The sequence below is a fragment of the Rhinolophus sinicus genome, chromosome 6 (assembly GCF_057876585.1).
Source record: "Rhinolophus sinicus isolate RSI-liver-muscle chromosome 6, RSI-T2T, whole genome shotgun sequence".
In the NCBI taxonomy this organism is placed as follows: domain Eukaryota; kingdom Metazoa; phylum Chordata; class Mammalia; order Chiroptera; family Rhinolophidae; genus Rhinolophus; species Rhinolophus sinicus.
The window spans coordinates 55,935,042-56,070,865 of record NC_142506.1 but is presented as its reverse complement, the minus strand read 5'-3'; the positions used below and the strand labels follow the sequence as shown (position 1 = coordinate 56,070,865).

Here is a 135,824-nt window from a genome sequence, read left to right as displayed (position 1 = left end):
TGTGTTTTTTTTAGTTTGATTTTTCTCAACAAACTAACAGCCCCTCCCTGTGGTTTGACTTAAGTGAGAAGCAACAGAAGTAAGTCGGTGACAGGAGATGGGGGTCACGCCGATGCCCTGCCCCGCCTCTCCCGGGTCTCAGGGCATTTCAGCCAGTAGAGCCAACCTGTCTTTCCAAGTCTGTGGATCTGCTTGGTCTTGAAAACTTGTTGGGCAGTCTCATGGATGGTTGGGAATTGCTGCCTGAATCAGTGCCAACGAAAATTCTAGAAAGCCTTACTTACAGGCTGGCCAAGAAAATGTTTTTAACCACAAAATTGCTTGAGATGAGAATACAGAGTTTGAGGAGGCATATGCCAATTAAGGCGAGAAGCACTGGATTTGAGTGAAACGGGTCATCTGGAAGGAGCTACAAGAAGACATATCCTCTGAAAGTCACATCAAAGGCCTGCTGAAGGCAGAGGAAGGGTGAAACTCACTGGCTCTCAGGGTTTCGGGGACCATCAAGGGGGAGAGACGATGAGCCAGAGTCAGTTCTCTGCCACCTACTATACCTGCTCAGCAGGTACATCAGACTGGAAAAGCAAGCCTGGAGGGGTTCGTGCCACATTTATTTATGGAAATGTCTCAGTCTTATCTGTCAGCTTGGTTCCTCCAAGTTTCCCATCGTTCTTAAAGATGAGGCGCCATGAACTAAACGTCCAAGCACACTCCCAAGGTGAATTATGATGTTGATGGTGCCCCCGAGGGCTGGCAAAGGTCGTGTTATAAAATATCTGCTCAGTCTGTGGCGCCTCCAAGGGGAACAGCAGAGTCACTTTGATCTTAATTAGACTTGGGATATTAAAATAAACACCCAGCTCCCAGAGCAAGGAGGTAGCCCAGGAAAATCCCAAGAAGTAGAGTTAGTTCTCAGAGTTTGGGGGCAGGCTGGCCTCCAGAGGCCACCCGGAGCTATTCAGCTCGCCAGGGTCACAGCTCACCTCTGCCAGCCACCCCAGATGTTTCCCGGAAGCCCCCTCCTGGCTTTGGCAGGCTTGGCTCTGTTTGGTTTCTGAGAACAAAGAGAAAAGCTGTGTGGGGGGCGGTGCCTGAGACACGTGGGAAAGCCATTGCTGAGTCTGGTTGGCAATATAACATAAAGACACACTGGCCCTAAAGCTCCAAGAAGACAATGACATTTTGCGCAGGGTGGAGGGAATATTTTCATATGGTGGGAGGGGACTATGTCTGCAGAGGCCCCCTAGTTCCCAACCTTTGGATTATGGCAGAGCGATCTTTTGGGGGAGCTTCTTGGGGAGAGCTGGAAAGTTGGTGAGCATATCCCAGGTCAGGCCCAAAGAGAAACAAGGGGTTCTACCTTAGGGGCCCTCGTTCTTCCCCTTAGGGACCCCTTTTCTGGCCCAGAGCGCCCCCTGTGCAATATTTTAAAATTTAAAAATCTGACTATAAAACAGTATGTACATAATCAGGTGTTTTGTGGGTTTTTTTAGGTTATTAAACATCTAAGAGGTAACATTAAGTGAACAGAATTTTTTTAACGACTCTTATTCTTTTTACTGAAAAATAATTTCTATTTGCTGCATTTCAAAGACATTTTAATGATCCAAATGTTGTTGCCAGAAAAAAAAGAATATTGTTGGCATCCGTGAGGGGTCACACGCTGAGCCCTCGCACAATACCTGCTGGGTGAGCCACGATGAAGGCCAAACCCATTCAGGATGGTAGAGAAGGGGGTTCGGGATCTTGTGGATGGAGAGTGGACATACACTCATTCAGGACAACACCTATTGAGCACCTACAGTGTACAGGCACTGGGCTAGGGCCTGGCCTCGGCCTAGTGGGGGACAGAGGGTCACAGTGGGGCAGTATGGTCCTGCTCTGATGGAAGCCAGGGGCCCAAGGAGGGGACATCCAAATCGGACCCACTGGTTCTTGTCATGCTTGAGGAAGGTCTCATCCAATGTAAAAGCAGCAGCCACAGCTCCAACAGCTAGCCAGCAGCCACGAGTCGTCCCCCAACCTGCCCTTAACTACTTCCAGCTGATTCCTTCACAACCACCTCCATACACCCAAAACATAATGCTCCCACCTTTCAGGAACCTTCGCGTGTCATCTCCGCTAAATAAATATTTGCTGAATAAATGAGTGATCCACCAACCTGTGAGCAGCCCCCCCCCCCCCACACACACACACACATACCACCGTGCTTTCAGGTAGACATGAAGACTCAAGGCCCCTCACCTCTCATCACCCCACCTTCTCACTATTAGCCCAACGAGGACCCCACCTAAGGATTTTAGTTCAAAAGCAAAACCTTCCAGACACACAGTACAAACCAGAACCTACTGGGTAGCAGTGACGGCAGTGTGTGACTCCCTGACCAGCAGTGCGGTCTTCCCTGCGCCGCTGGCAGACATGCACCACAGCAGCTGCCTCTGCACAGCTGTAGAAGTAACTTTACTTGTCTTTCGAGTTACTTCTTTTGCTCTCAGCTGTCCTTGAGGACAGCTCCCAGCTGTCCCACTGAGGGTGGGACAGCATATGGGGGCTCACTGCCCAACCCAGAGCTAATGGGGAGGGATGGGATTGCTTTTGGTGGATGTGGCGGACCTACCCTGCACCCCCCTTCACTGTTTGTTCCTTCCCCCCTCGGGATCTCAGGATGTGTGTTGGACTCCTGTGGGCAGGTGTGGAGCGGGGGAGCAGAGAGACCCCAGGGGTTGCATTCAAACACATTAAAACCCAATGGACCCAAGATATTAAAAAGTCCCCTAAAAATAAACTCCCTTAGGAGAGCCCTCTGTGTCTCGGTGGCCCCTGCCGCCTCTCTCTGGGAGCAGATGGCCTTCGGGGATTTCCAGCAAACATCCTGCTATTCTGATGAGACTGTGCAGTGATTCCCCGCTCTGACCTTTATGCCAATCCCGGCTGCAGCATCTTGGGCCTGCTGGGCTCCCACACCAGGCTAGAAGGGACCACAGGGTAAACTGTTCTGGCCCAAAGCCAGAGAGGGCAGGAATCTAGGCCCCACCCCACGCCTGCCCCCAGACTCCAGCACAGCTTTGCTTTGTGAAAACCAGGATAAAGAAAAGAAGAGGGAAGGGAAGGGAAGGGAAGGGAAGGGAAGGGAAGGGAAGGGAAGGGAAGGGGAGGGGAGGGGAGGGGAGGGGAGGGGAGGGGAGGGGAGGGGAGGGGAGGGGAGGGGAGGGGAGGGGAGGGGAGGGGAGGGGAGGGGAGGGAAGAGAAAAGAAGAGGAGGGGAAGGGAGGGGAGGGGAGGGGAGGGGAGGGAGAGAGGGGAGGGGAGGGGAGGGGAAGAGAGGAGAGGAGAGAAAAGAGAAAGAAAAGAAAAGAAAAAAGAAAAGAAAAGAAAAGAAAAGAAAAAAGAAAAGAAAAGAAAGGACTGGCCTGGCCCCTAACTACCCTGGACCTGGCAGGTCAGTCCACCTTCCCTGTTCTCAACCCCTTTGTCAGGAGCTGGATGGGACAAGGCAGCTCTTCAGGAGCAGCGAGGAGGGATATAACTGCAGAGATGGAGGCGGGGGGAGCCACCCAAAGCGTGAGGGAGCTTCAGATGACTTGGGGTACCCACCTGCTGGCAGAGAGCAGAAGCTCAGGGGCCTGGGGCTGTGTTGAGGGAAGGACGGCCAGGGCTGCAAAGCCTGGATTACGACCGTGGGACCACACTGCTCTTCTCTTGGAGTTCCCCTCAACATCTGTACAATGGGCGCATGTCCCCTGTCCTGCATGTCCCCCGCCTCTGCCCAAGTGTCCAGGATGAGGAATAGCATATACAGAGATACAGAGGGAACATAATGCCTGATGGGGGGTGGGGGTGGGGAAAGATGCAAGCGATATGGGATTGACAATGTGTGGGTGGGGGGCAGTGTGGGATGTGTGTGGTGAAAGTGAGTGGGTAGAAAGGAACCACCCCTGGGGAGGTCTCCTATAGCATTCTGAGCCATCCACAGCTAATTCTGTACAGCAGGGTGGGCAAACTGTAGCCCACAGGCCAAATCTAGGCTGAGGCTTGTTTTTGTAAATAAAGTTTTATTGGAACACAGGCCCGTCTGTCATTTACACATTGTCTATGGCTGCTTTTACACTGCAATGATGGCGGGTCGACCTTAATGGCCCCCAAATAAGCGCGTCTGACCCTCTACAGAGGAAGTTTGCTGCCCCCTGCTGTAGATAGTATGAGCAGGGGCACCAGACCTCGCTGGCTGCTGTTGGTGTGAGTGAGGGAAAGGGAAGGGGCCACAGCTGTCTCCTGGTGAGAGCTGACAGCGACCTGAGCCAAGGTGGTCAGGACTGAGGGGGCTTAGCTTTACAGGAATGGCAAATAAAATCTTTTGATTAGTGCCGGCTGCCTGAAGCACTGGATTGAGAAAGATTCTGTGGATGCAACTCAGCTCAACATGAAAGAGTTCATTGCATCATTACCAGGGTGTGGAGGAAGCAGGGAGGGAATGGAGGCACGTGCACCACATATTTTCCCCCTAAATTAAAGGGTCTGTTTTTGTTTCACTGAAAATAAAGACTAAAGCTTGGCCACAGGAATGCCTTCTTTGCCGAAAGATACTTAAAAATAAAGATTTCATCTTGAGATTTGCCCTCATCTGAAAACTCTTAACGGCAGGACCTGGGGGGCTTGTCTGGGTGTTTCCCCAAAGGTCCCTGCCTGGAAGCATTCTGCCTCCTGAAGGAGGAAATGACCAGCGGTGGGGGGCAGGAGTGCGCCTGTACTGCAGACCCCAGGAGTCTGCACTGGGCTTTGTCCAGTAGAGACCAAGTAGAGGTGGCTCCCTGGGCCGAGGGAGCCATGCAGCCTTGGTTGGAGCCGGTAGGAGGCCTGGCCGTGGGCAACAGGGAGAGAAGGCATGGGCCAGACATAAACCAGGCGTTTTACAAGCATCCCTGTTAACTCCGTAAGTGCAGAATGGGGAAGCAGCAGTGCTGGCCCAAGGGGCAATCTGGACCCGAGCGTGACCTGAGAGCTGACCGAGGAGTCTGGTGGAGAAAGTGATGCAGGTGAGGGGGGTGGTTCAGGGAGCATGTGGGCTTGGGTAATACAGGAAGTGGGCTCTGCAAAACCCACGTGACAATGCTCAGTCAGCCCAGGTTCAGGGAAGGGAACAGAAAGCCTCATCTTTTCTTGGGTGAGCAAAGGGTGCGTGGTGGCTCCTCCCATCTCAGTATCAGTGTGTGTGTGTGTGGGGGGGCGGGGGGGGCAGGCTGTGGCCCAGGGCTGTGGTCTGGCCCAACCACCACTTGTGCGTCACTTCCCCTGAACAATGGTTCCCCCTTTGAGACATCGTTGGCTGCATGTGTGCAGATGGCTGTGTAATTAACTGTCTGCACACGTGGGATGAAATGAGAGCAATGTTCCCTCCTCCCACCCTGGAAGGACTGACAGACCTTTGTGTTCCTGAGCCAGGCTCTCGAAGGAGGGCGGGGTGGGGGTGAGGCCGTGAACTCATTCTTTCGTTTGGGGGGGGCTGCCCAGGCCCCAGACCAACCCACTTAGGTCGAGCCTGGCAGGGAGGGAGCCCAAGCCTGGGGGCTTGTCCAGCAGGAAAGGCCAGACTGCCCAGGGGCTGTGGCGTGGGCCCTGGATGAGTCCAGAGCTCCTTATTCTCGAGGGCAGTTTGAGGGGATCCCTGTGTGTGCTGTGGCCACGCAGGAAGACCCCTGTGGGGGACACTCAGAGCCCCTAGAGGTGGGGGCAGTGCTTAGTTAACAGAAGGAGCCATGGCGACTGCCCAGGTCCCCTCTGTGTGCCTGTTCCCCCCAAAGCCTCAGGACTCCTGATGAGCCCATGGCGTGGGGAGGGGACCACAGAAACTGAAAGTGTACGATTCCCCCCTCCCCACCCAGGGAGGTGCAGGCTTGGAGTCAGATCAGTTTTGTTTAGGAAGTGACGTGAGTTTGTTGCTTTTACATTCCAGCGTCATGGCAGGTTACATGAGTAAGAGAGACCCTAACTTTTACAATAATTCTGTGGAAAGAGGATGAGGAAGCAGAAAAAGCTAAAGATGGAGGCACAACACGGTGGCCAGGCCCTGGAACATAAGCAAGAATCCAGCAGTGCCCCCTTTGCTACTCTCTGCTGCACCCCCCCCACGCCCTCCCCACACCTCCCTGCCCCACCGTGAAGGTAGCATGAGAGCTGGTCCCAGTTGGGCACTTACTATGTACCAGGAGCAGAACTGGGGATTCACATGTGGTTTAGTCCTCACGACAGCCCCACGAGGTAGCTGTTGTTATTATTACTCCCAGTCTGATGTGTGACTGAGGCACAGAGAGGCTGAATAACTGGCGAAGCTCTCCACTGCTCAACTGTGCTGCCTCCAGAGAAACTGGAGTCCTGGTGAATTGGATGGATACCCTAAACCTGTCTCCTATGCTTGGCAAGTCCCCTCCCAATAACGTGACAAGTCACCGGGAGGACAGGCAGGAGGAAGGCAGATGGGGTGTTATGTGCCTGCGTGGGTTACAGTTTACGTGACGACTTTACACATTTCCTCATCTCAGCCTCCCCAGAACTCCGCAAGGAAACAGACCCAGCAGTAAGTGACAGGCCTGGAGCACGTCCAGGGGCTTGGGGGTATTTCTTGCTTATCTCAGCCTTGGCAAGCGTAGGGGGGCTGCTGGCCCCTTTTATGCAGTGAGGACAGACTGTGGGTGTTTTTAGCTGCCCCAGGCTGTTGTTGGTGCACAAATGCCGGGTAAGCAATGACTACCAGCAAGGCCTTTTCGATCAAATTCTGTATTTAGTTCCCCAGGTCCTGACACTATGGAAGACACTAGAAGGGGAGGGTAGAGCCTGGGAGCAAGGCCTCCTGCTTCTGGAACTCATACCCAGCTGCAGAGCCTGTGGGAAACCACCCTCTCTGTGGCTGAGGCCACTGAGCTCATTTCCTGTCTCAGTTTGCTCTTTCTCTCTCAGAGGAGGTAAGCAGGGCAGGGCTGAGGAAAGGGCTCCCCTGCCCTCCGGCCTCCCTGGTGCAGGGGAACCGTGTGGGGCAAGGTGGGGGGGGCCTCACTTCCACTCCTGGAGGAGGCACCCAGGTTGAAGGTGCTGACAGAGAGAGGCCTGGGGGACAAGGGGCTCTCAGAGGCCACTGGGGGCTGGAGAGAAAGGCTCCTCGGGAGCGTCAGAGGCCTGCGATTATCCCCTTCAGAGAGAAGGACAGGGAGCTTTCTGGGCCATCGCTCCAAGGACGGCTCTAATTGTTCTTTCAAACCAGAAGAAACAAACCTGAACTCCAGCAAGGGACTCAAGTTAGACCCGCAAGCACTTCCCAAAGATTAGAGGACCGGCAGCTAGATGGGGTCTGCCTCAGCTTCTGAACCAAGGCCAAGGTCATCCTCTTCTCAGCCCTTCTGCCAGAGACTGAGCAAGGTGAGGGCGTGAGGGCCTGGCCATTCCCACCCCTCACGGGCTCCTGTGACGGGCAGCGTTGGCGCCGAGCATCCTCTGGGCTGGAGGGTAGCGGGTGGTGGGAACTTACACACTCCTCCTACCCACCCCTGCTCGCGCCGCTGGCGTTGCTCCCCAATACATCTTTTGCCTTCTAACTGACTCAGCATGGGCCTCGTGGGGACCCTAACCTGCAGTGCCCTCTTCTTCATCCTTGTGCCTCAGTTTCCACCGCACAGGGCAGTATCTGTGCCCTGGGTTCCACACTGCACGAGAGGGAGGATGACCGTTTCCCCAGCCCCCCACACCCCCCGCACCCAGCAGGCAGGTGCTGGGAGTGAGAAGGGGGCTCCCCACGTCTGGTGGCCTCCGTGTCTACCTGACCGAATGGCTTCCACTAAAAACAAAACCCCTGAAGAGATCCAGAGAAACTGGGCAGACCACAAACAAGCAAACAAAAGCAAAGTCTGTTCCCCCAGGTGCCCAGCCTCCTTCCTGCCTGGTCCATCCTTCTCTCCTGCTGTGTGGTCAGGGGGCTCCCTTCTGACTTGTAGGACGTGCTCTGTCAGTCACCATGTGTGATATTGGGAATACACCTCTACCCTCCACCACCTCCTTCCCCCCAGGTCTACAGCTTACTTACCCGTCAGATGCCGATATGACACGCTCTCCACAGAGAAGAGGCCCTACGGCCTCGGGCCCACTGCACAGGGCTGGCCATGCCGCCTGCCTTGTTCCTAACTAACTGTGCCCTGCATCTCCCAAAGAGGGTCCCTTCACATCCGTCCAAATCCCTCCACACTAACCAGCAAAAGGCTGGACAGGCAGGCCTTCTCGAGGCCCTCATGAGGCTCTCCCTTCCTTTGGAGCACAGCCCTGGCTGATGGAATGTTCTGGAACACAGAAGTCTGCCTGCCTGCAGTCTCCATCATGGAAGCCGGGCATTCCGGACCCTGTTCCCCACGCAGCCCTTCAGATGTGTCGTATACCTTCATATTCTGAGTTTCTTCTTCAGGCTAAAACACCCCATTCTTTCCGTTATTCCTCATATGACTGGATTTTGAGTCCTCCAACCATTCCGGTCACTCAATCTGGACATGTTTAGGTTTGCTGATGGCCTTCAAAAAGTGGGGCACCCAGGGCTAACTAAATGCAGCGCTCCCTGGAGAGGTCAGCTCAGCCAGGCCCAGGGGAAGGTTCTGCGGACACATTTTTGTTGACATAAGTCCAGGTCATATCAGCTATCTTGGATGTAATGCAGACTCTTTTGTCAAATTGCCTGGATTCAGATACCTTCTCAGGCAGTTTCACCTTAGATAAACGACTTAACTTCTCTGGGCCTCAGTTTTCTTAACTGTAAAACAGGGATAACAACAGCGCCTCCTAATGCCAAGCCAGAATGCGGGGGGAAAGAACGGCGGTCTACCGCTAGAGGGCACTGCACACCAGCGTTAAACGGGATGCGCTGCCGATTGCGACCGCCAGGGATCGCCCGAGCGCTGCGGCCTGACTGCGGCCGAGCACAGCCCCACCTTCCCCCCCACCGGCCCTGGCCTGCACCAGCGACGCTGAGGGAAGCTGGCTGCACCGACCCTTGGCACTGGCCTCCATTTTCCTGCGCCCTCCTGGAAGGCTCTGATAGTTTCCAGCAAACCTCCCACAACTGGATGCAGATCCAAACCTCGTGCTGTGGCCCAGGAGCAGGTGTGACTGAGGACGTGGGAATCGTGCAGATGGAACAACCAGGAGTGATGCAAAGCCTTTGAAAGATGAAAACGGCACTGCACAGAGATGCAGAGCACAGGAGCCAGGCCACATCCAAGAATGTGATAGGGCTGAATCTGGCTTTATTCTCCAACAGCCTCTTGCCATCACCTGCTCCTGCGGCCGCCATGGTCTCAGGTTGTCACACCCTCCTCCCGACTGCCCCCACCCCCTTGTACCTCTCTACACGGCTCACTGTTTCAGGTGTTCGCTTCCAGGAGGGCGTCAGCTGCCAGGACAGGGTTCCTTCATTGAACACTCTCAGGCTGACCCAGATAGATAAATTTGAAGGATCTGGGGAATGACAAATGGGGTACAGTAGTCCCCTCTTATCCAGGGAGCATAGGTTCCAAGACTCCCAGTGGATGCCTGAAACCACAGGTAGTACTGAACGCTATTTATACTGTTTTTTCCTATACATGTACCTATGATAAAATTTAATTTATAAATTAGGCACAGTAAGAGATGAACAATAACTACTAATAAAATACAATAATTATAATATACTGTAACAAAAGTTATGTGAATGTGGGCTCTCTCAAAATATCTTCTGTACTGTGCTCACCCTTTTGTGACGATGGGAGAAGATACAAGGCGGCTGTGATGAGATGAAGTGAGGCGGACACGTGAGACAAACGGATGATCCACTTCTGGGAAAAGATGGAGCAAGACGGACCGACACAGGACCGGGGAGAGTTCATCAGCCTACTGAGGAGGGCAGTCAACTTAAAAATTATGCGTTGTTCATTTCTGGAATTTTCTATGTAATATTTTCTGGACCACAGTTGACCACGGGTAACAAATCGCAGAAAGCAAAACCGTGGATAGGGGGAGACCACAGTGCGAAGGGCTGTGCACACAGCCGTTCACCCCACAGGCTGCTCACCGAGCCTGGACTGTGTCCTCGGACAGTTCCAGTGAAGACCGAGCTTTCCGAGGACACTTAGGTGCGGAGCATGGCACCCTCCTCGGTGACGGGTTGACATGCAAAAAGATGCCTGCAGAAAACTCAAACCCTTCGAATTAAGCATATTTTAAGGCCAGAATCATAGTCCAGTGTGAGGGACACAGAACCCGTTTTCATGTCATATGAAGAGCAACCGGTAAAATAAATACAAGTCTCCTTTGAATTAACTATTTCATCTTTTTATTTCAAAAGAAGATTGGGTACCAAGAAGCAAAAGAGTGAAGCAGTTAAAACCAGCAAACCTGCAAAGTAGGAAAGAAATAGAAAGGGAGCCACGGATCAGATTTCAACGCTATGGTTGCTTAATGCAAACACAGGGCTCCGACGCTGCAAATCTGTCACATTAAGTCCGATGACACCAGCAGGCTCGCTGATCCATCAGAGCGACAGGGCTAGGCCCCTTTCCTGCTGAACCTTAACTTGACACATTCCAGACACATGTCGTGCACATATAGGTTACACTTTTATGGCTCCATGAAATTGCATGCAATTCACACAGACAATCAATTTGAAGGCACTGTATTGTGCAGCCGGAGCTGCTACTTTCTGGCAAGTCCTTCCTACGCTGTCTTGCATGTGGTCCTCCTTTTATTTACTCCTATTTGAAACTTTGGTGCAAAACCCAGGAGCCTAGAAGCCTACTCACCCTGCCCACGATTTTGGTTTCAGGTCTCACCCTCTCTTCCACTTGCCCTTCCTAGAAGATGTTTCCTGACAATAAGATCCCCTTTATTTGAATTTACAAATGATTTGAGTAGAGCAGCAATTCGCAATTTGTTGCCTTAAAACAAGTTATCAGTTTCCTTTCCCGCTGAAATGCAGCAAGGCTGTAACTCAGAAATTCCATGAGATAAGATACGAGGTTCTGTATGTACATTAAATAATTTCTAATTCTAATCAAAATACGGCCTTGTACACGTTTAGGTGAACCTTAATTTTTCAAGTGTCACTTTAGGCCTACTTCCAGAGTAGAAAGCACTAGACTCATGGGTTGCACGCATTTACATCTTTAGCAAAGAAAACAGCTCTGCATAATCTTTTAAGGACACAAACGCACATTTCTAATTTTAAAACCTATAGCAAAGCAAGATAACATGAGACTAACCCATTTGGACCATAAGAAATTCACCTTTAAATTTATCTATTGTGTTAGTCTACTGTGTGCTTTTGACCTATCAACTTGGTGGGTCTGAGAAGGAAAACGTATTTAACATTCTAAATCTCATCATGGAACGGTATATGTTGTTCTCTACCCAGAAAGGTTCATCGCTGACTCCCCCACCGCTCAAAAAGTACCAAAAAAAATATTTCCTGTCATTCACTCTCACGCTCATCTGACTCCCCAAAGGGTCAGCAGAAAGTACAATGGAACTGGTTTCTCTTCAGGTCAAGTAAAAGGTTTCGAAAACTCCTCCCAGAAGCGAGGCAACAGAAAGCTTTAAATGAGAACTTGCAACGGTCCAGCTCTGCCTGCTCACAGCAGATATCGCTGGCCCTGACTCACCCACTCTCTCTACCCCCCGGCTATAGACTTGAGACTTGCAGTGTGTTTCTGTAATTACAGACTGCAGAAGGCTTCCTCAGTCTTATCAGGCAAACCAAAAAAAGAACTTCTATGAAAATATGTAAATACTATAATTGAATATTATAGAACATTTTACATCAACTACAGATGTCTTAAGATAGAATTTTCTTTCTAGCCCATTCATTTTTGTTAGGAACACTTTTTTCCCAAAACACACACACACACACACACACACACACACAAATGAAAGAGGCATTCTTACTGCTAACAAAAATGCCAAAATACATGCCCACCGAGAGAACTGAAGTAAAAAGCTGTTTGCAAAACAGAACTCATCTTTTATAATCCCAAACCTTCCAATTCAACTTCTTTGTACCAATGATGTTCATTGTCGTAAAATCAAGCAAGGACTAAGAGCAAATCACTCAAATGGCACAGGAGGGTCACCTGTTCTGTCAGGAAATTGCTATGACAGCCTTTGGGTTAAAACAAGGAATGGGGCAAAGCAGGGAGGGTACTACTCTCCTTTTTTTCCTCTCAAGGATGACAGTGATAGAATACACAACAGGTTCAGGCTATGAAAACCACACAAGTGCCTTCCTCCTCAGGAAAAATAAGGCTGCTTCACGCCACCCAGTTCTGGAGGGTCTGTTTACTTCAAAATGGCTCCCGAACCAGGAAGAGTCTGAAGGACTTTCTGTCCCTCACCTCAGAATTGGAGCCTGGGGCTCATGCCACAGGGGGTCCCATCCCATCGTTAAACTCGGTCTTTCAGAATGGCAGATGTGCTTCCAGGTGGAGGGCAGTAGGCCGGGGAGGATGCACTAACACTACCGGGCAGACCATCATCCCATCTGGAAAGCTCACGAAGGATGCAAAGTGGAGCCCCAGCCCAACATCCACTAACACTGTCTAAGTGACTACGGACCTCAAAATCATCATTCCGTTGATCTTTCCTTCAGGGTTCCCACCGAGGACATACTGTTTCAGTGAGTGGGGCCTAAGATTTTAAAATAATTTGAGATCAGAGAGCAAAACTCAGGCCTTTCCCCCTTCTTTTGGACCACAGAAGAATAAACCAACCGGTAGTCACAGAGGGCACGCTGAATGAAGGACCACAGAACCAAGTGTTCGAGGCAGAAGGAACCTTAGAGACACAGATCAGAGAGGACAATCCACTAGCTCTGCAGTCAGCCTGGCCCCATCCAGTGGCCTGCCCACATTCCACACACAGAAGGGAGAGGTGAGAGGGCAAAGCAGGAAGAAGAGAATCAAGCCTAAGAAAGGGCGGAGAGTGGATTAAATAGGAATCTTTTAACATTTACTTTCAGACACAAGCTCTTTTATGTGAGGACCAAATACTATCCTCCCCACCCCCGACCCCCACTCAATTTTTAGCAATTGGCACTTAAAATGAAGTATCTACAGAAACTAAATTGTAAATTCCTGGCTCAGGCCTGAAACTCCCACCCCCTTGCTAATGAATGAGAAATCTAAGAAATAATGCCCGATTTTAATATGGATTTCTTCTGAGTATTTAACCCTTCCCATGACTTTTCTCAGGGCGTATTCTTCTCCCTGGAAATCTTAGTGACAAACAGTTCCCACCACCAACCCTTCCCTGCTATGCTGAGGTCTCTGTAAGTTCCTCCCATGTGATTTTCACTTGCTTGACCACTGGGGGTGGCCATGCAGCCTGTGGCTGTCAGACGACACTTGTAATTACCTGCTGAGTTCACCCCCCACCAAGAACGGGCAAACCTCAGACTTGAGTCCAAGGGTCCAAGGAAACTCCGAAGAAACACTGAAGACACCTAATGCCACAGCAGGCAGAACAAACCAAGTTTATATCCAAGTTCAACCCGGAGGTGACAACACAAATCCTAAACTGGTTTTTCTCTCCTAACATTTAAATGAAGCCAAATCAAAAACGTTTTCAAAAATGTCTTTAATCTTTAAAAAAGGGACTTCAAGTTCCCACGGATGTGACTAAGGGCATGGAACATTAGCACTTTGAAGAACCACATTAAGAAAGCCTCTGTGGCACATCTTTTTCATATGGTTACAATGGTATACATTTTAAATGTAAGCCAAGAATCTGTTTTCTGTTTCTATAGCTTTGAATAGAAGCTTTTGAATCTGATAGGAGAAATAGGACTAACCCACACTTTTCTATATATTTTAAGCCTTCTTGGAAGAACCACCATTTACTAAAAACCAAACCAACACATAAGATTATTCACTGCCTGTATCAGAGATTTCTTCTTTATATATTTTAAATAGTTAGCTGCCACTCAAGAAGTCATTCTTAGAATTGAAGGGGGAAGAGTTAAATCAAATTTACAACATGAAAAACCACAGGGGTGTCATTTGTATATAGACTTTTTCATGAAATAATTGCAAATTTAGTCCCCTAATGAAATGCGTACACTTGTGTAATAATTATTACAATGAAAAGCTGTCTTCTCTCAGAACTTAATTTTGGTGAGAAAAAGTTTAGATTTGGTGATCAGTTCACTGGTGTATTTTTCTAACTGGGAGTTATATGCCTTTAAAAAGTGAGGTAAAGGAGAGTACTCAGCAGATGGTTTTTCTTACTCTCCGCCTCCTACCTACCCGATTGTCTCCCTCTCTGAGGAATCTTGAGGTTCCTATACCGGAAGTTTCCAGAAGTACCCTCTATGCTCAATTTCTCTGAGTATTTAATAGGCTTCACAGAAGTGGCATACAGCTCAGGGACAGTGATCTTTGGGCTCAAACACTTCACTGAAGTTTCAGCTTTAGTTCTTCTCTGTGTTACGTTAATGAGCAGGTATTGGAAGCCTAGTACACGCCTTAAATGACACCAACATTTCAGTTTAGAGTTTATGGAAAACAGGCATCTATAATAACGTTAGTCATTTTGCTTTCGAGATCTTCCCATGTATTGACTTCTTCAGATTTAACAGAAATAACCAATAAACGCGGCCGTAATTCTTTTAACATCCTAAGTTATTATGATCAAGTCATTTACTTACCCTCTCACAAGGACTGTTAACTATATAAAGAAAAACTATTTATAAAGACAGATAAGTAGCCTTCAACGCTATCTTCTTACCAAAACTGAAGTTTGCCTCTTACATGAATTCACCATTGGTGTTCAACAAAGGATTTATCCTAGAACCCACTTAGGTTGATACTGAATATCGCTAACCATCCTAAATTCGCTGTATTAATAGTTTGTTTTCTAATCAACTATTTTTAGCCTTCTTTTATTTGAAGGTTCCACTTTTCCAGTACCATTAACAGATATAAAAAGAATCTCTCAGTTCTGAAAAATTGAGTGACAACAAAGAGAACCAAATCCACAGCCTATTGGGGTGTTGGGAACAGAGAAAACCATTCTAGACCCTGGCCAGTATTTGATTCATATAAATGGCCTCTTGAGGGGTTACCAATTTGAACTTCTTAGTCAAATGTGCTTATAAACTCAAGAGAAAACCGTTCTTAAATGTTCTCTCCACTGTGTCTACGTAGCCAAAGGTACTTTGAACAAACAATTCTGTTCACTTAGCTCCACCAAGATTCCTTATACACACTTTAGGTTTTGATTTCAGAAGCATCTAAGTATAAATATTAAATGGCTTTTCAGTGAAAAGTCAGAGGTATGAAGTTTTCACATCCTTAGGGCTTTGAGGGGATGTACAGATACTAATTCACCTCTCTATTAAAAATAGAAATGGTACTACCAGGATCACCAGGTCTGGAGTTTTGGACTGAATGCTGGAGTAAATGTCGTTAGGGAAGTGGATTTTATAACAGCTGCATAAAGGAATTCAGAGCTCCAAGAGAGCTGTCACTCAGTATGCTTTATAGAATGTCGTTTTTATGCTTTTAACTGATGGAGTTTAAAGGGTAACTGGGTTGTAAAGTTGTGATGGCTGCAAAAAGGCATTACACAGATCCTGTAGCCTATCTTTGTAAACCGTACTTCATAGGATAACACTAGTCAGAATTTTAAAGGCCAATTCTCCCCCATGGCACTGAAACTATATACAAGTTTAAGAGACATAAAGTTATAGCTAGGCAAATTTAAAAGGCTGCCATCTGCTACTTAATTCATTCTTGAATGGGAAGTGACTTTTAGTTTGTAGACAAACATTCTGACTTACGTATGAAAGGAAGCAAGAACCTGAGACAGGATAGAGAGAAAAACCACTTGATATTTTTAGAACTGTGGACTGTGTAATGGCTACAAATATCAACAAATGATAGGAACACACAGTCCATGAGAAGGGGAAAGGATGACAGAGGCGGAAACTGGAGTCTGGTAAAAGGAAAAAAAAGACAAGGATTGCTGTATTTCCAATGAAGACATTAGAATTTTAAAATGGAACTCAAAATTAACCCTTTGTAAGTGTCAGATAAAAAGTACTGCTGCTTACATGTAGGTTTTAAGAAATTGGCATGATGTGTAAATAAACACTACAGCTATAGATTTTACTATGTTTAAAATTCAGTACTTGATAAGGCCCTTTATCACACAAGGTCCTTTCCCCTGAAAACAATATAAAGGAAAATTTTAACTGTATGAATGAGTTTAAGTATCTGACTATGTTGTAGAACGAAAGGGAGCAAAATTAAACATTTATCAACCTCTTCACCATAAGAGCAAGAATAGTGTGTCAAACGGGGCCGGGAGAAAATAATGGGGAACAGCCAACAGTTATTTCAAACAAAAAGTAGATACATTACACATATTGTCTTTGTATACATTACTTAGTATTGACGACTTTTATGAAATCGTTAAAGAATAGTGACGTGATATGTAAACTTTAAGTAGTGAAGTCATGGACTTTAGAAAGTGTTTTTTCACATTCAATACAACTTATTTTAGAACCAACAGATTATTTTAGAAGATTATCTAAGTGTCACAAACAAGCAACATGTATGTACTGCAATTTTATTTCAATCGCACAAGCGAAGTTAGCGTGTAGGAAATTTAAATGAAACAGTACGGTAAAAATAGCATAAAACGGAAAACTCTAAAAAGAAGTACACCTAAAGCATGAGAATTCGACATTCATTAGTTTCATCTTCAGTTTTGATTGACACTTGATGCTTGCAAATTTTGAGACAAACTTTAAATCAGGATGACTCTTCTGAAGAGATTTCAGCACCAGCACTAGAATTTGTACATTCAGTTGGTTTGCAATTGACTTGTTAACCATTTACATAGTGTATAGTACAGATTTGTCACAGGTCATATCACAGTGTTGAGGAAAGAAGTACCTTCCTGTAATTAGAAAGGGTCCCCTAAACTGCTTAAGACATCCAATGTTACATGAGCACGAAAACCATCAGAATAACGTGGTTCCAACATAGTTTTGATAAGGAAAATAACTTAAGCTTCTGTTTCCCATTTTAATTACTGAAATCTCTAACAATGACAAAACTGTCACGTATGATAGTAAATGTATACAGTAATTCAATCAAACTTCTTGGAAAGAACACATTTAGCAATCTGGGATAATAATGCAAAATGATGGAAAATACAACATGATTCAACACTGGTTCTTTTTGTCATCTTACACAGACATTATGTTAATATTAGACCAAGGCACAAAACGTTTAGTGCATAAACCAGTTTCTTTTTAAGATCTAGCATTTTATTGTAGTCTTTTGTCTTACTTTGGACCACTTGTACCCAGAGTACTCTATCTTACTATAGACTATTTAACTTAACCAACAAAATCAAAAGGTTATTTCTGACCAGATTTATAGGGGACATAAACATTTATATCATCAGAGTGTTTACATAACCAAAAGTACAATAAGATGAAAATGCCTCCTATTTTTTTTTTCCAGAAAACAGTACTTTATAAGCTTGTTCCAGCTTTAATGCCTTTACTACTTCGCATGACAATGAATAGTTGATAGAAAAAAGAACCGTATACTTGAATTATGAGAGCTCATCCATCACAGATTAATCTAAAAATGAAGTTTCTACAGAAACAGGAACTATTTTAACAAGGAAAAAAAATTCCCTCATTCAAACCTCTTTGAAGTGATAATGGCTGCAAATGTGCAGCGTTTAGAAAACTATGCTATCAACAAGCTTTTTCTTTTATGAACCGAGATGTAAGAAATCTAGAAAGCAGATGAAAATGGATTATTTCTTCAAAATTTTTAGTAAAACTTCTCAAAAATTAAAGGTTTCAAAGCAAATATGGCACGTAACAACTCAAGCATAAATCAAGAGGGAGAGCCTGGAGAATTTCTGATTTCCTAAATTTAAAAAAAAAAAAAAAAAAAAAAAAAAAGTCTATCATTGCAACATATAGGATTTCTCCCCTATTTTAATCTTATAAATGTCAAAGGGAGTGGATTACATACACACGTGTGCGTGTGCACAAACACACATGCCCACACACAGTGGTAAGTAGGGTATCTAATTCCTTGTTCCCACCACCTACGTCTCTCTTTATTAAAAGAAAACTTGCAGAACTCCTCACTGGTGGCCCCTTACCTAATGATTTCTGTGACCATAACTGCGGCCATCATTGTTACTTCTTGTAGTTCAACAAAACAACATTCAAATGCAGCTTCGTCGTCAGGAGCATGTTACCTGAACCCCGCGGAACTGCAGGGCACCTAGGTAATCCTACCTGCTAAATTGAGGGAGCAAACTTTTGAGTTCCACAGGAAGATACAATTCATGGGAAGCTCAGAATCATGTTTCAGGCCATTGAAACTACTGAAGTTCAAATACAAATAGCTGAAGACATGATGTAAAAGATTAAGTATGTGGTTCTGTTAACATATTTATCAATTAAAGTCACAAAATAGTCCTCATTATTTTTCATGCAGGTAATTGAGAAAAACGATAGTGCAGAAATTAACTTTAAATAAAAAATTATTCCTTCCCTTCCCCCCGCGCCCCTATACGTTACAAAATGTTTTCCCTGGGACGAGGCCTTGAAAAGGCCACTACGTATTATTGTGACATGCATTAATATCTGCAATTAAAAAAGCTAATCTTGTGGTGGTTGTAATTACATTATAAAAATGTCCACATGCATAAATCTAAAAAAGGTTGAAAACCTACAGTAAATCTACAATATATTGTTTTACATTTGACCACTGGTTTGTATTATGTAGGAGTCATAGATTTGGTAAAGCATTGTAACAATTTAGGAAGGCATCTAAATCTTTAAATTCTGGACGAATTGTATGTTTTAATCTACAAAATTGCATGAAGGCTAACTCGAAAGACTTCCTATCATTCTAACATTCCTCAAGCTGGACAAATCATCTTTAGGACACTTTCTCATAAATATCACCCTTTGAAAGCACATACAATTTCCATTTGTTCCACATTTGATGATCTTAACCTACATAGGGCTGATCTCAATATTCATGGAATAATATGATAGGAAGACAAACCTGAGAGAAACGTTTACAATACAATAGCATAACCTGCTGAAGTCTTCATCAGCACTCTCTGAAAAAAACTTTTTAAGCCTTTCTCCTCTTTATTTTAGCAATGGGTTGTGGGAAATATGCGATTTTATCTTGACATGAAAATATTTCAATGCTCGGTGATCCTGCCTGATGGGTTTAAGTATTTTCTGCATCACTGTTACAGGAACTCTTCTAGAACTCTCTTCCATCCTGTTGTAAAGGTCAGAAAAAAAGCAGCAAACTGGGAGGGAAATAGCTTATCGCCAGAGTAATAATGTCTGAAGGCTTTCAAAGGATGTTGGTTTTTCCCGCCTTCCAACTGTTTGTCTCCATCTTCTTCTTCTCACAGCTCACAAAATGTAGGGGCTTGTCGTTGTTAACAGTTGTTGTTTGTAGGGTTGTTGTTTTTTCTTTCTCCAGATTAAAGTCCTATCTCTCCTTAGTTTGTTTCTCTATGCGGTATTGGACTTGCTCAGTTCCTGCCTGATTGCTGGGTAGAAAAAGGAAAAGCGTTGAAAGTAAATATAATGAGAAGATAGAATACATGAGTGACTCAATCTTAAGAACTTTTAATGACAGTATTCAAATTCACAGTAATAAAAAGATGCAGTGATCTTGCATCTTTCAGCGCCCAGATCTTTGTTTTCTTATTACAAAGATGCTACTAATTTCCGTATGTGTACATATTTATTTATTCTCTCACTTTTGTACGCGAAATGAAAACACTGATTCTGTGGGGTCAGACACAAGAGGGCAGTGGAATGGGATGGATGAGTAGAGGTACCTAGAGAAAGACTTGTTCACCAAGTTGTCCATCAATCACTCCTCAACACCTGAAACTTAGGGACCTTGTTTATTCCTATTTTTACCAATAATTTCCATTCGATGAAAGAGCAGGAGCTCCCTCTGACATCCTAAACCAAGCGAAGGCATAACTGTTTTATGCCCTCAAGTAATAAACGGGATATTTCTTTATTTGCATTTCCTTTAAAATGGCTATTCTTAAACACTATAGGGGAAGCAAATTTGTTTAGACACTCACCATCAATGAGCTCTTCTTTTAGCTTTGTTAATTCTTTTCTCATTTCATCTAAAATGTCCTAAAATGTTAGAGAAAAACATCAGGAATGCAGAAAAAAAATTACTGCTAAGAAGTTTCTTGCTTATATACATTTTAAGACTACATGAAACATGATGCGTGGTTTTTGTTTCCAGAGCCACAATTTATGTCTTAGAAAATTAATCTTGGTAAATTCTGTTTTAATAATTTTCCCTTCCCAATCTTTGCTTACTCTAGCCTAGCAAGATATGGAACAGAATGCTTTCTAAAACTAAAATAATTACTCTGTCATTCGGTGAAATGTATGATTCAGATACTTCCTAGAAAAGACAATAGCTCTGCTTTTAACCTAACCTTCTGGGAGCAGTCTGAGGGGTGATGCGTACGGAAGTTTCGAGGAAGAAGATACGTAAACTGGACAGTCAGCTGTGGGCAAATCTGTCACGTGGTTTGAAATACGGGGACTCCTCAGGGATCATCATAGCTGCCAAACTACGTTTCAAGGAATCTAGGAGGCCCCTAGAGTGCCCACCAAGGTTGCCCTAATATGGAGATGAAGGTGGATGGGACCTCCCCGTCCAGTATAGCAGGCACCAGCCACATGTAGCTACTGGGCGCCTGAAACGTGGCCAGTCTGAAATGAGATGCGTTGTAAGCATAAGACAGGAGCCAGATTTTAAAAATTGAGTATGAAGAAACTAATGTACAGTAACTCATTAGTAGTTTTAAAATATTGATTACAATTGAAATACTATTTTGACAGCTCACCCGTTTCTTGCTCTGGACCCTCTTACCTTCACGAAAACCACATCTTTATATATTTTGCAGAATCTCTCTTTATTAAGCTCCCTTTGAAATAATGGACCCCCCCACCCCCACCCCATAAAAAAACGATCCAGAACTGAAAGGGCTATGACAAGGTGGCACACATTTAATGGGTGGAAAATAACAGCTATCCTTAGCAAGGACTAGTTTCGCATTACGTGCCTTTGATACTGCACACATCTCAGGTAAAATTAAATTGCTCTGTGTTTAAGGCTCATTTCTTTAAAAAGCTTTTCCTGTTTAAAATAAAGTTGGAAACTATCAATTAGTTGCATTCCTCTATTTTACCAATGAGGAAACAGAGGCACAGAAGTTATTATATGGACTAACAGACATCCTTATTCTCATTCATCTTAAAAGCAGTCTGAAAAGCAAATCTATCCTCTTCTGCTCGACGACTCCAGAGAGCCAAGAATTTACCGTATGGTAAAGGGTGTGTGAGTGTTCTGTTTTAAAGCGTTTTTCAAGAAAGGAAAGCTATTATTTAATACACAGGAAAACAGGGCTTGATTAGCAATGACCGCAGGCTTCCCTTTCAAATTACATAACTCAATTTAACTTTTGAAATAGCACGCAAAAAAAAAAAATAATAATACTGCAGAAGTACGAAAACTAGGTTTCTATGAAATTATTGTTACTATTTCTCTTTCATTCCTATTTAACTTTTATTTTGAACTCATATTACTGCAACACTATTGGTCTCTTTTTCAGCCCCACCCAAACCTTTGCCAACATTTTAAAAAAATGACTGATAGAATGGGGAAAATGGGCTGTGAAGAAACATTTGGGTTCTAATCCTCACTCAACTACGTCCTTAGCTATGGGATTGAGTAAATTTAACTTGTCTGAACCTCAGGTGTGCAGGATTTGAATCTAAACACTACACGATGTGACCGCTATGAGGATAAGGAAACAGTTATGCTAACACCCTGGGGAATGCCTGGCAAGGGCACCAGACAGGCAGTGAATGCTATTACAGTGATTCATGTAACCATTATTTTCAGAGGTTATCCTGCAGTGCAGGGCGAGGAGACAAACTTTAAACTTTTCATTACAGGCCCATCTGTACTCAGGTCTGCAAAACTGACAGTCGCTTTACTAAGGTGCACTGTATTCACAGTTCATTATTAAAGATTCTCAATTATGGTTCCGTAATGGTTGCAGAGCCCTTCCCCATACGATAAGTTTATATACTTCTACGATACGTTCTTAGCATAAATTCTTAGAAGTGAAATTGCTGGGTTCAAAGGGAAGACATTTAAGGCTTTCGATTTGTTTTCCCAAACTGCTTCCTAGAAAGCAGAAGTATACAAGAGTGCCTATTTTCCTCACATTCTTTCTAAAACCAGATTTGCTGGGTCCATTTTTGCCAATGTAACTGAAAAGTGGGAGCCCTCCCCACCTTTTAACAACTGCACTTCCATTTACAGTAACCATGCACTTCTAGTAACCACGCACTTCCATTTATAGTTTGTACTATAAAATTAAACATTGCCCCACCCATCACCACTCCTGGAACTTGCTCGAACTCACTGAACCAAAAAATGAGGATTTGAGAAAAATAATATGGTACTAATGCCATTGCTTAATTGATAGAAAAATATCTTAACTCTAGATTGTTTTTAAGCACATTCACGATCTGTCAAACACATGCACACACGCTATTTTGTTAAAAAGGGCAGGTACAAACAAAGGACGGCTGCCGGTGCGCTTACCTGCTTCAGTCTGTCGTAGTCCATTCCCTCTGTCTGGACTCCGTTGGCACTGGGCTGGGATGAAGGTGCAGATTTTGGTCTGTACAAATGAGATTTCCCAGACAGGTAAACAACACTTAGGGCATTTGATGAGTCCGTAAGTAATTGTACATTTACCAACCCAACACCAGATTTAAGTACATGTCTTAAAACACAGTGTGTTAAAAAGTTATTTGTCCAAGTTGGAAGACTGATTAGAACATAAAACCAAGTTATTTTTCACTTTTCTCAGGATTTTCAGTTATTTGTAAAGAAATCAGAAAAAGGTGGTAAGATGACGAGCCTTTTTTCAGTAAAGAGTAGAAGACAACGTTCTTTGGGCAGGAGGCAGATAACCAGGTGACATGTGACATGTTGATCAAGACAGAGACGAAAAGCTGGCTGTAACATCCGAGGCCCAAGTGACACAATCTTGTTTTCTCCTCCTTTTGAAATGATACATTATTTACTAAATACCTGACAAACCAGTGGAAGGGAAAATATGAAGACAAACATTTTACTCTAATATGAATCAGCTGACAAATTCTATACCTTGGTTTGCAGTGGGGAAAAAAACGTTTTAGTAAGCATGATTGTTTTGGTTTATGTTTTATTCCATTTCAGGCATCAAAATAAATAAGAATCTTGGGAAAATGATTATTAAGTTAAAAGTATATCCACGTCCAGGCTATACAGCTATTTCCTGATGAGGTATTTATGGGGCTGTCATTCAAATGCTGTCTTTCTGGCTAACTACTTCCATAAACTTATTTCGTTTTTAAAAAAGGAAATGCCACACAGAAGTTGATTGTCAATTATTATTGCATTTTCAAATATTTAGCTGCTATTAAAAATTTTACTTGAAGAAATAAGTCTTAGGGATTAGGTATATTTTAAGCATAAGTTTCAATACTGAATAAATTTTTCATGGTTCCCTTTCCAATTCTGACAATAAAAGAAAATCCTCAGTGGAAAATCTAGTTTTAACTGGGTTCTCTATTTTCTGGTTTAGTATGGTAAGTGGCCACTCTTTAAGGGCCATAAATCAACGAAAATTAAAACCATTAGTCAAGCCACATAGTTTCAATTTTGTAGAGTACCAATGTTAAGAAATCTGAACCAAGAGGTTTAATAACTCCCAAAATTACAACTGCACAATTTTTAGAAGGCATGTTATACCTCAAACCCATAGGCATTGTTTGTGAAGGTGAAATATTGAGCTAATTTGGTTTAACATCAAACATATGACTACTTAAAAGGTTGCTGTGAAGGAAGTCGGCCAATTTTATTTCATTAGGTATCTGCTGCTGTGCTTATATGAACAAGGAAAATAATATAGTAACTTTCAGAAAACTTCATTCAATAAGCATGAGGTAGGCACCGTCGGGGATAAGAAGATTTATGACATATTTCCTTTCCTCCTGTGATGATGCTACACCTTTTTACTTTACCGAGGAGACTACTTAATTCCACAGGATGGCATCATGCACGGTGCTCTGTCTGGTCTAGTCAAGCATTCTTACCGGTCGCCCTGCTGTGCGTTTCATTTACCCACTGCTGTCTATTCCTGCTCTCCAGAATTAAATCATTAACAATTACTCTGCTTTTCTTCTGCTTTTCACATTTCAGTGGTACACCTCGCTAATTATTTTCTTCTATGTTATAACGAGTACCCCTGAAATTCATGTGATTTAACTTTATCCTGCTACTTAACCAGGCAGTAGGTTATGACTATATCCATAGTTACTAAACAATGCAGAAAAATATTGTTGTTATAGAATAAACAATTGTGGAAACATGCAATTTTTTAAAAAATTGAATTCATGCTAACATGCAATCCATCACCACCAGCACCACCACCGCCACCACCAGCACCACCACCATGATAATTAACTAAAGGGGGGAACTTTTCATACTGAAGGAAAGAAGTAATCACCACTTTTTAAAAAAAGGTTTGTCAACAACACTGTCCCAGGAGGCTCTATGTGTGAAAGCAGCAAGACAACTGAGAAGATTTACAACAGCAAATCTCATTGTTAAATGCTATTTTTCCCTCTATGTACTAATAAGTCTAATAAGTCTTTGGGTCATAAAAATTAAATCACCTCAAAAAAGGCAGGAAAAAACTATTTCACTATTATAATATAAACATTTTATGCAGATTTAACTGGCTGACAAACTTATCAAATATTTTAATCATCAATGGCATGAAAATAATTTCAGCCAATTAACAATTTGGCCAAATAGAGTCTGATTACAGAGCTCCTTACTGCCATAAACATCTCCTCCAATATTATTTAATTCATGTTCCCAGTGGATTTGATGTGTATCTTTAAAAACAGGTGCATATAGTAACATGGGTAAATCTCACTTATTTTCAACCTATGGGTTTTCACCATAATTGGTAACAAAATATGAGGGTTTCTCAGAGGTTCTTATTACTTCATAATGAGAGTATTGCATCTAGATATCTACCTATAAAATAACTACAATACTTAAGTTCCTGTTCTGCCAAATTAACTCTAAATATCGCTTGAGGATTTGAGAAGATTGTCAATTTTTTAATTAAGAAAGAAACACATGACTCACATGTTGTTTCCTTAATTGAAAAATGGTATAACAGGACTCATGCTAGAAAACAAATCATCTGCACAGGATGTTAAATGCTAGGTTGTTAAAGATACTCAATTTACTATAAAGTACCTAGGAAACAGAGATTTTCCTCAATGAATAAATTATCCACAATTATTGTCTCGTGTTCCAGTGTCAAATAAAACAGGCTCTTCTATTCCATTTTTAGAAAGCCTTATCTCATACTCACAAAAAGAACAGCCTTTACAAGAAAATGCAAATGCTACAAACAGCCTAGATAGAAAATATACGGCCTTTGATTCCCATTCTAATATTTCTGATGTTTACCATTTATATTTTTCTTAATCCGACTATACAGTGATGGCAGGAAATGAATACTATTCATTTTTCTAATTAAAATCTCTTACAATTTTTTTTTTTAAAGTGTTCTAAATAAAGCTGAACATGATAGATTCAACCTTCCTAAATATTTCCCTTGTGGTGATTACCAATCCACGTAGAAAAAGCTCAGCCCTATCCTGAACGTGTTACTTAAAAGTCTCAAATCACAAAGTCACATCAGGATGATACCTGTGTAATGAATCATAGGACCTGTTGTCAAAAACAATCTGATTTTTCCTTGGAGAATCCCGTCTATGAAGGGGAAAAACCATTTAAAGGGGTATACAATAGAACTTTAAGAAATAATTCTCATTATGTTATCGTTTATAGGTTTTTAGTCACAGCAAACAAAGTAAAAACTAAAGGAGTCCATTAACCTTCAAATAATCGTTTTTGTTTTCAAGTGAAAAAAAGGTATTTGGAGATGAATTCTAGTTATGTGAGGACACTGTTTACTTAATTACAAAGAATTTTTAAAAATCATTACTTTTATAGATGGCAGACACAATCAAATCTACCCACAAAGATTCAACAAGTATTAAAACACGAAGCCATTTCTATTAGAGTGCATATAAAGCTATCGCCTCAAATAAAAAGCACAATAAAAAATCATTGTAGTTTGAAGTATACAAAATTAACGCTTCTCAGAAGGCATGTAAAGCCCATTTTTTTCCATCTTGAACACAGGATCTGTAAGCTCTTAAAAACCATAGTAAGAATTCACAAACTTTCCAATGTTACATTCCAGGCATAGTTGAAAGCAATTTTAACCACAAAGTCTTGCTTTTATTCTGCCTGACACCTTCACTTAATAAATACAGCATAATGCAATATCACATGTACATTACAAGATATTAACCCATCTTACCACCAACATAATTTTGATGTGGATATTCAGAAAAGAAATGGGTGCTTCCACTACTGTGCAAGGAAGAGGCACACTTAGAGGAAAACTATCTATTAGAATCAGAACAAGACTATACAATGCGTTACTTAATAATAAGAACCAATATTTGATTAATCTATATAAAAACACTTTTTAGAAATGGTGACCTTTAGAACGCTTATTAAACTTCCTTTAAAAGTCTGAAAAACCTTTCCAAGAATATTTGCTCCATCACTAAATGAACTCAAATGCATCAAGGAACATTCCATTTGGACAGCCTCTTCCACGTCCCTTCCACGAAACGGCTTTTTGCCATGAATCAAGGTTTAGCTATAGGCAAGCTCACAACTATGGAATTCCTATCAATGAAGCAGGGATGAATAGTAGTGGCAAAGGAAAAAGACTTCCCCGTCACAATTTACACCTTCAAAGCACAAATGACACATCACAATTCTGTTTTCTGATATGTACTTGATAAATCAGGCTTCATAATGAACTACTGAAGAAAATCTGTAACAACTACTAGAGATGCATTAGAAGGCCTCATCAATTAGGTATCTGAGAAACACAAATGTTCAATTTTTCCTACCTATTGAAAAAACATGTCCACCAAAAGCAATTCCTGCATTTTCCTCTAAAATCAAATGTACCCATCTTTTAGTCACTTAGAAACTAAAAGTGTCTATACATTCCCAAAGGCCCAGTTTTTTTGTGGAGCTTAAATAATTTTGTCCTGACCAAATCTTGCCTCTCATCAGAAAGAACCACACAAAATCCAAATTTAGATTTAGGCTAATACAGAACAGACCTGTGATAATATGGGGTCTAGCTCTGTACTTTTCTTTATTAGGTTTTTGTAAGTAGAGACAAGTTTGTTTTGTATGAGGCAAAAATAAGGCAACTACCTGAGGAAGACAAGGCAAAAAACTCTTTAGTCTCTAGGAAAAATATGTTTTGTTTCTGGGGGGGAAAAAAACGAGTCCTTTAAACTGTCTCATAAACCAAGAAAAAGTTTCACCTAACTTCAAGGCCTGAGATACAAATTTAGTTATGATAATAAAGTATGCCAACCTAAGGAATACTGAATTTTCTTAACCATGCCCACTCAGCCACTTGTAGACACATGAATTAACTAGTCTTGTTTCTGGGCACTAACTTTTCTAACTTGAATATAATTAGAAATTTCACTGAGAGAGCAATAAATCTACTTTACAAATGCAAAATTTCAGGTTTTATTTTGCTCTCTCTTAAACACTACAGTCTTTTCTCTCCAGTTGTTTTTCAGTTTAAAACAGACGCTTCTTTTGGATTCAGTGATTGCCCAACAGTAGTAGATTCCAGGTGTTCTGTTTGCTCCATAGTACAATTTCAAATCTACCCTTCCATTTTTTCTACAATAAAAATGTAGGTGTCAATTTCTCTTTGGATATAAATGTAACATAAACCTCAGAAAAAAAAATTTGATACCTGGAGATAACAGGTGACTTGCTGCCATTCATTGTATTTGTTCTTTCCCAAGGTTTTCTTGTTGGTTCTTTAAAAATAAAGAACATAAATTATTAAATATCCTATACGCTCCCAGCTATTTTTAAAACAAATAAAATACTAAACACCATTATACAGATTTACACGGTATTATAAATAAAAAATTTTTAAATTTAATTCTGAACTTTAATTAAAATCTGTCAGGATTCTAATTTGTACAATTTCAGACCTTAAAATGAGAAGTGACAAGTTTCCCTAGAATGTACTTAGATTGTTAAATCTAAAAATACTACAAGTTTAAACTCTGGATGGAAAGAAGTTGCTCTAGTAAAATAGGATAATCAGAATAAGAGTAGGATATTTTTAATTAGTTAAAATAGTATAAATTATTTCAAATTAGGAGATAGTAAAAACTTATTAGAATGGGACAGTATTAACTATACTATTTTAAACTACTCTTGGTGCCAATGGTTAAAACAAATAAAAAGTAGAATCTTTAATGTGTTCATAAATTTCAATATTTAATCTAAAATCAAATAGTCTTCTTGGAAAAAAATTCAAACAGTTCAAAACAAATTTCAGAATCATGAAATTCTACTGAACTTCCTTAATTCTCAAACAAACCAATTCTTGGGACTTAGCAGACAATTCCAGTCAAATATAAATAAGTTTACTCTAAACCCTTAATACAGAAGAAACTACGGAGTGACTCACTGGTCAGCAGTCTATTGTGCTTTGATTTGTTTTTCTAATTTGGCCTGACTCATTGCCGACTGGGTGAAGACTTATCATGGAAGCATTTAGGCCACACGAGAATCAAGTCTAACTCTGAGCTGTGATCTCACTGCACAGTTGCCACTAGGAAACTGCTCCGAGTTCCAATGCAGCTCCTCAGCTGGTTCCTGCACATTCTTAGGTAGTAGCTTGTTAGATAGTAGCTTGTCCTCTCTTGAAACTGCACGTATGCAAAACTTAACTCAAACGCTCCCTTAAACAGTACTTTTGTTCTGGATTTCTGTTGCATTCAGTCTTCTAGGTGTGAAAGCGTAAAGTCATCATTAGTCCTGCTTTACTCCTCATTAATCAATCAATCATCAATTCCTCCCTTTTTAATTAGACTTTGTGATTCCTTCTTTTGTATTCTCACAGCTAACACATTCTCTCATCGACCACCCCAAGTTGACATCAAATTATCAGATGAAGAGGTCCAGGACAGACAGAATCAGAAACACATCCAAAACACATGTGCCAGACTAGACAAAAAGAGGGAAGTCCTGAATGAAACTGAAGGAGAACTGGACAGGCAGGGGAAGGGTCATCAGGACGCTGTCACGAAAATAGAGGCAGGTGGAGAGATGAGGAAATAATTCCAAGGGAATCAGGTGCAGCGAGTGCTAAGGTGTCTAACAGCTGGCTGAGGTCCTTTCTCAATCAGCTAGGCCATCTTTTCATCTTTTAAGGGCACCTCTCTTTTTGAGGACGAGCAGTTCAGTGCAGCCCTGCAGGCAGTGACACTGTCCTATCTCTAAGGGGTGCTCAGGATGAAGCACAGAGGCTGGGTTACCTAGCTCAGGTCTTTGGAAACACACTGGATCCTTCTGGCACCAGCTGCCTTACCAAGGTTGCTTTCTACGTCACACTGCTCACAACTGCCATTGTAATGTTCCTAAAAGTTTCAGTTGATTGTGAACTCTCTACTTGCAGGATCAAGTTTAAACTCCTGATCTTTTCATAAAAAGCTTTCACATGTTGGGTCTAACTTGCTTTTCGGAACCTTTTTCCCAATACTCCTCAAAAAGTATTCTCCATCCTAGGCAGGTGAGTCACCTTACTGCTTCCTAGTCTCTTCTTGCTCATCTCTAGCTCCCCATCTGTGCTCATGCTTTATACCCACTTTCTGAAATGTCACATACTGTCAGCCAAACTAAATACTCTTCAAGGGACAGTAAAATGTCATTTTTCTCTACAGAGATGACCCAGGTCACTCCAGACTATACAATGTCCTCCTACTTTGACACATTATTTAATATTTAACATGTGGTTGTAAAAGATTAACTTTTCACTTGTGTGTGTGTCTCATCTTCTCAGCTGGATATGAGTTTCTTGTGCTCAGGACTTTATCTTTCACTTTTTTTTGGCTTGTCAAGTGTCTGACACAATGCTAATTAAAAAAAAAAACCTAAATGAAACAAGCGATGAAAAAAGCCCTCAACCCTTCTGAATCCTTGGTTTTATACATATGGCACACGCGCAAACACACACACACACACACACACACACACACACACTCCATGCTATAGTTTTCCCTATTTTAAATAAGGGGATACCTATTACATAAGGAGTTGTTAACGTGGGGGTCCATGGATGACCTTCAGGAATTCATGAAAATGCCGAAATTATGAGCAAATTTGTATAAAAATATGATTTTTCCCTCCTTGAGGAGACGGCTCCTAGCGCTTTTCAAATTTTAAAAGGTTCTGTGGCCCTAAATTATAGTTGAGTTCTAAAATATCTATGGTCTTGGTAACAACATATATAATTAATTTGGGCTTACAGAAGAAAGATAAAATTTAAATAAGTGGGTCACAAACCAGATAATTTTTAATGAAGATAATGTAAACTGATTTGAGTCCTATTCAAAGGAAAAACAAAGAGCTGAGGGAAAATAGTTCACAAAGTCACAATGTTAATTATCACAATCAGACTACTGAATAGTCATATTAATAATGTGAATGATTTTTTTTTTTTTTTTTGGCAAATGGGTTATAACCACAAAAACAGAAGTATGTTTTCTAAAAAGTGGAGTTCAGAAGCAGCTAGTAGTCTCCAAATCGAGTAAGCATTAATATAGACATTTCTCCATAATGGTTTCTTGTGGACCATTCTAGATATTTATTCGTCAAATTTATTTATGTCACTTCATTCCACATTAGATATGGGGGTGAATATCTAGTTGAGCCTCTAGTCTTTTAGTCAAGTATAAAGAAATGACATGTGAATATGTAACAATCTCATATTCCCATCATGGATATAGTACTCATTAAGTACTTCCAGTGAAGTACTTAATTTTTGTTAATATTCTAAGTAATATAATCTATGCCCAAGAGTTCTCAATGTCAGAAATTTCACTAAATTCAAGAACATTTCCCAAAAGCCCTAAGGAGACCTTCCCTTACAAATTAGATGCTTTATTTCCTTGATTATCACGATTACCCAAATGAATGGTAAAATGACAACTTCTCAATTGAGAATGTTTTCAAATATTTCAGATTTAACGCTAGCTAACATGCTCTCTTAATCGTTACCTTTAAGAATCAATTATCAAAAATACTTCCATTTCACTTGATAATGTATTTTTCATTGTTTTAGTGACTAACCTGAAATCATTAATACACAAGAATTTGTAACAATTATGATTTCCAAAGAATAAATCATCAGATAAAAACTCTGGGTTTTAGTGGCTCTCCCAATATCAGAGATTAACAGGTGCTTCTGGGTTAACAAAAGGCAGAGGAAAACAAAAGTTAGTGCTTTCAAGTGTGAACAAAAACTTTACCATTTTACGAACCAAGCAGTCACTTGATGCAAATATGGGAAAATGGGGGATTTTCAACTGGGTAATATTACTATTTAGAGTAAGTTTATAAAGGTTAAAATATATCTCTTGAACTTACCAGGTGTACTTGTTGAAGAGGCCTTAGAAGGTACAGGCTCTGAATCTTCCTAAAAACACAGAAATCCGTGTTAATAATATCACATCTACCAGAAACCTGCTATATATGTGTTTAGTGTTTTATCCTCCCATTTCCAATGTTCCCTCTGCCATTTCCCACTTTTTCCTTTGTCAGTCTTCTCTCCCGTCTATGTTAGACTTTTCTTCTCTTACCTTCCTAGCATTTCCCCTCCTGTATCCCCAGAGCTCCCTTCCACATTGTTCTCACTGAGAACTGCATTAGTCAATGTTATCAGGCCAGACATGAGGGACTGGGGGAACGGCATCAAAGATGGCCAACAGGAGCAGGAAAAACAATTCTATTGTTTGTGAAACATCAATATACAGAACAGATACAGTAGAGTTCGCCCAGATGAACTGGGAAGGGAAACACGGCCAATAACCACAGGGCTCCTTGGGGAAACATTTGAAAACTGCCAACTGAGTCTTATTCCTTCAGTTTCAGTGCAAGGAAACAGACCCTCAGAAGAAAAAACAGAAACGAGTGGAAGGTCATTCATTCGTTTAATGGTTGGCTTAGGCACAGAATTAAACTACGTAGGTTTGAACTTCAGTGCTTTCTCTACAACGCCCCGTAGTCAACGCATTTTACTAAGAATGCCAGTAAAAATTCACAAATAATGCTCGAAACGAGACATTTTTTATACCTTAAGAGTAAAAAAGAAGCAATTGTAAGTTCATCTTAATTAAGTTCAAATGAATCTTTGACACGATTTCCTGAATGAGCTATCTATGCTTGAATTTCACATTTTCAGGTGTAGTAGACGATATTTAACTTACATTTTTGTCCTCTTTTTGTTCTGTTTCTATTGTTGATCCCTTTTCAGCAATTCTTCTCCTAGAAAGAAGGTAAATTGGATTTTTTTTTTAAATCATCTAATTCTTACTATAAAATCTACTTCTCCAAAAGTGAAGAACTGAATCTAGCTAAATCATATTTGGAACAAAATTAACAAAATACTCTCAGTTCTGGACAGGTCCATGTAATTGCTCACTTACCTCCTGGCCAGCAGGGCACTCATTTCTTCCATCAAACCACTGCCCCCTAAAGGAAGGGGTCCATTTCCACGACCCGTGTCTGTTTTGGATGAGGCGGAATTCCCCCCGCTTGGGAAAGAGGCATCCTCCATCTTAATGAGAACATACATACATAATAAACTCCTATGTTAGTCAAGCCCATGTTTATTACTGTATTATATTCAAAACAGAAGGATATATAAGCATTAATTTCAAAAAACATCTATTTTTTATATTAAATCTTCTTAAGAACCAATAGGGTGAATAGCATTGACTTTATATGTCAATGGAAGCATTATCAAAACTAACATCACCAATAATGGAAAAAAAACTGTATCACATGGCCCCTTGTGTGATACATTGAAAAGGACTTATTACTTTACTGGTAAAAAATGCATAACCTGCCAAACAAAAATTGCGTAACTCTTGTCGGAAACATCAGATAAACCAAACTGAAGGATGAGCTACGAACTACTTGTTTTATAGTCTTCAAAAATATCAGGATCATGAAAGAATGAGGAATTGTTACAGACTAAAAGCAAATTAAAGCGCCACTACAATTAAATGTAATGGGTGGTCTTGTACTAGAAAAAAGAATTCCATAAAAGACATTATTGGAGAATAGAAGAAATTGGAACAATTTGTAGATTATAGTATTCTATCAATTAAGTTTCCTGATTTTAATAATTACATTGTGGTCATATGACTGAATGTCCTTGTTCTTACAAAATACACAATGAAGTATACAGGGAAACAGGGGTATGGGGTCTCTGACTTACTCTCAATTCAGACAAAAGAGGAATGCGCGTGTACATGTGTGTTTCTGTAGAAGGGAACACTCACACAGAAAGAACAAGGGAAATTTGTAAAATGTCAACTGGTGAGTCCAAGTGATGGGTTTACAGAAACTGTATTATTCTTGCAACTTTTCCATAAGTTTAAATTATTTCAATTTTTTAAATCAACGAAGTTAATCAAATAGCGTTCATAAAATCAGAATACGATAAATTCAGTATTTTAGATACTGCGAAAGAACAAGGCACACAGAAAAAATACAGTAATTTGGAAATGCATTTACCCGTGACACTTTCCTAAGTTTTGCGCCAGCAATCGCAGCTGCCAGTCCAGTTAACGGGCGATTGTCTTCTGACATGGATCCCGCAAAAAATCCAGATGCAGGAAGAGGAGGAGCGGGAGGCGGCGGTGGAGGAGGGGGGACTTGGTTAGGAAGAGGGGGTGGAGGAGGGGGAGGGGGCGGCCCTGAGGACGGAAGTGGTGGGGGAGGAGGGGGTCCTGGGGGAGGAGGAAGGGCCACTGAAGCCTGGGCCGGCCCTGGTGGGAGTGGGGGCGGGGGTGGAGGTGCAGGTGGTCCCAAGACAATGCCTGAGAGAAAGAAAGGTGAAATAAGACCATCAGCACAGAGCGAACCAGTATCTTATGTGGAAAGGTACTCAGAATGCCATGCCAGATTAAACTGATGGCTCAAACATTTACTACGTACTATTAATGAGTTCGATTTATCAAGGATATTTAAAGTCTAGGCTCGTACGAAAAAGTAACTAAAATGGAAAGCCGACGTGTACACCTGCTTACTTTAATGCTACAGCTTTATTACTAGAACTGCACAACAGATCATCTAATCAGAATTTCTTTTTTGTTCGTGGAGATTTAGTAAATAAATGTTGATAAAATTTGGAAGAGAGGCAGCATCCCTGAAAAAACAAAATAGTGTCTATGACGGAAGTTAGTACTATTTTAAATAACAGACCCCAAATAATCTGTGTAAACCCAAGCGTGGAGACAATAAATTCTACATTAGTGCAGACCTATTTACTTGTTTATAGATAACCCAAAGGGGCTGGACTGAGAACATGAAGGAGGCGTGGACCCCAGGCTTCAAAATCTTAAATTATTCCACATCTAATTTTCCAATGTGTAGCGATAGCTGAGAATCATGAAGTAAAGGAGGAATCTACTAGGACAAAGTAAAACCTGAAAATAACTATCCGAAATCATTCAATGAAATAAAATGTGAAGTAGAGCTTTTCAGCCTAGAAGACGGGGTAAGAGAGAAACGCCCAACTCTTAGAGAGTGAACAAGAACTTACTTCATATAGGAACACTGAACCAGGAGGGACTCTCTTAACCCAGGCTTAAAAGGGGTGTTTGGGGACACATTAAGTGCTTTTGCACACTGGGTGGTACAGCTTTTGAAACTGCTAACTTTGCGCAGTCACGTAAGCTGAAAACACGCTGCTTGAAGAAAAGGATAGTGGAAGGGGCTGTCAGTTTTCCAGGGTTGTCAGAGCTCTGAGGATGCGGCACGTCGGCCGTGTGACCTACACAACAATTAGTCTTATCTTATTACTTTACCCTAAGAATTACGATTTTTAAAGAGGCGTGTTTAAATCCTGACTGTTTCTTTCTAAGTATATTATTTGTTGTCATATTCCTTCCTGTCAATTCTTGCCACAAAAGGGGGGCGGGGGGGCGTTGCTAAGCATCTTCTTATTTACTTACAGAGCCAGGTCCTTCTCTACTTACAAATAATCTATACTTAGAAGATTACATCCTCCCTTGCGTTACTATGACAGCAAGGTTTAGGCACGGGGGTGGGGTGGGGGGAAGGGCATACCTAGAAGATGCTATTCTCTCTCTGCTATCCCTGTAAGCCTGCTACTTATAATCTGGGACCATGGGACCCTTTGGGCAGACATCAAGCCCGCCAACCTGTCCACCCCCTCCCGCAAAGGCAGGCTGCTCCACAGAGTTTAGGGTGGCGGCCATCTCTGGAAGTCCAATATGGGAAAGGCCAACAAGGGAAGCCCAACATAGGAAAGGCCAAAATGAAACAGGGTCCCAGATCACAACGGATACACAGGAGACTCTAGGATTATACATGTAATGACTACTGTTGGGTGCTAAATATATGTCTAAGTTTTCCAGAAATTAAAGGAAGACAACTTAGATCCCGTATTTACTGTACACATCAAATGTGTGAAGAATTGCTTTCCTAGTGAAGTTTAAAAGAAATGCATGATGGAGGGGGCCTTACCTACTGGAAAACACCTCCAATTACGATACTGCCAAAGATGCCAGAGTCTAGTGCAATATGGAAATCCTTTATATCGATCCTCCAAATGCAATTAATCCAAACAGAAAAGAAAACCACATTTCTTCTCTACTTTAATTTTTTAAATTACAACTGATATGGCACGATGGCATAGAGATGTTCAAGAAGCAACACCGTCCTCCCCACTCTTCTAGGCACGTAACGTGGTTGACATGTAATATTTCCGAGTGACTAGCTGCTGGCAGCAGTAACGGAAGCCTTACCCGGTTGGGCTGGAGTCTCGGCCGGCTGAGAGGCTGCCTGCAAGCCTGGCTCAGAAGCAGAGGAGTCCCCCAGCACAGAGTTTAGAGGAGTCTCCACAGAGGCAGGGGCAGCTGCAGAGGGAGAAGGGAGAACACTAGGCTTGGATGAGGGAGTTGAGGCAACAGGGGTGCTTGGAGGAGAAGCTTGAGATCCACAGTGTGACAGTGGTGCGAGGGAAGGCAGTGCAGGCGGAGCTGGTGCTGCGGGCCCTGAGGTAGGCGGCGGGGACACTGCATGTGGGACCGAGTCAAGCAGCCCATTGGGTGCTGTCGGGGATGGAGGCATTTGGGGCACAGGAGAAGAAACACAAACAGGGAGAACAGGCCTTGGACCAGTAGCTTTGCCTGGGGGGCTGGTAATCATGATTGGAGGAGATGGAGGGAGGGGCGAAAAATTGGAAGTAGACCAGGCACAGGGCTTCGTAGCTGGAGGCTGAGAAGAGGGTGTGTTCACAGGAGAAGAAGGCTGAGAGTTTTTGTTCAGAGGACGAGGACCCGTAGCATAATGGGGAAGAACGGGGTGGAAGGCTGACCCTAAAGAGGTTGCAAAACGTGTCGCTGAGTGTCGAAGTGGTGGTGTAGGGGGTGTGGAAGTAGGTGGCAAAGCGGTCACTACAGCATAATCAGGAGTGGCATCTGACACTGGAGCTGAGATGACTTTAGCATATGATGGAGGAGGTGCTGAAGGAAGCTGGCAACTGGCATACTCCGGAAGTGGAGCACTATACAGGGAGCTGTCGGAAGGTGGAGCTGGACAGAAGGTACAAAGCAGCAGCACAAGACGGGATAAAAAAGGAGAGAGAAAAAGGGAGCTAGTAAAGCCACAAAACCAGCATTCAGACAAAATGTATAAATGTAGACTACAGTTAGTACAGAGAATTAGGCACGCGTACAAATAACCGATTTCACCCGAGAAATGTTTTAACTTCTAAACGCACTTTGAGATCCAGAAGAGGATGAAATAAGTTTTCTTTTTATCTAATAAGTAGATTAATAAATTAAGTTGATTAGCTTATCCTTTACAAGAAACCGATAGTAGCTGTAGTCTTAATTTCAATTATTTAGCCCACTAAAAGGACATTAAGATTGCAGTCATAGGAACACCAACAGAAGAATACGTTCTAGCAAAACTGGCCAACATTTATTGTAAAGGGCTAGGAACCCCCCCATTCAATGCTTACTTGAGGAAAACGTTTTTTTGCTGGCTATAACCCCAGAAAACAATTAGACAGTTAAAAACAAACCAATCAACCAATATTTAATCAACGCACACTGAGACTTTTCATATAGGCCATATGGAATAAAAAATAATTCTTCGATCCTACAATAATTGTTCGTTTTAATGAATATCAAAGGAGTTCAAACTTTCAGTCATATCTTAACCCTTTAGGTCTTTCAATAAATTCCATTAGATTTAGTAATTATCACTATTTTTTCCGCAATACTAAAACATATATTGAAATAACTAGTCAGTTTTAGAGAGGATATTTTTCACCTACTGTTTTTAATTCCTTAGGAATTAAATTTAATTAACTTAGGAATACAATCCAGCAAATGTCTTGTTGAATGGTACTATAATACTACAGTATTCAAGACAATTTAAGCAATAATCTCAAAAGGGAAATATAATCCAAGCTCTTCCAATATAAAAAAATTTCCCATAAAAACATACTTATATTTTATAGCCAATTTATAGGGAGTTAGAAGAATCAGAATGCCAGAATAAAAATTTCCAAGAGCTTTCTTTAAGTCTCCAAGCAATAAACGCAATACAGAGCGAAATGAAAAGAAAATGTTAAAGTAGCAATTGCTGCGTCTTTTTCATCGTTTCCAATCATAGTGCTTAATCCCAAGCATCTCAAGTGTGAAATATCTGAATACATAACTCCACCAAACATCGCCCACCATCCAAACCCAGGTATCAAGAACACGGAATAATGTGTACACTCCTTACCGGTGTTTGGTATCCTCCGCTCTCGCTCCCATTCCAACTGCTCCCTTTCTAACTGTTCCTGTCGCTCTCTCTCCTGCCTTTCTCGCTCCAGTCTTTCCAGTCTCTCCCGCTCCAGGCGGTCCTGCCGGTCCCGTTCTTGTCTGTCTCTCTCCAGCTGCTCCTGTTCTAGGCGCTCTCTCTCCAGCCTTTCCCTTTCTAACCTCTCCCTCTCCAATCTTTCCCTTTCCATCCTTTCTCTCTCCAGCCTTTCCCGCTCCAGCTCCTTCTGTCGCTGCTGTTCCTGAAGTTGCCTGAAATTAAAAAAAAAAAAGAAATTAAAAATATGCATCTATGGCTACCCATCATTGAAAACCTATTCCTTTCACAATGAACCAATACGAACCTCATTTTGGATTCAAACACAAAGCAATGGAGAGAGCACGCAACTGACACCTCTCCCTCACATGAAGAAAAGCTACTTTAGATAGAGATGACCTAGCAGTTTCATATAAACGAAAACAATTTCTTAGTAGGATCATGGTTGGCTGACTGCTTCAGCACATCTCACTACATCTCATTTTATTCTGTGCTGTCCATGAATCAAGTGTTGCAAATAAATGGATTTTCCAAATAACCGAACATACCACATTAATGACCAAGGCATTATTTGAATCACTTCATGAAAAAATTTCTAAACTGTAATTTCCTTCCTAAAACACGACACCAAATCTTCATAGTACAAGTAATACATTATCATTCTAAAAAATACAAAGGGGGAGGGGGGAGGGAGTCACAGGAACAGCTCAATAAAAGCTTCCCGAATGAAAAAATAAATAAAACCACAGTTGAGAAGAAATCAACTTTCTATTATTTGAAGTATCGTATCCAAAGGTAACTACAATTAACATTCTGGCATTCAAACTTCCAGACTTTTCCTTACGTAAAAATACACATATAAACTTTAAAAACCAAATAAAATAGAATGATATTTCCCTACCACTCTGAAATCTGTTTTCTTCTCTCCCATTTAATACAGTGTAAAAGGTATTCTACAGCACTAAGTATAGTTTTACGTCTTTATTTTACGTGAATTCGTAGTATTCTATTGTTTTCTTGTCCATAGTTTAAGCCGATGGTAGGATATGTTAGCCTAATACTGTTACTACTATTGCAATAAACATTTGCCTTCATTTAATCTTTGAACCCTTTTCTCACTACATCTTTTATTTTTATTATTAGTTTCAGGTGTACAAAACAACATAATGATTAGACACTTACACCCCTCACAAAGTGATAACCCCAAGTCTACTACCCCTATGACATCGTATATAACTGTTACAATACCATTGACTATATTCCGTGCTGTGTTTTACATCCCGTGGCTAATATATATATATATATATATATATATATATATATATATATATACACACACACACCAGAGGTGCCCAAAAAATGGATACACATGACTTGTACTCATCTTTTGTTATCGGTATACATTGAGTATTACAATTTTAATACAGTTTTTTCCTTTCTTGAAATGTGTATACATTTTTTGGGTACCCTCTAATTATAGTTGACATTCAGTATTACTTTAGATTAGTTGCAGGTGTACAGTGCAGTGGTTACACAGTTATATAATCTATGAAGTGACCCCCAGATAAGTCCAGTACCCATCTGACACCCTACATCGTCTTTACATTATTAACTATATTCCCCACACTGCAGTTCACATCCCCGTGACTATTTTGTGACTACCAATTTGTACTTCACCTTTCTCACCCATCCTCCAACCCCCCTCCCTCTACATCTTAAGGATCACGACTGACACACAGATTTTCTAGTGAAAAGATCTGTTTTGTTTGGTAATATGGCTTTTAATTTTTATGTAGAAAATCTAGTAATATGACTCTTTTGTGTGACCTGCCCTGGATACCTTTCTTAGGCAACCCTTTCCCACAACAAGATTATATAATTACCAACACTTTCTTTTGATGCTTTTAATTTTTACAATGTAATCCTTAGTTCAAATGCAATTCATCCTGGGTTTGAGATGTGGGGTAATGCTCTGTGGCACACACGTTACTGAATAGTTGATAGCCCCGATTTAAGATGTCACCTTCATATGTGTTGACTGTTTCTGAACTTCCAGAATGTTTTGGTTCATAGGTCTGTCTGTCTAGTATGACACCAGTACCTTGATACTTTGATATCTGATATATACTTAGCATCTAATAGGGTGCAGCCACCCTTCTTCTTCTTTTTGAGTTTTTCTAAACGATTCTCCTTTAGCTTCTTCTAGATAAATTTCAGAATCACTTTGTTAAATTTACCCTTTCTGCCAAGACCTATCTTCTCAATCCTATTAATATTTTATTAAATTTGAAGATCACCTAGAAAAACATTCATAGTTTTTAATCTACATATCTAAGAATTTATGGAATATCTCAGTATTTGTTCAATTCAATTAAAAAAATCTTTGTCTCTATGAGTTTGTTTTTGTTTGTTCATGTTTCTTTTTTTGTTTTATAGTCCACACGAGTGAAATCATATGGTTTCTGTCCTTTTCTGACTTATTTCACTTAGCATAATATCCTCAAGGTCCACCTAAGACTGGTAGTTTACCACAGGGAGGCAGGACAGGGCAAAATGGGTAATGGGGGTCAAATGTATGGTGATGGATGGAATCCAGACTTTTGGTGGTGAGCATGCTATAGTATATACAGATATCGAATTATAATATGGTACCCCTGAAACTTATGTATTGTTATTAACCAATGTTACATTAAAAATAATTGATTTTTAAAAATATTTAACTCTAGACGTCAAATACTGACTATGGAATATCTTTGTGACTATATTAAAGCCTACAGAGGCCCATTGGAGCTGGCTCTAAAACACAGTTTGCTTATTATCTTCCATACACATATGTACACGAGCAAGAAAATGTTCCCACCCACCTGGACCTAAATGATAATCTTGCTATAAAAGTTAACTCCCCTCCTTCCAAAAACGTTATCCTCATCTTACGCATATTTCAAAGTATTGTAGGAAAGACTAAATGAGGTAATGCTTTAAAGTCCCTTTAGAAAGTCCTGGTAACATAGGAACACTCAATAAATGTCAGCTATAATAATAGTTATTTAGACATCTTGAACTGGGGCTTTCCCGGGACCGGCTAATAAACCGGCTGGGTCCTTGATTACAGGTGGAACTGAATGACAGAACGTGCATGCGCGCCTCCTTTGTTCCTCCCAGCAGCATAAATGAACCAGTAAGACCTTTCCAGAAATCTCCCCCCTTCATGTTTTCTAAACTGAGTATGAAACAAAAGGAAAAGCCCACTTGACGAGTAAATGAATCCCTCTTCTCTCTCTCATAAAAAAAAGAAAGCCACTCTCTGGACATATCACCATACTTAATATTAAGTTGGTGCAAAAGTAATTGCGGTTTAAAAGGTTTTAAAAAACAAAACTGCAAAAACCGCAATTACTTTTGCACCAACCTAATAACTGCAAGACAAAACCAGGAGAAATCTGTGGCAGTGCTTATTATGAGCAGCAGTTGTTTAGGACACTCACTGCTAAATAATAAAATCAGATTTTTAGGGTACAACACTGACTTCACTATGCTTTCTGATAAATCACTAGTTTCTGAGGAATGACAATATCCTCATATTATATATTTATTTTATATAATATTATATATAATTATATAAGACCGGGTATAATATAATATAATACCCAGTCTTAGTTTACTTTAATATAAGACCGTATCTTATATTAATTTTGCTCCAAAAGACGCATTAGAGCTGATTGTCTGGCTAGGTCTTATTTTCAGGGAAACACGGTATCTGCTTTGCATCGGCTCCACGCATCTTCTTTGAGTTCTCAGAGTCGCAGACACCTTACCCGCCCCGGACACCACCCGCTCGGACATCAACATGACAATTACTGTCAGCTCTTTTGAACTTTTCTTATTTTTTAACTTTAGAGATTATCTACTGACTTTCTAATAAGATGTCTCTTGCAGCTGCCTCCCCCCACACACACACTTCTCCCAATAATACCAGGTGTGTCATAAAAATGTATACGTGACTTGTATTCATCTTTTGTTATTGGTATATATTGAGTATTACAATTTCCTTTCTTAAAATTTGTATACATTTTTTGGCACCATCTGTAGTCACAGGAGAATATGGAATTCTGCTGGTTAAATCAATATTCAGTATTTATGTTATTAATATGATAATGTAAATACTGCTCAGAGTTGAACAACAGAGTAGTATTCTAAGAGTACATTCCATCTTTTATTCAAGTTTTTAGGTTTTTTTACCCCCCAGTTAATGGCTGCTTTTCTAAGCAACACAATGCTTTTAACACAAAGAATAAACACCACAGGTGAAGTGAATAAAGTGCATCTGAAGAATTACTGAATGGCGGCATTTAAGATGGTTCCATATGCCCTAATATTCTAGGGTTTTCAGTCCATAAAAGATAAAGAGTATCTACTGATGTAGGAAAAAAGCACGATGCCAGAGAGATGTCCCGAGTTCATTGATAGATGATTGACATAAGCAACTCATACAGCTGCAGGAGACTTTGCTAACTGAATCTTTTCTTAATTTGAAGGTAAGAAAGGAAAGTGTTAAAAGTCCTAGCTAATTTTTAGCCTGCTCACTGAAAAGAGGCACATCTAACTAGATTTCCCAAAGTAGTGTGTCAAACAGAAAATTTTAGGTTTACAAATCCTTAGTGGCATGAATAATTCCCACCTAAACTGGATGGTATATTAATCTTCTGTCTTTCATGTCCTCTAAAGCAGGACTTTGTATAAATTTTTATGGGGACACTTTCCAAATTTATAAATTCTGCTTTTCTGAGCAATATCACCACCGACTCACATGAGGATGGAAATGTATGGGACCCCTCTTCCTAGAGTTTTATCTACAACTGACTGTTCTCTTCACACAATAACAGAATCATCCAGAGACTTTTTCAAAGTACAAGGGCTCTAATTCTAAACTGTAGAAAAATATGGGCAGACTCATTTTCCTTTGAAGTTAGGATATGCATTTTAAAATAATTTCTAAAATGTGTATTTTCTCAGAAACAATTATAGTGCAAGTGACTAATATTAAAGCCACCAAAACACCTAAAAAATAATATCAGAAATTCCCCCCCACACCAAAATATCTTTCTCCCCAAAACAACTGTCCCCAAGAGACATACAAAGCACTTTCCAATGAGATTAACAGTTTTGTTATATACTCAAACACATATTTAGTTTATGTTGACCCAAAGGCTTATTTTTTTTTAAAGCAAGCAAAATATAAATAGCACAAGTTAAAAATACATTTCATTCAGCTTTACCTGTAAGGAAGTGTTAGGGTAATAAGGAGGGATTTAAATTTTGACATATGAAGGAGAAGGGCAGACTAAGAAGAATGTTCTGGGCTGATAACATTCAGTACCACTCTGACGTTACCGATATTTGTCAGAAAAGAAAACTACATAAACATGTTTCGATCATGCGACGTGGGCATGACATGAACTTCTCTATTAGTAAACACATGAAAATGGATCAAACTGAAACAAGAGCATTGAGTTGTAACAGTAGCAAGCTCCTGAGACAAGGGACAATACTCACAAGAGGAGGCGGTCAACGTTTGGTCCATCGTGCCTATGAAGGCTACTTGGAGGTCTGTACACTTTCATCGCTCCAACTCCCCGCTTCTAAGGGGGGATGACTACTCCCCTTTTATAACTTTCAGGTAGGGCTGGTGATGTGCAGGCTATTTATAGATAGTAACTAAAGTAAGTTCTATGTTGAGACTAACACAGGAATGACTCATGTTCCTCAGAATATGTTTTTCATCAGTCAGCCAAGGGAGCCAAATCAAAAACCAATATGAACAAGTGATACACAGATGAAGAGAACAGGAACCTATACGATCCTCGTGCTACTATAATAAAAGTAGTGGATTAGTCTAAAGGAAACATTCATTTCAACTCAATTTCACCCTTGTTAAACATAAAAAACAATACATAAACGTATAAAATACATACAAAGCTTAAAAAGTTGAATTCTATTACAAAGCTTATAACAAAACAGTAATCCTCTTCCCAACCCCTCACCACTTCTGATTCTCGCCCCAGAAGCAACTACTTTCCACACTGTGGTATTCATCTCATGTTTCTAAACACAGTCATTTGTTCGGAACTAATACTTCTCAGTTTTTCAGATTTAGACATTATCTACTGACTTTCTACTACACAAATGATTTAATTCCTACACCCTCCAGCCCCTCGAACCTTTCCTTCCTCATCGCCCCCCTAAATCATAACACCACTTGGGATGCATCAGCAACATTCACTTAGATATTCATGGCAGACCATATTTACTTTTCAGAACAGTTTCCTTGTTATTCTGCTGTTACTCTGGTAATTTTAAATACTCTGGTGTTGTATTTTTTTTACACATCTGCTTCTTTTTCTATATCCCTATTGCTATTTCAACCTAAACCCTCCATCAGAACTGTAAACCCTTTCAATATAGTCAAACGTATCAGGGGATCTATTATTCTGTTTGCTTATTTTGTTTTTCCTTGCCCCAGAAATACCCCTCTCTGACGCCCTTAGGCCTTCTGCCCCATTCGGGATTCACTCATCTTTTTCCTAAGGCAGAGTCTTTGTTTCCTGGCTCCTCTCATGATTTCATCATTCTTGGTGAACTCTCTCATTTTAACAGAATACACCTTCCAGTAGCTTCCTAGAAGCTGTGCAGAGGAGGAAGTTTTAGGTTGGAAGTTTAAATTGGAAATAATCCCTCAGGATTTGAAGGCCCCCCCACACACCCCAAGCTCTTAAAATCTTCTCTTTATTCCGGTATTCTAAAATGGCACAGTGATACGCCTTGGTGGTGGGTTCCGTTCGTTTGTTTTTCCTACTTATTGGGCTGAACATTTGGTGAGCTTTTTCAATCTAGACCAGGGGGCTTGGAAAACTATAGTCCAAGGCCAAGTTTGGCCATGCCCATTCACGTACATATCATCTACAGCAAACTACAAAGGAAGAGTTAAACGTCGGGCCCACAGGTCTAAAATATTCACTACCTGGCCCTTTTCAGAAAAAGTTTGCAGACCTCTGACCTGCACAATCGAGTCACTGAGTTCCAGGAAATATTTTATGTTATTTATTTGCAAGTTGCGTTTCCTTATATTTTTGTTCTTTTTCCTCTTAAAAACTCCTATTACTTGGATGTTGGACCTCCTGATCTGATTTTTTTCTTTCTCATATACTATCTCTATGTTTTATAACTACTATCAGGGCAATTTCCTCAACCTTATTTCTCAAACCTCCTATTATTAATGCTGTTTGTTTTGTGTGTTTTTTAATTTCTAAGTACATTTTCTTATACTCTCAACTACAAATTTTTCCTTTATGAATGAAATATATCCTAACTACAAATTTTTCCTTTATGAATGACATATATCCTCTTAGTTCTCTGAAGCTGTTATAGCATATTTTTAGGTTTTCTTCTAGTTCCTGTAATACATCTATTTATATGAACCATGGTTAATAAGAAGTTTAAAAGGATTCAGGAGAGGAAGGGTAGATCACCTACAAACATGAAGACAAAGATTAATGACAGTTACAGAAAGACTGCAAATGTATAAACTTGAAAAATGATTTATCTGCCAAAGCCAGGGGGTAGAATGGAAGAAAAAAGAATAAAGAAGTGTGTAAAACTACTGAACTCCTCATACAGAGTGAGGAGTTAAGAGATATTGTCTAAAGTTAAGACAGAGGTTCAATTGGAAAAAGAAACCAACAGTGGTACTAAAAATAGTTAATTACTGATGATTGGCAAAGGAAGTGAAGAGTTCTTCATTTTTCATGGTGGAGCATCAACAGCTAGTTTCTATAACTTGACTCATCAAAAAATAGAAATATAAACATATTATTCAGTATTATGAGGATGTCATCAAAAGTACTAAAAGAGTGATTAATTTCAGAAATTAATATGATGGGAAGGGCACAATCATGTATTAATAGATTACTCTCCCCATTTTAGGCCCTTCTACATTGTTTGAGATTTTCTTTGCCGTGTGCAAAAATGTTTAAGAAAAATTAACCTGGCAGTAATAAAGTAGTAATAACTTCAAGGGACTTAGGTTAAAGACAGAAAAATCACATGGAAAACTACAGCAGCACATAAGAGAATAAATACTGGAGAAAGCTATTAGTAATGAGAATGTCAGAAGAGTAAATCTAACAGGCTGTTAAAGAAATAACAAAGTATACTTGAATAGAAATGGTGACTGAAGATAATTTCAGACTTTCTAAGCTGAAACTTTGGGGGAAACAGTAAAGAGAAGAAGGAATGTACATTAAGAACAAAATCATTCATAAATCAGGGTTTAAACTGAGGTGTCAGTCGGATACCCAAATGGATGAGCTCTCCAATAGAAATTCTCATTGGGGATCCGCTGTTGGAAGTCAGAGGGTCTGTGACCCTCTGAAATGGTATGCAGCGTTTTGTACGTAAATGCAAGTGTGTGGTTGCACAAACACCCACATGGGGGGGCCTGATGGAAGAGGAGACGTCCACTGCTTTCACCGAATTCTCACAGGATCCATGAGACCACTCCATTTAGTTAGAAATGTGGGTCTGGACCTCACGTGGATGATGAGTGAATGGGGGCTGTAGATGTGGAAGCCATCAGCATAAAAGAGTTAAGAGAAAACTACAACAGGCAACCAAATCATCAATTTTTCAAAGAGCATACTGTATACAGAAAGAAAAAAGATAGCTAAGTGCCAAGCCGTATAAAGCAGGGGTGCCAAAAAAAATGTATACATATGACTAGTATTCATCTTTTGTTATCAGTATGTATCAAGTATTACAGTTTTGATACAGTTTTTTCCTTTCTTAAAATGTGTATATATATTTTTTTGGCACCCTCTTTATACACAAAGAGGTACAGAAAAGGATAGAAAAGGAGAATTTGCAAAAAGAAGACACTAGAGTATCAAAAGGAAGAAAGAATGGTAGAAGTGGACTAAGAGAAGAAATTTAAACTAGAAGTCAGTCACTAACGGAAGCAGCACGTCCAGTAGATTTGTGGATATACAAAGCAAATGTCATGAGATTAAAAGGGAAATGGGTGAAGAGTAAAGAGAAGGAATAGAGATGAGATTAATATTGAGAGAGAAAGAAACTGGTGTGGAAGATTTATCTAAATGAAAACAATAATCCCTGCATGACTGTGGACAGAAAATAATTTAAAAATTCATATCAATTTTTTAGAATTTTAGATTTCACTGTTCAAAATGACTGAGTTAAAGTCTTCAACTAAACAAGTAAGTAATATAAACAACATCTCTAATTTTCAAACCCTTCAGTTTTCTACTTTGACACAAACAGAAAACCCTGAAGTCCAGATGAGCACAGCTAGGTTCAAGCATGGGAGGGTAGGCTGCGCCCCCTGCAACTGAAGACTGAAAACAGCGACTGGACTTGGAGCTGAGCTGCGCCCTCCACAACTAGACTGAAGGACAACAATTTGGTGCTGATGGGCCCTGGAGAAACACACTGTTCCCCAATAAAATTTTAAAAAACCTCTCAATATGGATCTGAAATTATTATATTCTCAAAGCTTTCCTTATTTCTACAGAAACTTAATTTTAGTTATAAAATCTGTGAATTACAGCATCCCTCAAGAGTTAGATTTTCACCAAATTTGGAGGCTATTTCAGGAGTGATCTAACTGAATATACAGGCTGTGGGAGGGGAAAAAATTGGGGCAGATCCTGGAGGGCCTTCCTCAAGAGCTAAGTGCGTAGTTCTACACCACAGATCCACCACGAGAAATCCCTTTGACTGTCAGGGGAACATGACACATGTATTAAGACAACACAGAGAATGCGAAGAATGTTTCAAATGTAAGATCCAAATCAAAGGTCACAAGAAAATACTAGTAGCTTGTCATGGAGCACATGCTGCTCAATTAGAAAAATCCATCTATACAACAGTTATCAAGTATGGAGAACAAAACAGGGGTGACCCACTGGCAATAGCTCTAAAACATCTCTAAAATGTTTTCATTTGTTTTAAAATGGGACACCTGGTATGACTAGCTCAATTTTAGTTACCAAATGTACCTGAAGTTTAAAAAACTATTTTGTTACAAAGTAGCTGGCAATTCAGAGACTCTGCTAATTCACAAAAACTACCCACCCCTACATGAGGCTGTATTATAATTTCAAATATGTTTCTAAACTGCACTGAAACAATGATGTTATTGATTGCATTCAACCAGCAGCTTGGTCATAAACAGAATGATTTTGTATTCCATTACTAAACCCAATAGTAGTATCTCAAGATCGGTGCCTTATACAAACGGCCAACACTGTTTCAATTTTCTAGTTAAGTCATGTGAAAGCCATAATGATCACAGATTAATTTATAACTATTATAAAAATAAGACTCCTGGAGGTATAAAGACATTTTGTACGCTGTTAAGTATAGTTACACTATTTTAAACTTACATGAGAATGATTTTTACCAAAAAAATAGCTAAGAAATTTTATAACATGTTTTGTCCAGCATAACAAGATTTTGCTCACTTATTAATGGTGATGCCAAAAGATAATAATATAATAATAGTCCTGACTTTCAAATGGTTGACGAGACAGAATCTGCTTTCAGTATTAGGATGTTCATAGTTTCTGCAGGAGAATGAAAGCGTACAAACAATAACCTGTAAATGTACCTTCGTTGAATTTCCAATTCTTCTTGTGATGGGCCATTTTGAACTTGGGCAGGTAGCTGTGAATTTTGTCTAGGCAATGTTGGCCCTAAAAGGGGAAGAAAACAGTATAGGTGAAGATTATCTTGATATTTAGCTGGGTAGAGAGAAAATCATGAGACTAACATAAAACCATCACATATTTACAAATGTATCTTCTTTTTGGTTAGCAAAATAAAATATAAGCTTTACGTAACACAGAGCAAATGAAAGACTGCAATGTAATACCGTCACCACCTCCAAAGGCTTACTTCAAACAAATGGAAAACATCAACAATAAAGGAAAAATAAATATTTATATATGAAAAGCTTGAGTAAAACAAGTGTTCGATGAGCACCTGGAGAGACACCTAAGCTTGACATTTTCTAAGACAATGAAACATTCTCTTTGGGGTATTTATTCATGAAGTGGAGAGGGCGAACTCAAATGAAAAATCAGAATTCAAAAACTCACCTAAATAGAACACTGGAAATGAAAAACAGGAGAGAGAGAGCATGAGAACCTTATTACTAGACCGATGTATGCTAATGCATTTATCAAATTTGCCCCTTAAATTTAAGCTGCCATTCTTATTTCATGGCCTGGCATTTCCAGCACTGGTGAAAACAAACATTTGCTAAACTTCCATATATAATTACCCTACTTAGCTGAATTTTTAATGTCACGGAGGTAATCTTAACTTTTCATTTGGGGTAAAAACAAAAACAGACACACACAAAAAAACTTGCATTCAAACCAACATAGTTCTGTCACGAGAAACTAATGATCGTCCATTCCCACACATCACATACAAGGTAGAGCCATTTTCAGCATCTTATAAAGAATGCCACTAAATTATGGGACATTTAATGTCACTGGATATAAAAATTAAGTGTGTCACAAAATGAGATAAATAAATACTGGACCTAACATACAATGCCTAGCGTTACAATAGAACAGTCTTAAAATTTAAACCAGTAAATAAGAGAATAAAGAAATAGTTGTTATCTTCCACTCTTAGAGAAAAAGATATGAGTAAGGATACGCTATACGTATTTGTGAATTCTGGTGTGCCAGCAAATGTCCCTAGCAGATATTTTAAAAGTGTTTTGTAGACTACTAGTATAAAAAAGTTAATAAATACTTGTAAAGCAAAGTCTTGTAATCTATGCATTAAAAGCACAAAGTATTTCATGCTAGTAGAGCAGGCTTCACAACTAGAAGGATATGGTTCATTAGAATGTAGTACAGTACTGGGTACACCCCAAGTGCAGAAAAACAAGTAATTTGAGCTGAACTTACCTACTAATTTCTTTCCTCATCTCTTTATACATATTTTTACATTAATCATTTAATTTGTCATCTAAAGACAAATTAGATGACAACTGCAGTGATAGATTTCATTAAATTTCCTAAGAGTCGGCTATTTTGAGAACCACATAAAGGAAACATAAAAATTTATTAATCCCACATAATCAGTAACAAAAAAAATTTTTTAACTTTAAATACACACTTAAATGTCTGCATTAATGAAAATATATAACTTGTCTAGTGAACAGACTGGAATTCTTTCTCTTTTGAAAATTAACATAGTGATGTAAAAATATTATCATTTTAAGCCATAGATGAGTATTTAATACTTTGCAGGGAAAAGATGTCTCGTCTCTGTTGGCAGAAGGGGTACATACAGGGTGGGAGGGTAAATTTGAGGAAATATAAATTATTGGGGGCAAATATTTTATATATCCAAAAATATTAAATGTGAGCATTTAGCATAGGCAACTCACAAGACCATTTTGGTTTAACTATTTAATATTAATAGATTCAATTCACCAATTAAAATCCATTGATATAAGTTTTAACACAAATATATAAATTCAAGAAAAAGATGTCAAAATTTTAACTCAATGCTACTGATTTTATTAGACAGTTGTGTTTTTTTAACTAGCAAAAGTTGATATAACTCACAAAAAAATCTAAATGAGAAAAAAATTATATTTTAACAATTTACAGAAACTATTTTGGATTTTCTTAAGTTAAAAGCTTACTCAGCAAACTTGGTTTAAAACTGTGGGTAATATTTTCTGGGTGACATCACTAATTATAAAGATAATTTACTAGTTTATTCATGCACCTGAGAAGTAAAGAGACATTTCAAGGAAGATCCTTTTAAAATGGGGGAGATTTTGATGCAAGAGCAACTCTTAAAATTATTTTCTACATGGTTCTTTGTGATAATGTGCTATTTGTCTTTCCTTAGACATTTTTTAAACAGGGAACAGGAGAGGAGAAGCCTTCCCCTCGGCATTTTCTCACATCTATATTTAATCTGGTTGCTTTGCTTGTTTCTTCTTCATAACATCGTCAAGTCACAATAATGAGCACACTGAAATTCATGTGCATTTAAAATATAATATAAGTATACTGTAAGCACTCATTAAAAGAGTTCTAGATCAATTATGAATTTCAGGTACACGATTACATTTTTCCTTCTTGTCAAACATCCTGCTGGGTTATACACTTGGTAAATCATACCAAAGGCACTACACACACAATAGGAAGCAGCAACGAAGATCAGGCAAAGCTGCCAGCTGCCACCAAATTTTTCTGGACTCTTAACGCTTACTTCACATAGGTCATATTCCTAAATAAGTATCTGTGTTCTCAAAGAACGCAAAAAAAGGTCCTTCCCATACCAATGGGCAAATGATAATATTTTATGAGCATCATGTGGTGGTTAGCAGTTCTCTTTTGGAAAAAAAGAGAAGAAACAAGTGAACTTGCTTTGCTTTTACTATTTTATCATAAAGAACAATAGCTATTTGAGGGCTAGTTTGGTTAGTTTTCTCTGTTTTCTTTCCACAGGCAAAGACAATGGTTGATCTTAAATTTGTCCTGGCCAGAATTCATATAGCATAGTATGTGACATACAGTTTCTAATAAAGAAAATGTGTCCATGTCAATGACATGGTATCCTGTAAATGATGGAAATCAGAATAGACTATCTCTCTGAACCAGGAATGGATAGCAATTCAGTCTTGACTTTAATATTGAGCTTTGGCTAAAGCACATTTCACTTACTGTAACATTCCCATTTTCACAAATATAGCCACAGACTATTTAAAAGCACAGCACCAAAAGACAAATAGGTGTTATTATACACAATACAATCAAGTTTAAACTTAGCAATGTGGTTTATTGTTTGTACAACTCAAGGTAATAATGGGGGGAAATCTGCTTTTTAACACATAATTATACAACTTAAAAAAATTTACTTTTATTAAGGCCAAATCAACCCTTGCTCTGAAACTGGATAAACTGTATCGATTATTCTGCACGTGAAACTCAACATATTAAGTAGCAAGTACTGAACATCAAATAGGTTTTCAAAATGAACTAGAGTCCTAATGACATGACTAGGAACAACCAGTCATGCCTAAGTCAAAAGAGGGCCTAGAAGAACCCCCAGGAGGACGCAGAAAAATCAGAATTAAAAGTTACTGATGAAACATTTAATCTGCAATGATCTGGGAATCTGGGAGGGAGAGGGGGTTTATAAAAAGCCAAACAATAGGCTCATTGCCGTAAGTGCGTCACCTGGAGCAATCTTAAAACTGTCCCAAGAAATACACTAGAATTTTCATTTTTGCAAATTTACAACACATGCTCCTTTGCCTAACACAACAAGTACATAAATTTTAGAATTATTTTCTTTATAGGTAAAGAAACAGTATCGGTAATTCTGAAGAATCACATCAAAAACTCTGATTCACATGGATAAAGTACATACACATACTCTGTTTATATAAACAGAGCTGAATTGTTTATATAAAAATTTTAGCAGTGTATCATTTTATAATTTTATCTCTCACTGAAAATCTGGCCAGTCAAGGTATACAGGAGTCCACAAAGGTATATGTATGAGTCAAAACAGAAAGGAAGGAAGGAAGGAAGGAAGGAGGGAGGGAGGGAGGGAGGGAGGGAGGGAGGGAGGGAGGGAGGGAGGGAAAGAAAAGAAAAGAAAAGAAAAGAAAAGAAAAGAAAAGAAAAGAAAAGAAAAGAAAAGAAAAGAAAAGAAAAGAAAAGAAAAGAAAAGAAAAGAAAAGAAAAGAAAAAAGCTTTTAAAAGTCACTTTCTGAACTTGGGTTTTGAAAACAAAGTTTTAGAATCAAATGAGCATAAGAAGAAGACAAACAAGGATGTGCACACACACACACATATACCCTTGTGAGAGGATAAGGGATATGCATGTATATGAGTAATCGCAATCGGGGGTGGCTAAGTGACATACCTGGTTTGTTCATGCAAACAATAAATATACGTGTGTATATGAGAATGACAGTGAAAGAAAACACTTTATAAGCCTAAATTCACTTCTAAGCCACAGCTATCTAAACTACTGAACAAAGGAGGCTTTTGATCAGAAGAGAAAGCTGTCAAAGCTAACATCTGCCTGGCAACGTGTACACCTAAAAATTAATTCAAGTTAAGCAAAAGCTCCCTTCCAATAAGACACAGATGGGTATGATTTTGTTCTTCTCTTAAATTCCAAATTAAAAGACTGCTCTCAAAACAGTTAAAAACAAAAATGAACAAACAAAAAACCTCTTTTTGTCGTGTTGGAAGAAGTGAACAAGAATTCGTTTTTAGGATCCTAATTCTAATGAAATCCTCACTGGGAAGCCAACTCAAAAGCTGACTAAATCCCCTACATGCATCACAACAAATATCACAACATAAAACAGTCGCTTGCTATCTATCCCAAATACCACAAACCAGACTAAGGGCCTAAGGAAACAAAAGTTATGGAGATGTGCAAGTATTATGTACCACAGCTTGAAAAAGGAATGTAAACATAATATTGCTTACCACAGAAAATACATCGCAAATTAGTGTTGTCCTGCGTGGCAGTAAGCTTGCTCTGGGCTGCAACAGACACCTTGGTGTTAGAAGCTTCAAAGGACAATGGGGCCATCTGAAGAACTTCACATATACTAAAAGGTGCTTTGAAAGGGTCAAAATGGATTTATACAGACTTCCTATCTAGATTCTCATATTGGAAGCGCTGTAATTTAATAAAAACGCATCTTCTTTACCATTAGCGTTAAAAAAATCTTATGTATAATTTATTTGTGGAAAAACCCTATAATAAGCCACAGACCCAAGGATGCCCTTATAGCTAGCTTACTTATTTCCTGAGTTATACAATCAGAGAGTGCAATCAATTTACATTTTACAATTATATTTGTAAAAGTAAATGAAGTGAGGTACAGGAGGTCAAGATCTACAGCCATTTATTTCGAGTTCATTTCATATCTACCCTTTAGTACTGCTCATTTAGGAGAATTTGCTGCTGAAAAAAAAATTGAGGGGAAATGTTTGAGATTAATGTAACGCGGATAAACTCATCTCTACTAGTTGAAAAAGACCAAAGCCATTTTAAACAGCCTACAGCACTGAAAGTGTTTTGCATTTATTGGTGTAAAACACGAGTATCTTCATGTGCTTTGCACTTTGAAAAACATCAAAACTATTTTTTACCAAGCCACATTTTATTGTTTTTTTCCTCAACATGTATATACGTACACATATTTGACAAATTATCTATTAAAATGTGTGGCCACATCAAATAGCCATTCAATATTTAGGCTATCTACATTAAAATTTATTTAAGCATTAATGAAGTAAATTCTCTTTAAGACACAAAACTCAACGAAAAGGTAATCATTTATGAAAAGAGAAAGGGCTTATGTAAAACCAAGGTGACACTCAAAATTGGGGTGGAAAAAAATTATATATATATATATATATATATTTTTAGTACTACATTAGTGATATTCAAAACTTTACATGAATAATTTTCTATAAAATCCTAAAGAAGTTCTTTCAGCATGGGAAAGATTTTCTTTCTCCATTAGTATTAAACAGAAACAATGAACAGTTAAATATATATTTACTTAAGGAAGACTACACAAAGGCAAACAGGACAGTAATTTAGATTTCCCCTAAAACTGTCTTCTTTAAATAGTACAATTTATGCGAACTAAAAAAGTTTGCATAGAATCAGAACCAAACCAATTTGTAGTTAAAGAATGACACATCTGAAAATGGTAAGAAATCTGAAATAATCAAGACAATTTTTTATTACATTTAGAAATTAGATTTAATATAATCCAATAAAGTATAAATCTCATTTTGAAAATATTATATTCAGCATATATTTCCAAACACAAACACAGTAAGATTGATAAATGTCACCTTCGCTAAGTACTTCCAACCACCCCATCCATTATTAAAGCCGCATGCACAATATCTACAGTGATAACATAAAAAAGACCACGGGCATACATATAAAATGTCTACCAAGCGAATTAGATCATTCCAAAGAAGATAAACAAGTTAGAAAATTTTCAACAATTATATTTTAAGATTAAACTTGAAAAACTCTGTCTTACCAATGTTTTTCAATGTCTTATTAAATAAACATGCCTACTCTTCAAGTTTTAACCTTCAGTTCCTTTAACTCATATTTAAAGGGGTGAAGGGGAGAAGGCAAATATAAAAACTTACAAGAAAAACCTGAGAAATTATCTCTTCTCTGACAGCAAAGAAACTGCCACGGTCCATGACCAATCATTTTGGCAAAAAGTCATCTGACAATTGTCAGAATGCAGGTAAACCATTGTTACTGCATAAGACAAAATATTTTCAACTCAAGACTCCCAATCTTGTCACAGTTTAAACTATTATTCACCATTATTGCACTTGATCTTTAAGCATCTTCTTTCTACTGACTTACTTCTTACCATTGCACAAAATACTGATCTAAATTCTGATACGGTTGCTTGAATTCTACTGCAGTTTGCATTTCCCCAGGATACTAAATTATTCATTCCATCATAAGCTTATTGCTAACAGCACTTCCTGCTCAGTATTGATGCTATTAACCCCCCCCCTTTTTTTTTTTCACTCAGTCAGGGGAGGAGGGCGGAACGTGGAAAAGAACATTCCTTGTCCAGATTGAGTACACTCAGCATTATGGTGATTACAGCATAATTCACTTTAGGATCCTACTAGCATCGATATTCCACATATCTTATATTTTACTGATGAAAGGACCTTTCTCTTTAAGTTAGCCATATTAAAGTAGGTTTAGGGCTGAGAGAAATTAGGATGGGCCCTAAAGAAAAGCATGAATTGAAGAAGTTCGTGTATCAAAAAAGGTAAAATTTAACACCAGTATTAGACTTATGGAGAAGAAAAATGGCCACCTCTATCAGCTACTCTGACCTGAAAATAGCCTTGTCATGATGGTTCATTTATTTCTCATGTGGTTGTTAAAACTGCTCTTCTTTAGGCGTCCCCCTGCCTTTTAACATCCTTTTCCATTAGGTATTTTGTATGAGCAGAGAAATACAGAAACCTTGAGTTTAGTATATTAGTAGCAGAAAATGACAGGCTGTTTAGATTTGGTTGGCATTAATCTATTTTATTGCTATATACATATAATTACCATAGTAGACCCTTAGCACTCATGTTTTTAACATTAGAGGTCTCCACTATTAGCAGTTAATCCCACGGCAATTTGTAATGGGGACGGTGCCCATCTCAGCATTTTTTCTGAGGATTAAATGAGATAATATTTGCTCAAAGCTGGTTTTAATTTGATTTGCACCACATCAGCATGCAAATTAGCAATGTTCACACTTTTGACCATCAATAAGGTCCCCAGGTATCACCCTCACGATGGCAAAGTTCTACTATACACATTTTTGAAAGGAAATGCAAGCAAATGTGTCTTTGTTTGTTCTCGGGTATCTAGAGCAGACAGGAGGAAGATACTGCAGTCGTATGGTTGCCCGCATTCAAAAAAACAGGTTCTAGGGAATGTAAATTGGTACAGCCACTGTGGAAAATAGTATGGAGGTTTCTCAAAAAATTAGAGATAGAACTGCCACCTGATCCAGCAATCCCACTTCTGGGATGTCCAAAGGAAATGAAAGCAGGGTATCGAAGAAGTGTCTGTACCCCCATGTTCACTGCAACATTCTTCACAATAATCAAGATACGGAAACAACCTAAGTGTCTGTCAACAGATGAATGGATAAAGAAGATGCAGTGTGTACACACACACACACACACACACACTCAAAATATGGACTATTATTCAGTCTTAAGAAAGAAGGAAATCCTGCCATTTGCAACAACATAGATGGTCCCTGAGAGCACGATACTAACTGAAATAAACCAACAGAAAAAGACAAAGACTGCATGGTATGGCTTGTATGTGGAATCTAAAAAAGTCAAACTCAGAAACAGAAAGTAGAAAGTGGTGGCCAGAGACTGAGGGGGGGGCAGGGAAATAGAGAAGTTAGTAAAAAAGGTACAAACTTTGGATTTCATGTAAAACATGGTGACTACAGTTGATTTAACACTGCATCGTATAATTGAAATTTGCTAAGCGGGTAGATCTTAAATGTCCTCACCAAAAAAGAAAAGAAAAATTAAATATGTGAGGGGATAAATTCATTTTATAAGCAAATATGAAAATTTTCACTTTATAAGCAAATACGAAAATTTTCATTTTATAAGCAAATATGAAAATGACTGCTAATGGGTGATAAATTGCTGGTAATTATTAGGCTTGACTGGCAACAATCTCCGTATGCTTCTCACTCTGGCATCTGTTTTGTAAGCCATTTATTTTCAGTTGTGGGATAAACTGACTCTGCTTCCTGCGAAAGAAACTCAGAGTGAAGCAGAAGTTGAGGGGCCTATAATTTACCAACCCTGCTCTAGCCTAACTCTGCTAAAGGCAAGAGGAGCTCGTGTCCCACATTCATTTCTCGGCTTCTTCCTGAGCACAGATCAAGACCTGTCTATCAAATCACACCCCGCCCCCCACCTTGTTACTAAGGGCGTCATGAAGTACATGCTCAGAGAAAACACCACATCCAGGTAGAATGCCACTTTAACAAACATGAGAAGCTTATTCCTGGAATGCTAACTCTCTAACCAGTGCTGCTAACTATTCATTGCACGAACCAGAAATCTAGGACCCTCTTCCCCACTTCCTTCTGTTTCATTACCACTGTTTAACCAATTTCCAAGTCCTATTAATGCAACCTCCTCGTTTCTCTCTCCAAACCCCATTGCCAGTGTTCATGACCTCTTGTTCAGACTAGTGGTTCTCAAAGTGGGATACGTATATCCCAGAACGCTCCACATCCATTGGCGTGGGAAACAGAATAGTAACACTTCTATTTCTGTTAAATATTTTTCTCATCCTTTTTACATTTCTATTCTTTGATGGTGTTTAATGTATATGCACATACATTATACATATATATATATATTAGTGCATATACATAAAGTGTGTATATAGTATATACAACATAGGTGTATATTAGGTGAGGTGGTAAATGCATTTTATTAGGGGATAAGCTCAAAAAGTAAGAGACCACCATCCTAGACTATTATAATAGCATCACCTAATCAAGCTGTCCATTTTTACCTTGGCACCTCTCCCCTTCCCCACAGTAGCCAGTGATACTTTCATAACTTAACCAGATCAGAGCATTGCCCTTAGTAAATAAAGTCTTTTCAACGGCTTCCCACTGCTCTTAACAGCAAAATCCAGTTCTCGCTCCTCATGATGTGACGACTGCTGATCTCATCCAATCCATACCCTGCTGCTCTCTGGGCTCCAGGTGCACTGGTCTTTCCGTTTTTCAAATGTGCTCTATTCTCCTCCTTCTGCAAGGCCTTTCTAGACACGCACATGCCTTCTGATCACTCTTCGCCTGCTCAGCTGGTATGCTTCCTTTTGCACTAATTAGAACTTTCTAGCAGTCAACACTCAATTGGAGTTACTATTAGCCCCCACAGAACTAAGATAATTATTTCTCCCTCCTTCACTAGGAATTCTTATTTCCTACTTCAAGCTTTTTGTTTGTTTCCTATTAGCCGCCTCAAGAAATTTGAAAAGATAATAAGCATAAATATAAAATTAAATAATATCAATTTTTCTAAAAAATATGAAGAATCAGTCTGAAGACTTCAGAAAAGAGTTTTAGTACAATATTAAAATTAGGCAAAGGGGTCCAAACTCGTAAGAGAAATAGAATTAAGAGACAAAAAAATATGAAGTTTCTAAGGTAATGCTCTTGGGTGTGGGGAAGAAAAATGAAGGCTGGGAAATTCTGGGCAAAAAAGCAGCCTGGGAACTAAGAAAATAAACTTCAGAGAGTTCACAAGTTGGTCAAGCATTCATCTCTATTTTTATTTCATTTCACATAGAAAACAATTACACAATTCTGCTTTACACAATGTACGACACTTTAAAATGTTTAATGTTTTCAAACTAAAGAATCTGAGAAAGATTTGCTTTTAATCTCTTTGTTTAGAAAAAAAAGTTAAGATTTAGTCATTACTTTCACTGTACACCATACTCACACAACTTCAAAACAAGAAAACCAATTGTTAAACAAGAATGTCAACTGTTGAAACTTAGAAAGCATACTCAGATACATGAATGTATGCTTTATATTAATGATTTAGTTTTCGAACTGTCATGCATGATACATGCTACCAACTGTATGAACCCTGAAAAAATTGGGCAAAGTAAAAGAAGCTGGTCACAAAAAAAGGCATATTGCACGATTACATGTCCAAGAACTGTCCAGAATAGGCAAATTTATAGAGACTGAAAGTAGATGAATGGCTGCCAGGAGCTGGAAGCTGCGGAGGAATTGGGAGTGGTGACCCAGGATGGCGGTGGTGATGACGGCTTAAGGGCACAGGGCTTCTTTTTGGTACGATGAAAATGTTCTAAAATTATTCTGGTGGTAACTGCACAACCCTGTGAATGTACTAAAAACACTGACTTGTACACTTTAAATGGGTAAAAAGCATTGTATGTGAAGAAAAACCCAATAAAGCTGTCAAGGGGGGAAAAAAGTGCTGTGCTGTGTTCTTCATTTCAGAATTGTTTACAACACAAAGTTGAATAATATCTCAATGCCTATCACTTTTCCATTATGGAAAATATTAAAGGTGATTACCTCTGGTGTGGTGGGGTTTCAGGTATTTTTACTTCTTTCCGTAAGCTTTTCTGTACTGCTTACAATTTTATATTAAGAACATGACTTTTTAATCAGAAAATAAAACGTATTCTCACTTGAAAAACAAGATGCTGTGCTGGAAATTAAGAGTTCTTGTCAAGTGGAGCTCTAAATGGCTCTAGTTTCTGATGAGAGAATTAGACGTGAAGAACGAAGGCAGTGCCTTCACGGTGTCTGGAAAGACTGCAGAGCGGGGACCCCAATAACCTTTCCAAGCACTAGAGCTGATCTGGGAAGGTATAGGGAAGTTCCTCCGCCATCAGGCTGTTTTCAGCAGGAATCAAAACCAAAGGCATTTCTTCGGTCACGAATCTGAACACACACCCACTCAGAATGGTTTGTCGAAAACCAGGGCTGTCCTCGTTAAGCCAGGACAGCTGTCTGCTTCTCCATGGGGACCCCAATGGCCTTCCCTTTCTCCTCTCTGCACAGTCATGATACTTTATCAGTGAGACCAAGAAGCAACTTCTGCGTAAAACAACAAACACCTACATGACAGAGATGTGCAAATTTACTTTTAGAAATTCAAAAATATATAAAATTTTATAATAAAATAGAAATAGTTTTTAAAAAGCACTTTTGTTGACTACGTTAAAAACCAAGTAAACTGGGCTTGTTTACCTCACATGGAGTTTATCAAATAGAATTACATATAAGTCAAGTTATTGGTATGAGCTGTCAGCAAGGACAGAAAAATAAGCTTGTTCTATAAACAAACAATCATTAACCTGAGTCTCTGAAATGTAATTACATCCTTAACAATAGGTGTATCTTTATTTTACTACTCTTTAAAGAATATATTGTCTCGTAATAAGTAGGCCACAATTTGGTATGCCATTCAAACATGGTGGGATATTGTTTAGATGAAACATCAGTATATTCAGACAAAGAAAATCAAAAGGGCCGTCAGCTATGTTGCCCAACTTATAAAAATCAAGGAAACTTTAAATTGGGATTGTCATGTTCCCACTCTTAAGACTCCATAAATGTTACTCAACAAAGTAACTTTTTTTTTTCCAGGAAAACTGTGCACAAAATACTTACTGCCATATTGTAAATGATATTTTTAGTATCTCAGTTCAATCTGTAGGCTTATTTTATTCTAGTGTCTTCATGAGACATTTTCCACATTCCATCTTAAGTCTTTTACTACTCACCCTCTAAAAATAAAAGATGTAAAAGCAGCAGCAATTCACCGTTATTTAAAAAACAAAACAAAACGAGGAGAAGAAAAAAGAAAACTTCATTATCAGCAAGAGCCCAGAAGGAAACACAGTATATTAGGTTGGTGCAAGAGGAATTGCTGTTTTTTGCAATTATTAACCTTTTAAACCGCAATTACTTTTGTAGCAACCTAATAAAACCCCAATACCAACTGGTAGAGCCTAACGTCTTTCCAATTTGTTGTGTGACTGCTGAATTATTACTTTATATCATCTATTTAGAGTCAGCTATCTGTCTCACTAGACTTCAAGGTGCTCAAAGCTAGTATCTGTGTCATAGTCACCTTCCTATTAATAGCCAGCAGGACAGTGTTTGGCATATAGTAGGAACTGAGCATTTTTTTTTAGCTATATTAGAGTTTTACAGAATTGATGTGACTTAGAACTCATTAAACGTATATTATGTGCTAGCTGTATTCAAAGTACCTTTACATATATCAATCCATCTAAATAATGCAAATGGAGAGAAAATAAATACGAGCATGGGTGAATCTGTATTATTATTTTGTAATAAAGGAGCAGGAGAAATATACGAGACCAGAAATATTTAAACAAAAGTTAGGAAAATTGTCTTGCTCAAAAAGCAATCTTTACGTGGATGGGTAAGTAGGGGGTCCCTACATAGCCAAATTCAGTAGACTATAAAGAAATAACCCAGAAAATCTATACCCGAAGTTTTTAATGGACTGTAAAGCTGGGACCCCACAAGCTTCCAGGAAAAAAAATGAACTCTTTAAAAAGCAAAAAAAGAGGCCTGGTCCACAGCCAATTCCCAGGGCGAAGAAATTCAGGTGAAGGCAAGTTCTTTCCCCGGCTTACCACCAAGAACCATTAGGAGAAGGCACAGGGCACAGAGCCATGTTAATGGGGGGAGGACTTTCCACTGGGGGGGGGGGTGTCTTTAGAAAGGCAATCTGGCTGTATCTCCCTAGCAACCATCTTCTGCCACACTTGTTTGGAAGCCGCTGCAGGGATCATACTCTCACTATTCGCAAGAAAACAAAATGCACAAGAAAAACGGGTGAAAAGTTTTAAATAACACTACTTCAAATTCCCATTTTAATGAAAAAAGGGTAAGTTTTCGCAGAGAAGTAATTGCGGGGCTAACTGACAATGCGGAAATATCACGGAGTCCTTCAAACCTAGCTCTTGTCTGGGATGGATCCTTAAAACTAAACATGTACTATCCAAACAGGTGAAAGTGCCTACGTCAGAGGGGAAAGAGATAACTCAAGCTGATTTACCCAAAGAATAGTATCCCTTTGGGGCAGTAAAACAGTTACTGGCTTCCTAAGAAAAAAATTCTAGACACTCAAATATCTGTTCATTTAAAGAATACTATAAATTACTATTATTGCATTAAATACACTTGAGAGCTGCTTATATATCATAATGTGGTCCAGTTTGTAAGATTGTATGCGACATTAAAAATATGTATGTCTTCTGGCCTTCAGCAGAGAGACACTTTGAACAATTGGATCTTTATGTGCAAAGAAAATCTGTTAGTGTCGCTGTATTAGCATTGTCACTAACTTTGGTTCTGCCAAACTTATTCTACAGTCCAGAAATGTGTTTCAAGTGTTTTGGGGAAAAGTACGTCCCATAGTGGTGAAAGAGGGAAGAGACGGTGCAAGGACCTGGATGCAAGGGAGAGTGTGTTTACTTAATACAGAGTCAAGAAGGGGCCGCTCGTGAGGGAACAAAGGGTCACGTGACGTTAAGGAACCTGTACTTGATTCTAAGAACAACATAAAGCCATCGCAAGACTGTCTGGTACACACAACAGTAGGAATGCACTCCACTCTGCCTCCTACTCCCAGAAGGCCGGTCCCAAGTATTATCTGCAGAAGAGACTAGCGACCCATTTCCTGGGAATCCAATGTCACTCATCTAGTCATTGTCTTCAAACGGGGGATGTACACTTCTAAGGCTTAAAGACAAATTTAAATCCACGGGGACCAGTGATTCTAAACCTGAATAAGCAATTTTGTCTGTAGTACAGTATGACCAGTAAAGCTCGGGACAGTATTTGCACAGGGAACTCCTTGATAAAAATGTGTTTCTTCCTACCTGACGGGCACTGTCACAGCCACACACCCCGGAGATTTTCCAGAAAACAGAAGTCATTTGTTTTCTAGCACGACTTTTCTCAGAAATGACAAAAGTCCACAGAAAGAGCAGGTCTATCTTCTAAAAATTTTACCTTTACCTGAGTAGTATGCTATTTTTGCTTATTTCACTTCCTAATTTCCACTCTGTGCCTTTGATGGTGCTTATTCTGCCGATGTTTCTGACCACGTCTTATAGTCTCTACACAATTAACAGACCCTTAAGGTCAACAATTTTGATGGACTCATTTCTGCTTCTCTCACAGCATGTAACATAGTACCTTATTAGGAGTACAAAGACTTCAGTCCACTGTGGCTTTTCTTTTAGATTATGAGACCATCTACCTCTTGGGCATTTTTTTAAGGATTTATGAAACAACGTCACAATACTCTTTACATATAAAACAACTGATTTCAAACATACCACTATTAAACACCATCTTCAAAAGTTTGCTTAGCAATTTCCTCTCTGGCCTCAACCACATAAAACAGGGATGCCTGTTCATTCAGAGGCCCTGCCCCAGGGTACGCATGCTCCTTGCTAAATACAAACACGGACACCACAACGGTCCACCATCACACTTACAGATGGATAAAAGCATGTCCAGAACCAAGCTGTCAATACTGTGGAGCAGGTTTGCCTGCCACTGTGTGTTGTGACTGGTCCCACCAGAGAGGAAGTGGTCCCTGTAGTTCATTTCTCATCATCGATGGACAACAAGACAGATTCTGCTGTATTAAAGCTTCTCCTCCCTGCCCCCTGCATCCGTCTTGCAAAATTTAGACTCACATCCAGCAAATGTTTCCCTCATTTACAGGCAACAAATATGATTAAAATTCGGGAATGCAAGCAAAGTAATTATATACAAATTACTACTCTCATGCAGGAAAACATGGAAGTAATCAGGGAGGACAGCCTCAGATCACTGCAGTACCGTTAATTACATTTCAAGCTTATTGTAAAACAAGCCGGAAGAGAACTGAAGTCGCCAGCGAGACCCGTGCCAGACAACACAGTGTAAGATGCCCCACTGCCAGCGATGCAGAGACAAGAGTGAGAGGCAGGCACAATAGTATCTGTCTGACAACAAACTTCAGGCTAAAATTACTTCCTATAAGATTTATCAGAAAAATCACATCTTTCTCTGTTAGTCATTTAATCATTTCCACTTTGGAGCAGGACAAGATATCATAAGTCCCACACTAGAAAACTAAAGCCATGCTCATGAAAAACGCAATATTAAACTCGAGTTATGGTCAAGCTAAAGCAGCTTTCCCAAACACTAGTGATCAGGAACTTAAAAATTATGGAAGTAAATATGTTTACATTTGTTTATTATAAATAATAACAAATACCCAAATGGGATATGCCTAGAATCAAATTAGTTATGTACGGCCCAGTATCCTCATCCTCTTCCCCTCCATCTCTGGGGACCATCTCCACCAGTGGCCAGATGACACGGCTCATTCTCCCCTTCCTGGCCTGTCCATTGCATCTCACTGACATGGTGGTGAAGGATAACTACACAACTAGATCTGGCACGAACGCCAGTTATGCCACTGTCTAGCTGTGGACCCTTAAGCCAGGCCAGTGACCGCCTCTAAGCCCCAATCTTGTCGCTAAAACAAAGATACTACCAATATTGCAGGGTTGTCACAAAGATTATCAGTAATATATGTGCCCAGGTAGGACCTGGCACACAGCCAGTACCCAATAAACAGATCACGATTCCTGCCTTGGAACCGCTTTAAGACTAAATGAGGACATGAGTAGAAGGCCTAGGACAATGCCGTGGCAAGTAGAGTGGCACTAAAAAAAAGTTTGTCGCATCCTCCTCTCTGTTCCTTTCCTCTCTATACTGTCATTTCAGGCCACATCTTTCTCACCAATGTCATCCCAACGCTGTCCCTACACTCATCTCCATATTTATAACCACACGCTCACCAATCCATTACATTTATTCCAAAGCACAAACCTGATCACATCAAACATTTACTTAGCACCCTGCACTGACTCTGTACCAGGCGTCCTAACAGGCGTACTCCTCAGGAAGTATGCACGGCCCTTCCCAACCTTTCCAGTCTTATGTCAGGATTTTCTTCCCCCCACCCCGCCCCCATATATATTCTCATGTCCAAGCCACTACATAGCCCATCCATCGTTTCCTAATTGCTCCATGCTCTCATGCCTCCAAGCCTTTCCAGAATGTTCTCTCACTCATGAGGCCGACTCATTCCTCAAAATAGAGCTCAGGCATCATCTTCTCTTCAGAAATGTGCTTGAGCCTGGAAGTTTCTTTGGTATTCCAAAGGCCTTTCTGCACACTTCACTCACGAAAGTTCGCAAACTGTGTTCTAATTTTGCCGACCTTGCAGCTCCAGCCCAACTGTGAACTCCCAGAAGGCAAGGAACAGACCTTATCATGTTAATATTATTCCTAGCGCCTGGCATCACATCTATGCTCAAAACATGTGCAATTTTTTTTTTGCTATACCCTTAATATTGTGCTCATGAAAACTGGCAGACTAGAAAATAAAAGTGTCACTACAAACAAAGAATTTCTAGAAACTTTTTGAGATTTCTTTGAATCCAATTAATTTCAAAGCATCTCAAAAAGACGAAAAAATGCTGAGATAAAATTCATACAAATGCTCATAGTAGACGGTATATCAGGCCAAATTATCAGTACGAAAAAAATGAATGGAATCTCAATATTTATATTTATGTGTAAAATCTAAAGAAAATTTCAAACCTGAGGATGTCTTTGACTATGTTCCCATTTTCAATAGATATTAAAAAAATAAAATCTAGCAAAAACAGTCTTAGTTAATAGCAAAGTATTTCAAGGTTTTCCTCTTACAGAGGTATATTTAATATTGGTTGAGTAGAACAAAAACAGTAGAATAATCTTACTGGCTATGAATATGATTTTCCTTCTAAAAAATGAATTTAAAAAGTTATTTCCTGTTTTCAAATGACTTAAACCTTTTTCAAAATGAAAGAGATTGTGCAAATTTACCTCCACCAATCATTACAACGACTGACTTTATAGTTTATATAATCCGTAACTATCATCTGCAAAACTGCTACCCTGTTTCTCCAAAAATAAGACCTAGCCAGACCATCAGCTCTAATGCGTCTTTTGGAGCAAAAATTAATATAAGACTCAGAATGATATGATATGATATGATATGATATGATATGATATGATATGATATGATATGATATGATATGATATGACATGACATGACATAACATGACATGATCTAACATGATATTATACCCGGTATTATATTATATTATATTATATTATATTATATTATATTATATTATATTATATTATACCCGGTATTATATTATATTAAAATAAGACCGGGTCTTACATTAATTTTTGCTCCAAAAGACGCATTAGAGCTGGTGGTGTGGTTAGGTCTTATTTTCGGGGAAACATGGTATAAATGTACTTGGTAAGTAATACAGAATTCCAAAGTATCAGTCTGGGTAATGCATTTTGAATGTACTTGTTTAAAATCGAATCCATTTCCATTAAACAACAGAAAAAGGAAATAAACTGTAGCATTTGGTAGAAAAGAACACTGTTTCAACTCTTTTTCTAAAATGTTATAACATGTGATTTGTGTTTTATCCAAATATAACTCACTGTATTTAGCACCTCCTGTACTTTCGAGTATATTAGATAATTGCACACCAAGTTAAAAACAAAATAAAGGAAAACATTTCTGCCACCCACCTTTTTTCATAAGAAATGGAAATATTAAACACATACAGAGCACTTTGTATAAAGTTCAGCATGACAAGCCCCAAAGAAAGCTATTTTTTTCTTAATTTAAAAAATTTGTTTGAGGATTTAAAGAACTTGAAGGGCAAGGGAGGAAGGGAGAATTGTGTAATTATTGGTTTTAGTTAAAAAAAAGAAAAGATTAGTAATTTCCAAATCCTGCTCTGGAGAAGCAGCCTCAGTGGTGATGGGCTCCCACCTCCCACCCCCCTACTCCACTAAATAGAAAAGTTCCAATTTTTTTTTTGCCTGTTTGTGCACTGAATTTCTGAAAAAGATTTTGTTTGAACAAAGGTGTCCGTGACTTTAAAAAGTCTGAAAATCACTAAGAAGGATTAACCAATATCCAATGGATAATATTGACATTAACACCTAATAAAACAATAAACTGAAGTAGTCAATATGGAATAACAGTTTTAAGAACTGGTAAAATGTTAAGAAGTAGGAAAGCCTAGTTATCTGTGGTTGCTTTACTTTTATGAATAAAGGTTGCTTTACCTTTCTTTTGCTTCTGATCAAAGATTTATTGGGTATGTTTTTATTTAGGGAGGAGACACGTAGGTTAAGTTTTTACAACTTGGTTTTGGCAGAAGGACAATGGATGGTTTTAGCAAGGACCTGGCTCGGAACCCAAAGCAAACAGCTGTGGAAGGGGGAGACATGTCAAGATGAGAGCAGATATTACTGGGCATGTTTGTTTAGGTGGCTGGGAGGAGGCCCACAAAATAATCCTGGGGTGGGGGTACCTATCCTCCTTTGGTGGAGACTGACTGAAAAAATTACATCCTTTCCCAACAACACTTCTGATTCTTAGCATCTACTTCCTCCTGTGTCTCCACTTCCAAGCCAGTTTAATGCCATCAAAAATCAGAAATTAACATTTGCAGTAATTTATGAAAATAGTAATTTTCTACCCAAATCAGACTGTTAGAAAACGTCAACCTTTTTATATACTTTGTTTTTTCTGATGAAAAAGCTACAGAACCAAAAGCCTTTTTGCCAATGACTTTGGGCCATGACGCAAGGAGATGGAAGGCTAGGATGAATCTTCTCCACCTTCCTCGCTTCCCTCAGCCCATGGTATTAGGAGATTGTGACAGAGAAGAGAATAAAGTTTCAAAATCATGTAGGAACAATCTATTACATTTTTTTGCCTTTCCAAAATGCTTGCAAAGCTAGTGAGACGATGGGTGCTTTTTGCCATTTGCCAGACTTTCTATAATGTGGAAATCACTTTACAACAGAGAATATCATTGAGTCTCTCCAAATTAAGACTCATTAATTTCAAAAGATCAAGATCAGGAGAAAAAAATTAGCATCGGCATTTTGAAAGCCAACTGTATGACTACACAGTGATAAAAATAATCCTTACCGCTTGGTTAAAAAAAAAAATGATGACAAGATGAACAACAATAATTTTAACTACTTTAAATTAGTAACATTTAGTTCCTAACATCTTTTAGACACTCTTTTGAAGTTTAAGAAATTAAAATGCTAGTTTGTTCCAAACATGGGGAAGCCAAATATTATTGTCATACATATACTGTCTAAACTTTTGTCCTTTAATTATTTTATTATGTAGTCAACCTACTTAATAAGATATTAAGAACCATAATTCTAGTTTCTTTCCTATGGTAAAACTATGGTAACAGAAAAGCAATTCTATACCTACAACAGAAGGCCAATAAAATACTGGTGCCTAACAGACAAGTACACTCAGACAATCTACATCCAAGACTATATATAATATATACATACAGACTTTCCTCGGCTCCTTTCTGGACATACTGACAAACCAGGAGACGTTCCAGCGGTTTATTTTCTCAAAATAGGTAAGCTATGAGAGCTATGTACAAACTGTTTATAGATATATTAATTTCCTCAAAGGAGATCTAATATAAACCATCTATAAGCATAATACCATGGTTTCCAGCAAGATTCAAAAACGACTTCTTGCTCTGAAATTTGTATTTGGAAAAGACTAACACATGGGCTAGATGTTTCAATCCCTTTTAGAATAAGGCAAGAAATACATGAAATTTATTGTACCTACAACAGGTTTTGAAATTCTACATCTTCAACAAAATATCAAATTTTAATTTGACTATATGTTCTTCCTCTTAAAATATATAAATTGTTTATAGCACATTTATATCATTATGATCACTACTAAATATACAACAAAGGCAAGCATAATCACATTTGTATTGTTTTATACATGACATTTCTTTTCTGACTAAAATCTATCTCCCCAAAGAGAGAGCAATACATTGGTATATTTCTTTTCTATTTTTTAAACAAAAACAAAAACAGAACTCATCTCTGACACATACACAGACTTAAATCCTAGGTTTTTTTAAAGTGAATTATTTCTACATGCAGCGTCAAACCACCATGCAGTGTCGGGGAGATGCAATTCCTAGCTTACACCACCTGAGGGCACTCCTAAAATCCTGAAACAACTTAGAATCCAATTTTTATATTTACTACGACGAAGGACACCTAGTCCTACTTGAAGTTCAAGGGCTCAGTAGTCGCTTTAAAAACATATTCTAGAAAACACATGTTTCTTCCTTAAAACTGAAATCATGGTAAAGGTGTATACTTTCTATCCGTTGCATATTCTCTGGGCCTGTATCCTTGCTGAGGTTCTAAAGCAGGATGAACGTAACTAAGTAACTTCAAATGAGAGCCCTCAAAAGTTACTAACTAACCAATCTCATGTGATTATCCTTCTAGACTACAGGTTTATCATCAACAAAAAAAGTTCATGTTTCTGTAGAGAACAGAAATTCACGAATGACTTCAAATACATATATGATTTAAAAGTGGGTCAGAAAAGGCTTGTTGTAGCCATCCATATGGCACTTCAGTTCAAGGAAACGAGTCAGCCATGGGCACCTTACCTGTCTCCTGGGAATTCAACACTTCCAAGGCATGCATCATGGCACTTGCAAAGACATTGGCATCCTCTTTGCTGCCAAAGTTGAGACCATACACCTGTCTAGCATCCCGCCATTGGTGGAAGGTCTGTGTAGCTTGATTGTACTTCAACCCTTTAGGAATGGCACAATTTATCACGACCTAAAAGACAGTAATTCTTTATCAAATCGAGGTACTAACTGGCAAAATCAACACAGTCAACAAACCCTGATTGGGCAGATATTCACTCATTCACACCTGCTCCGGACATGGTTGGCAAAAAAAACGGTTAAACCAATTATCTAGGGGACAGTCTGCAGAAATATTAAGTCTGATGGAAGTTAAGCTGTCTGATGGGTACAAAGGTCTGGCTTTAAAACAGTAAATCAGCTAAACAAAAGAAAATCTATATGCCTCATTAAATATATTTTACCATGTTTATTGAAGTATTATAAAGTCACAAAGCATATAATATATATGCATGTATCTCGGTGAACATTCCCATGTAGCCAAAACCCTGATCAAGAAATAGGATGTGCTTCTTAACCCCTCCTCGCTCCCAAAAGGTACCAGCCACACTTCTAACATCATAGATCAATTTTTCAGGTTTGGAGATTTTATGTACACGGAGTTCCATAATAAGTATGTATTATAATGTATCTGCCCTTTCCCCGTTTATTCCATGCAGTTGTGGGTTCTTCTTTTTCGCTGCCCTATGGTATTCCATTGTATAAATCGTTTATTTATCCATTCTCCCATTAATGGACATTTGAATTATTTGCAGTTGGAGGATATTAAAAATTGCCAGGTTGTGAACATCCTATTAAATGTCTTTTTTTGGACATATGAGCACACATTTCTGTTGGGCATATATCCAGGAGTGCAATTGTCACAGGCCATATATAGAGAGTTTTCAACTTTAGTTGAAAACTCCAAGTAGGTTTCCAAATTAGTTCTATCAATTTTCACTTCCACAGCAGAATATAAACAGGTTGCACGCGCAACTACACATTCAATCCAACATTACAGTCTGTATTGTTGGTCTTTATTTTAACAATTCTGATGGGTATGAATACTGTATCAGTCTTGTTCTAGTTTGCATTTTCCTGATTACTAATAAAATTCAGTACTTTTTCATGTTTTAATGGCTATGTAGATATCTTCTTTTACTAATAACTGCTCAAATTAAATCTCTTGCCCATTTTTCTACCAAGTCGTCCATCTTTTTTTTTTCTTATTGCTTTGTAAGAGTCCTTTATATATTCTGGATATAATCCTATTGTTGGTTATCTGTGTTGTAAATATCATCTCCATTTTTGCGGCTTGCCTTTTCACTCTCTTAATGGTGTCTTTCGATGAACAGATAACTTTTATTCATTCCAAATTCAATCTGAATTAGCAATCTTCGCCTTCACAGTTAATGTTTTTGTAACCTGTTTAAGAAATGTTTCTCAATCCCAAGGTCATGAAAATATTATCCCAGATTATTTTATAAAAGCTTTATTGATATAACTTTCATACTCACATCTCCAATCCAACTGGAATTGATTTATGCCTGTGGTGTGAAATGAGATTCAAGTTTCCTCTTTGTTCCAACATGGCTGTGCAATTGATCCAGTCCTATCTGTTAACTGTGCTGCAGTTTACCTTTTCCATAACTCAAGTGTCTGAATGGCTCTATTTTGTTTCACTGGTCAATATGCCTGTCTTTGAGCCAGTGTCACAGTGTCTTTATTATTGTGGCTTTACATTAAGTCTTTATAGCCCCCAGAGTAGTGTCCACCTACTTTGTTCTTTAGTAGTGCTTTGATTATTCTCAGCTCTTTGTGTGTGGCGACAACTTTATACTCAGATTATCAATTTTGTGTTATTGCTCCAACCTTCCAGTCTCTGCTTTTAACTGGAGTGTTCATTTACATTTAATGTAAATTATATATAAATGTGGGTCTAAATCTACCATACCTACTTTATTATTATCCCCTCTATTAGCTCACTAATTAAACTTTTTCACTGTTTTAGTGGTTGCCCCAGAGATGACATCAAGCATCTCAAACTTATCAAAGACAAATAAAAACTATTATTTTTACCTTTTCCTCAACAATACAAGGACTTTACAAATACTTTATCTCCAATAGCGCCCCCCATTTCTCATGCCCATCTCAGGACTCCTTTGCTATTTATATTGGTTATTTTAATTCTATGTATATTTTAAACCCCATAAAACGCTACCACTATACACAGTCAATGACCTTCGATGATCAGTGTTTATGCTTTCTTTTACTTTTTATTCTTCTGTCTCTTCAAGCTTCTGCTGGGACCATCTTGAAATTTTTCTCTCAATGCAGATCTCCCGGTGATGAATTCTCTCCATTTTTTTCTTAGTCTGAAAACAACTTTACTTCTTCATTTTTGAAGGATATTTTTCTTAGGTGTGAAATTTTAAGGAGTCATTTATTTTCTTACAGTACTTTGAAGTCCACTGCCTTCTAGCTCTTGTTATTTCTATTGAAAAGTCACCTGACAAACTGTTGTTGCTTCTTTAAAATCATTTTTTTTTCACTGACTGCTCTCAAGAGTTTCACCCTGTATTTTGTTTACAGTAATTTTTCATCACTTTTGAAAATTCTTGTTCATTATCTCTTTGATTATTTTTCTGCCCCATTCTCTGCTCTCCTCTGGGACTGATTACACATACGTTATACACTTTTTACTGTATTGTCCATGTCTTTAAGCTTTTTATATACCTACATTTTTCTCTTTCAGAATATCTTAGCTTCAGTCTGAATATTCTTTTCTGACCTATATTCCAGTTTACTCATTCTTTTTAGCTGTTTCTAGTTTGTAAAACCCATCACTGAGTTAACAGCAGTTATTCTATTTTTTAATTCTAAAATTTCCATTAAGTTCTTTTTTCAGGAATCTAGTCCTCTGCTGAAATTCTCAATCTTTTATTTCCTTGAATATACTGAGCATGGTTATTTTAAAGTCAATTTCTGATAGTTCTATTAACTGGATTCCCAGTCGATCTGTTCTAATACTATTCCTGTCGTCTCCCTGTATGCCTGGGTATTTTGATTGAGTGCCAGACATTGTGTATGGACCATTATATGGAAATTTTGAGGCCTACAATGATGTTATATTTTTCCAGGGAAAATGTACATTTGCTTCTGGCAAACAGCTAAGAAAACTAACAATCTCGAATCACTTTAATACAAAAGTGACCAAAATTAGAGGCTGGGTTTCAGTTCCTATAAAGGCCAGACTAATTCTGAGTCAAACTTCTTCCAGGGAATTGCGGCTTCTGGGTCCCAAGTCATGACCTGGGGGATCACCAAGACAACACTCCTTCACTGGCAGGCTCTAACTTCCCATTTGTGTCCTACGTGTCCCATGAGTCTCCCCAAAATCTGCTCATCTTCTCAGTCTCTTTCAAAACTGACACCCGCCTCCAGTAAAGAGAGGTCCCAAAGCTGGGTTTACTTCTCTAGTTCTTTCTTCTTTCAGTTCATAACTGAAACAACTCACTGTCCTTCTTTACTCACATGCTTAACAAACATTCAAATAAATGGTGGGTGATTTTTTTAATGGCTCTTTACTACAAAAAGATTAAATGTTGTTTAATAAATTATAATAACATGTTTCCATTTAGAAAAGACTTAAAATCATTAAGAAATGTAGCAAGGTACTCTGGAATAAGAGGAAACCAATTTTTTTATTAGATATATCTGTAGGTACATTATTGTTTTTGTTAAAGTGGTATCTTTATAAAATTATGTTTTCTAATTGTTTATTGCTAGTTATACAAAAATGCCACTGGCTTTTATGTACTGATCTTGTATCCAGCAACCTTGCTGAACAATCTTATTAGTTCTATTATTTTATCTGCAGATACTCTTGGGATTTTTTATGTAGACAATTACATCACGAGTGAATAAAATCAGCTATATGTCTTTCTTTTCAATCCTTAGAGTTTCTTCATCTTCATATCACTACGTTACCTCCTCTGCAATGCTAAATGAAAGTGATTAAAGCTGAAATCCTCAACTTATTCTTGAGTTTGATGGATATCCTCCCAACATCGTACTGTCCTGTAAGATGTCTGCTGTATGTTTATATTACTCATCCTTATCAACTTAAGAAAATTTTTATGCCAAACATGCTGAAAATTTTATGCACAGATTTTACTTTTATCAAATGCTTTTCCTGAATTTCTTGTTTCTTATAGTATTCTTCTGGTAAACTACATTACTAAGTTATCTAATGTTAAACTATCCTTACATTACTGAGATAAAAAGAGATAAACCCCATTTGGTCAGAGGTGATCTTCTTCTTTTTTTTTCATGTACTCTGCTGCATTTGGCCTGCTAATAATATCTTACTGAGGACTTCTATATCTCTGTCAATGTCCACAACTGAGACTGGCTTATAATTTTCCTCTCTCGAACTGTTCTGTTTTTAGGTATCAAAATTATACTAGCCTCATAAAGTACTATTCTTTAAAACAGTTTGCATAAAAAAGGTAGCATTTTGTAGATTTTTAGATTTTGTTTATCAATGCTCTGAACTCCCCTCCATTTTTTAAAATTTGGTGATAGATTATTAACTATTGATATATTTTATGATTGTAGGTCTACTATGTTTTTCTACTTTCTGCCAGCTTGGGTAAATTATATTTGTCTACAAAATGGCTTATTTATCAGCATAAAGCCATTCATGTTACCTTAGTAATTTATTGCCTTACTATAACTAATAGCAATACTCTTCCAATGCTAATACTGTTTATTTTCAACTTTTTTCTTTGATTCTGCGATTTTTCTATTCAGCAGGGTAAGCTTTTGTGTTAATAATTTCTACTTATTTTTATTTAATTAAGTTCTTTTATTTTTAGTATTTCCTTCTGCTCTCTTTGAGTTAAGCTCATTATATGCCCTTAAGATGTGTCCATCTAAGGACAGCTTAGATGTCCCACAGATTTCTATAAGTAATACTTGTCACTCAGGTCTAAGTATTCTTATTTTCTAATCTTCATAATGAGTTCCAACTTAGTGTCATGAATTATTTAGAAGTGTTTTCTAATTTCCAAATATTTTAAGAACACCCCATCTGTCAAAAGCTAAAAGCCACAGGATAGTTTACTTCTCTCTCTCTCTCTCTTTTTTTTTAAATTAAAGTTTATCGGGGTGTTTACTTCTCTTAATAAAAATTTCAGTGTTTCATATGGAAATTCCCAGACTTGTACAGGATTCTGGCTACTTATTTTTAAATATTCATTTTCTTTTTTGCCACCATTGAGCTACTTTTAGGACTGTTCGTTAGTACTACCAATGTTTTCCCCAGAGAGACCATTTCAACTATAGTTTAAAAGCACTCCTTTATTTTACTGAATGTACCAAGTCTTTTTGTAACACAAGACGACTTTAAGAATTTCACCGGGGGTGGCCAGTTAGCTCAGTTGGTTAGAGTATGGTGCTAGTAATAACACCAATAACAGCAGGCTGCCGGTTCGATTCCTGTATGGGCCACTGTGAGCTGCGTCCTCCATAAAAAAAAAAAAAAAAATCACAGACCCTTCCTTACCTGATGGTCTTGAATTTTCCTGCCCACCACTCTGAATGTGTTGTTGCCTGTGTGGTGATATATATGAACTCTGCTGAACCCAGTTGAGCCACCAGCTGGCACCCACTTCTTATTGGCATCATCATAAACCATCACAGCAGCTCTTGCCTGGCAGATACTCTGTTCACTGTTTAAAAAAAAAAAAAAAAAGCAAACTTAAGATATTTAAAATATGCTAAGTTTCCCACATCACCACATAAATCAGAGTTAGCTCACCTAGCAGTCAGTCAACAATTAGTGCTTTACTGGGTGCTAGAAACAACACCAAACAAAACACAGGCTTCCTGCCCTTACGGGTGGATAAAAATGGGGAAGGCGCACTTAAAACAAACTAATACAACTACAAGTAAAAATTAATTGTCATCTGTGTAATCATGTATATACATTTATAAAATCAAGGAGCAGTTTCTGTTTCCCCTCTTTACTTACTGATATTTTTACCATCAGGCTTGCTTCAAGATCTGTAACCAATTCTGAGTAGCTCTATCTGCCCCTTGAGATATGGAGTTGTCACCAACCATCAATGGATGGCTATGTGACTAAGTCTTTGATTCCACTTGGGCAAGATAACACCCTATGTTTCAAATTTCTTCATTTAAAAATGAAAAAGTAAAATGAGATGTTTTCTAAAGATCATTCTAGATTTTAATGCTAACCTTCACAGATAAATATTAAAGCAAAGAGCAATTCCATGATAATATCTTTAAATCTTAGCTTCACCTCAATTATTTGTTACCAAGTGAGACTGAGATACATGAATAAATAAAATGAGGGGAAGTTATTTCATATGAACACTAGTTTCATCTTTCAAAAATTCAATATTCCTACTGGGGGGAAAAAGACTGATTTGAATTTTACTTTATTTCATACCACATTTTTTTTTTTTTTTAAATCAAATACCAAAAATGAGCAACAGAAGGACACAGGTACATTAACTCTATGTTGACTATTGACCCAACTAAAATAACTCAATCTCTACACAGAAGACTTCTCTCACATTTAAGCCACAGTTACGGAGACGCTGCTCAGTAGCTCACCCAACCCCACCTTTAATGAAAGCATTGCTCATCCCACCCATTTTCGCCTCAAAGATTTTAAACAGTGAATCATGTGGGGTTTTTCCCAATACCCTCAGAAACCAAAAGTGATTTCAAGCCCTTCCCTCTTACCCACACTTCTGCCCCATCTCTCAACAGTGTATGTTTATATGTATTTTACTCAACTTGTCACATGACTTGATGACAGCAGACTCATGGGGACCTAAAGAGGTCGCAGGACTGAGCAATAACATTGCTTCAGAACAGTGGGGTTAGAATTGTTTGTAATTTTCCATTAGAGAAATTTTACAAAAACTAACTTGGAACCATATTTGAGCACCACAAACACTGAAATAAAACCAGTGGTAGTCTAAGTTTTCAAGCTCCACTGAAATTTTTTTAGTAAAATAGTCCTGGAAACAAAAACAAGCCAATGACTAAAGCTTGAATTCTTTTTAAAAGCTTGATTAAAGAGCATCTGTCAGCACGGCAGTTGAACAGAAACACAACCGAAACACCTAAGTGACAACATTTCCATAACTCTATAGAAAGATTACATGAAACAACCTAAAGCAAATTGCTTCTTACAGCACACAATCCAAGACACAAATTTACTACTAACTGTAAATAACTCAATAAACAAATCTGTAAATTAATAAAGAACAGTATTTTCCAGTTTTCAAAAGTTAGTATTTTTGGACATACACTATGATTCCCATGGTTCAAGAAATAATGTCTCTTCAAGAGAGTCCCAGTGGGATGACACAAGCTAAAACAATAGTTAAACCCCTATTTTGTACATTTGGTCATTCCATGCCTCAAAAAGAAAAATTTTTTTTTTAAAAACATACAGGAAATCTAAAACCAGGAGAGTTAGATAGAATATCCCAACTTCTCCCTCTACCTTTTTCTTCCCGGTTGCTAGAAGAGTGGGTTGTTGCTGGAAACGTTCCGAATTGAAGCACATAGTTAACTGAATATCTCTGACTAGTGCTTAATTTACAAACCACTTAGTCAACAATCAAATAAATGTCTGGTCACTTGAGTTTCCCTGGGAAAGCTGTAACCATAGAAACAAAGACATCTCCAAAACATAAAGTAGCCAAGAAAGACCCAAACTGCAAAAATTAGTTGATTCGTTTTCTAAGGAAGATGAAAAGATATCTTCAAGATGAGATGTTAAGGCTACAAATCCAACTCTAAACAAAGCCAAGAAACAGCAGGAGAAGCCCAGGTTAAAGAGAAGAAAAACTAAGGTGTGGGGAAGAGCTGAGGTGCTGTTGGAGAAGTCTCAATAGCCACGTGAGGATGTGGCAAGCTGGGACGGGCAGACAGGGAAAACCCGAACAAGTCCTAGAAGACTTCAGGTTCTCAGAGAAGCCACATCAGGGCTTGGCCAGGAAGAGATGGCACTGGTTGCCGGGGATCTTAGTGACAAATTCAAGTCAAGTCTTTGCATTCCTTTCCATAACATGTGAGGACCTTTCCTTACTAGACACAGATATCCTGTGGTATAATACGAAACACCTGGTCATTGTCACAGTTCTGACCGAGCTCCTAAACAAACCCCTTGGCATCTCATAAGCTGTAAGAGCGTCTTTGGTATGCTAATGAGATGACTCTAGGCTTCAGGACGGGGGCTGGGTGCCAGAAATACCAAGTCATGATTAGAAGGTTGAAATTTTCAGTCCTACCCTACCCCACCTCCTGGGAGGGAAGAAGGGCCGGACATTGGGTTCACTCACCAAGGGCCAATGAGTTCATCAAACATGTCTATGTAATGAAACCTCCATAAAACACCCAAACAAGCTCACATCGAGATGCTGGCTGGGTGGCACGCCCAAAGAGGGCATGGAAGCTCTGTGCCTGCCCCATACCTTGCCCTATGCTCTGCCATCTGGCTATGCCAAGTTGTACCCTTTAAAATAAACCAGTAATAGTAAGCAAAGTACTTTCCTAAGTTCTGGGAGTTGTTCAGAAAATTATCAAAAGGGGGTCATGGGAACCCCTGAATGTGTAGTCAGCCAGGCGTAAGTATGGGAAGCCTAAGTACCCCACTGGCAGCTGGCCCCTGAAGTGGGGGCAGTCTTGTGGGATTGAGTCCTCTTAACCTGTGAGGTCGGTGCTAACTCCAGATAGCTTTCACAGTTTAATTGAATTGTTGGACAGCCATTTGGAGTGGAAAAAATAGGAGAACTGGTTGTTGATGAGAAGAAAATCACTCAATATACCAACTCCAATTACAGGTGTGCACAGAATAAGCCAGTAGCACCCAGTTTGGGATTTCATGGACCTATAAACTTCAAACATAAACTGGATGAATCAATATAGAATTGGTTGACAATACTTTGGCCGACTTGCCAGGTAGGATATTGGGGGTAGGGGAGGGATCACCATAACTTATTAAAATAAGGATATTTTGGAACTTCAAAATCTCAAAAGAAAGAACATAATGTAATATACTTTATATGTAATAACTAGCTCTCTATACAATTCCCTACATTGTCCATATGGTGTTTTTTCCATTTCTCCCTGGTCCAGTGAAATACTGATAAGGGTTTGCTTTACAGTATACTGGCCTTAATCACAACAGAACTACCTATATGTTGTGTGTACACAAGATAGGAACAGCTCAGAGGCTCTTCTGATAGGAATTTCCCGCTTCCTCTAGGAGGATTTTCTGCTGAGAAAGTCAATGAGTGAATTTCTGAAACGCTACTTAATATTTTTGACACTATACACATATGTGAGGTTTTTCAGGGGAAAGTAACAAGGAAGGAAGGCAAGATTTAAGAGCCACAGCTACTGAAAAGTCAAAAAGGAAAAAAATAAAAGAAAATGATCTAAACAAGCACAGGAAAAAAGACCAAAAAATTGTATAATCTTTATACTATCATTATATCTGCATTATAACAAGACTCCAAATGAACACCTAATCAAAGCCTTCAACATTCTAAAGGAACTACACACACGATTAAATTAGTAAATTCCTAAATTATAGTTTTGTGAAGATCAGTCACTAAACTAGTTATAAACAAAAGTTTCACTTTATGACCAAATGCAGTTGGCATATATAGACAATATATCTATACATATCTTCCTGGTTTTAACTTTGGTGTTTTAAATAAAATATGCTGTTAGAAGGCTAGAGAGAGAGAGAGACAGCTGATTTTTTAAAAAAGTATAAAAAACCATGATACGATCTTACAATTTTGTGACTTTGCCAAGTAATTCATTTCTGAATACAGTCAAATTTCTTGAGCAGGGGTATATAATGGTAGAGAATGGTTGCCAAGTTCTATTCTCAAAGATACCAGTGAATGAAATGCTTCCTGGTATTTAAGCAGACTAGGAACTGTTTGGCTATTCTGCTATTTGCTATTTATTGAGTTGTGATAAAGCCTTTCAAAGACACGACTCATTCACCATTACTTTACAAAGGAAGCGTTAACTTAACAGTGCCTAGCACATAGTAGGCATTCTTTAAATGCTTGTTTAGTACATAATTTCATCTAACGAAATCCTACTTATCAAGAACTGGATCAAACACCACTTCTCTATGAAGTCTTTCTGGGGTCGCCAAAGCCAGAATTAATCGCTCCCTCCTGCGTTCCCATTGTATTCATTCATTTTCAACAAGGACATCTCTCTGGGGAGGTAATACTCCAGCCACAGGAAAGAGTTGAGATTTCAAGTGCCCAGGGAAGCCACTAGAGGGCTTTAAGAGAAACATGACTTACATTTATAAAAGGTGACTCTAGCTACCACGTACAGAAGGGATTCAGGAAAGTGGCATGGAAATCAAGAACAGAAGCATGGGGCCGGCCCGGTGGCTCAGGCAGTTAGAGCTCCATGCTCCTAACTCCAAAGGCTGCCAGTTCGATTCCCACATGGGCCAGTGGACTCTCAACCACAAGGTTGCCAGTTCAATTCCTCGAGTCCCGCAAGGGATGGTGGGCTCTGCCCCTGCAACTAAGATTGAACACGGCACCTTGAGCTGCCGCTGAGCTCCCGGATGGCTCAGTTGGTTGGAGCATGTCCGCTCAACCACAAGGTTGCTGGTTCGACTCCCCCAAGGGATGGTGGGCTGTGCCCCCTGCAACTAGAAAACGGCAACTGGACCTGGAGCTGTGCTGCGCCCTCCACAACTAAGACTGAAAGGACAACTTGAAGCTGAACAGAACCCTCCACAACTAAGATTGAAAGGACAACAACTTGACTTGGAAAAAAGTCCTGGAAGTACACACTGTTCCCCAATAAAATCTTTAAAAAAAAAAACAACAAAAAAAAAACGGAAGCATGAAGACCAGTGCGAGATGTACAAATGGTGAAACTTGAACCTGACTAGAAACATAGCAGCATGAGAATATATGCTGGAAGTGTAGCAGACAGGACTGGCTAGTACATACGTGAAAGGAAAAGGGAAAGAAGGGGTCAACCAAAGGCAGGAGAAAAATGATGGCTGTCACCTAGCATTTTACTGATACTCCTAAAGTAGCAGGTGACATGCTGTCAAGTATTTTCACTGTTGAAAGACATGGTCCCAATTAATTTATTTTTACACACATATAAACATGTCTTCACCATCTTTGAAAAAGGCCTGTCATTCATCTTTGACTCCTCAGTATGCACCATGGAGCCTTGTCTGCAGTAAGTTATCAAGGTCTGTACATACATAACCTCTATTTTATCCGAGTTTATCCTAAGAAAAAGATTTAGCATCTTGTCTGTTAGGATACTGAGTCCTTCTATGAACTAAGATGTCAGTTATTCAGAAGACAGAATACTAAGGAAGAAATTACACAAAAAAGGTGAAAATTTTAAAGAGAGATTTCCATCTTATTATTCTCTGACGTCAATTTTGTTGTTGTTCAAGGCTGCAATCTTATCACATTTCAAGCATTAAGGAGGCTGAGAATAAACCCAATGTTAGATTTGCACTCAATTCCACAAGTACTGTTCACACCTATATCCCACAGCGCCTACAGAAGCTGAACTAGGCCATCTCAGTTACAGAAGATTATGTACTTGACCGGGAATAATTTTCCTCTAACAGGAAAGTAAACAATAAACATCATGTCCTGTATTGTACTAAGCACTAGGAAAGTCACGAACGGAGTATCTTCTCTCACGTCACCACTCTGGACTCTAGTCATCCTATAAGCCTAGGGGTCACTCCAGAATCCTCCGTGCCCAGTACCCCACGAGGCATTCAGTCACCAGGACCTGTCAGTTCTACTTCCTGAAGACTTCTAATGCATTAGTTCCCTTGACTCGCAAGGCTCAAAAGCTTTCATTTGGGCCCTCCTTAGCTTCTCAACTGGATTTCAATACTCTCCTGACTGGTATTTCTATGTAATCTTACTCCCTCCTCCCAGTGCTTCCAAAGGGATATCTTTCTAAATCAGATCTACTCGTGTCACTCTTTTTAGTTAAGATACTCCAAAGACTCATCTCAAGGCAAACTCCGGCTTCATAGCATAGCATACAAGTTCCACCACGACGTGGCTTGTCTTTCACATTCATTTCTTTCTTTCAAATACCTGGAGCAGGTAATGTGTGTCAGACACCATATTCCCCCATCCTACTACCGGGGGCTCATCCATGTTCAAAACAGTTCAAAACTCCAACACAACAGTGACAACAACTATGCCACTCTTGTCCACATGGCCACACCTGTGCACGTGCCTCTCCCTCTACCTGACCTAACTGCCCATTTCCTTCCCAAATACCTTCTGCCTCACACTGACTGTCCTTCAAAATATAGACACAAGTGTCACATCCTCTCAAAAGCTTATCCACCTCCCCACCAAAACTGGGACTCATTCTATGTTCTCACAATATACTATCTACGCATAGCATCTCTCCACCAAGATCAGATTTAGTTAAAACCCTGAAGGACTGGCATTGTATCTTTTCATTTCTCCGAATTAAGAGATTTGTCCCCAATAAATTTAAAAAAAAAAAAAAAAGTTAATTTGAAAAAACCTGAAAAAAAAGATTTGTTAGTGACTTGAAAAGCAGTGAGAAAGATTAACTGTAAAAAGTAAACATCTGTAAGCTGTAACAGCCCCAATATATGCCAGTGAAAGCTCCCTGTTCTGACTTTCAATGCCCAAATGGACGGTGGATCAAATCCTCTCCTTCCTGTCTATAAAACATACCATCAGCACTTAAAACGCTCACAGCTAGTAAGCTACTATAATCACCCTCCACTCTTCTGCTCCCAGCAATAAGCTGTGTACTTATCAAGTGTCAGCTGGGTTTGTGACCAAATGTATTCATTTCAATTGTACTTGTATTGTAATTATGCAACTTAAATACTATATAAACTAATACGATGTGAGTATACAGAAATTCTGTGAAATTCAGTTGAATGTTCTGGGAAGTTTCTATCAAGGTGACTCATTAAAAAATTGTGAGACACATATAAAAGATGAGGGGGGCACACAAGTCTAACAGAATGCTATATTCAGATGCTTTGCATATGTCTAAGTTCTCTCTCCACTTTGATGTTCTTATACTCTGGAGATAAAAGATGGGCATGCTTTAGGAAAGAAAAATAATGTAGAATTCTCATCACCAGACTAACACTAAAAACTTTACAGAAAAGTTATAAAGTAGACTAAAATATTTAAAGGTGTATGTCACTTTTAAGAACACCAAACTTTAACTAGTTCAATTAACTAACCATTATCACCAGTACAGATCACATTAGATACCGGGGTTTTTCCTATAGGGCACATTTATGAAATACTAAATAGCTTTTCTCCTTTCATATTCCATAAAAAAAAAGAAAAAAAACTTGCTAAGAATTGGGGGGAAAGGGGGAAGTAGCTTTCAAAATAACAATTAAGTGCTGTCATGGCTCACTGACTAAGGGATACAGAAAAAACATTGTAAATTCCACTGATAAACAGCAGATACAAATAATGGCAGCAAACACACTTATTTCCCGCAAAGCAAGAAAACCATCTGGGAAGCAGCAGCTCCAAATATGCAGAAAGACAAAATTTCCCCTAAAGACCACACAGCTGCTTATCACTCATCTTTCCAAGAAATACTAAAAGGTTTTTAAAAAAAGATAAAAATATCAATGTCACTTTATCCCACAACATCTATATTTATGTGCGAAGTACAAATGCAATCTAGAGTAACTGATCCAGTCACCAGAGAAAATGATCAGTGTATCTAAAGCAAGACAGCAAGTTTCAGAAACCGTTTCAGCAAATCTGTTGGGTTACCCTGTAGGATGGAGTAAAAATAGTCTCTTAAATCATTAGGTTAAGTCATAAGTAGAAAAAGTACCTTAAAAAGGTGCTTACTACATAGCCGTGTGTGTGTAGGAATGATGAGAGTAATCTTTTTTTAAATCTTTATGGTCCTATTTGACTTTAATTATGAATACCTCTTAGCTGAGTAAGGAGAGCATGTGCAGATTCTATAAATGTGACGTGGCCAACAAAAAGAACTGCCTCTGCCAACAATATACCCAGAGAGAGAGAAGTAATCATGAAAACGCACAAGTTCGGTATTCTTAAAACAAGAGAGAAAAACCTGGATGGAATTTATAAGAGTTTGGGGAGAGAAAAGAAACTGTGATCCTATTAGACAGGAAGTAAAAAGAGAGATGAAGAAACTAGCGCGACTGAAAAGATCTTGGCTCAGAAGCTGCCTCACCTGTGCGACTCTGGCTGGGCACACACTGGAGACCTGGCTCATGGCAAAAGCACACAGAGAAACCCAAGCCCTCCTGCCTTTCCTGTAGTACAGGAGACTAGTTAACAAAAACAAAGCAAATGTTACGACTTCTTTAAAAAATTCAAATCAACTGTTTCAGGAGACTTCGCTCTAAAACTATCCATAGATAAAGATCTTCGGAGAATATATTTTCCAAGTATTGCTTATGTGCAAGCACAAAAGTCATAACAAAATCAATGAGGAAAAATGTATTAATGGATTACTACCTCTAGTATATTATACACACATCCCTAGTTATATTATAGTTACAAAGAATCAAAATCTCTTTACATTATGAAAGACTAAAACCCAGAGACATGACATAGGTAATTAATTACTGAGCCAGTGCAGAGACAGTAACAATATTAATAAAAGCAAATACTAATATGACTATAATACCAAGTGCCATACACAATTCTATGTGCTTTGCCTTTATTAATTCATTTATTTATTCAACAGTTTTATTTGGTAGATACTTGTTATAATAATATCCCCATTTTACAAATAAGAAACTGAGGCACAGAGAAGTGAATTCATTGACAAAGGACATCATGTAGAAAGTGGCAGAAATGGGATTCAAAGGAGCCAGTCTGCTTTAGAGTCTGGACACGTGACCAGTCTACTTGAATAAGATAGTTAAATTCTGCCTGACAATTTTATTAGTTCCACCAAATTACCTCCTCATAAGTTTTCCATTATTTCCATGTTATACTTCATGTTATATTTAATTTGAAACTAAGGGAAGGAATTGGTACATTTGCTGAAACTGATGTTTTTATAGAAATAAGCTAGGGTTCTTTTAAAGATTTCACTAGAGAAAACAATCATGTTATTCTATAACAAAGCCGTGTGTAGGCTATCACACAGTTTTTTAAAGATAGCAGTATAAAACATATGCATAAAATTAATACTTCAGAGAAAGTTTCCTTCAAATAGAATCTCAACCTTCTTCAAAGAATACATGAAGGCAAAATCTGTGGGAAGCATCTTAGGGACGCAGGTTCAATTCTGTGTAAACTGCCTACATCTCTTGATGACCCCTGAAGTACATACAGAGGGTGCCAAAAAAAATGTATACACATTTTAAGAAAGGAAAAAAGCTGTATTAAAATTGTAATACTCAATACAGTCTGTAACAAAAGATGAACAGTCACGTGTATACATTTTTGGGGCACCCCCAGTATAAGCATGTGCAGGGCACTTTCTAAGCACCCTAACTAAAAGGCTAAAAGAATGGAACAAAAATTTGACCTACTGCGCAAGAGACAGAATTTGCAGTTGATGTCCAACCATGTTATCTGCCTGCTTTTAACAAAAATATCAACACGCTTCAGAGCACGTAACAGAAGTCAGAGGCTCCACAACGTATCCTTGACAAGACGCAGAATACAAATGAAAACTACTCGAAATTCTCAAGAGAAAAGACAGTTAATGGAGCCCAACCACAAGATGAAGATGATGAATGTGGGCCTTGAAAGCAGCTACTGTAACTGTGGCCAATAACATAAAGTAAAATGTGCGCATCATGGAAATAGCAGAGCAATTTTTTAAACACTAAATGAAAATCCTACTGACAAATACATATTTTGCTTTATTATTAAGATTTAAAATCCTCTCCTTAGCTCTAAACCCACAGACAACTGCCTAGCATGTATTTCTACCTAAACATCACAAACCTATCCCCCTCCCTCACCGTATCTACTCCTCCCTCCCCACATCCCATCCCAGGTAAAGGATACCAAAAACCCTAGCGTCTGGCCCCCCACTAGAAATCCGAGCGCCACTTTACAGTGTGCTTCTTTCGGGCATCCCCAATCAGTCACTAAGCCCTGTCAGTCCTGCCACCCATGTCTCTACAATCACCCCCTCTATTCGGCACCCCTGCCACTGAGGTAATGCATCGTTTCCTTCCTGGATTCCTATAGGAGCCTCCACAGTAGCCTTCCCCCCTCCACTCTCATCAGCTGGAAGCCCCGGAATCAGCAGTTCCTGAACAAAGACAGCATCTTCATAATGCCTAGAAAATAGGACATCCTACTATTTCTACACAAGAGACACCAGTTAAGAATATTTTCATTGGGACCGTTTACAACACAGGTGTATTTACCTTTCTGCTGGCTTCCCTAATTGCATTTTCAGGTCAACTGGGAAGGACAAGTTTCTTCCCATTACCACATCACTTGTGTCATGACGACCAGATGAGAATGATCTTCGATTTCCTTACAGAACTGCTGTTCTACATATATACATCAGCAGACTCATTGCTATATGGACTGTCGTTTCGGTTTTTCCCCTCACACAGCCTGTAATTCAACAGGGCTTCACATTTCTTTCCGAGAGCTGAACATCAGTACTAGATTCTACAGGGCAGAATGGGTATCTTTAGAGGCACTGGAGCCTGGGAGTTAAGAGTGGAGAATCGAGAGTTAGACTTGAGTGAATTTCAACCCCAGCTCTGCTGTTTCCATGCACACATCCATGCGACCTGAAACAAGTTGTTCCGTAGCCTCCTGAAGCCCTAGTTTCCTGACTTCTCAAGTGGAATAACAATAATAGCACCTACATCGTGGAACTGTTTTGAGAATAAAAACAAGAACATAAAGCACTTCGAGTATGTGGCATGCTGGGCACTCAATAATATTAGCCATTATTAGCAACAGCCATTCAGTAAATGAGGGTCCAGAATCACAAGTGAGTGCAACACGACCAAACAACTACCGTGCGCCCTTAACATCTGGCGCTGACAACCAACCTGAAGATCCCTGGCCTACTTGGAGCCAGCCCTTGACCACTGGAAGAATCGGAACTGCCCACTCTGCCAGCCTGTTGTGTGAGAGTGAGCTTGACCGCTTTCCTAACACCTGCACGCCAATGGGGCTTTCTTCATTTCCTCTCATCCCTGGTACCCAATTTATCTGGTAGCTATTATAGGCTGCAGTGGTTATTTATGGACCTGGGAATTCATAATGGCCTTGAAACGTCACAAGTACACTGCTACAAATGGTTATTGCTTAGCATGTCTCTACGGGGCTGGAATACCTTTCTAACTTCTTGTTTCCATTTAACGGCCACTACATGTAACTTAATAAGGATCATGGACTCTTCGAGTCCTAAGGAGTTGCTTTCCGTTAATTTTTAATATTTCCATTAAAAGTCAACTTAAAGTAAGATATATATGGTAGACACTTAGTCAAACTAAATCAATTACAAACTGATACTTCTCATACTTCAAAATAACCGCTTGAGGAAAGCCTGGTTTTCCTACTATCCTAAGGAAACCCTTAATTTTCCAAGAGTATTTCTTGGACATTCATGGTTCCAGACCAGATATTTATATAGTTTGGCAACTACAGTCAATGTTCACCAGCTGCCAAGTCCTGCTCAAAACTCCTTTATAAGTTGTGAAATTCTGTCCTGACAGTCTGTCCACTACAGCTGGGAAAGCATATTTCTCTCCTCTTTCTCCATATATAGTTCTTCCACGCAGACCAAGAATTCAGCCCCTAAATATGACACACCAGATCCCCCTTGGCACAAATCAGCTAAATCAAATAAGGGCAGCATACTTTAGTTCTGAGGACCAGACTACGACGAGTGCTATAAAACATAAATTCCAGGAAAAGTATCTGAAGATTGCACGAGGTGGCACACGTACCCTAAAGAAGTCTAGGAGCCCGGAAGAGCCGACAGCAAACAAGCTTCTTGGAAGTTTCATGTTTCACATTAAAATGCAATGAGTATTTTGCAATTCACTCCATGATACGGCCTGTTTTAATCTGATGTTCTCCCCAAATCTATTTCAGTAAAATTGATAATCCAGGTTAGCTATGCCACTTTTGTCTTGTGGTCTACACCATACTCAGGCACACACACCACAGCACGTCTGAGGGGGACACAGGCACCCCAGCAGTAAGAAAAGGGCAACAAAGTACCAAAGGCGGCTGGAAGTGCTACAAGAGGAGGCCTGCATTTCCAAATGAACGCCAGGACCTTATGCAGGCAGGCGCTGGGAGTTGGGAGAATACGTATGTATACATGGAAAGTCAGTAGTCATGCGATTGTCACTGATAAGAGAATAAGTGTGATGAAAGCTACAAGTGATTTAGGAATCACAGGCGTATGATGTTTTGTTCACACACTTCGGCAGTGTATTCAGAAAGTAATTATAGCACAGCGTACGGAAAGAGAATCACTGGCCGTAACGGCAGCCCACTTTTATCATTTGTCCTCAGCCAAACACAAACGGCATGGTATTCAACAAATTTTGGAATTTCTTGTTCTGTACTTCTACAAAATGTTCAAACAAGGTATAATGGTCATTATTGAATTTTTTTAAAAGCTGCTTGACTAGAAGGGCTTGTGCTATGATTTTCTAATAATATCAGCAAAGTGAAGTTATTAGCAATTAGTGGTCGCTTACAGAGAAGACTGTTGGCTGGGCCTTGAGAGTACACCCATTACACGGGATGAGCTGTAAAAATTCTTTTTTCAATCTACCTTAAAAAGAAGCTGAAATGAGTGTGGATACAACAGAAGATGAGGCGAAGCTGGAAATGCAGAATATTACATTGTCTCTCTGGCCCATTGTTAGATTCAAAGTTATGGGGCAATTATTCTTCAATGGCTGTGAAAAGTAATAAGCACATGCAATCAATCGTTTTTTATGTTTTAAATTTGAGTGAGGGCATCTTCCAGCAGTTCACTAAGTCTCCATTTCTGGGATTGCTTCAGCGAAACCACATCATAAACAATCTGCTGAATCTTATCATTCCCCGGGGCCAGCCGTCTCTCCTCTCTACTCCTTGAGACTCAGGCTATTCCGCACTGTCCACCCAGAAAGGGTTCTTTGCCCACTGTCATGACTGTTACTGCTCAATCTGTATCTCTCAGTTCACATCCATTAGTTGTCTCCAACTGGCCTTGTCCCACACGACCCCCTCAAGTATGTCTGCAAGCATCACAGACCTCCAGGCATGCTCCTATCCCAGCGTGGTTCTCACTGTATTATAACAATTTATTGATTAGATAGTACACGTGCTAGTGTAGAGATCTATAGCACCTCTACCTACAGTGTTAATACTTGAAGCCTATTCAAGTTTTGGCTGAATGTCAAATGGACAAATCGGTTACAATGCCCAGCATGAAACATGGTCCCACAGTATTTTCATCATTTTAAATGTGTGTGTTTTTTAATTAGAGATCACCTCCCCACAGAAATAGTATGTACTTTTATATTTGAAGTCGGTGGGACATTTTTTTCTTTATAGACAGCTTTGCTAAAAACACAGCGTTCTTTATAGACAGCTTTGCTAAAAGCATAATCAATGAAGGTTAGAAACTATATATGCACTAAATAAACATTCAGAATTGATAGAAGTAAAGAAAAATAGGTATACAGAAAACTCAACACATACAGTGTCAACCTACTTAATTGAAGCTTGGAAGCAACTCGATCTTAAAACTAATCAATCATGGCACAAAGATTCAAACTAAATATTTCTACTAGTCAATTAATTTTAACCAGATGAAGTCTGAAACATAGTGCTAGATTATTATTATTAAACCAAGTTGGTTTAATGAAATATATGTTGGCATGAGGAGGTAGTCACATTCACTCTAATTCTTAATATGGGGGGGGCGGGGGGGAGAACTCCCATCTTTCCAACAGAACACCGAAAGCTAATCTCTCCTAATCATGAAATGTGCTGTCATGACAGAGAGGCACCTGCAACAGGGTAGAAACTACTCAGAACATTCTGAAGTACAATGTTTATACCCATATTCTCTTGTGTTACTTAGCTTAATCTTTTATTTTTGTAGCAGCTGACTCTCAGCGGGCATAGGCTCTAAATCATGATCCCATTTCTCAAAGTAATTCACATACATCTCCCAGCAACAGCTGTGTAATTTTTATAGTGTATCTAAAAATATAAAGTTCAAAACATTAAATGAATTTCATCTAACAGTTAGGAATATGACAGAACAAAACACAGTCGACTCGATTTATGTTAAAGGAGCAATTTAGCAGAAGGCAACATTCAAAATGAGTAATCCAATTCATAAAAAATAAAAATGTTTATGGGCTGCATTTTAATTTTAGAAGTGTCCTGTTTTTGCCTCGAGATATGTAATGCCTGCAACTGTACTTAAAGTATTCTTTTTATTATTTCCCTACTGCTAAAGAGGATATTCTTTGGGCTAAAAATTGAGAATGATAGTTTTCTCCATATCTTGACATAGTTCTATGTCCTCTCACAACTTTACTTGAGGAAGACTTTTCTGAAGGGGGCTTGTTTTATCTTTCCTTGACTGACCTTGTAAGCTACTTAGCTACAAAAGGCTCATGGTATCTTTTAATACACTATCCCGGAAGTTCTGCTGCTAGTGAGACAGAGAGTTATGTGTAACACCACATACTCCCTATTGAAAAACCCAATTTTCCGATACTTGTCTCCCCACCCCCCCAGTGACAATCACAATAGGGGCTTCTATTTCAGTCAGGCTAAGCCCACCTGCTTACCTCTCCATCAGTCAGACTGGCACTTGATCAGCAGAGTCCTGAGGGCTTGAGTTCAACCTTCTTGGGTCTTCAATTTCCTGATCTCTAATATAAAAGCGTTCCTGATCGTACCTAAGCCGTATTACAAACCTAGGGAGACCACATACAGCCCTGATGAACTCATAAAGCTGTAGATTAAGGCAGGGGGTTGGGAGGGAGCTAGCTGGCTTTAAAAAGTACTTTTTCGAAAACTTTATTGATATTTATCAAATAGCACTTAAATTATACAACAACAAAGGATATGAATAGTCTCAATTGTTAAGCCTGAAAGATGTGTTTTAGCTTATGTGTATTGCTCTACATCAGCTGTAACAGTTTCTAGACATTTTTACTTATCTGATCTAGGAAAACAGTTGAAAACTTGGTCTTATAGATTAACCATTTCATTTCAAACGCCATAAAATAAAAACATCATATAATCCGGTGATACAGATGTAACCTGGGCAGCAAGGGGTTAAAAAAATTACTATTTATTTTACAGTTAGATAGGCTATTCCTCCCACATAACTGCCACCTGAAGACTTCAATCTTTCTTTAGATGGTCAAATGAAAATGAAAGCATCTGACCAGTGAGATAAAAATGGTAAATAAGTTGAACAAGTGGCCACAGCTGTTAGCTGCATCGTTTCTGTTATTCTGATGACAGGTCTAGGAGAGAAAACCTAATTAAACCCCCTTCTCATCTCTCCCCTCCTTTCTCCCACACTCTTGAAAAAGACAGTAAAAGCTCTCCAGTCAAGTATTGGACACCCTTCCTCCACATGGGACATAAACCAAGGGCTCTTGACTGTTCCAAATGAGGACACCTCCTTGTAACAGTCATTTTTCCTGAGTAAAAATCACTAAAGAATTTAACCGACACTTAAAATTACATTTGGGACTTCTCGAAACTTGAACTTGATTACAGTTCAAGGTACATGTTTAAAAGCTAGTTTATTATTAAAAGAATAACCTCTGACATTGTTTAAAATACGGTCATCTGTAGCACCTATAAAATTATTTTAAATTATATATTAATACGCTAAAGAAAACTGATATAACCTTGCTTTTCTTTCTCCAAAGCTGCAGTTCTGTTAATCTTTCAATTGAACACTAGTAACAAGTTCAGTTTCAAAAAGGAAAGGAATTGCTATGTTTACTCTGCCACAGTCTCAAAAGGTACAGAGAGACATTCATTTCAGGCATGCTCCGGCTCCCTAAGTCCTATGAGTCATGTTTATTTTCAAAGACAACACTCAGGGAGTCTCAATCAGGAGGACTATGAAAAAGTACATTAAGAAAAACGTTAATCTTTAGTAAGCGTATGGTTTTAAAAATCAGGTTATCAGCCAATATAGAAAATGGTAAAACTGAAATCACGTTATGTAAAATTTCACAAATTAAGTAGCATACGGCTATGGAATTCAACGGTCCAAATAAAAATTGCTGATCACCTAGGGTTGTTAAAAAAAAATACTATGGTAAAATAAGAAATGTTATTTAAAAAGATGAAAATATTGTACCACCCAATAGCCTGTCACATATCAGGGTTTGAGGGGTCAATCTTACTCTAAATCATATTTATTCAACTATCATACAATGCAAAACATTTTGAGTACTGTTAATTTCTGCTAGAAACTTCTAATAAGTAAAAACTTGTGGGTATGCCAAAAAATCTTTAATATACATTTATGAGTAAAATAATTAACACTGTTATTCCACTAAATGAACTCAGAAACTTAAAAGGTCATTTTTAGTGGTGGACATAAAAACCGGAATTCCTTGTCTCTTTCCTTTTGAAAACACCAAACTCTTAGAAAGTATTACAGGCTCTTTTACCATTTTTGGCCAGTGAAGTTACTACTGTTTCTTTTTTCTATGGATAATGTCAAAAGAATTGTGAGAGAATGGACCAAAACAGCTAAAGGGAAAAATAAGAGCTTCATATAAAAGGGGGTACATAAGCAGGTGGGGAAAAGGCGCTAAATGGTTGTTAAACAAAGGATTACATACTGAATGATTTATATACTAGAAATAAATATCAATGTTTAAAAATTATGTGTGTTAACATGAAACACTGAGATACATCAGTTAACAGTATCTAAAAGACCAAACAGTAGAAATCCTCCTTTTTTATTCAGCTAAATATCACAAAAATACAACACACATTTGTACATGGGGAAAAAAACAAGATCTGAAAATACGCATAACTCAGATTAAGTAAACCCTAAGAGAAACGATTACAAGATGGCTGCAAGCGTACTTTAGTCAACATGAATTAGGCATTACAGTAGCAGTTGTGAGGGTTAAACAGCTTATACCCAACAGGAATGATGTCAGCATACAGTATGGATTTCTCCCGGGACTTAAGGAAGAAAATATGCACAACAGAAAAACAATTCCAAAAACATGAACCTAGAGCTATAAAGTTGCTTGTTAATCTCTGAAATGCAAATAGGAAAATAACAAATTAAAATCTAAAAAACCACACACAGCTTGTAAACAGCATAATGTATTACTTTGAAAAGGACACTGTAAACTAAAGCTTTATTAAAACATGCAAAACAAAGTGCTACATCTGCCCTTTAGACAGTCCTATACCCACAACAATTACTACTCGTGATGGTGAAACAAGTAGTGGATGTATTATAATCTAATTTAGAAATAAACTGGATACAAAGATCGAGCTTTTAAATTTTATTGGGGGGGGGGGAATAAGTCACCAAATTTTCTCGATATTTAACCAGGCAAGATCGTAACAGTTAAAATTGGCCTTTAGGTCAAACAGTTCTTTTAATGTGCAAGCTTAACTCTCCCAACCATCTCGTACGTGGAGGGTGGTACACGTATGCTTGGGCCGGGATCGCCAGTTACAAAGCACAACTCCCAGCACCGTCATAAACATGGGTCAGTTACTGGCATCTGCTGAAAACCAATGGTGATTTACACCCTCTTAAATATAATGTATTATGTCCTATACTTTTTTAAACTATTATCACAGAATTAGAAAAGCAAAAGTAACTAAATAGATGTATTCAAGAAATCATTAAGACTAATTGCAATTAGCTGGAAACACACACTCTGTCGTGAAATGAAGAGTGAGAAGTACTATTTAAAATAACTACTTTCTATTAAATGCTGCGGAAGTTTCTAGTGAAAAGGTTAGGAATGCCAAAAAAACAAAGGACACTGAATCAAGGAGTCTACTCCCACAGCCATTAACTAATCTTGTCATCGCAGATAGCTAACCTTCTACGTACTTCCTATGTGATGTGCACTGGATAAGAGCTTTACAACCATTGTCTCATTTAAGTCTTGCAATAACCATATGAAAGAGGTACTGCTGTTATTCCTGTTTTGCAAATGGAGAAATTGAGGATTAGAGGTTAAAGAGCTTGCCTAAGGTTATGAAGGTACAAAGCCACAAAACCAGGATTCAGACTGGGGCAATCTGAGCCCAGAATCCTTCCTGTAACTACTAAGAAAAGTGCGCAGTTGGTCTTTTCAGTTTCAATTTCTTCATCCATGAAACAAAAGATTCTATCGAGTCTTTTTAGTTTAATTAACAAATGGGAAAACAGCAACAGAGATCTAGAAGTAATGGAAAAGAGATCTTTAAAATCAGAACGAAAAACGCGAACACCACAATATAAAAATGGACAATTCACAAAAACATTTATGGAAGGCTGAAGCTCACAATGGCAAAGAAATGCAAGTTAGAAACAAGATATCCTTTTAAACTTTCATAGTATCAGAGTAGGAAAAGGGCGCCATCTTCTCTATTGCTAAAAGTGAATCGGTTTCAGCATTTTGAAGGGCTATTTGCCCTTAGGCATCAAGTCTTGGAAATGTAGATACCCACTGACTCAGCAGATGACATTTCTGTAGGTTTCACTTAAGGAAATCAGTAAATACATTTTGTATGTATATGGATGTTAAACCAACACTACGTGTGATGATGGAAATTCCAACAGGGGTCTGACTGGGTAAATACATTTTTAGGATGAACTTCATCAAATTGTCCATATTCAATCTGCTGGGGTAGAAAAATCATACAGTAATTCTTACAATAATATATATATTTGAAATTGACTTTTTAAATATTAATTTGGGGGGCCATAAAATGGTATTTTAGGAAAAAACCAAGACTGATAAGAGACTATTTGACAGTCAACTCTGTCAGGCACTGTAACATACCACAGTCTTTAATTTCTTACAATCACGCTGTGATGTACTGTTACTCTCAGTTCACTGATTTGAAAGCAAGCCTCAGAGGTTAAATAATTTAGGGAATTATTAAGACGTAAGGCTAAGATTCAAACTGGGCCTCTCTATGTGACTACGAAGCCCATACTCTTTCCACTAGGTCACACGAATACACTTCTTTTTTCAAGTATATTAGCAATAATACTGCTGTCAAAGCATAAGTGATAATGAAATTACTTGTTAAAGGCTGAATTGAACCCCCCTCCAATTCACCTGTTGAAGTCCTCATCCCCAGTACCCCAGAATGCGACTGTATGAGTATTTGAAGACAGGATCTCTAAAGAGATAATTAAGGTAAAATGAGGTCATGTAGGTGAGCCCTACTGCACTATGACTGGTGTCCTTAACAAGAGGAGATGAGGACCCAGAGTCTGTAAGCCCGTGTGAAGACACAGCAAGAAGTGGCCATCAGGAGAAAGGCCTCAGAGGAAACCAAAGCTGCCAGCACCTCCTTCATCTTCAACTTCTAGCCTCCAGAACTGTGAGAAAATCAACTTCTGTTGTTTAAGCCACCCAGTTTGTTACGCCAGCCCTAGCAAATTAATCAAATATTCTTACCCTAAAAATACTGAACATCTTCAAAACCTAAACCTCACATCCTCCATGGATTAAAGAAATGTTTCTTTTAGATAGATTATTGACAGAGCACCCGAAGAGAATTGTTTACAAACACTTTTTTTTAATGGAGTATTAGATCATTTAAAAAATATACCTAAATTTAACCTACTAGAATTGCCATATTGTAATAAATTAGTTGAATAGCATTGGCAGTCCATTCAAAATCAGTAAACTTTAATAACCTCACCCAATCACAAAACCAGCCTTCTTCCAATAAAATAACTAAGCCCCACACTGAGATCCTGCCGCCGACAGTGCCAAGCAAAGGTCTGAGGAGGCAACAACAACTCGCCCTTTCCTTGACAGAATGGAGTAGAGGTGTTCCTTACAAGTCCAATGCTAAATAATATTTTTTTTAAAGGCAAAGACCACAAACAAACTGACAAACACAAGAGGACTAGAGTAGATTATAGATATCAGCACAATTTGGGAAGCTGGAAAGCAGATGGATGGGTGCTAACTAACTTATTAGGCTGAAGAAAACAGAAATTGTCTCATGGATTTTTTGAGGGTAGGTACCAAAAAGAGAACCTAGAAAGTTTCAGGAATCAGTAGAGTGGACTGAAAAGAACTGGTTAAAACACGATATAGGGAGTCATTCATCAAACTCCCACATCCCATATTCCAAGCAACCCAACCTGTCTCTTAGCCCTTGCTCTGGAACATTCATAGTAGAGGGACTTACAAGCAAAGGCATTTCTGGGGGGAAGTAAAACGGGAATTAAGTGCAAGTCCAAATATTGAGTGGTAAATACCAACCACCTACTACTACTACTACCCTTCTCTTCCCCAACTCAGCCACAGACTCTTGGCAGTCAAGCTTATTTTCTTAGGCAGGAAAATCCCTGTATGGAAAAACAAAATGCCTAAAAGAAGATGGACCTACACACAGACACTGACAGCTGAAGGACTGTCAAAGAAAATGAAATCCACCAGTTCTCCCTTAAAGGAGAAGCACCACTCAGTAAGTGCTGCCCATTAAAATACAAATTCCAATTCACTTTAGAAAAAGAAAAAGAATTTGCTTCCCATGCTGTATTTCTTAGGCAGTTACAAGGGGTAAGCACTACAGAAAACAGGCAAAGAGAATTCCCATGATGATGGGTAGAAATTCTGCAAAAAGCCAGCCAAGAAAGCAGCCCGTCCAAATTACAACCCAAGGTTAAAGGTGTCCAAGAAAAATGTAAAAACACTGACGATAACCTACTGAAAGGAGAGGTAACCGTCTGTAGGAGAGTTTCCAGCTGAAAAAGTAATGAACGCATGGAAAACTACACAAATGAATGCAAAGATTGATTAAATCTAGATCAAACAAAAGAAAATGTCATCATAGTATATACATGGCTCAGATGTAAACAGTATTCATGTAACCATAACAATGCAAAACTTGTTTACAACCAAAATGTTATACAACCGTATCTACAAGATGAAAAGAAAACACAACAGAGGCAACCTTAAAAACTAAACCCCTATCTTCCATTGTGGGCAAGTCATGAGATAAATTCTAAAATTGGAGCAAGTTAAGAAACGTTGGCTTAAACATATCTGGAAATACAAAAAATAACTGCAGAAGAAACAAGTAAAAGGTGGCAGGGGTTCCTCTGGAAAGCTAGATCCTAGAGGGGAAAAGGAACAGGGCTAGGTAACTTTTTTTTTAATTCTAGGCTTAAAAGAACTATTGGACTTCATAAATCACATACTACTTTGATTAACATTATATTTTAAAATCATGCTCTAATTTTTATAAAACACGCTTTATTTAGAATAATAGTTAATTACAGAGGAAAGTATTTACAGTAAGTTATCAATAGGGAACTCACATTATAGAACATCATGTTCAATTAAAAAAAAAAACTGCATAAAAACACAAATAGGAAGTTACACACCAAAAGAGTTTTTTTTCCTGGAGCAGTAGCATTATTTCTCACATAAGCTTTTCCATATTTTTCAAATTTTCATAATATATATGTATTCTTTTGTAATTTTAAAAGAAAGTCATATAAGGAGAAGAAGGTTAATAGGGCACAAAGACCAAAAAGTTAAAGTAACACTGATTCCTGCCCCAATTAAGTCACTTAGGCCTTAATGTGGGGTTAAAGATAAATCTGTGATTTTTATAATTACTATAAAAATACTAGGGACACTCTTAAATTTTAATAAGAAAACAAAACAATGCCAGGTCCCCAAGTCAGAAAAATAGTCTCACTTTTTTCAAGTATGCTTACATTTCATTAGTCTTTAACTTCATACCAAGAGATTGTTGGGCTCAGAGACAGCTGATTTCCAACTTCAAAATTCTAGAAAGAGTGATCACTTTCTAAACTTAAAAGTAACCAAGGAGATGAAAAACGGAAACCACTCAAGACTTCTTTATGTCCAAAAAAGAACTAAAATTAAAAGGAAAAAAGCCAACCAACAAAGCAGAGGAAATATTTATACCAATGGCAACGCTGCAAAAATACTACTAAAACTGAAGCTAGTACAACCACTACAAAAGCTGAATTTGGCCCACACACATGCTCAGGAAAAAAACAAATACTGGATGTTCGTGACATAACATCCCAAAGCTACAAATAAGCCAAATGTTCATCAACAGTAAAATGGATAAACAAACTAGCATTTCACACAACGGAGTAAAATGAACGATAGAGATGGATGGCAGAAACCTAATGTTCAACCAAAGAAGCCAGACACAGAATACATACTGTGTGATTCTATTTATATTAAGTACAAAACCAGGCAAATAAACTATGCTGTTAGGAGTCAGACAGCGGTGACCCTCCAGGGAGACACTGGGATGGTAAGAGGGCATGAGGGGAGCTGAGCTCTGTTTCTTCATCTGGATGATGGTTACATGGGTCTACTGAGTTCGTGACAATGAACACTTAATGATATGTGGATTTTTCTGTACCTGTTATACTTCAATAAATATTTCAAATTGAACACAAGTAACACTCAAATGGCCAACCAGCACATGAAAAGATACTCAACATTATTAGCGATTAAAATAATGCAAATCAAAAACCACAATGAGGCATCACTTCACACTCACTAGGACGGCCATGATAAAAACCAAAACACGAAAATAACAAGTGTTGACAGAGGATGTGGAGAAACTGGAACCTTCATGCATTGCTGATGGGAATGTAAAATGGTATAGCTGCTGTGGGAACCAGTCTGATAGGTCCTCAATAAATTAAACAGAATTACCATGTGACCTAGCAATTCCACTCCTAGCTATATGCCCAAAGAAAATGAAACCAGGCACTAAAACAAATACTTACACATAAATGGTCAGAGCAACTCTACTCACAATAGCCAAAAGGTGGAGGCAACCCAAATGTCCATTCTATAGATGAATGGATAATCAAAATGCAGTATGTCCAAACATATTCCAAACGATGGAATACAAAGGAAACGAAGCTATAAAAAGGAAAGAAATCCTAAACACTTGCTACAACATGGATGAAGCTTGAAACCTTAGCTACATGAAAAGAAGCCAGACACAAAAGGCCACATATTCTATGATTCCATTTATATGAAATGTTCTGAACAGGCAAATCCATAAAGTCAGAATGCAGATTAGCAGTTGCCAGGGGGTGGGGTGGGGTGGGGTGGGGGAATGGGAAGTGACTGCTTAATGGGTATGGGGCTTCCATTTGGGGTGATGAAAAAAGTTCTGGAACCAAACAGTAGTGATAACAGCCATACAACACTGTGCATATATACACCTCATGCCACTGAATCATACACTTTAAATTTTATGTTATATGTATTTTCCCACAATAAGAACGTGTTTTCAGAAAAGATACAGGAAGCACTCTCCATACATTGGTAACCGGAACAGACTAAAAACAACCCATTATGCAAAGTATTTTGGCAGTAAATAATCAACTCTTTTATCTTTGCCCCAGTTCATATTTCTCTTTCTGAAAACCAACCCTAAGAAATAAAAAACCTTTAGATCCAAAAGTGCTCACTGTAACATTTATAGAAAGAAGGAAGGAAGGAAGGAAGGAAGGAAGGAAGGAAGGAAGGAAGGAAGGAAGGAAGGAAGGGAGGAAGGGACCTAAATACCACATTGTCAGGGAATAAGTAAATCATGATATATTTACAAAATTAATTATGCCCAAACTCAAAATGTTTACCAAAGGCATTCATTATGAAATGGGGGAATGTTTCTATTATGAAGCAAATGTGATAAAATATAAATTCTCTAAACAGAAACCAAACTATACAACAAAAACGACTCAAAGTATTTTACTATGGGTTTGCTATGGATGGACACTTGATTTTCTTTCTGCTTCCTGTCCCTTGAACAAAGCAAACTCATTCTGATCTCAAGCCTTTGGACCTGCTATGTCTTTGATTTGGAACAAACACTCTCCTTCCTGACGTGCACATGACTGTCTCATCTTTCAGGTCAACTCCAACTTCACGCGCCTCAGAAGGGCCTTTGCTAACCACTCCGACCAGGTCAGGCCTGGGGGCACCCTCTCCCCCACCCTATCCTAACACACATTTTATCTTCTTTGCACTTATTCCAACCTGAGAATAACTGAGTGACTGACTAACTGGCACCTCTTTCTCCTCCACGCACTACCAGTGGGCAGGCTCCCTGGGTACAGGGACTCTTGCCTTATTTAGCTACTTATCTCCCGGCCAGAGAACTATGCCTGGCAGTAATAATAAACATTTGTGAAGCTAATCAATACATATCAGTCGACTGATTAAGCTGTTCTTTCTACTTTTCCATACTTTGTCAATTTTCTATAATGAGCATGTATTTTTATTTTTTTAATCTCAATGCTAAATATAAAACTATTTCAATGGGCAAATATCACGTACCAAGCCAAAGAAAACATAACTTTGCTGGATAATCCCTCAGGAGAAGCCAAGGGTCTGATTTTCAAAAATAGCTAATTATAAATGCTGCCTAATAAAGGAAAATGCTCTAATGTACTTAACAGCATACCTTATCTATTTCCAGAAGCTTAGACACCTGTCTCAAATTTCTGATTCCGTGAGGTTTTCCCCAACACCTGTCCTACCTTTATTCCACCTTAATGCCCTTCTCTATACACACACACACCCTTTGAGTAACAATTTAAAAGAATCACGTCTAAGGCATAAGAATTATTTCAGAACTCACTGGAAACAATATGACAGTATTAAATAATGTTGAGAAAAATTAGATAAATTTAATTTTACTCAAATAAGTGAAATTCAAATTAAAATACACTAGAAAAGCAGCCTAAATATATTTACTCTTCTACTGATCTGTATTGAAATGCAGTTTTATAAGTGCATAACTATATAGACTATAACTATATTTATATCGTATCCACATAAAAAAATTGAAGAGAAAAATATACTTTTCTGAAGAGCAGAGCTAGCTGAGTTCAAGAATCGAAAGTGATAATCACCCTTTGGAGGAGATAATTCCAGACTCCGATAAAATACAAGCATTCAAGATTTACTGCCATTGAGTTTCTACTCGTGATTGCAAAACTAAGCCCATCCACAAAATCAAAGTTTGAAGATGCCCAGCTTAAGTGCTACAAATCTGGTTAGCTCAGGCCAACAAATTTAACCTAGGACATGAGAAAGAAAAAGACATTTCCATCCATCATTCTACGGTTAGATGAAATTCACCAGTCCACTGACAACTGTGCCCTCAATTCTAAATGTGAATTTCAAGTCCTACTCATAATGATACAACTAAACTAAATATACAAATAAGCAAAGGTACCTCCAACTTTTGTACCTTATTCTTCCAGGCTCAGAGATACCACAAAAGACCTTTTAGATAAAAAAACCCTGTCTAGATAACATAAAAGACCTAGCTTACTGATGGACAGCTTGTAGGCCAAGCCTAAATAGAGACTGGGTTATTAAAATCCTGGCTCAGGCCTTAGCCACATTATCTGATACATAAAAGGCCAGCATAAACCCAAATTAAAAGCACCCACTGCAGGTTCTTATGTCTGGAGTATTAAATAAGCATTCACTCAGATAATCAAAAGAATCTTAGAAAACAGTGCTAAGCAGGCAATGGTCATAGGCTGGCAATTCATTTCGTCTCTACTGTAAACTCGTGACACAATTAGTACCATCAAACTGGTCCACTATATGACCCACGTACACAACTCCACCCAACTAACAAGCTTAGGATTCAACCAGCTAAGTAAATTCTACTACTAATGCTTCCAAAGGTTATTAGAATTTAAATTCCAACACAAAATATGGATAAATCTTGTTTGAGACTGCCATCCAATTGGAAGGCATCTTAAAATTCTACCAAAATGGTTAGATAATAATATACAGCTCATTTTTTAACTCGAACGTTCTGCTACCACCAACTTGTGATTCAATGCTGAGCAAACACTAAGGGAAGGCAAAAACAACATTTTTAATTCGCTTATAGTAGCTGTCTATAAATATTCTTTCCAGGAAGCTCCCTTAAAGAAAGGTGATCAGTTAGAAACATTACCTGCCAGAACTAAGTGAATCTAACTGGACTGAGTGGGAAAACATCTATCCTTGAGGCAAAGGAACATAATTTCAGGAACCAGGAAGCAGATTTCAACTACATAACTGACTTGCACCTAATCCCCAAACAGACTGTTCAGCAGCTGTGTGCCCATGCCAAAGTAGTCTCCATTCTCATCCAAATATCCCCCTGGAGGAAAATGACAACTCCCAGAAAGCAATCCAGCCTTCCTAACAATCAACTTGTCCAATAACTGCGGAGAAAGAAAAAGTGAACCACGGGCCAATATCCTTCGAACTAAAACAACCAGCAGCTCTTTTATGAATGGCCTACCCATCTCCCTCAAAAAAGAATAGCCATCCAGATACAAAACTAGCCATAGGGACTGCTTTAATCAACCAGCTGCCAATCTGGGATTCCTTTCTCCTTGTCTCTCTCCTTCCAAGAGAGTATAGCACAGAAACAAGGGGACAGTAATGGCCTCTGTTCCCACATCACGTCTGCTTCATCCTTCACTAATAAGCAGGGGACTGATGGTACCTAAGCACTCAGGACTTTCTCCATTCAGTCCCTCAGTCCACAAATATTGTCTTGTTTTCCTCTGAATCGCAGGTAAACCCTCAGCAATTTCTGTACAAAAACTCAACTTCAGAAGTTTTATGTGCTACTTCCAACATGGAAATGAAAACGGAGAAAGGTACTTTTGTAGGTTTTTGGGTTTTAACTACATTTATATCAGCAAGTACTAGGAAGCCCCTTTTAAACAAAAAAGGCCCCCAAAAGATTCTGCCCTTGTGCTAGACTATATTTCATTACATAGAAGATAAAGGAAAAACACGAGCCAGAGACTAAAGGCGCGTGGTGGACCAGTGAACGGAGAGAAGGCCTGTGATTCCAGCCCTCAAGAGACAGGCAGAGAAGATTAAGGAAGTCCCAAGACCCCTACACGCCATACCCCGAATCTCCGAGATGCCCAACCCACATCAATTCATCTCCCAAAACAGCATTTGTCAAACTTTTTGATGCCGGTGATAACTACACACTACAACCCAGTACATACAACACATACACAGAGAACTGAGTTTCATGGAACACTATTTGCCATTACTGTGGTGCAGTGTGTCCCAATACGTTCTATTCTATTCTTTCAGTTTTGACACATGCTGTTAAAAACCCAATTTAAAGAACATCGCCCTAAAACATTCCCCCTTTGCGTCCTCCTCCCCCCTTCCCTTCTCACTCCCTGGTCTTGTTTTGGGGACAGAGGAAGGGAGGATGACTATCAGAGAGAAGACCCATCAGGACCTTGAGACTAAGGAGAATCCCTGTTCCCAAAGCAGATGAGGGAGCAACATCAAGGGGCAGGGGGAATCTTCATTCAGTCTTGGGTATCTCACTTAGAAGCTCTGAACAGACGGTCCCAGAGAAAAGTTGTAAAGACATGTCTGTCAAGTCAACTCTGTAGCCCCCGTGTTTGTCAAAGGAACAAATAAATTAGATACATCAAAAATGTCTGGTGATAATTAAATGTACTGAGTTGAACCATATCTGATGGTTTCTGACCTCCAAAAACAGCACGTTTCATACAATTTAACCTAATAGTGTAATACACACGTCAAGGACACTGAGCATGAAATGGCCTGAGGCTCGAGGACCCTCATAAGAACAGTTTCCATAGAAAGACACATGCTAAGCTCCTACCAAACAACTGATTTCAAAAGCTGGGACTCTCTGAAATTAAACTGTGATGTGATCTCGTATCTCTGAATACTTTCTCAATGTAACCATTGCTGGTTTCTCGTCTTAACCACCAGCAAAGCCCCCGGCCTCCTCCACCCAAAGCCCACTACAAGTTTTCTGGGGGTACCTGGGTCTTTCTTGTTTTCACACAATCACCAAATCGGGGGCCTCAGCCTCTGCCCACGACTTCGATCCATCCTATCTGGTTTTCTTTAAGCATGTTCAGTTCAAACCAACAGATCTTACGCTCCTTCATGGTGGAGACAATCCTTTTTCATCTTTGAAAACCCACTTCTTTGCCGAGTTTTGTACTATCAAACAATAAAACGTGTCCTAAATGAAAACAAATCTTCTTCAGAAAATCCTTGCCCCATTTCAACCTGCCTAAAATCTCCTTTTGAGGAGTGACAATGCTATCATTACCTATTACCTACCTATTACCGAATTCCAGAACACTGGCGTAACCTTTCACACCTCATGATTTAGACCATACTGGAGTTACCATTGTATCAGCGCGGCTTTGGCCACACACACACACACACACACACACACACACACACACACACCTTCCCAGCAGTCCTTCATATTCCTACCAACAATCTGAGCTTATCCCAAAAACCATTCTCACTGTACTTATCACTCAGTACGGCCATGAGAATTCTCTCTTGAAACCTAACTCTTGGTATTATGCTAAGTGAAATAAGTCAGACAGAGAAAGGTAAATACTGTAGAGTCTAAAAAAGCAGAACTCATAGAAACAGGGCAGAATAGTGGTTGCCAAAGGCTGGGGAATGGGGGAGATGGGGAGATGCCAGTTGAAGGATATAAACTCCCAGCTATAAGATGAGTAAGTTCTTTGAATCTAATGTACAGCATGGCGACTATAATTAACAATATTATACCCTTGAAAGTTGTTAAGAGAGTAGATCTTAAATATTCTCACCACAAAAACAAAAAGGTAATTATGTGAGGGAGTAGAGGTGTGAACTAACCTTATGGGAGAAGGCAGAGTTGTTAACTAACCCTATTGTGGTCATTTCACAGTATATACACGTATCAAATCATCACATTGCACACCTTAAACTTACATGTTATATGTTAACAATATCGCAACAAAGCTGGAAAAAAGAAATGTGCATATGTAAAAATCAATCAATAAACCTACCTCTTAATCAGTGGTTGAGATTATTTTACATACACACCAGGCGGATCCTCTCACGTCACCTACCAAATGCTACATTGGTTTTTCCTAAAATTCAAACTTTTCCTATAGGCTACATGGGCCTTTAACGACTGAACACATCCCACCTAGGCTCTCATTCACCACATACCTCAGCCCACAGCTCCAGTCTCACTTAAAGCGTACAGGCTCTCCGCACCATATACCTGCCCTCCCTCTCAAAGCTCACTCTCACAGCCCTCGGAGACTGGAGTATTTGCTTTGGAAGCAAGGGAACCATTCAGAACCACTTATGCTATCTTTTATTCTCTCCTTGCCTCCCTCTTCAAATCTCTTACTTCCAAAGCCTCTGAAAATCTGTTTCTACCCTCAACATGAAACATGCTGTGTACTACCACCACGTTCAATGCGTAAAGAGGGTATTTTACCATGTCACTGGTCAACTCTTGAACAAGTCTTGCCTATTATTAAGACCATGTTACAACAGGGGAAAAGTGTTCATAATACCATGTTAAATGAAAAAGGACAAAGGTTATGCAAATCAAGTGTTAGGGTTTATGGGTGACTTCCCTTTTTTCCCTATATTCCAAATTTTTGTTGACATGCTTTTAATTTTAAATTGGGTATGATGGAACTTGATTGTGGTGATGGTTTCATGGGCACATACATGTCAAAACTTATCCACATGGACACTATGAATATGTAATTTATTGTGTATCAATTATACCTCAATGAAGCTGTTAAAATGTCTCAGTTGTATTAGATGTTTGATCAACTATGGCAGAATGACATAACTACAAACCTCAGACATGTAAGGATAGCTAACAGGAAAAGGGTAGCGAGCAGGGGACAGCAGAGAGTAATTTGTTCCTTAAAGTCACTCAAAGGGTGAATTTCAAAAGGAAGAAACTACAATGGGAAAAAAAGGAAAACATAAGCTTCTAAAGAGAAATCCCCCACATACACACCCAGTTTCCAGAAGCCTTCTCTACTTGAAGCAAACAAACTTGCAAGGTAAGGTTTTAGAAGTAGAAGAACTTTTATACTGCAAAACAGATTCTACATTACACTAAAACCTCAACAAAAAGCTGTCAAAAACTTTCAAGACACTAGAGTTCTTACCGTGGATTTAAGAGCTCTCCGAAAAAATAGTCTTAGAGAAAGGAACGAGATAAAATAAAGACTTTTTTGTTCTATTTTTTTAGATACATGCTTCTTGTGTTTAGCTTTTATATTCTGTTGCCCCTTTTTTTGTATTTTATCTATAATAAGCAAAGTAAGTTAGTCCCTTTCATTTGTTTTCTATTTTTCCCAGTTTTTCTTTGTTTTGCTTAATGTTAGTAAAATAATTCCCCAACAGCTCTCAGAATAGTGGTTAAGGCTTTTGTGTTCGTTAGCTAGTCTATAATAACGTGGTGACTGAGAAAAGAAGAAAGGAAATAACAAGTCTTTTTATCAGGAATTGAAAACTCGTAATTTCACCTGTAAATCCAAAGTACGAAGATACGTACTTCCATTAAGAAATCTCTGGGGAAATACAGAAACTTAAATGCTAAAAGTGTCATCATTTAGTGGAGGTTGGACAGTCTGTCCTAGACAACGAAAGGATTGCTGTTTTTCTCAACCGTTCTCAACAGAGGATGGTGTGTCAACATCTTCATTACGAAGGATGAAGAAGCCAAGATTCAGGTCCCCCAAAAGGGGAAATACTCAGGATCCTGAGACCTGTGATATGTCACAGGGGCCATTCTTCCCAGGCCACAGCCTTATCAATCTGTACATCACTGCACCACCCAATAAGTGGGAAAGCTAAGGAACCAGTGTCCCCCCACCTGGTGGGATGCGAAACCCCTAGGCTGGTATCTGATGGTGTGCACACTCAGACGTGGAATGCTCTCGTATGTGCTCCATGCCTGGAAAGCATGTGAAAGCAGAACGTGTAAGAGCTGAGCAATAGTCTTCATTTACAAATGAGTTTTCATTCCAAGAGCCAAAAGACATAAAATCCCTAGTTAGGGGATGAGTAGTTAGTGTTAAAACTAAGGTACAATCAAGCAGTTAAAACAAGATAAATATAAAATACAGATAAAATTAATTTTCTAAATCTCACACCAAATTCTAGTTTTCTTGGCTTACCTAAAGCAGTATTTAGTAGACAGACGTGGTTTTTTTTTTCCTTAATCGCTCCGAAACCTTACAAAACATGACATATTGTCTTACTAACTTTCTTTAAAATTTTTCTTAGGATCAAGTTGAACTCCAGCCCTTTATCGTAAAGGAAAGGAGTGTCACAAGCTACATTCCTCAACCTGCTCTATCATCCTGTAAATCTAACAGATCCCTAAAATATTACTCTTCAATTTCTTCCACCATAAGTCTTTACCTTTTAGACGCGTTTCCTGTATTTTTTTATATGTAACATAACTATGCTATTGTCCCTCATAGCTGACTATAATGAACATTTGTTGCCAGCATTCCTGCTCTCACTTGACAAAAGTAGTCATTCCCCAACCACCCATTGGTGCGCGTCACAGTACCCCACCCCCACCAGAGAAGAAGGGACCATGTGCCAAGCAGGGCTGGTCACCAGTCTTATTTAACCCAGGATTTTTTTTTTTTTTACCTGAAGATTCTACAGAAAACATTCTTTGCCTTCAATTTACAAACGCTGGAGGATTGGGAATGTGGAGAAACCATCTGAAGAAAGACTGCAGTGACAAAGAACAAAGCCAAGCAAAGATAAGAGTAACTCCTAGTCACCCAGAAGTGCTAGCTCTGTTCTCGTCCCGAGACCCTAGAGCAGCTGCCCTGCTTGGGCAGTTCTCTGATTCTGGAGGCTATACTAGAGTCCTTCTTAAGCTAACCTGAGGTTCCGTCAGTGCCAAGGAAACTATCTTGTCTGATAATACAGACACAGACAACTAGCTTAAGTACAACTAGAGTCCAGTCCCACTGAGAAGGAAGAATTACCACTTTTAGAATACCTAGTGACTTCCGCCACATTAATCTCTATTGTGTCACACATATTTCATTTCTTCTACTTACCCCTTATTTTTGCAATGGCAAAAATATACAACGTCGGAGGGGCAGGAGATGGGGGGGGAGGTTATCACATTGTGAGGGGTGTAAATGTGTAACTATTACATTGTTTTGTACACCTGAAACTAATAATAAAAAACAAAATACAATAGTTAAATAAGTGCATACAATGCTCCAAGAAAGCAATGACGCTGACAAAACTGAACTGCTGGTAAAAAGTTGTACCAACATGCAATAGTTCCAACTATTGTTTGTAAGATGGCATGAGACACTAAACGGAGAGCAAGCCATGGTATATAAAGGTAAAGGTACATAGCGTATTGAAGCTCATGTAAACAAAATTCTTTAATAAGAATTTTTGTACTCAGTCATAAAAAAGGAAATAGGTAAACTTTCCTCTGGCCCACCAGAAGAAAAACGATGGGATCCAAAGCCTCCAAAATGAGAGTGAAAGACATTTGTTTCAATGTTAAAAGGTTTACATTGATATTATTTACCATTTAGTCCCTTATATTATTTTTATAGTTGAAAATATGAGGAAAAATTGTCACTGAAATACCTATTTATCAGGAACTATAAACTTGTATGAACATATCACACGCTCTGGTTTGGAAACATGATAGTTAAGGTGTCTATTAGTTACACGAAATGAATTCAGTTGTCAGCTTATTTATTATCTGGAGCTCACAAGAGAAAGGTGAGCCAGAAATTTAAATGTGGGAACCAGTCGCACAGAGAGAAGAAAGCCCAGGGGCTGCATAAGATTGGAAGGAAAAGACTGATACAGCTAATGAGATAAGGAGAGAACCAAGAGAGCTTAAAATCACTTAATTCAAAGTGGTTCAAGGCCAGAGTGTGCTGAATGCTAGTATAAGACCAGAGGCGGCCAGATAAGACCCCACATTATCAACTCTTCAGGAATGCTTTCCCTGGACCTTTCTTTTCTTCTACTGGAGAAACCAGGAGTTCTTATCAGCACTTCTGAATTCTATAAACAGTTTCCAAGGAAAAACCACTTTATCTCCGGAGTTAATGATTTTCTAGCTAAAGAAGTAACAGTGACTCAGGGTACATCTTCAAAGCACCCACTGGACAAAGAAGGTGAACACCACACCTGATTTCAGATGCCTCCACCCATCACACAGAGCCCACTGGCAGGGTAAAAGAGAGAGCCAAGCCTATTCCGCCCCAGCTTTCAAGGGACATGTCACGTGAAACACACACTACTTTGTCCCATACCATCCAACTTATCAAAATACTTAAGAGAGTTGAAGGGCAGAATAAGTCACTTCCTGCATTCAAAAGCTGTTAAACAGCATTCAATGAAACCTTACCTGGGCAGTGACTGCATTACAACAGAACTTAAAAAGCAGTTTAAGGGGCAGAAACTGGTCTCTCGACCCTGATCCTAACCATAATTGTAATTCTAGGCGTAATTCTGGATAAAAGTCCAGTAGAGCCATAAGTCAATTCTCCTTAGATTGAAAGGTCAACATCAAAACATTCTCTGCGGCTGCTGGTTGTGGTGAAATGGACACTCCATGTATTTGTCGGCTGGCATGAAAACTGGTACAACACTTTTGGAAGGCATTTGGCAATATGATTCAAGAGCTTTTAAAACTGTTTCTATTTCTTCAGAGATCTAATACTATTTCTGGAAATCTATCTTAAGGAATTAGTCTGCAATTAGAGAAAAAAAAACCCTTCGGGTTCATGAAAGCACTACTCATTATACAAAATCACTTTAAACCATGTAAATAGCCATTTAAAAGGAAATAGGTAAATTACAGTGAAATATGCAACTAATAAAATTCTGAGCAGTTTTTTAAAAGCACAGAAAATGCAAAACATCAAGTGCGCAAAGCAAAAAAATGCAGAGTATAATCAAATGCGTATATAAATGCACAAAAACAGAAGAATGTTTTTTTAAGATGGTGCAACTGTGAAGACAAATGAAAAGCAAACTGGCTATAATCTGGTTGAACAGCATGGGAACATAAAATTCAGAGAAGACCAAGGCCTAGGGTTCTTAAGGCAGAAGATCTACCAGCATACTAGGGAAGTCGAGGGAAAGGTTACGTTTTTAGGTAAATATGGGAATAGAGATATTGTCCCCAGAAGAAGGAGAGCAGTGTTCACAAAAAGCTTATCAAATGCTAGATCAAATGACACCTTGCACTGCTTTTTCCCCCTTTTCATTCCTGCCTATCGCTCTTTATTCTGGATTGCCGATATTAAAATTAACTCCTAATTATCTACAAAAAAGCACATGAATTTAGAAAATACTAAGAAGCCAATTATCCAATGCCAATTGGCGTTAGACTTTTGATGGCATCCCATTAGAATTCTCTAATAACAATGTACCTTCCTATATATTTGTACTGAACTATCAGAAAAGAATTTGCATTCTCTGTACACTCTACTGGATGGGCCAGCATGGAAAATGGCCCAGAAACAAACTGAAAAGGGGAATTAAATCCTTTTTATAGGATTAACCATAATGTATATCATTTCTCATACAATTAATACAATTAACCATAATAGAAAATAATACAAATTGTATCCTTTTAAAATATTTCGGAAAAAAATGCCTAAAATATTACAGGGATTTATGGTCAAACCAAATGCATTAAAGTTCAAAACACTGTTGAAGTATATTAACTTTACTTGAAAAAGCTACCAAAAAAATTACATATATATATATATATATATATATATATATATATATTTTTTTTTTTTTTTTTTTTTTTTTTTTTTTTTTTAAATCATTGCTCTTATCACTAAACAGAAAAGAAATTCCAAAAGAGGGCAACATAACATAGTAGCTGAGAGCACAGAAGAGCTAGACTGCTGGCGTTTGAATTCTGGCTCCACTCATGACGAGTGTGTGTTCTCCTGTCTGTGCCTCAGTCTTCTGGAGTGGAACATAACAAAAGTTCTTACCATATGGGGTTGTTACGAAGAGTAAATAAGTTAATTTATCTTAAGCATTTAGAAAACAGCCAGGACTAAGTTACTACATGGATGCAAACAGTTGTAATTCAGCTCTGGAGATGGACAGAGATGATGGGTCTAATACTTAGTGCCACAGAACTGGACACATAAAAATGGTTAATATGGTAAATTCTATGTTATGTATTTTTTTAACACTTTTTTTAGAAAAAGGCTATTATCCATCACCCATTTGCTATTAAAATATTTTAATCTCTCCTGGAAGAAAATAAACTACCAGACTTTACATGAGACTCTATACAAGTTTAGGATTCCTACACAAGTAATCTTCATCAGTTAAGGGATATGGGGTCCATACTTGTCAAAATAAATTTCAAAATATGTTGAGCTATGGCAAAGCTCTGATGTTCAAATTATTTAACTTGAATTTACAGCAAAACGTACTCGTTGGAAGCGGGCAGTATCACTCGTCTTACAATAAAACAAAATTAGTGCTCTAACCTGAAACAACTTAGAAACCGAGCTATAAAACCCTTTATTTGAACACAACAATTTTAGTGTACCTTCTGTATAAGAACAGAAAGGCTCCTGCAGACCTTAAGTGTAACCAATTACAAAGAGCAACAAAAATCTTTAAATGTCTGTTTTAAAATAAAACCTTGCAAAATAGTTCAAAACCATTTCTCCCAGATTACAAAATGAGCATGTGGTGAAAAGGGACAGAGAATACCAATTTACTATACCCTATACTGACTGACAATGTTTGTTGCATAGCAACAAGAATCCAGTCTGAAACAGGCACAAAACTCCTTTTCTTGATTTGCCAGGCCACAATTAACCCCATCAAGGCTGAGAAAGTATTCAAAAACAAATTTGCACAGACTACTTCCAACATCAGAAGTCTAATGACATAAATTCTAAAACTATAAACTCACAAGCCCAAATTCCAGCCTATTTATAATTTGGATCCATCCATGACGCCCTTACTCTCAATATTTCTCTATGTACTAGCAAAAAAACTGCTACTCAATTTTGGACACATTTCTTTTAAAAGCATCAACTGCAAGAGTTGTTTTTTCAAAACCCTGCCTAACAGCATACCCACACATCTTTCGTTTCATATTTTCAAAAATAAGGAATTTGATCCTTTCAGTTTATTTTCTAAAGATCATAATTTATAAACAAGGGCTATAATTTCCTAACAATTGAAATTTTCTCCTACTAAAAATTTACATTTTTATGGATTGCTTCTATAGGTAACTAGTAACATTTCACAAATTCTTTTTTTTTTTTTTTTTTTTACAGAAATCTACTTCATCTAAAGAACAAAAAAATAAAAGTTTGCAGTGATTCTTGCCATGGCTTTAAAGACTGTCATTGTTTTAGGATCCTCCCCTTTCTTTTGAGAAAGTTAAATGGTTGCCAAGCCCCACCTAAGAAACAAATTAAATATAGATAAAATCAATTTACAACAGTGGTTCTCAACCTTTTTAAAGATAGAAGGCCCTTTAAATTCATTCTACTTTTAATATATGCTGTCCGAGAAAATGTGATTTAAAAGCACTTTTGAGCTCATTAGCTTTAAATTAATCTGGATATGATCATAACAGCATCTACATATATTTGAACTATATAATGCACGTGAAGGTCGGCATCTTTGGATTACAAAGCCTGGTGAAGACATAAATTCAAGTCGTCTTTAAAATAATCCCACAGCTGGCCCCAGAGCCCACAAATTGGAAGTCATTAATCTACAGGAAAAGTTCAAGTCATTTTGAAGATGTAACGAGCGTGCTGGTGTCTCACATACAAGTGAGACAATGCTGGGTCCAGGTCCAGCCCAATCTGCAGCATTTCCCCCCACTTCCTATACAAACGCCAAGATGAGGACTGAGACATTATTGGATGTGATCTTAAGGATGGAAAAGGAAATTGGAGCAGCAGCACTGAAAGGTAAAACAATTAGAGGCCGTAGAAAGTATTCAGAGCAAGGTCTTCAGAATTATACAGGACCTGATTTGAACCTCAGCTGTCGTTTACCAAGCGTGTGACTTTAGCCAAGTCACTTAGGCGTTCTAAACCGTGGTTTCCTCCACTATAAAACAGCAGTGATGACAACCAATCTCGTGGCTTATTCTAATCCATTAAATGAAATGACTCACATGGAGCGCTTAGCAAGTTGCCTGGCCTGTCTTTAAATGAGCAGTAAGTAATAGATATTATTTCATAAATATCTACTTATTGTATATAAATAAATACTAACATTTGTCATATATAATTGGCTAGCCCACACTAGGTGTGTACCCAGTGTGAGCAAAGGTTACCCAAAGGTTAGCCTGTGCCAGGCATGTGTTGGAGCTTCAGGTATTGGGCCCTCTGGATTAGTGAGGAAAATATATCAGGTCTTTGGAACACAAAAGTTAATCACGAAAATATCTTTAAAGACAGTGTGTTAAGTTTATTTTAAATACTTGCATTGAACTAACAATGAAGTACAATTTGAGAGGTGTTTTTTTTTTTCCATTTTATTTATGTTAAAATTCAAAAGCTGATATTTTTCATCTTTAGGTAGTTCCTAACTTACAAATGGGCTTCTACCAACTGACTCAAGGATAGATTTTTGTCGTTTGAACCACTGTGTATAAATTGTGGTTGGGTTGCCAGACTCAAGTCTAGGGAACCAGACAAAAGTCTTCTCTAATAAAAGTTAAGAAACTGCACATGTGTCAATCTTTTTTTCCTCATGTAAATATAAAACATTTAAGTGTTTTAAGTATGTTGAGAATATTTGTAAAACTTATAAAAGTTATACAGTAGTTCCTGACATTAGAGAATTTAGAGTAGTAGTTTTCAAGTGGGGTGATTTTTCACCCATGCAACATTCAGCAATGTCTAAAGACATCTGGTTGTCACTGTTAGGAGTGAGTTACTAGCATCTAGTGAGTAGAGGCCAGAGATACTAAACATCCCACAATGCACAGAACAGCCCCCACAACACAGAATGATCTGGCCCCAAATATCAATGTACTGAGGTTGAGAAAGCCCGATTTAGAGGTAGGCATTCATACTACAGGAAACTCGCTTTCAAAAGAACTAGGAATATCCAGTTTTCTCAGCATCGTTTGTTGAACAGATTATCCTTTCTCCATTGAACAATCTTGGCACACTTGTCAAAAACCAAGTGACCACATATGTGAGAATTTAAGTCCGGGTTCTGTATGCTGTTCCATTTGTCTACAGTGCTATACTTATTCTAATACCACATTCTTGATTATTGTAGCTCTGTCATACATTTTCAAATCAGGAAGTATGACTCCTGTAACTTTGTTGTTTTTCAAGATTGTTTTGGCTATTCGGGACTCTTGAAACTCCCTATGAATTTTAGAATCAGTTTTTCTGTTTCTGGGAAAAAAAAAAAAAAGCCATTGGGATTTTGACAGAGATTGTATTGAAATCCATACATCACTCTGGGTAGTACTCTCCTCTTAACAATTATCAAATCTTTCAATCCATGAATACAAAAGGTCTTTTCATTTTTTTCAGTCTTCTTTAATTTCTTTCACCAATATTTTATAATTTTCAGTGTACAAGCCTTTCACCTCCTCGGTTCAATTTATTCCTAGGTATTTTATTCTTTTAGAATGCCTAAACACAGAAAAGAAGTCTTTCATAGTAAAAGTTAAAGAAAAAAGGCAAAAGAACATTCAGGAGCTTGACCTTCATTAAAAAAAAAAAGTTATGGTGCAACACTAAGAAAACAATAAATAGAATACAGCAAATCCATAAATCCTCTAAATGCATTTTGGCAACTCGCAAAACAAGAATTATTAATCCCATTTTGCAGAAAAAGAAATTAAGATTTGGGACAGCCAAAGACTCACAGCCAGTAAACAGCAGAACGACTTTGAAACCAATGATGATTCTACTAAACTTGACTATCTCCGCCCAAAATGAAAAAACACCTTGAAAAACTTCCATATCCAAAGAAATATTAAAAGATGAGGAGGGATTTCCCTGAGATGATTTGAAAAAATAATAGATGAACAGAACAAAACGCTTTTCTAAAGCAATACAAAATAACTTTGGCAGTCTGCTATAACTAAAAGGTATACATACTAGAGAAAATTTTAAAATATGATTTGCAAGTGACATTGTTTAGCAAGGAATCCAACAAAAGTAGATGAAATAGTCTCTACCCTCAGCTCCTGAAAATTGACTAATGCCTCCTCCCCCACTAAACTGTAAACATAAGGGAATGAGTCATGCACCTCTTTATATTTTTATAAGTGGTTTTGAGGATTTATCGTATTGGGCCATTTTACTAACTTTAGACTCACAGCGCAAAAAGGACCATGCAGAAAGTAGGCGATGATAAGAAGTTTGGTCTTAATTCTAAGAGAAGTAGGAAGCCACTGAAGTGTTTTAGACGTGTGACTGAGCTGATCAGACCTGAATTTCAGAAAGATCTGACTGTTGCATAGATAACAGATTAGATGGGGTAATAGACCAAGGCTATAAATTAGACAATCCAGAATAACACATATGTAAAAATGTAACAGAGGACAAAATAGGTTCAGAAGTCAATATAATTCATTGTCAGATTCCCATAAATTGCCAGATTGCCCAGGAAAGCAAAAGTAATCCTAATCCCAAAATATCCACTAATGAATTAACCATTTATAAAATTAGTCCCTACCAAACATCCCTTCCAAGGTAGTATTAGCCTCTGTCAGTCCATTTCACCTTTGCCCTGCCAGTCTCTCAACGACTGGCAGGTATTTCAATTACAGAGCAACACAGTGCACGTCACCTACAAAGTGAGAGTGTAAACCATCCAAAAGATGCAGGCCTTTATGAAGTCACTGAAAATGATGAGAACTGTTTCCAACCACTGGCAAAGCCACTGACAAAACTGACAGTTTTAGAGGGGCAGTGACTGGAAAGCAACATGAGGGAACTTAATGGGGTGATAAGTACATTCTGAATCCTGACCTGGTTAGTGGCTACACTGTATCTAGAGTAAAAATTCATCAGGTTGTATGTACTCTTATGAATTATGCATTTAGCTGTATGTAAATTATACCTTAAGGGGAAAAGAAACAGAACACAAGAAGAGATGGTCTTCCTTCCTCAAAGAATTACTGGGTCTTCACGCGAAGCTTAGACTTGCCCACTTGCCTCTGGAGTGAAGATGGGTGGACACTAAAGATGGCAAAATGTACCTGGGTTCCCAAAGACACCAGTGAGCTACTGAGTGTAGGAGCCCGCTTCTCCTCTGGACTTCCAAATTACCTGAGATAGTCAATTTTCTTAATGTAAAAGCACTTCAAGTCTGTTACTTGCAGCTGAACACATTCTGACACATACAATCAGCTAATACTTGGGAGAAAGCTAACAAAGATGAGATAACAAGAGATCAAAAGAAAATCATCTCAATATCTAAGTAAAGTGCCTGGGCTTTATTAATGAAGCTCTAAACATTTTGGCAAAAATGACTTTCTTTAAGATCGAACTGGAAAAGTCCATCATCACTTGAGTTTCATGCCACCTTACAATTTTTTAAGAAAAATTGTGAAAAGCAACCAACACTTGATTCATTCTTCTTCCCTTCTAAGAATTTAACACATAGTTGCAACCATAACATGGATGTTTTTATACTTTTGTTTCATTTTTCCAGATTAAACCCCAATAAAGCCTTTTCTCCCTACCCGCTATCTCTGAAATGTTGCTCTTATTCTAGGTCAATGCATTCTACACGGCCTTGTTCTTGTACTAATTACTTTCAGAAAATAAAGAACCTTTAGATGATAAAATCACAAAGAAAAATAAATTATTTGTTCATACATGAATATTCAGAAAATTTAAATATACACCTCAATTCATAAGTTACCCATTACAGAGAGGCCCTAGTTAAAAGCATGAGCTCGGGAACCAGACTGTCTGGGATGGAACCCCATGTCCCATGTTTACTAGCTGGTGACCCTAAAGCAAGTCACTTAACCCTCTGTGACTCAGTTTCCTCATATATAAAATGGGGATAAAAACAGTTCCTACTTTATAAGTTGTTAGAGGCATATTAAATGGTTAATATGTAAAGTATTTCAGGCAGTAAGTTCTCAGTAACTTATACTTCAAAGTCTAAGAAAACTGAGGAATATAAATGTCAACATTGGAATTAAGATAAATAGTGAAGGAAAACCTTTTTTTAAAACATAACATATACATTTTAAGTGAGACCAACACAAAGAAAAGTGAAAACAGATGTACTTATAGTAAAAATGAGCTAAAGTTCAATTTCTACATATACTAGAACCTTCTTAAAAGTTCGTATCAAACCTATTAAACTAGAAACTAATGTGTTGTCACACTTTACTAAAGATGAAATTAAAATCTGAACATGTGGAGAGAAAAAATGGAAAATTCAGTATTATAAAAGGGTCAATTCTTTCTCCACCCATATTATTCCATTAGTTTAACACAGTTCTAATTAAAACTCCAACAGGTTTGGTGTAATTTTCTTTTTTATTTCATCTTTGTTTTAATTGATAAAATGACTCTAAAACTAATCTAAAAGAATTAAATGAAATAGTAAATAAAGTTTTGAAAACTGAGAAAACTAACAATAACTTCCTTTACTGGATGTTTAAAAATTATAATGTTAGAGTAATTAAAATAGTGAGGTACTAGCATAGAATTAGATAATTAATAATAGTCCAACAATAGAACAAAGTATTTATGGAAATTCAATATACAATGAATATAGCATTTCAAATCAATGGGAAAGGATGGATTACTGTACAAATGAGGCTGGCAAATGACTATTTGATATTTAGTTAGATACTAACCTCCCATCTTACACCAAAATAAATTTCAAGTTTCTTAAATTTAAATATAAATGAAACCATGAAAGTAACAGAAGACAACGTAAGTGAATATGTATGTGATTTCAGGTTGCGGAAAGCATGACACCAAAGGCAAAAGTTGTAAAGGTATAAAGACCAACAGACTTGACATGAAATTTTAAAACTTCTACACCAAAACAAACAATTAAAAAACAAGGGACAAATTTAGAAGACACGTATGTGGTAGATTGTACGTCATGCCCCCAAGGAATCACACCTCTTGATATATCCTTGTGTAGTCTCCTCCCACTCTGACTCTGGACTTGACCACGTGACCTGCTTTGGCCACAAAGGCTTAATAAAGGGACAGGACGCAAGCAGAGGTTTGATAACAGCTTGCACAGTGCCGCCCGATCTCATTGTAGGCTGCATTACGAGAGCCAAGCAGACATACACACCACATGAACCTAAGCAAGGATTAAAAACACTTATGAGTTTGAGAGTATGATGCTAAGCAAAGTAAGTCGGACAGAAAAAGTGGAGAACCATGTGATTTCACTGATATGTGGTATATAAACCAAAAACAGCAAAAGAACAAGACAAATAAATGAGAAACCAAAACTCATAGACACAGACAATAGTTTAGTGGTTACCAGAGGGTAAGGGGGGTGGGGGGTGGGAGATGAGGGTAAGGGGGATCAAATATATGGTGATGGAAGGAGAACTGACTCCGGGTGGTGAACACACAGTGGGATTTATGGATGATGTAATACAGAATTGTACACCTGAAATCTATGTAATTTCACTAACAATTGTCACCCCAATAAATTTAAAAAAAAAGAAAAAAGAAAAACAACACGAGTCCAGCTGAGACCAGCAGAAGAACTGCCCAACCAACTCATACATATTTTACCAGGTTTGAGGTGGTTTGTGATACCACATTAGTTAACTGCCACAATACATCTGCACCATAAAGGGTTACTTATTAAGTATATTATACAAGAAAAACTAAGCATCTCATTGGGAAAATAGACAAAGCACAGGAACAGGTGATTCACACACAAATCGGGATGTCCGATAAACACATGAAGAAATGTTCAACTCTACTAGTAATAAAAAATACAAATTAAAATACTGCGATAACACCTATTGCCTATCAGATTGGCAAAGTTAAAAAGGCTAATAAGGTCCTGAGTTGGCCAGACTGTGGAGCAATGGGCACTCTCATGAACTTTTGCTGATTAGTAATGTGTATCAAAAACTGATAAAATTCCCTTTGGTCTGGCAATTGTGTTTATTATTCACTCAAATACTTATTTGCATACGCACAGAGGCCTGTCCTAAGAACCAGGAATACAGGCAGATCAGGCAGGCCCTTAACAATTTGGGTTCTATGATTAATTTGGGTTTTATTCTACGAGCACTAAGATACCCTTGAAGGCTTTAGTAAGGGGATAACAATATCTGATTTCCACTTCCAGACCATTCTAACTGATGCATAGAAAACAGCAGACAAGAATGGAAGGGAGGAGACACTAATTCTTCAAGTACAGTAACAGTGGCCTGGACTTGAGTACGGGCAGTGAGACAAACAGAAGCAAATGGAGGTCAACTGGACAGGACCTACTCAGAGAGAAAAGAAAAAAATAAATGCTACTTAATTTTACTGCTAGGAATTGACCCTACACTATATGTGCAAACATAACATAGCAGATATGTGCACAAAGACATATGTCCAAAAAGGTTCATCGCAATATTTTTCATAACAAAAAGAAAAGGAAAAAAACCTAAAAGTCCATCCCTAAGAGATTCAGTAGATTAAGGTCATCCAAAGCATAGTGAAAATACTATGCGGTTACTTTAAAATACATAGATCTATATTTAGTGATAAGAATTAGGTGGAAAGGGGCCAGTTACAAAATACATAACATAGTATAATTTCACCTTGCATATAGTATGATCTCTTTTATTGAAAACATATTCATACACACACACAATCACATTTATGAATGAATACATGCATTATAAAGTCTAGAAAGCTATACATCAAAATATCAAAATTCTAGATGGTTTGGATTTGAGTTATTAACAGCTTATACTTTCCACACTTTCTAAAATCTATGCAAAACCTTTACGGCTTTATAACGGAAGGAAAAAATAACAAAAAAAAAACCTGATCAGACGTTTATGTGGACAATGGTAATTGGTTCATTTTCTCAAAATACTGCAAAGAGGATTAAAGAGACTACAAAGAAAAATAACTAAGTTTTCATAAAAGCCTACAATTCATAAATCTTAAAGTATTAAAAACCAAAGTCACCATTTTGCTTGCAATACTCGTTAGAGATGAGAATTTGGGAGAGGAAAGAGACATTTCAGATTGTACAACAAAGTAGACACTCAAATGAAACCAATATTTAACCATTTATAAAACCTTCACAGAAAGAACCCTTCGCTGCACTATAAAACAAGCAATTTGGACTCCCCTGAGATTTGACCTAAAGAGCCATTCATTTTATTTCATTTATGTTCTGGGGAACTTGACAAAGCTTCTTCCCTACCAAGTTGACACATAACGCAGATACCAAAAAAAGATCGGGGTGACTGTGAAAGCAGCCATTTTGACTCCATCTCATCAGGTGTACGGGCTGCCAAGACCAGATGTTCCAGAAGGTCTGGGAAAGTTACTCAGTCTGTCTAAACGTCATCAAGGCTACTTCACTCCCCAAAGACAAAACTTTCTTCGGTATTTGAGATTATTGTAAACAGACCCAAGAAAAATCAGATGAACCAGATGGAGCCGTTTTCTGAAGATTCTGCTGGATTCGTTTCATTGATTTCATCAGTGACCTCGGTCCTCCATACTTAGAACAGGGCTACCAGAGAGATGGCTGCTACCTTCGCATGCAGATAGGGCTCCGAAACTTGTTTGGGCCTGTCAGAGGCACCACCATCAATGAGTCTGTCCACGTCAGCATTCCCACCTGCCCCGTTCCCTTCAGAGAAAAGCCCAATGATCTGTCTTCAGCCTCTCTTCTTTAGAAAACATGAAGCTGTCCATTTCCAATATTAATCCAAAGTAATAACACTGTCAGAAACGTAAAGCAAATGAGACTCTCTTTTGATACTTTGCACTCTAGTGAATAAGTAAAAATAATAAGCCAAGGACAGAGGAGTGGGGGGGTTGAGATGTAATTCACGTACTGTAAAATTCACCATTTGAAAATATAAAAGTCAGTGGCTTTTAGTATATTCACAAGGTTGTGCAACCATCATCACTGCTTAATTCCAGAACATTTTCATCACCCCAGAAAGAAATCCCATACATATTCATAAAAATCCTCACTTCCCGTTCCTCCTTTACTCTCCCCAGACCCTGGCAGTCATTAATCTACTTTCTGTCTCGATAAGATGTGCCTATCCTGGACATTTCATATCAATGAAATCAAACAATTATGTGGTGGCCTTTTGTGTGTGACTTCCTCCACTTAGCATGTTTCCATCCACTTTTGTCAGGTGTCAGTAATTCATTCCTTCTGATGGTCAAATATTCCAATGTATGGACAGACCACATTTTGATTCTCCACTGTTCAGTCTATGGATATCTGGGTTGGTTCCACTTTGGGGCTATCGTGAATAATGCTGCTACATAAAATATAAAAATGCAGTCCCTGCCCTCAAGGAGCTTACCATGAAGAGGGACAGACAGATCCAGGTAATTATAAAACAATGTAATAAACGCTATAGCAAAAAATATTCAGGATGCATAGGAATATGCAAGAATAGCTGGGAGGTAAATAAATCTGGGACTACTTCTTGCCAGAACGTTTCCCTTCTTGCTTTCTATTCCAGAAAACTTCCTAAGCCTGTATTTTAGGAACTATCCACTGAGATACAGCCTCAGCTCAGATTCTCTTTTAACTTTTATTTCCATTCAGTTCCATCCATCAATTTCAAAGAAAGAAAAGGGGGGAAGGGGGGGCTGCAACTTGAAGTTGGCATAGGAAGAAGTTAAGTATCCTCTTCCTCCCTACAACTGCATAAAAATTGAAATCACATTTCTCCAAATCCTTCTTACACTCATGATAAAGACTGGTATTTCACAAGGTACACAATCACCCCAGAGTTAAGCTGTTTGCAGGATAAGTAACCAAAACCATCAGTCTGGTATGTAACTTCTTCTCCACCAGCCAACCCGGGCCTACCTATTCTGCTTATTCCAAGTGGGCTAACAAGGCATTCAAAAACTTGAATAACGTATAAACTTCAGTAAACTGTTCCCATTAATCCACACTCATTCAAGATTTATTCACTTAATAAATACCTACAATGGAAAACAATGCCTACATACAAGGCAATGACATGCTTAAAAAAATACAAATTTGGCTCCTGCCCCTAAACTAAACCTCTGTGGGAAAGTAACACACCCAATAGCTACTAGCATAAACGAAGATCCATGGGAACAGAAACTACTAGTGTATCCTTTCATGGCTATCTCATTTGACACAACAATCCTATGAAATCATAGAACTAGCTCCATTTTCACCAGTTTGCTCAGCATATAAATCTGGATCTTCTGAGTCTTGATCGTACCACACTCTAAAATCATTACCAGAAAGGAAGGTAACAAAATCACAAGAAGTATTTCAAAGACTCAATCGACACAAGAAAGGCAATGATGATGACCAATGTCAATGGTGATCAATTTCCTCCCCTATACAATAAGGCTAGACTAGGTAGACCACACACGGTTAAAAGTCGGATTCCAGAAAATACTCTCCATTGCCACTCTCTGGGACCCACATCCCAGTCAAATCATGGCACTCTTTCCCACCAAGCCCAGAAATGTATCTATGTCCTTATCAACATGGCAGCTACTGCCAACTGGAGTATGTAAGCAAAATGTAACCTGCTTGCCATCCTTGAGGTAGATAAGGCCTAGAAAGGTGAAGTAAACTACCCTAACGTTTTATGTAATTAGGCCTCAAGAGGGATAACATAATTGTGTAATGCTTACAAGTATACAAAGCATCTTCTCTTTTATTATCACTTGACCCTCACTACCCAGTAAAGAATTATCCCTATTTTTACATATCTTAAAATATGAACCAGTGAAATCATGTGATTAGCTTGGATGAATCCTCACAACCCTTTTCACAGGAGAAAGTCACAGGGTAGTTAGTGAGTAGAAGCCTGGACTACTTAATGGATCCAAGAACGTCAATCCAAACTCTTCTGAGCTCTTCTTAGCTACTAGGCTATATGCAACTATCTTACATCAGACAAGCTCCTCTATTTAAAGAAAGAAGAAAAAAAAAAAAAAAAAAAAAACCTTGACAACCACTTAGTAAAAAAAAAACGCAATCATTTAAATGGTATACATTATTTTAATAATACATATATATATATATATATATACACACATACCTCAATCACAAACCATCTGGTACTTTTGAAACAATACATAAGTGAAAAATTAGAGCCAAAAAGTTGGACATTACACTAAAAGCACCAGTTTTCGGGGGCCTCATCCCTTTCACTGTCTTGTATAAGAAATGCACCTCCTTTTTTAAATTCTGGTCTTTAAGCAAAGTATTAACAAGTAATTCTATATACCGCTTTTACCACGTATAGCTAAGATTGGTTCAGGAGTGTCAAGTATTTCCGTGGCCTTCTATGTAGGGATTATTACGTTGCATCACAGTAGTCATGCTATTCCTAAAATTAAAGTCATCTCAGCGATCTTAGCACCAATACTTAAACAGCGCCATACTCATCATATCCTCTATTCAGAATTCTGACCAACTTAAGTGGAAATTCCTACCCATGCATTCCTATTTCTGGATGGCCTTTAAAACATCAGTGCAACTCCTTAATATAACTAAAATAGACTCAACTTAATAATATAACATGTCCTACAGCACTTGAAAGCATCATTGAGACTAAGTCAAATATTGAGATAACCTGAAAAACCCTATCTTGACCATCAAATATTCCAAAGCTTTTTGACTAGCACAAGAACCTTTTACCCCCAAATCAGACCATCCTACTTTTACAGGTATCTAAGGAAATGTGTATACTCCCAAGTTGCACAAACCACCTACTGAACAATCCAATGCCTTCCAAAGTGAAAAGCTGATCCTCTTTTCTGCTCTTAAATTATTCAAAATTAGCCTACAAAGAATTACTGTAGGCTGCTTGAACAAACTTTTCAAACCCGTGTACCACGTTCTATAATATTTATGCTACTGGAAAGCATCAGTGTGATTCCTCCCTCCTTACATTTAATAAGGAATAGAGCAGAAAAAAGGTTTTCAAAGTACAAGTTACTTTTTATTAGAAAAGGAACTTTTAAGTGAAGATACAATTTACCTGTGACAGATTGACAACGATACATGAGAGGGATCAAACTTCACTGAATACCCAAAACATTAACTTTACTCTTTTTTTTCTTTTTTTTTTCTTTTTTTGGTTCATAACCTCTGAATCACAATAGTTTACGATCGTTTTATTTAAATATATCCCATTTTCACTGTTTTACATTGCACAGTGTTCAGATAAGTCTACCCAAAGTTTGGGGAAAGAAACTCCTAACATCTGATCTGCAAGACCCCCATAGCATTAAATTTTTAAAGGAGAAGTCGACAATACATAGTACTACAAAATATAACATTACATATATTTGATTATAGTTCCTAAGTTTTCAAGGACATTAGTAATTTGATAAAATACCATGCTCAAACCAATGGTTTGAGTTTTTCAAGCCGTATTTTACAAAGATTATGTTTTTTGGTTTGTATGCCATAATCACATTTTAAATTGATCCATTACACATTAAAATAACTTGCAAAATCATGAAGGAAGAGGGGTCACTTACAGACACAGCACTAAGCACAATTTTTAAGGCCATCACAATAAAGTTCTGTAACTTGGAATCAGATTCCAATTCAAATTCACAGTAAACTGCAGTACGCGGTTATATCACGTAAAATTTTTTTAAATGAGAAAGTGTTCACCCGTGATTAAAAAAGAAAACTAAAGTTTAACGTGGAAAGTACTTAAACTGAGAATTCCAATGACATGACATTTTCTTGCCAAAGCGAAGGAATTTGTAGATTATATCATTCAAATCTCATTGTATCACATTATAAAGGTCTTGGCAACGGTTGGCCATTAATCTTTAACACAAAGGAGATTCAAATCCAAATGAACTGTAAGACTATCTCTTCCAGGACACAGAAATGGAGTAATTTACTTTATCCACAATTGTTTAACCCAAAAGGAAGGCCTATAAGGATGATAACGCAGAATGGATCAGCCTTCAGTCTACCAAGTCCCATTTCTCACGAAGTCTTGCACCAATCCGAAAAGGGAAGGTTATGGACACAAAACAGGCTTAGGAAAGAAAGCTGAAAAAAATCTCCAATGAATGACACACGACACCATGGTTTATTCTCTTACACAATTGGAGAAACAAAAAAGAAAAATGTCACACCATATGTTTCATCGTAGCAATTAAAAAAATAGATTACGACAGTACGTTCAATTCTTTAGGGCTGAAAAAATAATTTAGCTTCTGTTTTATTGATTACAGAGGAAAGGAGGAAGGCAGCTGCTGCAATGCAACACAGGCTGCTACAGAGGAAGGAGAGAAAGGGGTTTTGCAAACAAATTCCTCCCCGCCCCCGTTTACACACCCCAAACAACTTACTTACCCCAGTCTTTCACTGTCCCCTCATATAAACCTAATAAATTCTTTCCCTTCCCCCCCCCACCAATCGGGAAATTTCACCTTTCAGAGCTTCGCCTACCAGAGCACTTTATTACCCGCAGAGATTTCAGATCTTTCAAACTTTTCCTTCTTTTATAAATGAAACACGAGTTTTGTAATAAAAGTGCACGGAATTTTTACATATATACGGGAAAATACCTGTTTCCGAGCAACGCGCACGCCTCGACTCTCGAACCCCTCCCCATCTCCCAGGTTTGGCTGGCTAAGGCTGGGGGGAGGGAGCCAGGCGCAAATTAAATTTAGGAAGGGAAATCCTGGGCGCAAGACGAGCATTTGGGGGAAAATGGGAGACCGTCGAAGAGAGACCCCCCCACCCCCAACAAGAGGGGTTAGGGAGGGTCACAAGAAAGAAAGAGAAATTAGAAGGGACAAAAGGAGGAGGGGGAGAAAAAGCTCGGAGACCCGGGGAGCCGCGCCGGGCCGGGAAGGCGGGGTCCGAGGGCAGTGGGGTCGCGGCTCCCACGGCACAATGGCCTGCCCGGCCCCCGCCCCGAGCGCCCCGCGCGCCCCTCACCTCATGGTGCCGGCGGCGCCGAGGCTTCCCCAGCAGCCGGGAGACGCGGGAGGCGCCGAGTCCAGGGGTCCGTCCTCCAGGGGCGGGGACGCAGCTGGGAGACAGGAGACAAGTGGCCGGCGGCTCCTGGGGACGGCCAGGAGGCTACACCATCTCCGCGCACAAAGCCGAGGCGCCGGCCGGGAGTATGAGAGAAGAGGGCGAAAGAAAGGCTGGGAGGGGGCGGAGAGGCCGAGCGGGTCCCGCGGCCGCCGCCGCCTCCGGGAGCTTCCTCGGCTGCCCTCCCAGGGGTGCCGCCGGGACCGCGCGCCCGGCCGCCGCTCCCCAGGCCCGCGCCCGCCGCCCAGGCCGTGTGCAACCGGCAGCTGCGGCAGCCGCGGGAGGAGAGTCGGGATCGCCGCCGCCGGGAGCCCGAGAGGAGGCGGGGCGCGCGGCGGAGGAACACGCAGGCGCCGCCCTCTCCCCTCCTTCCCCGGGGGCGAGGGGGCGGCGCGGGGGGAGGGGAGGCGGGGGGCCAAGCGCACACCCCCCTGCCTGCCCGCGCCCCCGCGGGACTGCGGAGAGCGGGAGGGGCGTGAGCCGGCTTGGCGACTTCGGGGTAGTAAAGGCTCTTTGTTGCTTCCCCACCCCGCCCTCTCCAGCCCCCTGGGATTGGGGCTGCCCCCCACCCCACCCCCCGCCTCCTCCACCGGGGGTTCCTCGCCCGGGGTTGTCCTTGGCGGTCGGCCCCCTCCCCGCCGCGTCGTGCTCCCCTGAGCCTGGGGGAGCTCCCGGGCCTCCCCTGCGGCTGGGGTGCGGAGACCCAGGCGCCGGGACCTCTGGGGCGCGGGACCTACGCGCACCGGCGTAGGGAGCCGGGAGGTGGCGACGGGGATGCGTGACTGGGCACCGGGCCCGGCCAGGGGACTCCGGATCTGCTGGCGGCCGGGGGCCCTCACGCAGGACTTGTCCTTAGCTCGCCCTGTTGCAGTCTCAGGACCGGGACCGGCGAGTCGGTGGGCATCCCAACCAGCCCCGCTGCCCGGCTACTCCCAGCCGTTCCTCCGGGATTTGTTGGGGGGGGGGGGGGCGTATAAAAATGTAAAATATTGTCATCATTGTTCGCTTCGCTCCTTTTCTTCCCGAGGAATCCCTGCGTGCTGTACCGATTTAACGAGCTGATATGCACACTATGTATAGGGATGACTTCATTCCCAAACCAACGCAGCCAACTCGCGGAGACCCGCAGCCGCCGGGAGACGCGCACCGCACGGTGTGCAGCAGCAGGAGCGGAAGAAACGCAGCCAGTGAAACCCCTTTCTCTCGTCATTAGCGAAAAGGGAATTCCGGGCGGGGGGGGAGGAGGGATGTGAACTAACGACAGTTTTAAATTTTCCGTCATTCACATTCTGTGTTAAAATCACCTTCTTCCAAAGGTAAATGTAAAGTGCTGGCGAAGCAAACTCTTTTAAAGCCAATGGGGCGGGGGTGGGGGGGTGGGAGGGAGAAGTGGGGGGCAAGGGAGGGAGAGGTGGGGGGGAGGGAAAAGGCGGGGGGGGGGGAGAAGCGGGGGGGGGGGGGAAGGGGGGGGTGTTCGTCTGGGAAGCCAGAATGTATAATACAGTTGTGGGAGTTTTTCGGTATCCAAAAGCAAATTCAATAATTAAATAAAAATTTAAACTGGACACAGTGCAGGCCTCTTGTAGTATCGAGGCAGGAAGGAACTGTACTTTCTATAAAAATATAACTAGGATGGTTAAGGTCTGTTGCTACTGGGTTCCTATGACTGGAGGATCTAATTCAAAATGGAGGACCTACCATGACTCCAAGAAATCTATGCAAAAGTTTTGGGGCTTTATTTTAAGATGGAGGTACAGTTCAAATTATAGTTATGACAGTTGAGATCATTTATACTTCCAAAAGAAAAATGAGTAAGTTACAGTCATACTTGGTCAATGCCTGACTTGTCTATAATAGAACTGTGTGGCCCAGTTTTAACTATAAAAAGCTTCCTGGCTTTAGACTCAATACCGAGTTATTTTCTTTTTGGAACCTGCAGCCTCAAACCAGCAGCCCTATAGAAGCAGTGACCTGGAGCTATGGCACAAGATCAGGGTGGCCTCAAGTACTGAAAAGCACAGTACCTCTGTTTAAACACGGTGTACTTGAAGAACACTAATTTCCACCCACATCTAATTACAGCTTACCATCACAGAGAATATTTTATTCAAGGATCTCCAAGCACTGCGGAGAAAACACCCTTGCCAGTCAGATGTCTTTGTTGCCATATTACAAGTAGAGACAGGGAAATACAGAGCTCAAGAACTGGATGAGTTAGTGCAATAAGCACAATTAAACATCATAGCAGCTAACTATGAGGGTCATTGTCTGACAAATACTATAATTTATGTAATTAAAACACATGCACCTCAAATATTTTTCTCCAAGTTAACCAAAGAACATTTGCTGTGGAGGCTTTTCTTCTGGGAAAAGTAGTAATACGACATATTGAACCATTTGGAAAAGGATTAATAAAACATACTCGGCCACAAAGAATTCACACTAATTTGCCTTAGTCCATTCATAGCAATACAGTAAATCCAGCAGAGCTTATGTTTCAGGGAAAAGTCTTACAAAGGGCCAAAAGGGGTGGAGATTTTGCTCTGACGACTCCAGCTATCTCCTGCCAGAGACAAGAGTCAAGGATAAAAATTCCTTACAGATGACTCCATAACCTACTTCTCATTTGTGAAAGTTAAGCCATCCTGCGCTAAATAAGTGATATATCACATCATCTTTATCCTAACAGCAAATGTTCCAGTGGTATGGGTACCAAATTAAGCAATCCAAGTGGAAAATGCTGTTCTTATTTTCTATGTTTATTAAAAATGTACCAGCCAAGAATTTTGGCTGCCTTCAACCATTTCCATCCTTTGGGATGGCAGCCTGCCAGTTCACAAGTTGGTCATACCATTCCCTTTGGATTTAGATATTGCAATGGGTGGCCTGACCTCCAAAGTTCCTTCTGTGGAAGGGCAATTTGTTGGCTGTGACAAAATGTTACTGCTGCTTGTTCATATTTGGTTTAACAATCAGAGAGGGCAAGAGGGAAACTTGTGCGAGGAAATCACAGACTAATTCTGGTCAAAAGGAAACTTTGGGGAATGTGTTACCGTATAGAATAAAAGAATTTTAGAGATGGAAGGAATCTTAAGTCCAACCCACTCATTTTTCAATACAGAAAAGGGAGGCCCAGAGAGGTTAAGTAAATTACTCACAGTCTTACAGTCCCTTTGTGGTGGAACTGAAACTTAAACCCAGGATTTCCAGTTATTGGTTCGTTGCTCCTTCTGCCACCTCATAGTACCTTCCTATGGCTAAGTAAGAGTGGGTGAAAGCAGGAAAAATTAAAGCTGATTTTCTTCTCATAAACTCTGCTTAATAATGACCTGAGATTGTGCTGGCTACGTGAAAATCATTTGACTTTTTCTCGCGTAAGCGTTGCCCAGCCTGAAGCCCAATGCCTGGCCCTCATGTAGGCATCTGAATGTTTGAAAGGTGGCAAAAGGAATCAATGAATGAATGACTTCCAAGATGAAGAGGAAACTGTCAAAAGAAATAGGCTCTTCTTAACATTATAGGGACCTCAACTTTCCCTCACAAAAAAGCACCCCCGCTTAATATCCCGGTAAGAGGACCCCTCCATGCCCGAGGTATATACAGCCATTGCAACTTGGTCTACACATCTGTTAGCAGTGTGCACCCCGGTGTAAGATGAAATAAAACATGCCTGTGTTGAAGAGGGGTTTGCTGCAGGGGTGTTGTCAGTCTGGCTCTGAGGCTTCTCTTAGAACATGCCTTGTTTAAATTCGTCTGATAGCATCAGTGTGGGCTTGGCCTCCATTTATGGGCATGAGGAGGATGTATGACTAATGGTACTTAGCAGTCAGAAAATCATTGCTAAGGATTGTAGGCACGGTCTCCCCCAACACCCAAAAAAGTGTTCTCACTTGAAAAATTAGGAGTTACTTAAGGATGGGTGCGGAAGGGAAGGTAGTTTAGAGTGAATGTGATTGTACATTTTCTACTTGTATGTAACAGTGTTGTGTTTTCTTTGTTGGCAATTAGTGTAATTTTTGTTTGCCTCCCTAAGAATGGAGAAAGAAAGAATGTAGAACATGATATTCCAGTAGGATTCGAGATATTTTTATTACTCATCTTCCAGCTTTAGCTGCCCATCTATAATTGCAGTTCTAAAATATTATCAGGAGACATAGACATTAGAGGAAACCATTCGCCTCTCTGCCATTTGCATTTTTCTTCCATTTGTCATTTATCTCTTTTCCAAATTAGGATTTACCCAGTTAATTTCATTTCCTCTTCCCCAGAGTCTCTTTTCTTAGCGCTACACTGTGTAAATTTTGCGAGTGATTTCTAAAGCCTGAATAGTCTTAGAGTAACATGAATTGATAGAGGGTATATTCTGTAAAACACAATGCTTTGTTTCCACAAAATTCAGCCATGGCTGCCATTTAAAGAACATGGTAGGTGGGCTCCGTTTCTAGATAACAATCAACTCACGATGTTTTAGAAACTGGGTTGAAAAGAAGCATCGCCATAATCTAATTCTGCACTCTTATCTCTTATAAAATCTAGCTGGTAGCTTGGGAAGTAAAACGAGTGGCTGCCTTCTTGCTTGCATTGAACTGATTTACTTTTTCCATTTACTGTAATCAAACTTGAGAATACCAGTCAATTATCTTATAGACAGTATGATCAGGTGACAGCTGGCCTTGGAGGATTTCCTCAAAGGAGATCAGGAGAAAAGTTAATAAAGATTATTTTCTGAGTAATCACAGTAGAGAAGAAAGTTATTACTACTAGGATGTATCCTGAACAAGCTGTCTAAAATTAATTCACACTGCTTAATACCACATCTTTTGTAGCTTTTATCCCACCATTCAGGTAAGTTTCAAAGCTCATTAAAAAACCCCAATTATCTTTCTCTTTGAAACTCTTGCTACGCATGGTGATGTGACCAAATTCTAGTTTGAGAGGTTATCTTTGAATCTTCATTTTCTAATTTTAATGAAGTCAAAATGCAATCTCTAGTCAAGCCTCTGTAAAATCAAATGAAAAGTAGCAATTATCTGAAAAAATAATTTCCTTATGTGTCATTGGTTGCAATACTTTCATTTGGCCTCCAAACATTTTATATCCTTAAATCATTCATCATTCATACCAACTTACAATGAAGTAAAATAGTGATACTGTACTCATTTTGTATGTGAAAAAGTTGAGTCCTTTGATCAAAGTAGACAGTGGGGAAATTCTCTATTTGGTTGTAAATGAATTCAATTACAAATCAAAAATTAAGACAATGAAGGACAATTTAGTTTCATTCCCATCTCCTGTCTGTATAGTACTCATACCTGCCTTAAATGGAAGCCAACATAGATAGGCTTTGCATTGGAGTAATGTAGGAGATTAGTGTAGCTAAGTAACTGGCGAGCCAATAATGATGTTTCCTAACGTGCCAGGTACTTCAGTTAATCCTCACAACATTCCTAGGAAGTGGGTGCCTTTATGGTCATCCTTGTTATATATGCAGCTCATGAACACAAAGGCACAGAAAGGTTAAGAGACTTGCCCAAAGCCACACAGCTAATAAGAAAGCCAGAAAGGCCAGTTCCACAGGCCAGACTCTTAATCTCTGCATTAAGTGGCCTCTTCTATTTCACTTTACTTCCTCTGATTAAAAAAAGAAATAAAATAAGACCAAAAAAGACTCAAGGTCCACTTCGGAAATAGAACTAGCATAGTTCAAAACAAAACAAAACACTCTCAAGTCACTTAACTCCTGATTCTGCCACAGCTAGCTATAGCAAGACCCATGGTGACATTCTGATCAGTCAAATTATAAAACCTCTCCTTTAGGCAGAGACTTTTATCCCTAATACAATGTACCTTGTGCAATGCAAGGGACTCAATAAATGATTTAAATGAGCCTCCAAATTAGAGAACTACAAATTAATGTGTGTTTTTCCCAGAATAATAATGCTACTAAGAAGTAACCAATGATAATCACTCCTTCACCTTAGCTATCCCAGGCATACAACTAGCAGTGGTTTATAGAGTTTATAGGACTAAAGTTTCTTAAACCAACTCAGTGAACCAAAAACTCACATAGAGCTGTTTGGAGTGTATTGGCTCATATTTCGTGTTGAATACAGGGCAATCAAACTTAGGCCAAGCCCAAATGTGTTTTTAAAGGTGTCTAGAGAAGTGTCTACATTTTCTTTATTGATGTTTGAATTAGTATCAGAGAGACGAGAGAGGGAATACAATCCCCACTAGCTGACCCCATTGCTATCTTGAGCTTTGGTTGTTTGCAAAGCAATTGGCCATAAAAGTCTTAGTCTAGCATGAGACTTAACAAAATGTTTGAAAAGGAGTCATCTATTTCTTCATTTATCTTCGTGTGAGAGACTTTTTCAGGACTTAAGTACTCATTGAAAATCTATTATCAATGCATATGGTTATAATATTTCAGGGAAAGGCCTTGACTAGAACCCTCTTATCTTAGCTTCCCGTTCAGGCTTTCTTCTCTAACTCAGGTAGCATTTTATATCTGTCAAGCATCTCATAATTAATTTTTCTTTAAATACCTCCTATTTTGTGTGTGTTTTTTATAATGTTGCCTTTGCTAAGCATCTCATTGTACTTGATTTTATCCAGTGTCTCTCCCTTGCAAATGACATTTCCCTTCAAAAAAGTTCACAGTCTAGTCTTTTCTGTCTTCTTTTTCACTTTATTTTCTCTCCTATTACCAATAAGATGGTGATACTGATTTGCTTTATTGGAGTTATTTATATCTTCAGGACTCTGTTTAGTATCAAGTCTGGCTTGGCGTTCTTTCCCTACTGAATGATGCCCAAATTAAGTTAAGGAACAATTCCTAAGAACACTGGCCTGTGATTCTTCATGTTCATTTGCTGTCCCAAGTACTGGACAGTCTGTTTCATTTGAGAGTTGATGTAACTAGCTAAGTTCATAGTTTAGGTCAAGTTTGACTCAATGGGTGCTTTCCAGAGTAACTCTGTTCTAAGACTGGAAGGGGGGAATGCAAGTAGGGAAGGAAGAAATAAAGCAGTCTAAGCAATGAGCATAAATGTTATCGGCTTGGTACAATTCGATCTCTTGGTTAACTCCTGCTCATTTGGTATCCATTCATACAATACAAGACATTTAACCCTCTCCTAATGATGGGGTTTCTAGTGAGAGGGTACAGAGCATAGTAACAAGGCACCCTGATGCTAAATCTAATATAACTACTACTTCCACTGTTACCATCAGCCTATGAAAGAAAAGGAGATTTTCTGCTTTGACCTTCTAGTCAGATCTTTTTGTTAGGATTTTGGTTGCAAGTGATGGAAACCCAATTTAGAGTAGCTTAAGCAACAACAACAACAGCAACAACAAAAAAGCAGGGGGTTGGGGGCACTTGTCTGCATATTTTAAGTATGATCTTAAGGCTAGCTATATCTTCAGAGGCTCAAACGTCTTCATCTCACAGCTCTGCTTATCTTTGCGTTTGTGTTTTGACCTATTCTCACCTACTGTACATAGTTCCAATTTCACATTCTACCAGCACTGTGATCCCAAAGCTGGACAAGCTATCCAACCACAAGGACTCTGATGGACCAGCTTGAGCCACATGACCATCCTGAACCAAACACTATGGTGGGGGTGAAGAGGTTCTCTAATTGGCCAGGATCAAGTCATGGACCCATCCTTTAGTCAGATTAATTTACAAGAATGGTCATAATAAATACTCTCTCAATATCCATGCCTTTGGGTTGGACTCTCCCACACTAACGCTGAGCTTAGTCATGTGACTTGTTTTGACCAATGAGACAATACCAAATGTGACACAGTGACTTCTAAAAACTTGTGCATTTTGCCTGCCCTTGCTTGCTGCTCTTTGGAAACCAAAAATGAGATGACCATATGAAGAAGCCTGTACTGGTTTGCTAAAGAATGAGAGATCACATGGATAAAACAGAGTTGTCCAAGTTGAGGTCCTGTCAACTGAAGATTGTGAACAAGGGCTAGACCATCCAACCCCAGCTGAGCTGATCCAGACCAAAATAACTGCCCAGTTAACCCACAGAATCATGAGAAATAGTGGTTACTGTTTTAAGGCCACTAAAGATACGGGATAGTTTGTTCTGTAGCAAAATTAACTGATATACCAATTCTCTTCTTGAAGAAATTTTCATAGTCTTTGAGTATAGCAATGGCTGCTGCACTAAGGGGAAAATTTGTGGTTGAAGCTCTTGCTTCAGTGAAGGATGTTCACTTTTGCCCAGGTTCTCTTATCAAGGGATGCTTTGAAGACTTCTTGGAGTCCATGTGCCTTGATGTACCACAACTCCTTACTGATTGGTTGGTTAATATACGTTGGAGTTCTTCCTCAAGAAGAGGGCAGGACATGCAAGATGGGGAAGGGTGAGGAGAATGATAAAAAGGTAGGACCTCTTAGGGCACCAAGTTACATGCAGATGAGACGGGAGCTCTTGAGGTCATGAGCAAGAACTGTTAACTTGTAAGCCAGATGATCTAGCTTCTGCTTCCCTCTCTGCTTATCTATTTTTGTTATCTATGAATCTTTAGAAAAATTTTGTTTGAATGCTCCAAACTGCTCTCAGTTGGTCCACAAGATATTAAAAGAAGGTCTTTGCCCACATTCAAGTTCAAGTTTCTAGAAGGAATAGCACCTCTCTGAAGCCATTGGGTTGGTGGTGGAGGTAAATATGAGGAAGATCCTCTTCCTAATCCAGCTCAGCAAAGTTCTCAGTGAGGGACCACTGTCTTTAGGTCATGGCTAAGGAACCAGGCATGAGTTGGAATAAAACCCGTTTCTCTCCAATTCGAAAGAACCACCGAGGTCAACTCTCAGAAGAGTTCAAGAAGGTTATTTCCTTCAAAGGAGGAAAGAAGGGAGGAAGCAGATTTTACTGGAGGTCTCAGAGCAATATATTAGATCTTGGCCTCCAGACTAACGAGGTACCAGGTCAGTGGAATAACTGCAGTGAAACTTGAATTTACGAGAGATCCAACAAGGCTGTAAGAAGGAAACTCAAGACACGGGCCTGAATGGAAGTGGACATCTAGGTCAGAAAAAGGGAAGAATCAGGGACGATGGCAGGGAGAGGGAAAGCCCTTAGTAAATATCTGGGGTGCAGTGGTCTGGAAAGGGGTCCTGGAAACCAACTAGATTGCATATCAATATACATACTCGTATGCCCTCACTGGAGGACAACCACTCCTTTTTTTTCAGTAGGATCTCAAATCACTCTCTGC

At 38.9% G+C, this 135,824-nt stretch overlaps 1 protein-coding gene across 11 annotated transcripts; it reads right to left on the bottom strand.

Moving 5' to 3' along the window:
- Positions 1-16,606: 16,606 nt before the first annotated feature.
- ENAH (ENAH actin regulator) lies at positions 16,607-126,885 on the bottom strand. 11 transcript variants are annotated; one of them, XM_074316929.2, is made up of 16 exons: positions 126,480-126,885; positions 75,690-75,855; positions 70,097-70,274; positions 53,806-53,862; positions 48,921-49,005; positions 38,165-38,454; positions 36,172-36,960; positions 33,914-34,218; positions 32,818-32,948; positions 32,599-32,656; positions 31,760-31,808; positions 28,068-28,134; positions 25,904-25,966; positions 22,724-22,802; positions 20,166-20,223; positions 16,607-19,613 (listed from the first exon to the last, which is right to left on the bottom strand). In XM_074316929.2, exons 1-16 carry the CDS (start codon positions 126,482-126,484, stop codon positions 19,576-19,578), a joined length of 2,418 nt encoding a protein of 805 aa, XP_074173030.2. In that variant the 5' UTR covers positions 126,485-126,885; the 3' UTR covers positions 16,607-19,575. The 11 variants fall into 11 exon arrangements, with proteins under 11 accessions (XP_074173030.2, XP_074173031.1, XP_074173029.2 ...); XM_074316930.2 differs by having other exon boundaries at positions 36,172-36,282; positions 126,480-126,876; XM_074316928.2 differs by lacking the exon at positions 25,904-25,966 and having other exon boundaries at positions 126,480-126,882.
- Positions 126,886-135,824: the final 8,939 nt, after the last annotated feature.

What these genes read in the sequence shown, in the direction of transcription:
- ENAH (XM_074316929.2), bottom strand. An exon ending in AACAAAAAGAGGACAAAAAT is followed by an intron (nt 31,809 to 32,598) that starts GTAAGTTAAATA and finishes CTGTGTTTTTAG; the next exon opens with GAAGATTCAGAGCCTGTACC. An exon ending in AAAAGAAGAGCTCATTGATG is followed by an intron (nt 19,614 to 20,165) that starts GTGAGTGTCTAA and finishes TTTTCTACCCAG; the next exon opens with CAATCAGGCAGGAACTGAGC.